This window comes from Neovison vison, chromosome 7 (assembly GCF_020171115.1).
Source record: "Neovison vison isolate M4711 chromosome 7, ASM_NN_V1, whole genome shotgun sequence".
Lineage (NCBI taxonomy): Eukaryota > Metazoa > Chordata > Mammalia > Carnivora > Mustelidae > Neogale > Neogale vison.
The window spans coordinates 165877685-165990016 of NC_058097.1; the positions used below are offsets into that span (position 1 = coordinate 165877685).

Sequence of the window (112332 nt, forward strand, 5' to 3'; positions counted from 1 at the left end):
CTCTGCCACTCCCTCTGCTTCTGTGTGCGCTCCCTCTCTCTCTCAAATAAATAAGTAAAATCTTAAAAACAAACAAACCCGATGTTCGAGTAAACCGCGTGTTTAAAAGCTGAAGGGGAATCAGCTTTTTATCCCTGGGTTACATCGTGGGCCCACGACAGGAATGTGTTTGACTCTCAGCCAACCTCGGTCTTCACTGGGGGTGGGGAGTCGGGGGTTGGGGAGCTGGGGGCGGGGAGTCGGGGGTTGGGGAGCTGGGGGCGGTGTCACAGTCAGATTCCGGGATGCCCTGGCCCGGGCTCCCGGAGGGGCGGGGCCTAAGACGCCCCGCCCCCCGCCCCCCGCCCTCTCATTGGCGGTGAGCGCCTTGACGTCCGGGGGATCGCAGACAGAAATCCCAGCGCCGGGCGAGCGGGAGGTATTGTCCGTCACCCGGGGCTTTGTTACGTCTTCGCCTGCTCACCTGGCCGCGGGCGCGTCCTGGCCGCTGCAGCCCGGAGCGGAGTGTCAGCCGCTCCCGCCGCCGCTGCCGCCATGGTGTCCCCGGTCACTGTGGTGAGTGAGCGAGCGAGCGAGCCAGTGTCCGGCGCGGCCGGAGCCCACCGGCCTGGGGACTGGGCTGCGGCAGGCCAGGCCGTCGGAGGCCGAGGAAGGGCAGGGATCCCGCGGCGGTTGGCGTCCCCGGGCGGGGAGGCGGGCGCTGTCAAGGGCCCCGCACCCGGGACCCGCGGCGCCCCTCCTCCACGCAGCCCCCGCCCGCCCGCGGGAGGGAGGAAAAACAGTGGGCACGTGACTCGGAAGCGTGACTTTGTTGATGTCTGTGTGTCCGACGCGGGTCGGCGGGGTGGCCGCCAGGGAGAGAGAGGCGACAGCAGCTGGCCGCCAGGTTCTGCGTGGGCAGACCACAGGGAGGCGTGGGAGAGGGCGGGGAAGGGCAGGAGGGTGACTGGGACCTCTTGGGAATCCTGGCCAAACTTGTTTCCTCCCGCTCCTCATCCTATAAACAAGCCTGGGGCGCGAGAGGGGACGCCCCTGAGACCATGCAGCGTTGGTAATGCGCTGGAGGAAAAGGGCTCCTCCTCTCTTGACCACTCTTCCTATTAAGACTTCTCAACTCGAACCTCTTTCTCTTCCCCACCCTTCATCTTCTAGTGTTGGATTCTCTCTGTCAAAAGTCTCGCAAGCTGCTACTATTCTACGGCCTGTTTCTCCTTACAGGAAATATGGGGCTGGGGGAAGGGTATGGAGCAGACGTTGATGTTTCCAAGGGCTGGCAGGTTGTTGCTGGGGAAAACTGGGGACTACGGGGTTGTTCATCTGCTCCAGTTTCCTCCTCTACCCATGCCCTTACCCCCAATGAGCCTGGATAGGGGAGATCGCTATAGGAAGGAACTTAGTCATCTTTTCTCCCTGCTCTCATCCCTGGCAGAGCAAGGGCAGGCTTGGACCCTGGACCTACCCATCTACCTCTTCCCAACCTCCTCCGTCACAGTCTGATCAGTCCTCAGGTAACTGGCAGTCTGGGAATCAGTGTGTTCCCAGAGCCTTGTGCTGGACAGCTCACCCAGTTAGAGGCACAATCATTTTGGGCAGAGTGTATGTATATAGGGAACCTCAGGAGTTTTGAATCGCCCACAGATACCCTGTACCCGAAGCCCAAAAAAGGGGGGAGCTTCAGGGGATCACAGATTCGGAATATTTGCAGTAGCCCCTCCCTCAGGTTGGAGAGTACCTGAAGTGGCCTTGGACATACCTTTCTTTAGCTGCCCTCCCCCCTAATCTGGCTGAGGCCAAGTCAGCTGCTCCAACTTCCCCCTCTCAGTTCCACATCTCCCAGCCAGTCTGCTGGCTGCAGATCAAAAGCTGGAAAGAGAACCCCTCCCCTGCTTCCTGCCTCTCTTTTTGATGAACTCTTGAATTGCTCTTGTTTTCTTGGAAATGAGACTGACCAAGAGACACCCTGCCCCTTCCACTCCCTGATCCCTGAAATCGTCCTCTAGCAAGCATCCCTATCTCCTCTCCTCGCTCTTGATGGTACTTTGAGGCTGGTACCTTTCTGGACAGCTGGAATGAAGGCTGAGGAGCAGGCCGGCCAAGGAGAGAGACTGTGGGGGTTGAGGGCTCACCCTCACACATTCCTGGCACTCACCGGGTGTTGCCAGGGCCCTAAGCCTGTGCCCGGGCCCCACTGCGGAGGATCACGAGTTGGCTAGTTGTGGCGTCTCTGTGGTTTCCTGCTGACTCCACTCCATTCCAGACAGCCGGTGGCTGATGCTGGCAGAGACAGGTTAAAGGGGCTTTGGGGAGGACAGGGAGGAGCCAGGAAGGGAGAAGCGTTGCTTGCAGGAGGGGTCTTTATCCCCAGTTATGTTTTTTCTGCCTAGTGAGTGACCATTCTGGTCCTGCTTTGGGCCAAGAAGGTACACGGGCAGCAGAACAGTGGAGCCCTTCCCCTTCCTAATTGGTTAAGCCCCAGGGTGAGGATGGGAATGTGTGTACTTTGCTGGCTGGTTGGGACAGGCCAAACTGGGTTTTGGGGGGTCAATCCTCCCTGCTTGGGAGGCAGGTCTGGCTCTGGGGTATATGTCTGGGTTGAGGGTGCTGGCTCTGAACACCTCTGTGGACTTCTGAGTTCCAAGTGCTAAGTGCTGCCCTTGTCCTGTGTCCTCCAGGTGAAGAGTGAGGGACCCAAGCTGGTGCCCTTCTTCAAGGCCACCTGCGTGTATTTTGTGCTCTGGCTGCCCTCGTCCAGTCCATCGTGGGTCAGCGCCCTCATCAAGTGCCTGCCCATCTTCTGCCTCTGGCTCTTCCTTCTGGCCCATGGCCTAGGATTCCTGCTGACCCATCCCAGTGCCACCCGCATCTTTGCGGGACTCGTCTTCTCTGCTCTAGGTGATGCCTTCCTCATCTGGCAGGACCAGGGTTACTTTATGCACGGTCAGTTGCCCCAGTAGCTGCTTGGGAGGAATCCTGGGGCTGGGTTCTAGCGGGTCTTAGGTGGCCAAGGACTGGGGAGAGGGAGCTTTGGAATAAGAATATGGTGAATCTGAGGGGTTCTGAGGCCAAAGACTGTGGGGCCCTTGTTGGAGGATTCCCTTGCACTGATCTGGTGATCAGTTCTAGAGTTTCTCAGGGGAAGGGAGAGTGTATCTTTACCTCTGTGCATTTCCTCCCACCCCTGAGACTTTCCAAAGCAGCTGGGTTATCCCCACACACCCCTCCTAACCCCCCCACCCTGTTACTCATTACTCCCCTGAGCCCGCCCTCAGCATCCCCTCATCCCCTCTCACTCCCAGGTCTGCTGATGTTTGCTGTGACCCACGTGCTCTACGCCTCGGCCTTTGGCATGCGGCCATTGGCTCTTCGGACAGGCCTGGTGATGGCAGTGCTGTCGGGCCTGTGCTATGCTCTCCTCTACCCATGCCTCTCAGGTGCCTTCACTTATCTGGTGGGGATCTATGTGGCCCTCATCGGCTTCATGGGCTGGCGGGCTGTGGCAGGACTCCGGCTGGTCGGGGCAGCCTGGCGCTGGACCGAGCTGGCAGCAGGCAGTGGTGCGCTGCTCTTTATCATCTCAGACCTGACCATCGCCCTCAGCAAGTTCTGCTTCCCGGTGCCCTACGCACGGGCACTCATCATGTCTACCTACTATGCTGCCCAGATGTTCATCGCCCTGTCTGCCGTTGAGAGCCGGGAGCCAGTGGAAGACTACAGACAGAGCAAGGCCAACTGAGGGGCCAGGGTCTGGTTACCCCTCTCTCCTTCTGGGGCAGGGGTCCAGAACCTGCAAGAACTGGGTCAGGATGGCTGTAGGCCTAAGCTGGAGGAGCAGATACCACCTGGAAAATGTACAAGTTTGAGGGGGGTAAGCAGGAAAAGGATCTCTCTAGCAAAGCTCGTGGTCTGGAACAATTCTGAGAGCCAAAAAGAGCCAGCCTAATTCTCCTTGAGCCAGGGCCGGAATTAGACCTCTCCCCACCTCTAACCCCACCAGGACTGTCAAAGCCCCTCTGGAGGGTGATGGTGCTCCATGTCTTGACCTCCCCCCACTTCTACTAGATGGAAGAGTCTGACTTACACATTCCTGCTCTTTCTCATCTGTACAGAGTTGAGGGAAGAGAGAAGTCTGAGCTGAGATGACCCAAGCCCAGGGCTTGAAGCCCCTTTTGCAGGCCCCTAGTTGGGAAGATTGGATGAGGATGGAGTCTCCCTTTCCTTCATCTATCCTTGTTACTTGAACAGTCTCCGTTTCTAAGTGTTGGGTGGGAAGGTGTAGGGGCGTCTTGTTGAGGTAGGTGAGACTAGGGACTTCATTGGCCTGGGAGCTTGGGTGACCAAGGATTTAAGTTGGTCCCATCTCTCTCAGGGGCTAGCCCAGAGTGCAGGCCCACCACCACCACACTTAGACCCTGTCCCCAGGGCTAGAGTGAACCATGCCAAAGGAAGGGGCCAGCCTGTATGTGCGTACGTGAGTCTATGTGTATGTGGTCTGTCTCCCCAGCCTGTCTGTCTTACTGTGCCATCTGTCTCTGTCCTGCTGTCTAAGTCTTATAGGGAGAGGGCCTCAGGGAGTTGCTGAGAGGGTGCTGAGCCTGGCTTAGAGAGCTGGGACCCTACCCTGCCTCCCATCAGTGCTTTTCTGTCTGCCCCTTCTGCACTGGGAGCCAGAGGAGGGGGCTCCAATGACATTCTAGGGTCATAAGACCCAAGGCACATTCAATGCAAAAGGAGCAAGGATGGGACAACTCCATCCTTTGCTGCTCATGTGAAAAAAAATTAAATAAAAACCAAGGGCCGTTGGCTGTCCTCTTGTCCGCCTGTGTGGCATGTGCCTGTCCTGGAGGGGAGGGGTTGGGGGGCATGGTGCCAGGGGCCCCGGATGTCCTTACAGCTTGGGTCACAGTCCTGGCCAGTGCATCTTGGCGCCAGGCGGTCTCCCTGGCTCTGGTGACACGGTGCTGGTTGGAGTGGGTCTCACTTCCCCAGTCACGTGTCCTGGTGAGGATGGTGTTCAGGAGGATGGGGGATGGGTAGTATTTACTACCATCCAAGTTTCTCCTTGATACATTCCCCTGCACACCGGTGCCTGGCACCTTTGGTAAGTCTTAGTTACCCCGGTTCCTCTCCTGCTGCCCACCTCCTCCCAGACCTGCTTTGTGCCCCAGAATGATCCATATTCCCTTCAAGGGTCTCCTCTCTCCTTGGACTGTGGGCTCAGTTAAACAGCAGGGAGGAGGGAGATTAGATTGGTTGATTTGTACTTTAGATGGGGAAGCCCCAGCCAAACAATGGAGTGGAGTCACTCCACTCCAGGGGCATTTGCATCTTAATGGGCAGTGCCCTGACCCAGAAGCAGAAAGGGAAGCCTTGGGTAGTGGTGAATATGTCCTTAGTGGAGAGGTTGTGGAGTTGTGGGGCCTGGAGAGAGGAGGCTGAGTCCCATGTGGGTGGTGGGTGAATCAGTGATTTCCAAACTAGAATTTTTACAGAGACACCTGGTGGGGGACAGTGAAAGAATAAGTAGTGGAGGGAGGCTCAGAGGTCCCTCTATCCTTGTTTGAAGTCCAGTATTTATGATTTATTTCTTTTAGAGGAAGAATTCTGCTATAAAACCTAAATTTGAAACCTACTGAGCTGGATGACCAATTCCTTCTAGCTCTGAGATACACTAAGTGTCAAATAGTGGGAACCCTGGATAGTAAAGAGGCAAGGCCCTGACCCCCTCAAATCCCAGAATGATGACAGACCTACCTCTGATGACAGACCTACCTCATGAAAAAATGGGAGGGAGGGACCTGGAGCAGAATGAAGTCAATCAGGTCTTGCTTTTCCCTGCCCTGAGGGGAGGGGAGGGGAGGGGAGGGTGTAGTGTAGCTGCAGAGGAGCAGGAGGAGGGCCCAGTCAGGAAGTCCCATTGTGAGTGGGTTTGGACTAAGCTCTTGGAGCCATGTGTCCCCATCAATGCCCAAGTCCATGTCCTTGGTCCCTGCTGCACGTCACCCTCAGGAACAGGCAGGGCCGAGCTTAGTCAATTTATTGTCCCATGCCTTCGCTGACTTTTAACATCAACAAACACCAGAGAGCCAACAGGGCTGCCCTCCCTGGAGCCACACACAGGATGGGCCCGCCCCCAAATCGCACATCCCAACATCCTCCTGAAGCCTGGGCTGGACTGGAGCTCACATGAGGTACTTCGACTTCTTCTGCAGACTTTCAGTGACTGATGCTAGGATGGACTTGTCATCTTTGTCTGAAAGAGCAAAACAAGGATTTGTCAGTGTTTGTGTTGCTGGGAGGAAGGCAAACTCCAACCCACTGGCCTTGCAGTTAAGGCCCCAGTCTCCCAAGGTCAGCTGAGCGTGTGGGGCTAAGAGCTACCAGTTACTCAGCCCTTAACATTTGCCAAGCGCTGCGCCAGGCACTTCTGCGCACTATCTCACGTAAGCCTCCAAACAGCCCTGAGGAACAGATGAGAAAACAGGCTCAGTGTGGTTTGCCAAGGTCACACGGCCGGACAGCGGTGGAGCCCGGGCTCTGGGCCCACGTGCTTACAACCAGAATTAAGTTCTCAGGGATTTCTCTAGCTGTGGAATGAAAGCTGGATGTCTCCCATGGTGCCTTCCCTGGCCTAGTTCTGTCACACAGCTGAGCGACCCTCTGGAGGCCTTATCTCAGTGGCTAACCTCTAGCTGAGTCCTTGAGGGACAGAGCACCAGGGCGTGGTACTTTCCCCAAAGAAAGGCACCTACAACAGGACACCAATGGACTGTCACGGAGAGTTCAGGGAGTGGCAGAGGATGAGGCTGGAGAAGTAGAAGTGAGAGGCAGGGGACAGGGTGGAGGGCCTTGGGGTTGAGGTTTACTCAAGAGGGTTATGGAAAAGTTAGGGAGTGAAAGCAAGAAGGGAGCAGCACAGGGCAGCTTTGCTTTTGGAGAATTCCTGCTACTCGCTGTGTAGTTGTGAAGACAGTGGAGTGTGTAGGAAGAAAATAAGATAGTTCCCCGACATGTGTGCACATGAGCAGAGGTGTGGCACACCTGTGCAGAGGAAGGGTCTCCACTAGGTCCCCTTCAGTCCTTCCCCCGTTTGTACTTCCCATCTGTCCTTACCCTAGACCAGTAGTTTTTGGTCTTGGTTGTGTATATGAATGACTCGTCAAAATTTGTGAACATAATTCCTTCCAGAAACCTGTCACAGAGACTGTGACTGGTGAGTCTGGTTTAGGCCTAATCACCAGTATCTTTTTCAAAGGCAAGTCTAGGCCCACCAAGGGTGGCAAACTACAGTTTGCTGAGGGATTGCAAACTCCCAAGTCTGCAAGGGCCAGGCACATAACAAATGACATGCAGAGGATGGGAGAGAGGAACCATGTATGGCCAGTGGGTGAATGTTTACACCACCTGATGGCAGAGGAAATAAAAAACGGCACCAGGAGAGGACTATCTTGCGCCTCTGGAGCTGGTGGGCTGCAGGGACGCCTCCCTGCCCCCTGCCGGCCAGAACTGCCCGGCGCCCTCACCGTACACCGTGAGCACGCAGCTGCTGCGGTCCTTGCCCAGCTCGTTCTCCACCAGCACGCTGTACTCGCCGCTGTCCTTGAGCGTGCAGGTGGGGATGACGATCGTGCAGACCCCGCTGGTGGAGTTGTACCAGAACTTGGAGTTGGCCGTGATGTTGACATCACCCTTGTAGAGGGTCACCGTGGGGCGCGGGTTCCCAAGGAAGGCGCAGGTCATGGTGCAGTCCTGGCCACGCAGCACCATGTGCGGCTTGAGTGGGATCAGGAAGCGCGGCGCGTGTCGCCAGTCCTTCTGCTCGTATGGCTTCAGCTTGGCACTCAGGTCCTCGACTGCGCGGGCAGGACGCGGTGCACAGTCAAGCTGCTGCCTGCCCCTGAGATCTCCCAAGGCGCCCCGGAGACCCAGCTCCCCAAGGCCAGGTGGCCTGGGCTACATTCCCATGCGCTGTCAACTCTGGGGCCCCGACCTGACGCTGGTGTGCCCGAGGTTCCCCTTCCACCACCCTCCCACTCCTTGTCACTCCAGAATTCCACGATCAAAGCCAGGTGCCCGCATTTGGGTTTTTACGCCTTTCCAGACTGGGGAGTCCTAACTTCTTGCCAGCTGCCAGCTGCCAGCTGCCAGCTTCCAAACCAAGCTGCTATCCGGCTGTTAACTGCCCATCCAGGCTTTCCCCAGCGTCCTCTCAGCCTCCACGGTCTCCCCTCGCCTCCATTTAGCTCCTCATTTCAAGCTTCCCCGACCCTGTCTCCACCTTTAACCCCTTTCCTTCCTGGACATCATCCTCGGAGACCCTCCCCAGTCCTCACCCTCGTGGACCCCTCGGCTCTGAAGGTCCCTCTCAGCTCCACACCGACTGCCCTCCCCTGTCACCCCCGCCCCCAAGGGCACCTCCCCACCCTCACGGTAGTCCCATCCCTCAGAGTATCCAGGAAGTATCCTCTTCAGGCTTCAGGATGGCTACTTCCCCTCCCAGCATCCCTGACATTAGCCTTTCCACCTCAGCGGTTCTTAGATTTCACCTCAAATCTTGGGTACCCCCGGGAACGCCTATGCCATCCCTGCTATCGGGGATATAACCCAACCCCTGAGTCCCCCAACACTCACTCTTGTCCTTGTTGACGAGCCAGGTGTCCTTGGAGTCAAGCGGGTCACTGTCACCGATCTCGTTCCGGGCCAGCACTCGGAAGTAGTACTTCCTGCCGGGGAGTAACCCTGTCACCGTGTACTTGTTGCTGAAGACGTGTTCGGCTGCCGTGAACCAGGTGGCAGTACTGGCATCCCGCTTCAGGATGACATAGTGGGCCTCACTGTCCTCCTGCACGTCAGGGCTATGGTTCCAGGTCAGAGTCACTGTGTTGGGGACCTCCTCATACAGCTGTAGGTTTGTGGGTGGCCGCGGAAAATCTGGAACAGCCACAAGATCCGTCAGCCACCCTTGGGGGCCTGAAGAGTTGTGCCCCACCCCAGCCACCTGCCAAGCCCTGTGAAAGATGGAATGGGGGATGTCTCTTCTTGGAGTGTTTTGGAGTCAGAACTATTTCTGAGGTATAGCAGCCCTCATGTAGCCTCTGCCAGGTACCAGCCCTGTAAACTTTGGGACCCATTTCTTCATTTGCAAAATAGGGCTAACAGTAACTTCCCCAGAAACGTTGAGTAAAGTGCCTGGCACATAGTAACTGTTCAATAAAAGTTTATCCCTTCATCCCTTAGGGGTTTAAGGCTTGATTATAAAGCTTCTAGCCCTCACCATGAGGTCACTCCAAATTTTAACGGACTCGTCTCCATCTGTCCCTCCTGCCTCCCACCCATTTTCTGCTTTCTCTCTCTCTGCCAACCATACTCTGCATATGTCCCCAAAGCTCATCAGCTATGAGTGCAGAAACTGAAACAAGGGTTTGGTCTTGGTTCAATACCTCTAGGGCTCCAGGACATTGAGACAGGGTGGAAACTAACCTCCTCATGAAGGCAAAGGCCAGTGAGTCCTGATGTGTGGTACAAGAGAAACCTTTACTACCTTCAGCCCGACTTTATTTTGGCAGGAGCTCAGGCAGCAGTGGGGAGCTCTGTTTCGGGAGTGTGTGCAAGGGTGCCTCCCTGAGGTCGCTAACCACAGTCGCACCTGCCACACGGACGTGGACGTCATAGTACGCCTCTCCAAACTCATTCTGGAGCAAGATGCGGTACACGCCTGAGTCGGAGCGCTTGGTGCTGTTGATAAGGAACTGGGAGTGGTTTTTGCTCTTGGTGATGGTTTCCCGGCCCTTGGTGGGGATGCCATCTTTCTGCCAAATCACGCTGGGTGGTGGTGAGCCCTGCATGGTGACAGGAGATAGCACTGGGGTCACCCAGGTGATACCTGGGGGCGGGCCCTCTCCCACTCCACTGGCCAGGGGTCTCCTGCCAGGCTCTAGTGCCAGGGGTCTGGCAAGGGGCAGACACAGAGATTATGATAGCTACGGCAGCCATCTTGGCTAAGTGGTGGGTAACGGGGGGCCAGGGTCTGGAATGACTCACAGAGAAGGCAGCATGGATGCAGAGGGCTGTCCCAGCACGAACCACCATGTGACTCTTCAGCCGGGCACTGAGGTCAAACTTGGGGGCAGCTGAGTGAAATGGAGGAGACAGAGGTGGGGCCATGGACTCAGCTTTAAATCATCTCCAGAGCCTTTCCCAGCCTCTCCTCCATGCTCCCATGACAGGTCATATAGAGAGAGCCAGCAGCCCCAACACTGTGAAGCATTTAGTTGTTCCTCCTTTGTCTTCCCCCAATAGTGTGTAAGATTCTAGGGCAGGTCCTGTTACTTGTTTCTGTATTTCTAACACCTCCCTTGGCACACAGTAGATAGTACTTGGAATACAGTGAGTAGGGATTTTTTTGGGGGCGGGTGGGACAGGTCACCTCTAGCCCCGTCCAGGCACAAGTACGGATGACTTCTTAATCATAGCATCTCCCAGTTTTCCCCTGTGGACTGAAGTCCCAGAGAGGAAAGTATGGGGCTAGGATGTTGGGCCCTAAGCCCCTGCTCCCTCTGCATCCTCACCTGGGGGTGGCATGGCACGGACCCCCTCATCCAGCTCCACGGGCTCCCCAACCCCAGCCTCGTTCACAGCCCGGATTCGGAAGAAATATTTCTGCCTCTCGGTGAGGCCTCCCACTGTGTAGCAGGTGCCTGAGATGGGGATCTTTGTGCACTTGGACCACTCCTTCGTGTCCTCCGCCCGCATCTCGAGGATGTAACCAGAGGGTGGGTCTCCCTCTGCAGGCTCCTGCCAGGCCAGGGAGATGCTGGAGTTGGAGGAATCAGACACGTGCAGACCCTGCACCAGGCCTGGGGGTTCTGGAGCAGAGGGTGGGGCACAGATGTCCAGTCAGCCTTCCGACTCCTCTGCACTCAATCCCATACCCACTTCCCACACTCAGTACCCCTGAAACCTAACTTCCACCACCTCTGCCTCCAGCTCCCAGGTAACACTTTCCACACCAGCCCTGCACACTCAACAACGTCCAAGTTCAGTTCTCTCACTGGATCTACCCTTTCACCCTTGAAGTCAGTACCCTCCAAATTCAACATACCCTATACCCTCAATCATCCCCGTATGGTCTAAACTCCATTAGCCTTTAGCCCAACCATCTCCACCATATCCATTTGTGTGCAGTACCCCCATCCCACCTCCTCAACTCACCTCCCTCCCAACCATCTACCCTAGAGCCCTACTCCATCTTCAAACATGCGTCCACCACCTTACCTAACCAGAAATACTCAAGAGCTTGATAATTTTTTCCCCTCACCCTGCCTCCTCGCTGACCCTAACTCTCAATCTTAATTTGCTGGTTTTCTTTTGGTTGTGAATGCTGTCCCTCTCTTAGGCTGGAAGCTCCTGGAAAGTGGAGATTGTGCGAAGGGGTCAACCTGTTAGACTTTCCCAGAGGAGAAATCCACTGTCTACCTTGAATGGGCTAATTCTGCTATGAGATGGGGCTTCGTAGCCCCCTACTCACTGACAGGGTCCTTGGCTACCACTGAGTTGGATGCCATACTGGGCTGTCCGGGGCCTGCCTTATTCACAGCTATAACTCGGAATTCATATTCTGTGTCCTCCAGGAGACCATCCACAGTGCACTTGGTGTCTGAAATGGGAATTTGAGGGGTCATGAGGCCAGGGGTCCAGAGATGGGAGACCACAGAGTGAGAGGACATGGAAGAGGGAGTTATGGGATGCTATTAAAACTCCCAATGGAGTATGGAATGGAATATGTGCAGGGCAGGCAGGGGTACATAGGTCCACCCAGCAAAGCCTCCCTTGATCCTCCTGGGCCTCTCTCCCTAGGACCTCACCTTGGATGGGGTCCTTGTTGACTGGCACCCATAGGTTACTGCCTTTCTTCCTCCGCTCCACAATGTAGCCGAGCACTGGGGCTCCCCCATCCTGGGTAGGGGCATTCCATGTGATGGTCATGGTGTCTTTGGTCACATCAGTCACTTGAGGCTGGGAGGCAAGACCCGGGGGCTCTGGGGGGAGACAGAGGTCAGAGGTTAGGATGGGGAGCGTGTAGATGGTTGCCCACCCTATGCCGATCTCTGGCTTCTGCTTTGGAGAAAAAAAAACAAAAACAAAAAAAACCCAATGATTCTTAACTGTGCATTAAGATCAAGTGGGGAGTTAAAAAAAAAATACCATCACCAAAAAACGGTGTCTGGGTTTTACCTCCAGATAGTTTAATTTAATTGGCCTTGGGTGGAGGCCAATCATGGACATGTTTTTCAAAACCTCAGATGATTCTACTGTGTGGCCAAGACTGAGAATCACCAACTCAAATCTTCCAAACTGTGTCGTTCTCAGTGCCACAGTTCTTAATGTTCTTGACACATGGAGACGTGGAGACTTGGAGACCAATTGGGAGGAGTGTAGCAGCAGTTAATTAACATCATAATTAAAATGCTAATATTGTCAAAGGTTTTCTTTGGGAAAAAGAATAGAATCAAGGTTATCTCTAAGGTAACATCAGTTCCACTTGGATTTGGGAAGATTTCTTGAATAGAGAAACAAGTGGAGTCATTTCCCTGGAATCGAATGAAGTTCTGGATATACACATGGGAGTGTGTTTTACATGAGATCTGAGTGGGAAAAGTCGAGAATTTCTGCCCAGAATGTTCTGCTCTTACTCTGGATTCCATCTGTCTCATAGGATAGCTACAGAGGTGACCCAGAATTCTGGTGACCCAGAATTCCCCCCCAGACTAGCATTCCTCACTGTCTGAAGACCCCCATCCTGACCTCTGAGTTGCCCACTGAGCAGGGGGCTATGTCACTGACCAATGGGATTTCCTGCAAACACTTCATCTGTTTCCAGGGGGTCGCTCACTCCTTCTGAATTAACCGCCAGGATACGAAACTGGTAGGCTTTCCCCTCTTCTACTTTGTTGGTGGAGAAGTTTGTGACTTTGCTGTCCACCTCGCCTATCTTAATCCAGGACTTCTTGCCGACCATCCTCCGTTCCACTATGAACTGTGTCACAGGCCGCCCGCCGTTGTCCTTTGGGGCCTTCCACTTCATGTGCACACAGTTGCCCGAGAGTTCCAGGAACTCCACCCGGCCCTGCGGAGGCTTGGGACGGTCTGAAGACAGAAGACAGCATCAGAATGGGAGCGAAGGATCCGAAAGGCTTTATCCCACCTGCCAGAGGTCTGGCCAGACTGGGGATAGTTAGATTCGGAGCTTTCTAGATATCTTGCCCTTCTCTGTGTTTACTGCCCCTCCTTGTAACACTTGCCCAAAGAGTTGGATCCTTGGCCCCCTGAGACTCTCACTTGCCTAGCAGTGGGGAGACTGGGAACTGGAGGGGCCCCTGCCTCAGCTTTATTCCCCCCTTCTCTCCTTCCAGACAAGATCTCCCCCTCCTCTCAGCTTCCAGAACTCCAATGCTTTCTGGTATTAATAGTTTATCTTATGTTAAAATTACATGCCTGCTAGTTTTCATCCCTTTTGGGTTGAGAAACTGCTGGGACACTTCCATCACTGTGTCCTCAGCACTGAGAACACGGAAGAGCTCAGTCATGCTGTTGAATTGATTTGAATCCCAAACTTTCTCACTCCACAGCTTGATGGCATGGTGTGTGTGTGTGTGTGTGTGTGTGTGTGTGTATGTGTGTGTGTATGTTACAGGTTCACCCTGAGCTCACTAAAGCCTGCTCCTCATCTCTTTCCTTAGCTTTATGTTTAGACCCAGTCCAAATCCCTTTCATTTTTCCAACCTCATTTTATTCCCAATCCTATCTCAGCTCCCCTCACTCCATTTCACTTCTAGCCCCAGAACTTCCCCACCAACCTCACTTCTATCCCTAAATCCAACCTCTGTCTATGATGTGTCCTGCACTCTCCTATGTGCCTTAAATTCAACTGAAATAGATACAAAAAACAACCCAACTAACAAAAAACCAAGTCATCCTGTTGCAGGATAAGAAACTGAGGCTTCAGAAGGTTCTCGCTTTCTGTGACTCGCCCAAGGTCACATAATTAGGAAATCAGAACGTGCGGGCTTCTGGCTGCAAAGCTAGCACCCCAATCCCTTTCTCAACTCCCAGCTCCAGCTCTATCCACACACCCAGCGCCAAGCAGCTGGTGCCCTGAGCCCCTCCCAGTCAGGGTCTTGCCCTCACCCAGCACGCTGAGGTGCAGAGTGGCTGTGGCTGTGCCGTGGTCATTCTTGAGCTTGAGCAGAATGAGGCCACTGTCCTCACGCACGCACTTTGAAATGGTGAGCACCGCCTGGTCTTCCCCGCGCTCCATGGACACACGCTCCTCCTCCGTCACCTCCACGCCGTCCTTGTACCACGTCACTTTGGGTAGCGGCTTCGCCCGGAAGGGTACCTTGATGTTCGCCGTGTGACCCACCTTCACAGTCACGGGGTGTGCCGCTAGCGCCTCCAGCACCGAAGGGTCGATGGTAGGTGGATCTGTGGGGCGCAGCACAGGCTCGCCCAGGAGGAATGGGGGCGGGGCGGCGAGGGGTGGAGGAGGGCCCCAATGGGGTCTGGGAAGAGCTCTGAGCATGTGGGAGGGCCAGGCGTGAGCTGAGTTTTGCTTCTAAGGGGCAGCGACCTTACCTGCAATGAACACAGAGGCTTCACTCTCTGCGCCCTTGGCCCGGAATGTGTACTTGCCCTCGTGCTCCGGGCCCATGTTGGGGAAGATGAGCTTGTGCACTGCACCCTGCTTCACGATCTGCACGCCAGGCAAATCCGTGATCTGGGCAGCGGAGCGGGGCAGGGGCGAGGGACAAGTGTGAGTGCAAATGTGTGCCCTGTCGACCCCTATCCTCCTTGGTCCCCTTCTCTAGCCCTTGCCTCAGACCTCCTTGCCGTCCTTCAGCCACACGCCCTCCACCTTCTCGTCGTTTAGCACAACGCACAGCTCAGCCGGGCTCCCAGTGGCCGCGTGCACGTCGGACAGGCCGCTCTTCACCGTGGCCAGACGCTCTGGGGAGAAAGGGAGCAGGGCTGGTTTAGGGTGCTGGGGGCGGAAGAGACTCGCAGGAAAATGGCTGGTGGCCATGGCCAAAGGAAGGGGCTGGGGTGCCACCTCTATCAAAATAATTTATGATTAGCAGGAGGTTTGGAAATGGTCAATGGATGATTGGGGGAACTGGAGCAAGTAGGTGGGATGTTGGGCAAAAGTCAGTTGCATTGGGGAATGGCCAAGGAGGGCTTATGGGGGGGATGGTCAGTGGCGACTTGGGATGCTCAGCTGAAGAAGGGGACTAGATGGCGAGGCTGTGGGGGGGATGGAGCAGTGGGGACTGACAGGGTGGGTGTGTACCCTCCACGGTGACCATGGCAGTACTGTAGTATTCCGTGGGGTCTCCATCCTGCATGGCCACCACGGTGTACTCGCCACTGTCACTGAGCTGTGCATCCTCAATGACCAGCTCCGCTCGCTTGCCCTCATGGCTCATGCTGAACTTGGTGCTGCGTTCCAGCAGCTGCCCGTCCTTCTTCCAGTGCAGCGTCACATCCTTGGACGTCAGCTCACACTCGAGGCATGCTCGGCCCCTCTCTTTCACACGTACATTCTTTAGAGTTCTCACAAACTTAATGGGGATGCCTGTGGACAGATAGACCCAGATGTGCACCCAGTCTCTGACATCCCTTCTCCGTAGCTACTTGCTGCCTTGCTCCTCTTTTTGGTTCCAGAAACACAGAGACTTGTGACGTGGCATGTGTGCAGCCTGTGACCCAGAGAGGTAACTGGCAGGGAGAGTTCCAGCTCTGGCCCTTCCTTGCTTGCTGACCCTATGCAATGCATTCACTCCCTGAACCTCAGTCTCCTCGTCTGTAAAATGGGATAACAACTTTTACCTTGTCACAGCATGGCGGGCGGTATCTCTAATGCCCTTTTGGAACTCTGGCCATAATTGCTTTGTCTTTCTGGTGTCTGGGCCTTGACACATGCTCTTCTCTCTGCTGAGAATTTCCTCTCTTCCCCATTTGCTGAAAGCTGAACTCCTTTTTGTTCTTCTTGGTAAGAAGCAGCTTGGCCATCTCCTCATAACATCCTTTCTGACCTCACCTCGTGGTGCCCCTTCTTTGGGTTCCCACAACCTCTGTGCCTCCCTCCATCACAGCCATGATGATCCACATCACGCGTGTCAAGTGCCGTTCACATGTGTGGCATGCTTCTGGGTGTACCCACCACCATGTGTAACTCTCCAAACTTGCTCTCATAGAAGAATGCAAGCGGTTAAGAGAGATGTGCTAGAATATATGAGATTAGAGCCAGAAGGGCTAATCATTTCTGGACCCACGCTCTCTCAGCTGATAAAACCACAGCGTGTCTTGACTCCTTGCTTGAGAACTTATGTACTAATTCCATTTCACACCTACCTACCCACTACACTAGAAGTTAGTGAAGAGAACCCTCTGTCTTTCTAGTACCCATCACAGGGCTTTGCAAGGAGAGATGGGCGGATGGATGGATGGATGGATGGATGAATGACTGCCTGCACGGAGGTGGCTGTGGCATGAGGCCCACCCTGCAGGCTCTGGCCCAAGCACTCACGGTCAATATTGAGCTGGGCTTTCTGTACCAGGTCCCCTGCCTCCGCAGAGAACTCGCCGGCATCACAGAGTCTGGCATCCTTAATCTTAAGCGTGTGGGTCAGACCATCCTCAGACACTGTGATTTCATACTTGTCATCCCTCTTTAGCTCCTTCCCATTGAACTTCCAAACAAAGTTAGGTACTTTCTTGGAGAGGCGGATCTCAAATACAGCCGTCTGCCGCTCTGTCACCTTCATTGGCTTCATCTCTCCCAAGAACTTCAGGGGCTCATCTATGGGAGACCAAGAGGGACAGTCACTGGGCTGAAGCCCTGGTCTCTCCTGAGGGGTGGAGTGATGAAGGGGGGCATGGAGCTTCAGGGGTCACTGGCCTCCTGTAGCCCACAATGGGGGAAAACATCCTTCCCTGCATTCTGCTTGTGACTCCCTCCCATGATGTTCATCTGGTCTCCTCCCCAGTAACATTAACAGAGCAATTTTATGAAGCACGTATGTAGTTCCAATATGTGCCAGGCACTCTTCTAGCCAATTTGCACATATGAATGGATTCAATTCCCATATAGGTAGATTTTACTATTATTCCCCCACTTTATAGATAGGGAAACTGAGGCAAATAGAAGTTAAATAACTTGTCCCAAATCAGAAGGTCATAGTGACAGAAGCTGGGACTTGAACCCCACTAGTCTCCATAGGAGACTGTGCGCTTAATCACGATGCCACCCGGCCCCACGGTATTCACTACCTCATAGTCTTCTCCCATGTTTCCCTCCTCCATTAATGTCCATCCCCATGCAGTCTTCAACTACATAGCCCCACAAGCCTCTCTCCCATATCCCCATGGACCCCACCCCTGGCTATTCCTCCCTCAGCCCTGTGTCCTCTTTGTTCCCCGATGCCCAGATCCATACCCAGAACTTTGAGCTCTGCTCTCATCTGCTTGTCACCCACGGACAGGCTGTAGGTGCCTGCGTCGTTCATGTTCACGTTGGTAATAACCAGCATGTACTTGGTGCCCATCTGCTTCACATCATACTTGCCTAGGGAGTACTGGATCCTCAGTGGTTCGTTTCCCTGCCTCACGAAATGGGTAGAAAAGCTGATGAAGGATTTTGGGAGTAGACTTCCAGAGATTCAGTTCCCCAAGGCCAGCCGGAGCTGGAGGGTGCCATACCTTCCTCTCTACCATCCTCAGACACATCAGAGACCCCTGAGATCTCTTTAGCCTCATCATCTGGCTCAGTGGGATCCAGGATCCCTGCTCCCCGTGAGACCTGAACTCTTAATGTGACCTTCAGGATTACCTAACCAAGTCCTTTCAGATAGGTAGACTGAGGCATAGAGAAAGGAAGGTAACTATGTCAAATCAAAAGGCAAAGTGATGGAACAGCTAAGAATAGAGCCCAGCTCCCAGCCAGTTTCAGTCATACCAGGAGGCGTCCTCTTGCTGGGATGGAAGAGAGGACCTGGTTGATGGGTAATGAGGGAGGTCTATGAAGGGAGGAGGTGCAGAGAGGAAATGATATTGCCAGGGCAGGCCCTGCCTAGGGGCATCCATATCATCCCCACCTTCATCCATGTCATCTTGATATTGGGGTCCTTCAGCTCCATGATGCAGTCAAAGACCACAGTGGTGTCGATCTTGGTTTCTATGTCTTCCAGGGGCTTCAGAATCCGGATGGTCTGTGAGATTGTGACAATAAAATGGCAGGCGTCAGGGACATCTGGAGCCTGAGCAGCCTGTTAACCCAGTTCTGGAGGAGCCCCCTAAAGGTCTGGGGAGAAATGACTAGGCTGGTTGGATAGCTGTGCTGCCCCCACTCTGTGCCACTGAAAGCCTGCAAGACTTAGGGGGAGACAGATATGATGGACGGTGAGAAATAAACCACCATTTGTGGAACAGTCACTATGTATGGGGCCCATTAAGTCCCCTAATTCCATTGTAGATGCTTAGTAAGTGCAAGCTGGTTGAGTGAATGAATGATGACAACTCAAAAAGAAGTGAAAGAGGAAAGGAGAATTTTCACTTTGCAAATGAGAAACTGAGGTTCAGAGAGATGCCCAAGTTCACATAGTTAATAAGGCAGTAGAACTGGGATCTGAACCCAGGGGTGTCTGACTCCAAAGTCCATGGAAGCCCATTAGGGGGTAGTGGAGAGAGAAGAAGTAAAAGGAAGGCAAGTTCCTTTTCTGCTCTTTGAGCATTGTGTGCAGGGTGGAGAAGCCTTGCCACTGGGAGACACACAGGCACTAGCATTCCCAGACCCTGGCCTGCAGACCCTGGCCCCACCATGGGCACTGACCTCCACCTCCACTTTCTTCATCTCTTTGAGCTTCTTGAGCAGCCCCCGGAAGTCAGTGAAGCCATACTCCATGCAGACCTTCTCAAAGTCCTTCTTGGGCACCTTGGACAAAATCTCCAACATCTCTTTCTCACCTATTCCCTTCTTCTGCTTCTTCTTGGGAGCAGGAGGTGCCCTGCAAGGAGGTGGGTTCCAAGCTTGGACTCAGCACCTCCCTCTGAAGACAGAGGGAGCCTCTGCTAACCTTGAGATCCCCTCCCTACTTCACGGTTCTTGGAGCCTGGGCCATTAACTCAAGGCCCTACTGAGAGGCCTTCAAGAAGCTCTAGCCTTGAGGGTGGAGGGACAGCACCCCAGGTAGAGGGGCCTCCCATTCTCACCTCTTCTTCAACATCTTCTTGAAATCCATTATCTCTTGACCTGAGGACAGAGAGATGGACAGGTTCAGACAGGGGGAGTCTGGTCCCTAAGAGGAAAGGCCAGAAGGAGGGAGCTGGCTCACCTTCTGTCACCAGCAAGGACACAGTGTAGATGGCATCTGCATGGTCATTGCTTGCGATGCACTTGTAGTTGTCAGAGTCATCGGAGGTCAGTGGCTCCAGCTGTGTTAGAGTCAGGCCATTAGTGAGGGAAGGGGGTCCTCCAGGGAGTCTCTCAGGGAGAGGAGGTCCAGTAACGGGACCATAGGAGGGGAAAGAACAAAGTTCTGTCTGTGGGGGAGAAGGGAGACTCTGCCCTTCACAATGGTAAGTCCTGGCAGGACCAACTGGGACAAGTCTCTGGATGACCCATCTTTCCTTTTCCTCAATGGTTTGGAGCTAAAGGTTGCAGAAGCTAGTTAGATCTAAAGATGATCAGCCCTTAGTGGGAGCCTTCTGGAAGGCTCCCCTGAAGAGCCCAGGAACCCTGACCCTTACCCCAACGCTCTGCTCATTTCCTCCCTCTGTCCCTGTCTGCCACGATTTAACTTGGCTCCACCCACCACGGCCCCACCCCTTCTAGCCACGCCCACAGTTTTTGCCCCACTTCCCTCTAGGCTTGCTCTCCTTCTGAACAGCTGGGTCTCTTCCGGTGGGGCCTGCCCCTCCTTGGCTTTACCCCAGCCCTGCTTCACCTCGTCTGATTTTGGTTCTCTGCTCACTCTAGCAACACCCCAGCTCCTCATTTGGCTTCTCTTATCCTGCCTCTCCTCTAGGGCAATGACAGCCTCTTCTCCCATGGCCCAGTTCTCAGGTCATTGTTGTGGCTCCCTTGTTCACAAGAGGGGCTGTGGCATGACCTCGGGTCCCTGCCTCTGGCCTCATCCATAACTGGATCTCTGGCTTGGGTCCCCGAACCTTCAGCACATGCTCCTTGTTAATGCTGTCGTAGAACATCTTGGCCGACTCCTTGATGGGGATGCCGCTCTCTCTCTTCCAGGAGATGTTGGGTTTGGGGTTCCCCTGCACCTGGGCTCGGAACACGGCTTTATCCCCTGCAGTGGGCACGGGACGCAAGTTCACCTCCTAGCCTCCAGGCTGGACCTTCTGCCTGCACCCGGCCTCCCCAGGGATCACATGGCCACCCTGGCAGGGAGGGACCCTCAGCCTGTTGCGGCCGGTGTTTGCGAACTGTTGGTGGTGGTGGGGGGTCTGTGGGGTGGTGGTGCTGGTTGGGGCACAGGGAGAAGAACGGGAAGCAGGTAGGGGCATGGAGAGACACGGGGAGCTACACACCCTCAGGCGCGGTGACAGGGTGAGGTTTCTCCACGAACTCTGGGACGCTCTCCCCCGGAGGGATGTTAGAACTCCGAGTGACCAAGTTGAAGAACTCTACAGTGCTGGAGGACTTCCTTGTCACGACTTCCTCTGTAGTGGCAGGCGAGAGGTCAGAACGGGCTCCAGGCAGAGCTCAGCCCGGGATTGGAGGGCTGATCTTTTCTTGACGGGACAATGGAGCATTTTAGGCCAGTGCTGGGACTTTAGCCAGGAAAAGAGGGCTTAGAGTCCATGGGTTGTTGTGTTATGGCAAGTTTCAAACACTGGGGGGAGCCAACTCCTCTAACCTTCGTTGGACTACATTATTGGGTCCTAATTTTTCTTTCTTTTTCTCTTTCTTTCTTTCTTTTCTTTTTCTTTCTTTCTTTTTTTTTTTTTTTTTGTTAAAGGAGACTTATTTTGGGGGGGTTTCTTTTCTTTTCTTTTCTTTTTTTTTTAAAATATTTTATTTATTTATTTGACAGACAGAGATCTCTGCAGAGAGGCAGACAGAAAGAGAGAGGAGGAAGCAGGCTCCCCGTGGAGCAGAGATCCTGATGTGGGACTCAATCCCAGGACCCTGGGATCATGACCTGAGCCAAAGGCAGAGGCTTTAATCCACTGAGCCACCCAGGCGCCCCCAGGGGTTTTCTTGAACTCTTGAGCTTCTCTCCTGGAATTTCTGGTCCCCCAGCAGCCTTAAGAAGGGCCAAGGCTTTCTGCTTGGGAGGACTGGTAGCTTAGTTAAACTCTGCTGTAGGCCTTCTGCCTGCCCTTCTGTGGTTCAGCATTCATTGCTAAGGGAGTAGTAGTGACTTTTGAGTGAGGGACAGGAAACATTCCCCCTCCAGAGGGGCTATATGTGTGAATCTCCTTATCTGAGAGAGCGTATTCAATGTGGTAGAGTAATTTTATATTTGGAAAATAAAAAGTTGTATTTTCAGCCTAAACTACAGAAAATCTTGTTGGCTGGTGAGCTGACAATCAAAACGAATTGCTCGGATTCACGGAGCACTTTCCTTGGGTCAGGAACGGTGCTAAGCACATCTCAGAGATTATTTTATCTAATTCTCAAATACCCCAATGAAGAAGGTGCCTTCATTATCCCCACTAATCTGAAGGACTGAGATGTGAAAAAACATCTTAAGAAGCTCTGCTTTTAGATAGCAATCAGAGGTCTCAGACAACCGGTGTGTGGGCTGCCCCTGACCTGCAGATGTGTGTATTTGACCTTTTCCATGGTTAAACAAAAAGGTGCCCTAGATCTAAAAATTGAGAGATTTCACATAAAAATTCAGATTTCTGCATTCTCAACACTGAGCTCATACACCCATATGGCAACGGTCAGTGGGTGGTGAATAGGCCCCTTTAGGTGGGGCATGGCCTCTGTGGTCCACTTCAGTGTTTTTTCTGCATTTATATTCCCTGCCTAGACCCTACTGGTCAGTGGTTTTAAACTCAGGCTGCATGCTAGGATCTTTGAAGAGCTTGAAAAACAAACAAATAAACAAAAGCACACCTGATTTAGTGGTTGGGTCAGACTTACGTATTGCTCTTTTTTCTTTTCCCTTCCTCTCTGCCTGCTACACTAAGATAATTCTAATGGGCAACGAGGGCTTCGAGTTACTGCTAGAATGACTTAAGTTTGCAACTTCTGCTCTGGAGTCCCAGCTGTTGCACTTGCCTTACCTCACTGACCAGGAGGGGTTGCTATGGAGAGTTCATCTGGCCCTTGCCTCTGTGCACAGAGGAGTTGGAGGGCCTCTGCCCCTCCAGGACTTTGAGGGAGGGGCAGTGACTGGGAGGAGATACTGGATATCTTGGCTCCTGGCCATCTTTTAATCCCTTTCCACTAGAGACATGACTAAAACAATCTGTTCTGCTCTGAGACCATTTCTCAGCTTTCCCTTGGATCCACCCTCCCCCCAAGTCTGGTCCCCAAGGGTTGAGAGCCTGGAAGCTTAGGTCACTTGTTTATGTGTTCATCTTCTCTCTACTGGTGGCTATAAACCTCCTGGTTCTGAAGGGTCAGCAGTACTCAGATCTAGGAAGGTAGTTACTTCCCTAACTTCCTTTGTGCCTATAATTCTGCCATCGGAGACACATCTATCTGACCATGGCCCTGATCTCCTCAAGCAATTAAGTTTATCAGTCACTCATACACATTCACGTGATTGATTTTTCCTAAGCTGTTTTCCAGAAGATCTGATCTGTGGGTAACCATCACACTGGCTGAAGCTTTATCAAAGTGCAGGTTAGGAGAGGGCTGCTCTCTGTATCTCGGACTCTTGATGGCCTGGCATTCACAAAGCCTGCATCCACCCAGGGGGTGGATGTGGAGGGAGAAAGGCTGCCCTTTCCCGATCCCCCCTCCCACCCACTGTACTTGCCTCCTACGATCTTGGTTGTCTGGGAGAAGGTCTGCATGTGGGTGGTGGAGCTGGAGAACTCCATGGACACGTGCTCCTGCAGCATCTGCTGGTGGTGAATGGTCGTCATGGTGACAGCAGGCGTGGGCACTCACCTGGGAGGACCAGGGAGAGGATGAGGCCATGAAGGACAAGGAAGGGAATAGGAAAGAGATCCAAATAGGTTATTCTGCGTGTGTGTGTGTGTGTGTGTGTGTGTGTAAAGGGACAGGGTAGCTGGACAAAGGGGAGATGGCTGTGCACAGGGGAGGGTGAGGGGAAGTAGGACAGGAAGCCTCTTCTCTCTGTTCTTGCTTTTCTTGCTTTCATATCTCATCTTCCCAGGATGGTTACGAGGACCCGTGGGCCTGTCATCCCCACCAAGTAATCCCAAACCATTCCAGATCTCAGGGGGAGAGAATGTGGGGCTTAGATTTACCCAGGGAACCAAGTGAGGCCCCGGGGGGGAGCTGAGGGTACATACTGATAGCTACATGGAACTAGGGAGGTGGTACTAGATATTTCAGCAGGAGGGAATGAAGTCAGACCTAAGAAGGAACTTCCTGACTAAGCCATACTTCAGTGGGCCTTGGAAGGAAGCGGGGATTTTCCTCCTGAGCCCTGGGGCATTGGTGGAATGCTAAGACAGATGATAGCATATGTCTACAGCTCTGCTTTCATTTGTGACTGGGTAAAGACAGGTTGAGTTTTCATTTCTCACACTTCTTAAAAACAATCAGTAATTCAATCTCATAGTTAATAAAATAAGAGAAGCGTCCCTTCAAAGAGGCCCCCTCCCATTCCTGAGCCCCCAACTCCCAACCCTCCCCCAACATGTAACCCCTGTGGTCTCTCAGCTCCTGGAGTTCCTTCAGCCCCTTTTTGCACTTCAGGGAGCCCTACTATATACACTCTTCAGCCCTTCCTTTTTCGCGTACTACATCTTGGAAATCTCTCCTTGCCAGTTCATAAAGACTTTCCTCATTCTTGCTAACAGCTACACAGTATTTCAACGGATGGGTCAGCATGGCAGTTTTTCCATATGAGGAAACAGATGTCTGAGAGAAATCACCTGTTCAAGGTCATTCAGGCCAGAATCCTGGCCTCTTAACTCCCAGTCCAGTGCCCTTGCAAGGGACCCAAGAGCCTGGTTCTGAGCCAGTTGGAGGCTAAACTCCCATCTCCCCGCCATGGCAGATCTCTGCCTGGCCTACTTCCACCTCGGAGGTCTGGAACTGTCACTAGCTAGACCCCAAGAACTGACCTTTACTCTTCACCTGCTTGTGCCCACTGAAACTCTGTCCCACATTTTTCCTTAAGCTGCTTATCTCTTAACTCAAGCAAAAGACCCGAGGGGACTAACATCCTGTGAAGGAAACCGAAACCAGCCCTCAAGCAGTAACCATTGCAGAACAGCTCGTCTGGGGCAGGGGGCCCAGACCAGCGTGAGCTTAACCCCCAACTCACCCCTGCGCTGAGGGACCAGGGAGGGACTGACAGTTGCCATTTACCTTGAATACTAAAATCTCCTCAAGGAGGAGTCTCAGCCTCATTTACATGACATACAATGTATGTCTGAGCGTGTTTCCTTAAGGCGCATGCGTGATCTTATGCCACGTCTACATGTGATGACAAGACTCCCTTATTTAAATATTCATCCTAACCCTCCATAAAAGAAACCCACTTGCCCTTGGTCAGGGAGTCACGGCTTTGGAAGTCATTCCTCGTGATCTTATTTGCTGGAAATCACGTTTCCGTAGTGTGACAACTCACCTGGTGTAGTTTCTACCTGGGACTCGCGTTAGTTAGGTTACTCTGGCCGTCCTGCTCTGGGCTCCGAAGGTGGTAGGCTCTGACCCTTCTTGAGGAAAGAGGGGAGTTTTACCTTTGTGTGACCAGTTCCTCCTAACCCTTGAATGCTGTGTCCACGTCTTTGGGGGTGAAGCCGTGCCTGGGCTATTGGCGGGCTGGTCTCCTCCTCCTTTTGCCCCAACAGTGGAGCCACCGGGAGTCACGGGTTCCTTATATGTCTGGCCCCTTGGGGGCGATCCCTTACTGAGGCTCCACAGCTGTCTCAGCTCGACTGGCACGCTGCTTTGTGGGGAGGGGAGTGGAGGAAGGGAGGCTGGAGCCAAGGTGGGAGGAAATGCTGGGGTCCAGGCGTGTGGGCAGGAGTCCAAGGGTGGTGGTCCAGGTTACTTTTCCTGTTCCCTTTTGGCTGAGGTGTTGGTTCTCACCGCTGGTGAGTGGGTCCTCTCTGAGCCGAGGGACTCAGGGTAGAGTGTATATGTGTTTGTGTGTGTGTGTGTGTGTGTGCGCGCGCGCATGCGTATACACCCATGTACATGTGCCCACAGGCCAGTGGGGCTGGGGTCAAGGAAGTTGGCTATTTTGCAGAAGTCCTGGGGTGACTGTTCTCCTTGCACTCTGTGACTGGTGCCTGCACAGCTTAAGTGGCCTCCCAGGGCCACCCTGGGGGAGGAGATAACACTGTTAGCTACCCCCCCCACAACTCCTACAGCTCAATCCTCATCTGGGTGGACCGTACGAGGCTGTTCAAGTCTTTCCCTGTTGTTTCCTCATTGTCTGTAGTGGAGCTGGGTGCTTGGACCCTTGATCAACAAACACCTCCTAAAGACCCACTGGTTGGTCAGCAGCCGTGCCCTGGAGTGACACCCCCCCCCCCCGCCCCGCCACAGCAACCCCATCAGAGCTACTTTTGCTGCCTCTCTGAGGGCAGGGTTAAGAATAGAGCAGGAGTGTCCGGGATGGCTCAGGACCCAGGCCTAGGGGCAGAGTGTCTGGGCCCCTCGGGAGAGGATACTCTCAGCCCCGGCCTTACAAGGGAAATTTCCAGGATGCAGCTGCTGTTGGGACAAGTCAGGCTCACGGGATAAGTGGGTGGGCCAAAAGGGAGGGGCCTGGCTGTGACCTGAAAGTCTCCGCTCTAGCAGAAGTCTCTGCCAAACACTTTGCCTTCTCTGGAAGCCTCCCACCCCTGTCCTTGAGGCTCCCCATGGTCCAGGGCTCCCGGATGGGTTGGTGGGGGGCGGGGGGAAGGTATAGGAGAATCCTGCCAAAATCAAATGGATTTGGTCTATACTTCCAATCTTCACCAGGGGCACCAGGGAGCTTGAGAGAGAGAGAGAGAGAGAGAGAGAGAGAGAGAGAGAGTGTGTGTGTGTGTGTGTGTAGAGGGTGCACAAAGACCAGATTTCGGGGAGGCAGGGAGGGGAGAGGCAATCACACAGACCCAGGGGTCTAGTTTTGCTCAAAATGCTCCGTTTATTGCTCTATTCAATGACCACGAGCAAATTATAAAAAGACACCAAATGTCTCTGTCTGCCGTGGAATAAATATTTAAAGTCAGCAATAAAAACACGTGGCTCCAAGATAACACATGTTGCCAAGAGTCATGCACGCCCTGCTGCTGGGCTCTCAACACACGCATGGACACGGGAACACACGCAGAGCGACACGCAGCGGGACTGCTGGGAAGGCTTTCCCACATGGACACAGAGAAATGTTTCACACAGATCTGGGGCCCAAACCCCACCCCGCCCTCAGAGCTCCCCCTTCTTCCACGCCCACTGGGGCCCAGGTCCTCTGGGTTCACAGCCACCCCCCACCCCACCCCCGTTCTTCCCCCCATGCCTCACAGGCTGGTCACTGCCTCCTGAGGGCATCTGACACCAGGAGGTCACCCTTGCTGTGACATTCCTCCCTCCCCACCCCAACCCAGAGACCTTTCCCCCAGCTGAGATCTCTCAGTCAACTCCTCGGGAGCTCCCCATCCGTCCCCCGTAACTGGGGTAAAATGCAATCTGCTGCATGGGAAGCGGGGGTGGGGGCCCGAGGCAGGTGCCTCGGCCTGGGCTGCTTTGGGGCTGGAGCTCATGACCCCTTTCCCGGGCTGAAGACACAGTGGCCGGTATAGACAGCAGAGACGGGTGGACAGAAAGATACACTGCGGCAAGACACTTGGGAGTGCGGCACAGAAACGTTTTGGATCAAGTAGCAATGGAACCATAGTTAAAAACTGAGGCCCCAGGTCTGCATGGCGCGGGTCAGGCCCCAGGGCCCCAGGCCTGGCCTGGCACATCCCTCCCCCGCTCCGCCCCCCCTCCCCAGTATGTACAGTAGGAAGAGCTATATTGGGGGGGGGGCCTGGGGCCAGGCCAAGGCTGATGGAGGAGGAGGAGGAGGAGGAAGGGAGGGAGGGAGGGAGCAGATTGAAGAGAAGGAAGCAGGAGGGGCAGGGATGGGGGGGCAGGCCAGGCCCAGGGCGGGCAGGCCAGGCCCAAGGCAGGGCTCTGCACCGGCCAGGCTGGGGGCCCAGACTCAGGTTGGGTGGTGCCCAGAGGACCTCAGGGCAGGAGTGCCATCACTCTGGGGCCTGGCGGGACAGCTGCTTCTCGTAGAGGCTCATGACATGGTGCACGAACTGGTATTGCTCGCATGTCTGGATCATGCCGCCCCTGGGGGCAGAGACACATGGGGGCATGGGGTTGTGGACAGATGGGCTGTGGGAGGGCGCCCCCAAACCCGTGACTACCAATCATTCGCAAGGGGCCTTGTCTTTGTGTAGAGTGGAAAGTCTGATCCCTGCCAGCCACCCCCTCTGCTCCTTCCTGCCCCTCCCCCCACACACAGATAGGGGGACAGGGATGGCATGCCCCTCTACCTCTCGCCCCTGTCCTTCTGCTCACCAGTGGTGTTCCTATTCCTGTTCCCTCCCCATCCAGCCCCCACCCCCGCTGTCTGGATCCAGCTGTCCTCTCCGCTCCCTACCTACCAGGAGTCCATTTGCAGTGTGTCCTCTGGCCCCTGACCTCATGCGTGCATCAGTTTCCCCCTGCTGCCCCTGGTTCCCCGTGGGCCCCCACCCCTGCGCCTGGGCTGACCTGTCCTGGCGGAGCTGGCACGTGGTCTTAAGGATGTCCACCACTCCCTCATGCCTCAGCTGCTGGCAGCAGATGCTGGTGGCAATGAAGCAACCCGTTCTGCCAATCCCCGCGCTGGGAGCGGAAGGATGCCGGGTAAGGGACAGAGCATCTTCAGTAGTAGGGAGGCCACCCTGCCCAGGGGGCCAGCCGCAGAAACCCACCTGCAGTGGACGATGATGGGGGCACAGCGGGGCCCCTCCTGCTGGGCTGCCTCCTCCACCTCCCGCACCAGGTGTAGGAGTGGGGGCGCCCGGTCTGGGGTTTTCTGGTCGGGCCAGGACGTGAACCAGTAATGTTTCAGGCCTCGCTCTTCAGTCCCACTCTGTCCAGGAGACAGAGACCCACCCCAGATACACGTGAACTCTTAGACCCCACAAACCAGCCCACAGAGGGGATGGGAGGAGCAGCAAGAACACAGCGAGGAGGACTCAGGGAGTGGGACCGATGGCCTCTGCCATCTACACCGTGTACAGCTCAGTGGCATCAGAGACCTAGAGCCAGCTTGGTAGTGAAAGCTCTTCAGTGATGCTGGCACTGGTCTTCACTGGCCAGTTCTGCCCCAGCAACTCCAGGATCATCCAAGAGAGGTGAAGTCCCTCTCCACTCCACTCCTGTCCTCTGGTCCTTTATCTTGACAAACCGTCTGGTCACTCATTAGTCCCTCGACTCGGAGTGCCGGGACTCTCCCTCTCCCATCACCGCTCTGCTCCGCCTGCCCTCCCCTGGCAAGTCTTGTCAGGTTTCTCTCCTCTGCGACAGCACAACTTCTGCTTTGGCCTTTATCATCTCTGCCATCTCTCACTCTTCCCTGACTACTCCATCTCCAACATGGCCAGACGTGGTCTGTGTGCGGCACCAATCTGGACAGGCCGCTATTCTGCTCAGAACCCTCCCAGGGCTCCTGCTGGTCTCTGAATAAACACATTCTTCTCAGTCTTCAGTCTGGCAAACAGGATCCATGGTCCAGGGTCTAGACCTCCAGGCCCTTCTCCCACCCCTATATACTAGTACTCAATGCTCCTGCATTCCAGTGGTCTGTAGATAAAACTGTGCCCCCCCTCCCCCCACACTCTCAAGGCTAGTCTATCTTCCATGCCATTCTTTTTTACTTTTTTCTCTGCCTGGGACATTCTTCCCCCTTGTTTGCCCCATAGTCAATTCTTATTCATCCTGCAAAAGCCCAGTCAGTACCATCACTTTCAGGAAGCCCTCTCTGAGCACCCTGGCTAACAGAGGGTCGGTCTTCTGTTTTCTCATCCATCACTAGCTTGGTACTTACCATCTGTGGGTGCTCCTCTAGGAGAGAGTACAGGCTTTGGACAGCTCTATGTTACCGGGACACAACCCAGAATAAGGCTTAGGGTGGGCGCTTGTAAAGACTCATGGACAAAAGTAAATGTCTCCAAGCTGTCCGGTGTCACCGACACAATGAGGCAGCCCTCACCTCACTTCTGCCTCTTTCCAGGAAAGCAGAAAGCTGGTCCCTTGGGCCTTTAGATTAGCTGGCTATGGTGGCTACCCGAGCCTCAACCCCCACCTCCTGGCTCTCTCATGCCCTCTGGCAAGGACTAGATCTCAGAGTGTCTCAGGTGGTCACTGCCCTTCTGGGGCTGAGCGTCTTGACACCTCACCTTCTACCCTCTCTGGTGGGAGAGGGCCGATCAGAGGGACAAGTCTCAGGCCTTGAGTTTGACCCTGTGGCTGCCAGTGTCAGTAGACTTCAGACTGTTTCTGGATAGAGCACCAGCTTCCTGGTGCCTGGCTCACCTCTTCCAACCCGTGGGGTTATGCCATTGGGCTCTACTTTCCCCAAACATGGGTCTTATTTCTCAAAAACAGAACCCATTAATCCTGATTGCAAAGGAACAGTCTCCTCTGTTATGCCTTGCATGCAAGAAGCACAGCTTCAGGGTTGGAGGGTACCCCCACCACACACACACTCTTCTGGGCTGTTCTGTATTGTTCATATAGTATATGCCTTTTTTTTTTTTTTTTAATCTTTTTTGTGTAACCCTTACGTCCCTGTGAAACCCAAACATAGCAAGAAGCGCCTGCCCTCTGGTGTCCAGGTTGCGTACTACAGGAGCTCAATGTGACAATGGACCTTCTGTTTTAAGTAAGGACAGTGCTGGAGGCTTATGGAGATCCCTCATCCAGGCAGTCCTGGACTTGAGCGTGTCTGAAGCAGAGCTGGAAAGCATTCAGAATGACAGTGTAGACACAGAGAATCCAAGAGCTTTAAATGCAACTGAGGTTTCGTCATGCCTCTGGTCATCCACCCCTCCCCCATCCCTGTTTATGGATATACCCTGAGAATGCACAGGCCTGGATCTCAGCTACAGCAGAGTCTTGGACCCCGTTATCTGTGGTGCCCCCAGACCCCTGTCATGGCCCTGTCCCCCATCCTCCCCACCTGGCCCAGCCCAGCCCCTGGCCTCACCCTGAGGGAGATGAGTCGCAGCCGGTAATCCTCAGTGTGAATGACTTTCTGCACGATGATCTCCACACCGTCGTACACCACCTGCTCCTCCGGCCAATACTCAGTGCACTTCTGCAGGGGCCCAGACCAGCTGCTACACTCACAGTGCCCGCATCCTCCAGTCTCCCCGGTGCCCCACCAGGCCAGCAGGGCAAGATATGAAAGGGCAATGGGTTCGCAATTCGAGAGTGCAGAGTTCAAATCTCAGCTTCGTTACTTCCCCCTTCTGAGCCTCAGGTCCCTTTGGCAAATGGGAGTAATACCTACTTCAAAGGACTCCTCTGGGGATTCGAGTAAATGGGCTGACACCGGTACAGGAGTTGCCAGAGTGAGCTCTGGCTGGTGGGGAAGCAGCCAGGCAGCCTGTTTCCCATCACAGGCTGGCCCATCTACATGGCCCTGAGCAAATGACCTCACCTTGCTCGGCTTCCCATGTCCCCACTTTGGCGGCAGGCTACCAACCTCCCAAGACTGTCCTCAGGAGGAATATGGAAACAAGATGCTCTGCGAAGGGCACAAAGTGGCGGACCCCTGGCAACAGCACAGGGGAGTGGGGTCGGGGTGGGGGAGGCCTACCTCGTTCATCTCCTCGATGTTGGTGATCATGACGATGATGGGCGTGTGCTCCTGCCACACCATGCGCCAGAAGTCCCCAACCGTGCTGACGATGGGTCCCTGAGTGGCGATGTACACCTTCTCCTCCCCACCATAGCCCTGCGGCCAGCCAAGTCCAGGCTGTCAGGGCCGGATGTAGTGCTCCCTGGGCCTAGTCCCCACACTCAGGCCTTTCCCTGGGGGGTAGGGGTTGCTGGTGGGAGCCACGCTGGCTTAGGGCCAAGCCTGGAAGACAGATCTTGTGGGCTCGGGCCTCCCTTTCAGGGAGAGGTCACAGGGATGGGGCTACGTACCCGGATGTAGTTGGCATTGATGTAAGAACTCAGAGGGTCCTCAGGGTCTGGTGAGGTCAGACACACTCTGCTGTGGGGGTCTGGGGGCAGGGGGGAGACAGGTGAGGCTGGTATTTGACAGGTCCAACAACCCCTTTAGGGCAGGGCCCCATCTTATCTGGCCCACTACAGGGCACCTGCATTTCTTTTGAGACTCTTGAAGTCTCTCCTTCCCCTGCCCACTAGCCAAACACTGGCCCATCTCTGTGGCCCTGGCTCTCTACCTCTGTGGCATCAGTGCCTGCCCCTTGTCTGTGTCCCTTAAGCTGCCCTGGTCTCCCCGTGCCTCATGTTCTGGAGAGGACAGAGTTAAATCAAGTAAAGAACGACCTAGGGGACACATCCCTATCAGCAGCGACAAGCATTTGGCACACACGGTCACTAATGCGCTGGGTCTACTTGAAAAGCACACAGTCTTCCTAAGCCTCAATTTTCCTATCTGTAATAAGGGGGTAAAGCTGCCTACTTCCTACAGTTGTTGGAAAGATAAATAAGAAAACAGCTGGGAAGGTGTGATGTAAACCGTAAAGTACTTTGTAAATATAAAGGGACTGTTGAGGTTTGGGGGTAGAAAGCCAAGGGAGAGCCCAGGGATGGAAGGTGTGGAGCCTTCCAAGCCTGCCATCCAACCGCGGGATCTCAGCAGCCGACGCACGTGTGCACAAACGGCTTTTTTCTTTTTCTTTTTTCCAACCCATTCACACATCCAATCCCACAGTTACAGAGTCTTACGCCCTCCTGCCCCTCTCCCTGGAGTAGAATCTGTTCTGTTCCAGCTAGAGCCTCCCTGGATGGAGTCTTCTCTTGGCAGTGAGGAGATGGGACAGACACAGGGAGGCTGCGCGGGGTGTTTGGGGAGGTGTTGGGGGGCCCGGGGCCTGGTTTCTGCTCTGGCTCTGTCACCAGCTCCCTGTCTTGTCCCTTCTCTAGGCTTCCCTTTCTCTCCTGAATAGGGAGGGCTGAACTAAAGATGTTGCCAGCACCCATTTCTGGGGCTCTCCAAGGCAGGACAGGGGAGCTGGAGAGCTGGGTTCGAGTCCTGATGCTATGACTTGCTGGTAGTGTGAACGTCAACCACTAACTTAGCTTCCCTGTTCTCTGTCTGCAGACTGGAGACATCCCTTCCATCCTAGCCCTACTGGTCTTGTAAAGGTGAAAGGAGTGAATGGTAACTTGTCCCCAGGCCAGTAACTTAGCCCAACACCACTATGTAGCCCAGAGCTGTTACGACTGCGTTTATTACCACTTCCCTAGAAGTTAGCGGGTAGAGAGAATCCCAAACCAGGGAGGGGAAACAGGAGATACTCATAAGCCTCTGCTCTCCAGCCCTTTTATGCCCAGCCCCAAGGCCTGAGGTCCTGGCAGCTCATCTGGGGATGGGGCAGCAGAGGAGGAAGGGGAGGGGAAGGCAACCCTGGGTGGTCCAGGCAGAAGAAAGGAACAGGGAGGGAGTGCTGAGGGACGGGGTTCCTTTTTGTGGATACCTGCCCAGATTAGGGGCCAGAAGTGGGCACAGCACCCTCGGGCCAGACACCAGGGCCTTTGGTATGCACTGGGGACACGATGAGCCCACTGCCTTTGTGCCTGGCACTGTGTTGGAGGGCAGGGACTCCTCGACAAAGGAGGTGCGGTCCCTGCCCCCAAGTACTAGGCAGGCAGGCAAGCAGTGGGTGGTCTGACAGCTCCAGGCTGGGTGTGATGGCCCAGTAGGGGCACAGTAGGGGACACCATTCTGACCTATTCCAGGGCACAGGCCAGGATGGGGCATGGAGACATGAGGTGGAGAGGAACCAGCTGATCGAGGGTCTTATAAACCATGCTTCTAAGGCTAGACTGGAACACAAGGAATACAAGGGTGACCATGACAGTGTCTAAGGAGGAGAAGGACAAGACTGGATTTCTGTTTTGCACCATTTCTGTGATAATGGTAGATGACGGGCAGGAGGGGAGAGTGCAGGACTCAGGAGACCCGTCAGGAGATTACTGCCTGGCCCAAGGCCAGGGGCATTACGTCAATGCATTCTTTGCAAATGGTGCCCCTGGAACTGGGCAAGAGAGACGCCCTAACCCACAAAAGTCACATGGCAGTGAGGATAGAGAGGGAGACCTGATCCGAGAGACGTCCATTTGTTCGTTCATTCATTCATTCATTCATTCCCTCCCTCCTTCACTCAGATAGGAGCAGAAGGTCTACTATGGGCCAGGCACCATTTTGGTATTTGGGAAACACAGTGGCAAATGCACAGAAATCACTCCCTTATATCTCGTCTTCTGTCCTGCCAGCTGGGGTTACCGGTCAGTCTGTCCTATGAACTGCCCTTGGATCTGTTCCTCCCATTAGACTGGGAATTCCCTGTGTCTCATTCATGCCTCAGTTCCCAGCCCTTGGGGCGGGGGTTCAGCCAATGTGTGCCAAATGAATGAGAAAACGAGCCTCACAGCACCCCCGCACTGGCCCAGGGTCAATTCTTGCTGGCTGCGGAGGATGCTCTGTGGGGGCTCCAAGGCCTGGAGGCTCAGAGCTGAAGTGGCTCAAGAGCTTTCAGGGATCCAGTGGGGACCAGGAGGAGAGATGGCCTGGCTCCCGCCCACTGCCATGGGCCATTCTGAGTGAGCAGCAAGGCCCTGGGTTCTGGGGGACCTGAGCCCCTCCCTCCACAGGGGGCTGGTTGGTTGGAAGGTGATAAGATGAAGAAAGATGAAGAAAGAGGTGAGCAGCCCTGAATAATGCATCCTGGCCTTAAATGGTGCTTTGTTTAACCGGAACTACCTAGAGACTGTGTAACCATAGCAACCACAAGTCGATATTTTAAAAGTTAAAAATAAGTCATGACATCTTACATGTTGTTGGAGATGCTGATGGCAAAACTGCTTTTTTAAAGCCTCGTTACTCCACAAACTGAGTGGAGTAGGTTGGTGGGGATTCACTTTCAACAAGTCACCCCCTAAGCTAGCCCTGGGGCCTGGGGCCAGAACTTGGCAAGGGTGACAGGCAGATAGGGGCTTGATGAAAGTTATCTGAAAATGACACCCCAGGGCTGAAAGAGGAGTATTAGGTCACCTGGTCTAACTGCCCTCAAAAGGGGAAAATCCCTCTCAGATCTGCCAGGGGATGGATCATGCAACACCACTTGAATACCTTGAGTGGCGGGGAGCTCACGCTCTGGCAGACAGCTCATTCCCTTGTGGGGTGGCTCTTGCTGTTAGAGGACTCACAGTCAGACCCAGCTCGACTCAAGGTAGACAAAAGAGCTTGCTTGATTCCAGGGTCAAGGAGGTTCAGGCTGAAACTCAGTTCTGCACTTCCTAGCTATGTGACTGTGGGTGAGTCACTTAACATTTCTGAGCCTTATCTTCCCCTCTTTAAAATCTGCCCATTCTGAAGAGATAAAGAGGCCTTTAAATTCCTGTCTGGGAGCTGCTATTATCCTCATTCTTTCTCTCCGGGTTTCCACAGCCAGGGCAAGGGTGAAGGAATGAACTCACCTCTGCCCTCACAAGGGGGAGCCTTTCTCTTCATTGGGTACACCCAACCCTCCTCCTCTTCTCCTGGTGACTCTGGACACCTAGCTCTAGAGTTGAGGTCTTCCTCAGGGTGAGGGGCATGAGGCGAAGGTGAGCCCATCCCTACCCCCGGGGGCGCGGAGTTACTCACTTGGAAGGATGGTTTTATACCGGTTCTTCCGCACCAGCCCAGGGATGTCATACTCCTTTGGATCCACAAAGTTCATGGGGATTTCCTATGAGAGGAGGACACGGGGGTGTTACCAGCTGTGGGCTGCCTCTCACAGACGTTTGAATCCAGCACTGGTCAGCCCTTAACTTCTAGCCCAGACACTTGCTTGAATGCATACATTCATTCAGTGAACATTTACTAGTAAACGAGTCTGCACGTAAAAAGCTCTGTAAATCGTGCCTGGCACATATGGAGTGTATAATAACAGTTATTATTACAACTGTTGATCCAGAGCCAGCCTGGCATGTAGTAGATGCTCAGTAAATGGCTGATGGACAAGAACAAGAAAAAAATGTGACCCAGCCAATCCCTGCCTTCTACCACACGCCCAGAGCTGCAGTCAACCTGAGTGGCTTTGCAGATCCGAGGGCCCACCCTGGACATCCCCACCTCAGGAGCTGAGCTTGGGCAGCTTTCCTTGTGGGAACATCTACCCCATCCTCCTCTTCCTCTGTCCTGTCCACCTTAAACGACACCTCCTCCAAGAAGCCTTCCCCAGTTCTCTGGCAGGAAAGAAGCCTCCTTCTTTGATGTGTTTGAGCTTCTCAATCTTGTTTTGTGTCAAAAGCCCCAAGTCCAAAGTTCTCTGCTTGGCATGTGAGATGGCCTGGGATCTGGTCTTTGTTTCTGCCACTCCCCCAATCTCCCCACGCCGCTGGCCCCCCCCCACCGCCGACAGGGGACCTGCTCTCCAATTACATGTCTGTCTCTCTTCCCTGCTGTGAATACGCCCCTTGCCCTCCTGCCTCCAGGTCTGAGCTCCCAGCATTCCTTCTGACCTTCCTCAGGTTTGGGAGCACTGTTCTCACCTTTCTCCATCTGTCCAAACAGTTCCCAGCCTTTAAATTCCCCTCTTGCGCCCTCCCCACTATTCCTGGGGTGACTCCCCAGTGCCTCTGGCTTCTTTGCTCCCCCTTCCACCTGTCCACATGGCTCAGTGTCTGACCCCAGACAGGTTCACAGTGTCCTCAGTTTCAGGACATAGTAAGTATGGGCTTCAAGGATCACTACACTCAATTTCTAGGGTTACTATGAGAATCCACCCTCCCCCCCCCAACCAACATGTACAAAAATGCCCATGAAGTGAGGGTGGAGGCTGTGTTCCCCTGTCTCTGGGCCAGAGTAACAATGATCTACTGAACAGGAAACACCAGAGAGGATGCAAGCCCCTTCTTCAAGGGGAGGTGAGGGTGGTGGGAACTTAACAGCGAAACTGAGGGTGGGGTAGTTGGGGAAGACTTTCTGGAAGCATCCAGTGAGGGGATGATGTGAGCAGATGCCTGAGAAGAGAAAGGCCTGGGAGTGGGGGGAGGTGGTGGTCCAGTTTGAAATGGACAGTCCCCGTAGGTGTGGGAGGCTGGCCCAACTCAGCTAAGACAGGCCATGCCCAGCCCTGGAGAATGTGGAACTGTGGGTCAGAGGGCAGCAGAGGCTTTCTCGGAAGAAATAGCCATCAGGTCCAGGTAGGAGACAAGGTGGCCTGTGCAAGGGAAACTGAGGGAGGCACAGGACTGTCCCATCCCCCTGGCTTCTCCCAGGAGGGGCTCTCCCCAAATACTCAGGGCCCCTTGCCCTTTTCTGCCCACACTGGTGGGTGAGTTCCTGGATGGGTGAGTTCGAGTGAGGAATGCGCTTTTGGGCCCAAGCCCCTTCCTTCCTCCTCCTTGGGGACCCTCCTTCAGAGAAGGAAATGTAGGGGTACACCACCTGGGGTGGGTACACCACCTGGGGTGGGTAGAAAACTTGTTAATTCCTAGGATTAGGAAGCTCGCTATTGCTCTGCACCTAAGCCTCATTCCAAGCTGAGTTTCATCAACAAAAATGAAGGTGATATTGTCATCTCCCACGTCTCAGCTAACGGCCGGCTGAGCGCTCAGGCAGGCAAACCAGAGACGTCATTTTCTGGGCCCCTCTAAGTCCATCAGGAGGCAGCTGGAGGCCCTTGTAGGGGTCTCGGGGGCTGGAGGTGACCAAAGAGTTGTCAGAGGATGAACAGTGCTTGGAGATGTGGGGCAGCAGGAGGGAAAACAGCCAAGTCAGAAGGAAGGCTTTCTATCACTTTCAAAGCACAGTGCTGGGCAGTTAGGACTTGGGGACGCCACTGGACATGAGTCACTGGGCTGAGGGCTCTGCACACGTTAGCCATCTCTTTAACCCTTGCAACATTCGGTGATTTTTATCCCCATTTTCCAGACAAGGAAACTGAGGCTCAGAGGGAAGCAGCTTGCCCAAGACGGCAGGAGAGCTGATGGACACCCTGCTCCACTGCCTGGCTAGACGCGTGACTGATGTAAGAGGCAAGGTCTGCCCGCTGTGGGTGGCTGGCCTGGGGGGACTCACAAAGAACTCTGCCTGCAGCAGGAAGGGGTCCAGGGCCTTCTCGTGAAGCTCCTCGGCCTGCAGGACCCGGGAGGCGCTGAGCAGGTACTCCCGGGCTGACTCCTCTCGTGGGGACATGAGGTAGCCAAAGCCCTCCTCATTGCAGCCCGGTGTGCACATGTCCAGGGTCAGGGAGACGTTGGAGCCCCTCCTGGAAGGACCGGGAAAGGGGAGCACGTCTCAGAGGTGGGGAGGCGGGAGAGATCCAGAGTGGGAGCAGGGGGGCACCCGGGAGAGGAGTGGGAGGGGGTCAGCACTCCTCTGCGAGGAGTATGAGTCTCAGCCCTGAGGCTGAGGCCTGACTCCCCATCTCCTGCCTCCTGCAGCGGAGTCGCTAACCAAGGGAGGCTGGAGCCCCCAGTTCCAGAGGTTCCATCCAAGGCAATCTCAGCAAAGCCCTCCCTGGGCTCTCTTCTGTCACTGCTGTCCCAGCCCTGTGGCCCCAGGCAGTCGTGAGAGTGGGCACCTGCCTAGACCAGAGAAGCAGGGCTCTACTCTCTGTGTCATGGCCTTAGACCCACCAGTCCTGGGTAAGGCTGCCAAGGAGTCATGGACATCTCCTCCAGGAGAGGTCAGGCCCCTTGGTTGTCAGGGGAGGAGGGAGTCCCGGCACGGAACACAGCAACACAGATGTCTGCACTAGACCAGCTCTACTATCATGTTCAGGGTCTACGGCCCAGGGCAGCTGAAAAGCCCTCATTATATAGGAAGGGAAACTGAGTCCCAGAGAGAAAACAAGAATTGCCCAAGCTCACACAGTAAGGAGATGGCAGAGCTGAAACCAAGAGAGAGGTTTTCTGACTCCTCATCCAGGGCTTCTTCCATGATGTCGTATGGGTTACGCAAACCTGGTGTGATCTGGCTTACCCAGCAGGGTTCTGAAAAGAAGGTGGTGACACCTCCCAAATTATGCTCTAGGGAACACCACTATGGGACACTCTATGGAAGTATAGATGTAGGGTTCACTCTATAGAAGTTGAGGAATGCCACATGCTACCCCCTTGACGATTTACAATGAACACAAGTGTTAAAGGTCCTGACAAGTCCTGTAATAAACAAACCTACCCAAACTTGCTCGAGTATGGGAGTTTACCTGTGACTGTACACATGTGTACCTGTGTGTGCCTATGTGCTCATGTGCAGTAACAGCATTTACCTTGGGTCATTCTGATCTATGTAATCAGACCTGAGGAGCATGTGTCTACACACTGGTTAAACCATGAGACTGGCTCTGACCTGGCCACTGGGAGTCAGAGTCAGGCACCTGCCCTTCTGATGCACTGCTGAGACCCATAGAGCCCACCCCTCCTCTGCCCTTCCCACCTTTCCTGTAGACCCATGGACTTGACAGTCAGTGAGGCAGGGTCGGCCTCAGGCTTGATGTCCATCACACAGTCAAACACAGGGGTCTCAGGGACGGGGTCCAAGTCCAGGAAGTCATCCTCGGCCTTCTCTTCCATCCACTCTGAGTAAGTGAAGGAGGGCTGGCGGCTCACTGACTGGCGCCTGTCCTCAGGGGGCGGTGCGCTGGGTGGCTCTGGGGGGGCCCTCAGGAGGTGCCATGCCTAGTTGGGAAGATAAAGCATCATGGACCTGGGGCCATGCTGGCTAGCCCTGGAGTGATGGGGTAGCCATGAGACTGAGCACCCTGCCCTCAGTGAGACTAGAACAGCCCTGCTTTCCTGGGAGCGGTGTGCATGGCACTGTCACCTAGATGGGAGCTTCTAGCCCCCACCTTACCCCCTGCCCCCTCCCCTGCCTGCCTTCAGTTTCCTGGGGATTGAGATCTTCTTGGAGGGGTGTGGGGCTCCTACACTAGTCTTCTCTGGCCTTGGTCCTTCCCTCAGCCTAGAACACCGCAAACCCATTTTCAAGAAGAAGGTGCCCTTCATCCCAGGTTGGGCACACTGGTGGAAGGAGACAGATGCCCTGACCTAAAACATCTAGCTTGGAGATTAGATGGGAGCTGATTGGGGCTGGGCCTCTGGGTCTGAGGAGGGGAGCACTGAGGTCAGGTTAGGAGGCGCCTTACCAGGGTCGTAATGAGGATCACACACAGAGTAACCAGCAGCAGACTGGGGACTTCCCAGGTCCCAACACCCAGCCAGGCCTGGGGAATGCGAAACAAATAGGTCAGGGGGTCGTGGGGACACAGTTCTCATCCATTGTGACAGTGACAAAACCGAGGCTCTGAAAGCTGCCGACCAGGGCTGGGTGGGGAGCAGGGAGAAGGATTTAGGGGTGTGGAAGTATCTTCTGAGCTCAAAGAAGCCCCATCCAGGGCTTGGTGACACTGGAGGTCCCCGGTCGCTCCCTCCTACCTGGGAGCTCCCTGGAGCTTACTCACCATGGGTCCCAGCTGTTCCGGGAGTGTGAACAAGGAGGAGAGGAGGTCTGTGGCATTCTGTGACCAGATGGGGCCATAGCCGCTGAGCCAGATCACCCCGCAGGCAAGCTGGGGGAATGAACTGAGTTTGGAGCCTGGGCTTCTCGCCCCCGTATTCCCCCTGCAGAGCTCGCCTGCAGCCTCACCTAGCCCCCCAAAGTCCAGACTATATGGCTGAGGGAAGAGGTCAGGGGCTGCGCGCATGGAGAAAGCCTCAGGACGCTCCCTGCAGAAAAGCTGACTGGAGGGAGCCAAGATAAAGCCCCTCCCAGAGGGGATCTCCCCTCCCCAACCAGGTACATACATAAAAGGAAAAGTTTCCAGAGCTCTCTCCCTAGACAGGAAGTCCTCAGAGAGATCCCTGCAGGCCTGGCTGCTGGGGAAGCCCTAAGTTCCTGCTTCTCAGCTTAGGGAAGGCAGACTGTGAGGGTCTTAGCTAGCGAGGCTGTAGCTGAGAACCCCAGTCTCCTCCACACACCGGCCAGAGAGCTTCGAGTCACCGAGGGGCACCAAGAAGGCCCCTCGTCCCCCACGAGCCCCAGGCAGCCATCTTGGCGAGGACATGGTGGGCTGTCCCTCCACCTGCCCTCTCTCCAGACCCTCGTGAGGTCTGAGGTATCCTTACCAGGAACTGCGAGGCAGCCAACAGGCACAGGCTGCTTCTGACATGGAGGGAGTGGCTCCCGGTGCCTTGAAGTGGCGGCTTCTGAGCGGGCTCCGAGGGCAGTGAAGGCGGCAGGGGCGGAGGCATCTCTCTGGGCGAGTCCATGAGCCCTTCCGCCTGGTCCAGCGCCTCCATCACTACCGGCTGGGGGAGACCTGTGGAAGGTGGACAGGCGCCTGGTGACTCGGGCCCCGGCAACCCACGGCGGGCCGCTCCTTCTGGGGTGGCTGTGGCTTCCTCTCAATCCGGGATCAGTCAGCGTGGCTCCACTTCCAGCCGTCACCCTCGATTAGCAAAGCAATATTCACCTACCTTCGTCAGAAAGAGCTAAGTGTGGGTGGACAAATTATTTCTCTTTTATTTCTCCAGTAACAGAGTTAAAATGGCAGGAGGTTTTTCAGGGAGTTAACATCGCTGTGTTTACGCAGTTTCATTCTTTTCCATTTCTCAAGGAAACAAAAAACAACCACCTCAAACTCAATTAAAAGGGAGAGAGAGAGAGAGAGGAAAAAAAAGACACGGCATAACCAGGCTGTGACCCCGAACAGCCCTCCCACGCCTGCCTTCCAGATTTTTGTCTCTTGTGGTCTGTGGCCTGACTAGGGCTGGAGGCCGGACCCTGGACAAGATCCCGGCTGTGCACCCCTTCCCACCTCAAGGCCCCACACTGTGGGGGCGGTTGGGGGTGTGTGGAGGAAAATCTTGGGGTATAAAATCAATGTCTAATGTCTTGATCTAGTTCTGGGTCTGTCCCTAGTTGTGTGACCCTGGGAGAGTCACCCCTTCTCTGGGCTTCGGTTTCCATACTTGGGGGGGAAACAGAGGTTCAGCTCAACCCTTGGGTTCTGTACTGCTTTATGAAGCCCTGGTGCTTTCTCAGAAGCAACGGGTATTATCAAGAGCTCTGAGTCCTTGGTATGGGAGCTCTGCTTGTCCCCATTCCATACCCTGCGTTCCTTCTCAGATTATTTCAACACAGGGTTCCATGAGTAAAAACATGTGAACACCACTGGCTTCGATCTGAGGAACTGGCCGTAGGGAGTCTCTTGGCATCCACTCTGGTTGAGTCCCCGGTGTTGGATGTCTCCACTGGAAGACACAAGGTTTATCCTACTGCCGAGAAGAGAGGGGTTAGCCAAATGGGTGTTTAACAGCTTGACAGTGGGATGGGGCTGTCCACACAGCACTGTGTAAATGGGACAATGGACTCCTTTCCTAGCTGGGTGACAACAGAACAGCCCTACCCAAGACCGCGTGAGGCTAACAGTTTTCTGTCCATGTGCTTGCTTGCTCACTGGACAAACATTTACTGAGCTTCTTCCATGGCCTGGATCGCCAGTGTGGTGCAATGGGCCCAGGTCCTGGGGACAGCTCTATCTGGGTCCTCCCAGGTTCCTCCTTCTAGATGCTGACCTGGTGCGGCTCCCCACGTAATGCGATCCAGCCACACTCCTCGCAGTTCCTCAGGTGAGCTCACCTACTTGCTCTGCGCACCCCCGCCCCCATGTTTTGTACCTACTAGTCCCTCTGCTCGGAACATCCCTCCAACCTCCTGCTCCCCTTCCCTGCCCACCCCCCCCCGCACTCTGCCAAGTTAACTCCTCTTCACCTTATAGAACTCACATCACATGTCACCCCTGAAGCTGGTCCTCCCCTGCCACATTTTTCCTAGCATGCCCTGCCTCTCAGTACCACCAGCAGCAACAATACATCTGGAATGTGGGAGACTCTGCTCTCAGTGCTTTATGTATGTGTGACGGTCTTCCCTCTTCACAGTACTCCTATGAAGTCAGTACGTCAATGACTGTCATTTTATAGAGGAAGATGAGGTACAGGGAGGGTATAAGACTCTGCCCCGGTCATTTAGCTAAGAAGTCATTGAGGCGTGTTCAAACCAAGGCAGATAAATGGGCTCTGGCTGGGGTTTGTAAAATTATTCACTGAATATCATCTCTCCAACTTGTCTGTAATTTCCACGAGGGCAGGAGTGGAGTCCGTCTTGTTTACCACAACTGTCCACAGCATCTAGCAAAGTCCTGACAGATAAGTCGACAATAAATATTTCTACCAAAATACTTGTGTGCAGGATGGTAGGCCAGTGTTAGCCACTCAGTTTTCTTACCAGATAACTAACCTTCCTCAAAAAGCAATGATGAAGACTGTAAATACTATAAATGAAACACTCAGCATGGCACCTGGCGTCTAGTAGGTGCTCAATAAATATCAGATTATAATAACAACGTTAGCTCCTAATTCCTGCCTTCATGAGGCTCGCAGTCTCATGGGGGAAGACAGACCAGTGCATACACGCCCATAATCCACTACAGTCATTGGAAAATCCAAGTGCTGGGGGAGTCACTGAGCACACAGCTCAGATCCTGGCCAGTACCGTGAAAAGGAAAAACTGCTGCTAAGAATGGGTCCTGTAGGAAGCCAGAACTTTCCACCGTTGAGAGGCAGAGTCTTGACTGCTCAAGAGGCGAGGTCAGAAAAAGCAGTCAAAGGGTAATGACAAATTCAGAAGGGTGGGAGGGGTCCAGGGCCCAGAGGTCACCTGGCTTGGCTCTACAATGCATAACCTGCAGACTGTGGGCTAGTCCTCCTCCTTGGAATTCAGTTTCCTCCTCTAAAAAAGAGAGGGGTTTGGCTCTACAATGCATAACCTGCAGACTGTGGGCTAGTCCTCCTTCTCCTTGGGATTCAGTTTCCTCCTCTGAAAAAGAGGGGCTTGAACTTGAACCTGGTGCCTCTCAGATGTTTCTGCCCCCCTCAGAGGAGAGGGGACATAGGTCTTCAGGAGAATAAAGGCAAGCTCTCACGGTTTGGGACCCTGCTGCTTTGTTTTAAAATTCATGGGTGCTCTGGGTTCTTTGCTATGGCATATCTGTACTTGTTTTGATATTAAAATAATGGGCTTTTCCCCCCTCCCAAAGCTTTGAGTCAAATTTCTCCTTCAGGAAAATGCTCTACAATTTATCCCATGGCTTTGCCCTCAGGGGTACACGCACCCCAGTCTGAGAAGCATGGAACCTGCCGGCAGTAAGACATCATGCCGCGGTTATAAAAGATTCTGTAAATGAATATTTAGTATCACGGAAGGAAATTTCGATGGTATGGTGAAAGGCAAGGTGACAAAACAGTATTATCTCCTCGGCCTTAAAAATTAAGAAAGTACAAATGTGCGAATAAGAAGGTGGTAAATGCCCACCATAAGATGAGAAGTTAATGTGAGATGCTGCTTGGGAAGCATACTGCATGGCAAACTTCTGGCATATAGTAAATGCTCAATAAATGCTGGACATGGTAAATGGAAAGAAGAGAAGCCAGGTGTTCACAGTGGTTCTTTGGAGGAGGGGGAGAGGAGAAGAGGGCTTTCTGTCATTGTTTATTGTCAGTTTCCTCCAATACATATACACACACGTGTGCCCAGACGCATACACACATATACACATACACATGTATTTATATATAGTGGAAGAAATATTTAGAAGAGGGATCACTGTTCTGAGTTTGGACACCATGAGGTCTTGTTAATACTCCTGGGTTCTGGGTCCTGTCATACCTGTCCCACCTAAAATGCACGAGGTGGGACAGGAGAGCACGAGAGTGTACGCAGCTCTGTGACCCACCCAGAAGCCTAACAGCCACTCCCAAGACAGGCCCTCTGATGATGCGGGGTCACCACTTTTCTGTATAAAAGACGGCAGGTCGATTGCCTGGCACCTTGCGGGGGCTGAAGGGGAACGGCAGGCTGGTAGGACCCTATACGCCCATCTCAAAGAGAAAAAGTGAAGGCTGCTCTTCTGTTTTGTTTTGTTTTGAAATCCAGAGGGCACCTGGCAGTGAATCCAACTGATGGGTATTCACTGAGCACCTGGGAGACGTTGTTACCCTTCAGAGCAGGCTTTACTGAAAAACTTCTGGGCAGAACGCGGAGGCTTGATTCAGGAAGGTACGTTTTCAAAAACACCGTATATTGTGCATGTCGTTTTGGAGGGGGTCCACAGACTCTGAGTTAAGCACCTGTGATCTCGGGTGTGGGGAGCAGAGGTCTGTGAGAGAAAGCAATGGAAGCAGGGGAGGTGGAGAACAGGCTCAGGAACTGTCTCTCTTTTAGTCTCTGTTCATTCAGGCATGAGCCCAACACACACAGACTGGGCACCAACTGTATACTTCTCCGAGCCCTGGTCCAGGGTCCCAAGACACAACAGTGAACAAAACAGTCTCTACCTGCAGGCACCACCGTGGTCCTGGCCACGTTTGTCCTTTGGGCTTCCGGTCCCGCTCCTAGAGATTATGATGTCAGCTCTCGCCCTTGCCCTGCCCACCCTGCCACTCGCTATCCTGTAGGGGGAGCGGTACCCCTCCCCAGGCAGGCTCCGCACGGTTCACAAAGTGCTGCTGCACACGCAGTTGCGTTGGCTTCCCTCGGCAGCCCCGTGAGGCAGACATTAACATCATCAGCCCCGTTTTGTCGGTGAGAGGCGGCTGCTTGTGTCAAAGGCTGGCTTTTCAATAGTTCACAGCAAGGTAGCTGCCTTGCCACGCGTGAAGCCCTGACTCAGAGGCAGCTCGCTGACGACGCTGTTAGGCAGGGCTCCTCCTGGACTTGCCTCCTGCGCAGGGTGGAGGGGATTTTCCAGGCTGGCAAACGGAGGCTGAGAGAGGTCAGATGGCTTGCCCAAGGAAGCCAAGACCTGGGATTCAAACCCAAGGCTTCTGGACACAGAGTGATCTTTCCAGGCTTGCCCATTTGCCATACTGCTTATCTGGAGGGGTCACTGCAGCGAAGGAGGGAGGCTGTGAGAGTCTGGGAGGGAGGGAGGAAGTCCCCGCGTCTGGGGGAATCCTGAACCCTCATCGGCTGCAGGGGGTGGGGGTGGTAGTGCGGCATTTGTGCCTGACCACCCCCTCCTCCGGGGCTGATGGCTCCTCAAAGGCTACAGAGTTGTGGAAGGAAGAAGCCCGGAAGGTAGGTGTTTGGGATCCCGGCCAAAGCTCTAGGGACTCTGGGGAAGGCCTGCAAGCAAATAGCCTTCAGATTTTACCTGGGGCATGTGGAAGCACTGTGATCCCCCTCCTGTCACCTAGCACCTGAATCCCACCATTAAACTCTGCAGCTACCGTGTGCCCTGGGGCTGGCGCTGCCTGAGCTCCGGAACCGCGGCTGCTCCTGTCAGTGACTCATCCTTGGAGCTCATGGGCTGCCAGCCCACCGGAACTGGAGCAGAAGGCTGGCTCAGCCTGTTCCTGTTTACATGACAAAGGAGGTTCTGTCCCATTCAGCTTTTCTTCCTTTCACAAACACAGCCAGGAGTGACCTCCCAGCCATGCCCACAGACTCTCGGGGGGCCCTGACCAACAGAGCAGCCCACTCAGTCCCAGCCTGGCCTCTGGAATCCGTGACAGTCAGAGTCCGACAGGCCCCGACGGGCATCTAGTCTAGTCTGCTAATTTCAGGGGGAGGAACTCAGGACCAGAGAGGGGAAGGGGCTTACTCAGGTCACAGAGCTGGGAAGCAGTAGAACCGGGATCTGAACCCAGGTCTGTGGGCTTCTACTATCGAGGATCTTTCTGTTATTCCACAGAAGGATCTGGAAGCCCTACAGAGGATAAGCCAGGGCAGGCCAAGCAAGCCTATCCTGAGGTTTTGCTTGGGTAAGCCCTGACTCTAGAACCAAGGGAAGTAGGGGCCCCCAGGGGATTTGCGAAGGGATATTAGAGTCTAGAAGGAAGAGGCCCAGTCAGCCATTTATGCCACCACAGTGATCACACTCCTCAGCCATTCCCCGGGGAAAGGGACAACCTGGCCTCGATGGGCCAGAATTCTGTCCTCCCTGGAAGGCTAGAGGGTGGCCTCCATTTTCTGCTACCTTTTGGGAAACTAGTGAAGAGACCCCTCTTCCCTTCCCCCTACTTGGACAATCCTCCCTTATCTCAGCACAGCCCTGGAGCTAGGAGGGGCAACGGCATGTTGCGGGGGAGATAGGTACGCTTGCCGCGCGCGGCTTGTAACGCGCAGATAGTCACGTGGGCAAGGGGGGGGTCGCCTAGGTATGTGGGCAAGGGGGGGTCGCCTAAGTATGTGGACCTAGTCACGTAGGCAGGATGTTTCTCTGCTGAGTAATAAGGTCCACTCCCCCTCCTCACTCCCCCTCCCCACCTTTCTCTTTGCGCGCCGGGGTCCTTCAAAGCCAATCTACAAACACCGAGTATGCCTTACATTCAAACCAGCCAATAAGAACCTTGTAACTATGTTTCTGCTTCTGTACGTATGCTTTCGCTTCCCCAAACCCCATAAAAAGGCCCTGAACAAAGGGCTGGCGCGCGAGTCTTCCTAAGACTTGATCGCCCGCAGGTACCTGTGTCAACTCAATAAACCTCGTGCTGTTTGCATCTGATCAGTGGACTCGGCTTGGTTTTTGGGTCCGGGGGTCTCCTCCTGAGAAGGGGTCCATTCCGGGGTGCTTGGAGCCCCGGGGGGATCTTTCACTAGGAGTCAGAAGGGATGTGTTGGAGGGTAAGGAGATTCCCCAAAATAATGTTTTTATTTTCCACAAACATTCACCAAGCAGCTGTTCCACGCTCTTGGGGTGTTTTGTATCTTGATCCTAATGGTGACCAGCAGGACTCCTAGGTGGGAGAATAGCCCTGACATGTGCACACGCGGTCACACACACCCCCCACACACATGTGCACACACAAATCTAGCCCCACCGGGCAAAGATAAACTGATGGTGGGTGTGGGGTTCTGGAAGTGGGCACTGGCTCCCTACAAGCCCTCTGCCTCCGCCGTCCTGCTGATCAGGAAGCGAGCAGGCTGCCACACTCACAGAAAGAGGCAGAGAGATGGCAAGAACCGGGCTGGCCTCGAATACCTGCTCTCGCATGGTAAGCTGGCTGAGGGTAAGGCCCGAGTCTTCCAAGCCGCTGCACTCCCCTGGCAGGATGGCTTGCGAACAGGAGACTGACTCTGGCAGACGAAAATTCTGGACTAGGACCTGGGCACCCACCATTTATCACCGTTTATCAGCTACCTGACTTAGGTGGGCGGCTTACTCTCTATATAACGGGATTCTATGGTGGTTTTCAAATGTGTCTGTGAATTCCTCCACAATCTCCTGTTGCTGGGTAGTAGACCGAATGTCCCCTTCCCCTGCCCACTATCCCCAGATTGGATGATTGCCCTGAAGATGGGAATGTGGGAGATGATGATCTCTGACCCTTGAGACTGGGTTAGAAAAGTCCATTTAGCTTCTGTGGCTTCTCTCTGGATGCCTGCTCTGGAGACCGTCAGCAGTCACAGGAAAACATCTAGCTGCCCTGAGGCTGACTTGTGGAGCGAGCAACAGAGCACGCGACTGAGAGAGAGTGAACACATCAGACCTAGTTGGTGCTCAGGAAAACTGCAGACCGAAAAGCAGCCCTCAACTCAGCACACAGGCCAATGCAGTAGGAGGGGACCTGTGCCGGAGGCCCCACGGGATAAATGAACTATCACATGTAAGGTACTTTTGTGTTTCAAGCTGATGTTCTGTGAGTGCCCCTCAAGCAAGGTGAGAAATCTGTACTAAAAAAGAGGTGGGGGGCAGCTCTATTATGCTCCTTTCTGTCTGATGCAGAATTCTCCAGAACTTTCCTCAGTGACTTGCTTCAAGCTAGGGATCCTGGTTCTCAGACTGCCACAGAGTGCAAGCTCGTGGGTGTGAGGTTTGGGTCACACAAGCTCTGCTTCCTCCAAGCCAATTCTCTTAACCAGCCTACAAGACACGGCGCCAGGCACCCCCACGACTGCTTTACCGACACCAACTCATTCAGGCCTTATAACCATCACAGGAGGTAGGTAAGGGGACAGTCCTCTTTCACAGACAGGAAAACAGGAGTTTAGGAGGTTAAGTGACTTGCCCAAGGCCATCATGGCTCGTGGAAGGCCCAGCCAGGCCTCAGACCCAGGCAGCTGGGCTCCTAACCAGACCTGTGTGGCCCATCCCTGGCTGGATCTCCAGTACTTCCTCCTCCTGCCTATCAGGGGAAGTCAGTTTGGGAAAGAGGTGCGGCCCATTCTAGAACACAGGGGACGCGGGTGACCCCGGAATGGAGGGGACAGGCCTTCTCCCATCAGCACCATCGCACCCCAGCATTGTGGCAGGGTGGGGGGAGGCTCTTCTAAGGGCAGGGTAGGCAGAGAAAAGTAGGCTTGGGATGAGGATGAGAAGTCTGGGAACTCAGGTGTCCCACACTCAGTCTGGAGAGGACGTGGTGGGCGCAGGGTGGGCAGGGGGTGCTGGAGGCTGTGTACAGACCGCTGAGAGGCTGTGCTGGGGAAGGGGGCATGGCAAGGGGCAAGAACGGAACCCATGTGTGAATGCTCTCAGTAGGCCGACTTAAGTAATAAGAAATCTCTCTAGAACCTGACTCCTGGGTGCTATCTTCCCATCTCCCAAAGTGGCTCTGTTTCCAAGGAGGTAGTTTTTTGTAGTGGGCTCTTGGCAAAAGTTTAAGAGTCACACAAACTTCAGTTTGAGGCCAGACTCTGCTGTTCACTACTTCTGTGACATTGGATAAGTGACTTATTCTCTTCTCTGGATGACAGATATGGTAAGACTTGTTTGTTGGATATTGAGGATACCATAAAGTAAGACATGCAAGGCGCTCGGTCTGGTGCCTGACACATGGTGAATGCTCCATAAACAGTAGCACAATTTAGAGAGGAGGAGGAAGAGGGGAAGGGAGGGGAGAGTGAGGGAGAAGCAGCAGGCAGGACTTCCCTTTCATCTGCCAGGTGAGTCCCCCAGGAGAACAATGGATGCCCTGACCCCTTGTGGGCAGAGGCTGTGAGCTGTAGGTTGGCAGCTGGGGTTGGAGGATGGAGTGGGCATGGGCTGAGGGTGGCAGGAAGGGGGAGAGGAGTAGTGTTGTCTCTGCCAGTTAATTAAATCCAGAATGCTAACAAGCATTCAAAACAAAACACAACTCAAGTAATCTTTGGATGGGATATAATAAAATGGTTCTATCTGAAATTGCAAACAGCTTTGTGGCTGCAAACAATGGCTTAGTTTTTCATGCCTCTCCAAAGCAGACGTCCAGAAGTACGAGGGTGAAAAGGGTCAGTGAAACTCTGAAGGTACATCTCCCCCACCCACCCACCCCGGCTTCCCATGCTCAGAATTAAAAGAACAGACAGAGAGGCCTTAGAGTGAGGGGGTATGAGAAGTCTAAGTGCCTTATTAGACTTCAGCGCAAATGCATGGGGAGGAAAGGTCAGACTTGAGAGAGCATTTGGTCTACTGCCCATTTTACAGATGAGGAAACAGAGGTTCAAAGGGTGAAAGGCAGAACCAGGACTGGCACACATGTTTTTAACCCTCTCATTCAGTTCTTTCTCATTACGCCAGCATGGGAAGCTTCCCAGGGGCTGCCAGTGGGCATCTGAAGGGCTGAAGCCATAGGCCTGAGTCCTGGCTTGGGGTTCTTTCGTGGGCCCTGGTCAGTGCCCCCAGAAGTATAGGCAAGTCCAGTGGTAGGAAGGGAGCGGGAGCAACCCGAGACTCCCCAGGACAGCAGCGCCCTCACATCTCACACCTCCAGAGGCCGCCATCCCGGGTAGGCCTTCTGCAACCTGGGAGGATCATGATGTTGGTAAAGTGTCAGGAGACAGCAATCATAGTCCTAGGTCTGCCTCTCCCGAGCTGTGGGGCCCTGGGCCTCCTGTAAATTCAGACTGTGACCAGGGGTCTCTAAGTGCCCTTCTGGTGCTAAAGACACACCTATTTAAAAAAAAAAAAAATTAAAAAAATTTAATTCAATGGTCTCCCCTTGTTCTTAGGATAAAAACCACACTCTTTGTCATGATCAGCAGTGAAGACCCAGCACACGTTGGCCCCTGCTTATCTCCGTAGCCTCTGCGCACACCACCTTACTCCTATTTCTCTCTGTTCCAGCTTCTTCTTCCAGATCCTCTGCGGGAACTGGCCTGGGAAGCAGAAATCTGGAAACCAGTGGTTCTGTACCAAGAAATTCTCACATAGTCCCTAAGGGGGTAAGGAAGTCTATGCTGTCTGTGGTGGGGGTGGGAGAAGTGGGGGGATCAAAAGTACAAATTAAAATACATGCACACAAAATCTCACCACCCCTTCTGCAAGAGCTCACGAAGACGAACAAAAACCATACACTAAATACCTTAGAATACATTAACTATGGGGAGGAGCAGTATGGCAGTGGCAGAGAAAAGAAAATGAATAAGCGAACAAACCCAGAGAGGGGCCTCTTGTAGACCAATGGGGATAATGGGACCATGCACATGAATACCTCAAAGGATCATTACCCTGCCTCCCAAGGAAACAGGAAACAAAGCCACCAAGTTGTAAGTTCTGTCAAGACCTGATGGCGAAAGACCAACAGCCAAGGGAAGGCCTATTATCTTGTCTGGTCCCAGACCTGGGAGTGCTGGAGAGAGGGACATGGCTCTTCTGACCCTAGGACAGGCTCTGGTGGCTTGGGAGTTAGCACCCCCTGTAGGGGGAAAGGCTCATTGTCTTGGCTGAAGCAGAGGGAGCCAACTGCTAAGGAGAACCCTCCACCCCCACCCGAATCTTCTCTTTTCTGAGCAACTTCACCAACATGATATCTGAGTCATTGTGTTGGCTTTCTCCAGGGAGTGAAGGGGATTCCAGAGCTTGGTAACTGTCTCCACAGGTGCCCTCCCAGGACTAACTAACCCCATTAAGATCCTGGGGGTTGGGTGACCCTGAAATTCCGGGTCTGCCAGGATGGGCCACCCAATCTGGAGGAATGCGACTGACCCCAGAAGGCCTCCGTTACCCCCAACTACCACTCTTGCCTGGCAAGGACTGATTAATATTTTAGGATGGCTAATTGTTTTTTAAATGATTTTGGAAAATATGAGGGAAAAAACCCCTCATAAAAGCATAAAGGAAACTCAAGTCATCCATAATCCTACCACACTGAGAAAGACACTGGTTTCCTTTTGACATATTTTCTGGTATTTTTTCTTCCTTTGTGGGTGGATTTTTTTCCCTCATAAATCATTCTGTGTACAGACGTATCCTTAGAATATGTCTCTCTGGATTTCAAGGGTTCAACTTTTCAGCAGCATGGCAAGCAGCCTCCAAGGTGCTCTAATGATTCCTCCTCCCCACCCCCACTCCCACCCCCTGTGGTGTTCACACTCTGCCGCCACACATGTAAGAAAAGCTTTCTTGGGCCTCCTATCCCAGCCCAGCACCAAGTGAATACAGCTAAGTGAGTGACCTCAACTGAAGCCACACGAACAGAAGAATCTCCCAGTAGAGACTTCCAGGACCCTCTGAATCATGAGCAAATAAGAGGCTGCTGTTTTCACTCCCTAAGTTTTAAGACTATTAGGTAGTGAATAGATTAACTAAAAGACGACGTTGGGACTTGAAAGGAAGAAATGAGCTCAAATGGAAAGATGAGATTTTTGTTTTAGTGGCTGAAATATTCTTTTTTAAAAACTTATTCATTTATTTATTTTGAAAGGGAGCAAGAGCAGGGGCGGGGAGGGACAGAGGCAGAGGAGAGAGAATCACAAGTAGACACCGTGTCCAGCAGCTCAATGTGGGGCTTGAGCCCATAATCCCGAGATCATGACCCCAGCAGAAAACAAGAACTGGACACTTAACTGACTGAGCCACCAAGGCACCCCAAGATGAGATTTTTTTGGAGGGTCCCTGGGCCAGGCAATGTGAAAGGGGACAGCGTCTGCCACTGCATATCTTAGGGATATGCCAGATGTCCATTTGTCTGAAAGACCTTTAGCATCAACCTGTGTCAAGGTAGACAGCCTTTCTTCCCCTTGTGAAGACTCTTTGGTCACATCACACATCCAGGTAACTCCCTAGAATATCAGAACCATTTCCATCTTGGTGAGTATCAGAACCATTTCCATCCTGGTGAATATCAGGACCATTTCCACCCTGGTGCATATCAGAACCATCTCTACCCTGGTGAAGGAAAATGAGTGACCCTCTTCCCGTTCCGCCGCCTGACTCAGCATGTAGACAACACTCTTGCCTGTGTCTGTGCTGGTTCTGTGAGGTGCCAGGTCTGTGGCAGGGCATCAAGAAACTATCTACTTCTAGATACTTCACAAAACTATCCCCTCCACCCCACTGCTGAAAGACTGGGCTGTGACTTGATGCCTGGGCCCTTGGGAATATTTGAAGGCCTTTCTGTAGCAATCCTCACCATCACTGCTAGCTAGCATGTATGGAGCATTGTGGAAGAAGCACTTAGCTTACATCAACTCATTTAATCTTCACAAAATCTCTGTAAAGATCTTATCATGGTACCACCTCATTTTAGAGTGAAGAAGGTGGAACTCAGAGTGCTCAGATAAGTTACCCGAGGTCATGCTGCTGATCTGTGGCAGAGATGGGATTTGAACCCAGATCGGTCTGCCTCCTCACAGCATCCCAAGACTCAGCTAAATGGGTTCATCCCTCCATATCTACCCTAGTATCTGGGAAGAGTTAACCTCTACCATCACTGATCGGTGGGTACCTGGGGTTGGTACTTCTCAATACAAAGGTATCATTACAGAATGCTCTCCAATTAGGGTTCTTAGCACATCCAAATGGTGTTTCATTTTTCTTTAATTTACACTCTGAAGACTCAAGACAAAGACACTTCACTACACCGCTAGCTGCAATAAACTTTCCTAAATGCACTGGAAGTTTTGAATGAAAACAGAACTCCAATGATACAAAGAAAGAGAAGTCAACAGAACCTAAGCTGCTCAGTGTCAACAGGGACAAGGGACCCCTCAACAATACAACTATATCCAGGCCATGTCTATCCTGGCTCCTCCACTTTCTCCGAGACCAGTCTGAACCAGAACTAGGTACCAGACCCAGACCAGAGTCTTTGTGAGAATGAGGGTTAGTAGATGGGGGTCAAAGTCCATTAGGAGGTTAACCTATTCCTTAAAATGCTTTGGTAGCTGGTTCCTAAAGATGAACCAGAGCCCAGCTCATCCTTCAGGTCACAGGTGAAAGGCCATTTCTTCCAGGAAGTCTTCCCTGACTGCCCCCAAGATAAGGCTGATTAGGGGTGCACCCTTCGCTGGTGCTCTGGCCTCCCTGAGAGCAGGCTCCAGGGTCTGTCCTGCTCTTCCCTGTGTCACCATAGCCTGGCCCAGCTGTGGGCACAGAGTGGATGCTCAATAAAAGTTTGTCAAATTGATAAAAGCACTTTTCAATTGGCCCTTGCTGGCTTCTGGCCCAAGATCTTGTCTGTGTCATGAAGGGACAGCTAGGGAAGCTGTGATGTGACCCTCTGTCATGGTCAGGGTTAGTCCCTGTGGGATTAGGGTAACAAAGACTTCCTCAGTAATGCATCCCCTTGGGACACCTGGGCAGCTCAGTCGGTTAAGAATCTGCTTTGGCTCAGGTCATGATCTCAGGATCCTGGGATCGAGTCCCACGTCAGGCTTCCTGCTCAATGGGGAGCCTGCCTCTCCCTCTGTCTGCTGCTTCCTCTGCCTGCACTCCTCCTGCTTGTGCACACGCTCTCTCTCTTTCTGACAAATAAATGAATAAAATCTTTAAAAAATGGCATCCCCTGGGGCGCCTGGGTGGCTCAGTGGGTTAAGCTGCTGCCTTCGGCTCAGGTCACGATCTCACGGTCCTGGGATCGAGTCCCGCATCGGGCTCTCTGCTCAGCAGGGAGCCTGCTTCCCTCTCTCTCTCTGCCTGCCTCTCCATCTACTTGTGATTTCTCTCTGTCAAATAAATAAATAAAATCTTAAAAAAAAATTGGCATCCCCTTTACTTCATAAAAGGCCACCCAGGATGGTCAATGGTGTCTTGCTGAGACCTAGACCTTGCCCCCTCAAAAGAGGGTCAGCTTGATAACCATGATGATTTAGAACCTAGGGCTGGGCAGAGGGTATCTTTGAAGGTGCTGGGACTTAGGTGGGAGTGAGTAGGGGAGTCACCAGGAGGCCAATTGCTCCTACCAAATGGGCAATGGCCTCCTCAGGCCTTCAGTAGCTGCTTACAACCTTGCACAGAACTGGCTAATCATGACGCTTTTACATCTCAGGGTGGCCGTGACCCTCGCGGCTCCAGGCAGCTGTTGGCTGTAGGATGCTGCAGGAGCACCTGTTCCTAAGACTCGAGTTGTCCTTACCCCAGCACCAAGCTCCTTCTCCTCTGGCCACGCCACTCCCTCCGGGGCAAGGAGTCCACAGGACCAGGAGTTATGGCCCTGCTCTACTTTTCAGGACACGCTCTGATGACTGGGATTCTAGAGCTCCCTTCCCAAATGTCCCAGAGCCTGCATGGGTACAGGTACACCCTTCTGAGGGTGGGTGCGGCCTTCTGCTGGGGTACCTTTAGATTTGAGGGGTGGCTAAGGGGCAGAAACTGGGGTGGGATGAGGAGCACATGTGGACCCACAGACCGACGTGCCCGCATGCATGCACACAAGGGCCCTCGAAGTGCAGGACTCAGCAGAGGGTGGCACGTCACCAGGGCCATGACAACGCGATGATGACGACTCATCAACATCGTTCGCAGCCTGGCCTTGGTCCCTGCCCATGTTAGGAGCGGGCCAGCCTGTGAGGCTGCCCACTGGAGACCGTGGGAGTGACACTGATGACGTCATGCCATCCATTCCCAGCACCTCCCGGGGCCTTATCTACCTCCTTCCTCTGACCCGTACCCCAAAGAAAGCTGCTGCTTCCAGGCTGGGCCTGCAGTGGTGCTGGCTGGGGAGGGAGCGGAGGCCACAGCATCAGCAGCTGATTTCTTGCAAATATGAACACCTACACACAGAGGCGGGGGGGAGTGTGAGTTTGAATGTATAAATGTGTTTGGGTGACTGCGAGCAAGGAAATGAGCAAGCACTGGGGAGTGAAAGAGAAGAAAAGGAGAGTGACCCCGTGCACGAGGGTGAGTGCACGAGGAAGAAGGAAAATGTATGTGTGTGTGTGCACAGAGTGGGGTGCATGGAGACTGCGCGCTTCTGATGGCCTGGGGAAAGGAGAGAGAATGGGAGGGAAGGAGTGTGCTCGTTGGTGTGTATGTGTACGTGAGAAGGGGCCTGGCCGTGGAAGAGAAAGAGACCTAAAGCCCGAATGATGGAGAAGGCGGATGGGCCTGGAAGATGGCACCATAAAGCAAAGAGATGCAGAGCACGCAAGCGGAAGGAGGCTCACGGGTGCATGGGCTTCAAGTGGGTGTGCACCCGTGGGGCTGCATGAGGCAGAGAGAGACAGGGCGTGTGCCTGGGTAGCTGGGTGTGTGGGTCTGTGCATGTGCGTATGTGCGCACGGGGCTGGGACAAGTGAGAATGGAGATGAGCCTGTGAGCACAGGCGGGCGGCGCCCTGGGATACGAGTCAGCGCACCTGTCCCCCGGAGCTGGAGGCCTCCCGGGGCTGTTGGCTGCTGAAGGCACTTGTCACCCAGATATCTCAAGCTGGGAGGTCTACACAACTAGACGTGCTGGTTCAGGCCCAGGTGACCGTGGCCGGGTGTGTTGGCCACACCGCCCCTGCCTGGCAGGGCGTGTGGGAATGCGTGAGTCACTCAGGCAAGGCTAGCCCTCACTCCACCTCGTCTCGCCTGGCGGGAAGACAGCTGGGAGGGAAGACATGACTTGATGGTTGTATTTTTACACTATCCTTACGCAATTGCTTGCAGTGCCCTTGGGCTCATTCTAAAGGTCCTGCTCCCCAATTCTCTCGGCCTTTATACCCCCTTTTATGTCTAAGTTGCTGCTCAGATCGGTGGTTCTGGCTGATGAGAATTTATGGAAGTGTCCTTACCAGCTTCTAGAACAACCCTATTTACAATACAAAACACCCCCCACCCCGTCCTTTCTCACCCCTCCTTCTCGGCTTTAATTTCCTCCACAGCACGTACCCCATCTACCATCCTAAACATTTTACTTATTTATTTATTCATTATCTAGCTTTCTCTACAAAGCAAATGAGTACGGATCAAACTCCAGGGACCGTTCTGAGCTTCCCATCCATCCGTGTGCTCCTCCAACAACTCTACGTGGTTGTAAATAGTATTCATGCTTGTCTCTTGTAACTGGGAGGCACAGAAAGGTTAAGTCGCTTGCCCATGATCACTCCCAGGGGTAAATGGTGGAACCCAGCCCAGGTCCAGAGTCCCTGTTCTTTATCAGTGCACCACACTGCCCTGGGAAGGTGGACATTTTCTCAGTTCAGTCACGGCTGAATCTTCAGTGCTTGCACGCGCGTCCTGCGTGGGGATTCCCTCCATGAACAGTCACCCAGGGAATAAAGAAATGAGTGAAAGACTCCCCTGGACATGCAGGACAAAATAGGCACTCGCCTTCAAAGAACGCGTGGTCCCGTGGACAAAACAGACAAAACGTGATTATGAGATCACACTACGATGGCATCATGCGTGGGAGTCCAGTGGGGCGTCTAATTTGCCTAACCTCTGGCAGGCAGGGCTTTCCGGAGGAAGGACACAGACGGAGACAGGCAGGGTGACATTGCCCATCTCCTCCAGACTCCTCCCTGGAGCAGACACACCTTAGCGCTTCTTGCCTCTGTTCACACAGTGCCAGAAACTGATAGTGGCTCCTCGGCGACAATGGTGGCAGAATGGGGACCAGGACCATGGGCTCTGGAAAGAGACGGCACGAACAGAGTCCTCACTCTACCAAACACCAGTGAAGTGACCTTGGACAGACTCCCTCACTTCCCTGGGCCTCAGTCCTCTCATTTAGAAGATGGGGACTGGAAATGATCTCAACAGGAGTCTGTGAGAGGTACATGTGAGTATTTGGAACAGTGCCAAGCACAACGAAGGCAACGTGTCCGCGCCCCACTGGAGATAACCAATATTCCTCTTCCATTCTAAGCTGGCTGCTGGTTTTCAGGGAGGGTTGAAATTTCATATATTATTACTGTAGTCTCTCTCCTTGTGGTTCCATGCCATTTTTTCAGAAGCAGCTCAAAGCAGGGCAGGGAGGACATCTGTTTTATTTACCACTAGATTCCTAGCACCTAGTATAATACCGAACACGTAGTGGGGACTCAAAAAGTGTTTGTGGAATGAATGTCTGTGTAATTACATCCAATCCTTGTAAGGATAATTACTGATATTGCTGTTGTTTCCATTTACAGATAAGGATTAGAGGCCCAGCAGGGGTAAGCGACCTGTCCATAAACACAGAGCCTCTAAGCCAGACTCCGATGCCAAAGCCAGTGCTTTTTCCTTCACACTGTGCTACTCCCTGCACTCCTATACATCATGTCCTATTTCCCGTGGTTTTTTCTAGCCACTGGGCCATCCCCGGTCATAGAATCATCTCTGAATTCTATGACTCATATCTGAATCACGGAACGTTTAATAGTTGAAAGGGACTTTTGATGTCATTTCGACCTCCCACCCATTGTGGAAATTTCCTCTCTACTGTCTACCCAGATAATATTTGAATGCCTCCAGTGATGGAACACTCATTTTTTTTCCTTTTGAATTATCCAGTTCCATGACTGGACCACTTTCAGATTCAGAAAGAAGATTTCGGGGGCTCCTGGGTGGCTCAGTCAGTTAAGCATCTGCCTTTGGCTCAGGGCATGATCCCAGGGTCCTGGGGTGGAGCCCCTGCATTTGTCGGGCTCCCTGCTAAGTGGGAGTCTGCTCCCCGCACCCCGTTCATGCTCCCTTTCTCTATGTCAAAATAAGTGGTTGCGTCCAAGCCAACCAAAGGGGAAAAATAAATAAATAAATAAACAAATAAAATCTTAAAAAAAGAAAGAAAGAAAGTTCTGGATCCCTCGCGCCAACAGTCCTCTTTTTAATTTCTATGTATCAGGTTTATGCCAGACTCTTAAGAGACACAGAACAAATCTGCTGCCTTCTCCACAGGACAGCCTTTCATGTATTCACAGACAGCTCTCACATCCCTTTGGAGAATTCTGTTCTTGAAGCTAGCTGTTTCCCGTCCCCACCAGGCACCTAAAAGATGACACCCATCCTAGACCAGCTAGACAGGCCTTCCAAAGCGTTTTTGAGCAATGGTACCCCCTACTGGATACAGCGTGAACTGCACTGAAGGGCTCCATCCCTACGTGGAGGCGGGAGGAAGCTTCATCAGCAGCTGGAGCACTGGCTCATGGTGCGAGCCACATAACCATTTATTTTAAAGAGTCATCGCTTTAGAGTCATACCTACTTGTTTTCAATGTCTGTCTTAAAGAGTGTCACTGAAAACATCACTCGAAGCTTCCTTGCCATCATGAGGTTTCTGACAAGCTAACCTTGGGACTTTAAAGTCCGCATTCACAAGGCTGTTTCTGAACCAAAAGGATTGGAAGGAAAGAGGGAAAGGAATATTGTGTCACGGGATCACGGCAATTTCTTTCATTTGTTTTGTATCTATCGTTCTGCAGGTTTATTCCTCCATGAGCAGGGTACCTGGTCTACAGCTGGGACACACTGCCACCCCAGGGGCCGGGGCAGAGCGGCAACATCTCTGTGGTGACTGACAGCCAGCCAGGCTCCCTATGAGCACAACCAATCAGCCTCACGCAGTCCCATCAGACCCTCACAGCCCAGGTTCTCAACAGGCCAGGCGCTTTCTCCTCATCGCCCACCCACCCTTGGTTCCTGCCACATTTGGGTTGTCCATGTCCCCTTGCCTTACTTCCTTTTTGTTTTTATTCCCCTGCCTTACCTCTTGAAGTCTGCCCAACACACTGCTGGTCGCGGCCAGGGCCCCAGCATCGCCGGACTCCCCAGCTCCTCAACCCTCTCTCTATCCTCCCAGCACGCCCCCAGCTGCCCGCTCTTCCCTCCGTGGGAGCCCAGAGCAGCGTCAAATGACAACAGGTCATGAAAGATGACGAAAGACACCACGGATTAGAAAAACAAATCCTCATTTAAATGGAGACCTTGTGAGCAGCCAAGTCACCCCTCCGGAGCAAGTTCACAGCTAAGCGGGCTTGACTTCGGCTGGCGGCATCTGGGGCTCTCTCTGTGCACGGGGAACTCTGGGGACCCTGGGTGCCTGGCAGACTCACCCGGCAGCGTCTCGCTGCAGCACATGTCCAGGGCCCCTCCCTCGGAGTCATCGGCTGGGGGCTTCTCTCTCTCGCTCCTGTAGATGAAAAATGCCAGATGACCCTGGGCAGCAGGGATCAAGGAAGAACGCTGAAGAAGGATAAAAAGTCTTCTTGTTCACACTGTGTCCCTTGGAATAACCCTACCCCATGGTGCGGGGAGGGGGCGAGGAGAAGGACCAACCTACAGGAAGGTCAAGTTGCAGAGGCAGGAGCAGGATCCTGCAAGGGTTTTCCCCATGCAATAACCACCCTGTCATCACCATCATCTCCTCTGCCAGGAAGGAGGGCTTACTATGTGCAAAGCACTTACACACTTTATCACTTTAAGACTTCACGGTGACCCAACGGATCAGGGATCAATCAACAGGCTCAGAGGAGTTAAGTAACTTGCCTAAAATCACACAGCTCATTAGGGCAGAGTTGGGTATGAAATTACAGTCTAGGACTCCAGAAGTATGCGCTCACTGTTGTGTTATTCTGCCTCCTACTACAGGAGGGTTTGAATCATAGGTGAGCAAGAAGAGAGGTCTGGGTCACACACAGTCTGTGCCCAGCTCCTTGAGGCCTGCAAGTACCTTGTGCTTCGGGTAATAGAAAGTGGCTTGCAAAACTCTTTTACCGAAATAGTTAGAAAATGTGTGTGTGTGTATATATATATGTGTGTGTGTGTGTGTGTGTGTGTGTGTGTGTGTGTGTGTATATTCTAAATGTTCTATTTCTTTCTGACATCAGAAAACCCCCTTTCTAGCCAATCAGGGCACCTTCCAGGACTGGAACAGGGTCTAGCTTTTCTCCTTTACCCCGAAGCTGGAAAAAGGTTGCTGGAGATCAGCCAGACCCCAGAAAGTGTCAGCAGAATAGACACACCCTGGGAGAAACTGGGTAGCTCACAGGGGTTCCCCTACTTTGGAAATGGCCTGATTTGCAAATGTGGGTTCCAGTGGCCCTGCCTGCCCTTCACGTTCTCACTCCTGGCACAAGCTGACCGATCAAGGGCTAGACACACCAACCAGGCCACGGCAAGCAGATCCTCTCCCCTGTACTTTTCAAATGCATTCTGGAGGGCCTGCAGTCTGTGGTTGCTGGCTGTAAATCATGGTAGCCACAGTGTCCTGGAAAGAAGGTCCAAAAATATCTGCTGCTATGGGCCCTGGGGCTGCTTCATTCCTGCCCATCCTGAATCTTGAGTCTGTCTATCAAAACCACGAGATCCCCCAGGATCCTGCCAATAAATTTCAACATTTTAGCTTATGCCAGTGGGATCTGATCTCTGAAATCAGTAACCCAAAGAAACTTGAATACGGCACTGCCAGCGTAATACTTCCATGAAGTCTAAGAGGTCAACTACCTATTGGGTAGGTCAACCCACTATTTCTGCCATCCTGCCTCCCAGACTGGTCCTAAGGCCCTGTTAGACCCAGCTTCAGACCTGAAACAATTAAGGATAGACAATCAGGGTTAAGGGGGACTTTTAATATCCTGACATCTTCTGCTCTCAACTGGCATTGCATTATTTTATCTTTTCCTCACGCCAGCTGGCAGGGGCTCTGAGGATCCCAAACCCTGGAGCCCAGCTCTTGCAGAGAGAAGGCTGCTATCTTCAAGGCCCTTTAAATGTCTCCTGAATCCTTCCACTTTTCTCCCTCTCCACCACCTACATCTTGGTCCACACCAGCCTCTCCTGCCTAGATTATTCTGGCAGTCTTTTAACTGGTCTCTGGCATTCACTCAGGCTGGCCCCTAAAACATTCTCCATCTGGTTCTAACACATATGGCTTCATAGGTTGTGCAGTTTACAACTTGCACAACTGGATGGGACGGGCCTGAGCTAGAGATGATCGTTTCAAAAACTCGCCGTTTATCAAATAACTTTCTTTAAAAAAATACTTTAAGTAAAAAATACTTTAAGTGGCACCCTACTGCACTTAGAACAAAGGCAGAAATGCTTTAACATGCTTTACTAGGTCTTGCATGATTTGACCCTGGTATATCCCTCCAATCTTATTTCATACCCCCTTTCCCTCTGTGCTCAGCACCCTAGCTGCAATGGACAGGCTCTTTTCTCCACAGTGCCCCTGCACATGATTTTCTCTCTGCCTAGAGAGCCTCTCCAGCTCTACTTCCTAAGTACTTTTTACTCAGAGCACTGGACACAGTTTGAAGTTTCATTTTCATGTATGCCATTGTTTGATTAACATAAGACTACAAGCTCCATTTCAGTTTTATTCACCACTGTACCTTCAAAGCCTTACACAGTGCCTGGCTCAAAGTAGGTGTTAAATAAATGAATAAACAAATAAATACTCATTCAATCCGTTAATGTTGTCCTGACCTTCTTGAAAGAAATATCAGGAACCTCAAACATGGTCGCTCTCTGAGCTGCCCTGCGGGCAGGCTTTGTGAAGCCCCATGGAGCCCTCCTCCACAGCTGTTGTCTGGGGCAGGCACAGAATCACACATCTGGAAGGCCCCTCTTTTAGGAGAGGAGGAAAGGTGGAGAGGGACAGAATGGAGGTCTGCCCTGCTCCAGGCACTATATTGAGCTGGTGGCCACGGGGATTGGGACGCTGGGCTTTTTCTCTCTATCATACTGATTTCTCTCTATCACCCCTGAAGGCTGGCTCCTGGCTGGGTGCAGAAAGGTGACCAAGGTATCCAGGTACCTCTGGAAGGGGACCCATGTGTGACTCACAGCTGCTTTCACACCTTAAGCCTCCCAGACCCCAAGCCGTGTTCAGAATAGCTCAGCACTGCATGTGTGCGGCGGACTCTATAAATAAGCTTCCTAGAAAATGACTAATTTCATAATCAGAAAAGCAGAAAGAGTAGCACCTCTCATCTGTAGAGGAAAATGGAGCAAGAGCCCGCCGCTCGGCCTTGTAGTTGAAGGACTCCAGGCAACCCGAGTCCAAATCTGCACGGTTGGGCTGTTCGGGGAAGGTCTTTGATGAGCTCTCCAAAGAGAAGAGATGGTCCATTCAGGCTGGATGGAGAAGCCCAGTCTCTGGACACCACTCTCTCCTCCCCGCCAAGAGCAGAAATAGCTGTTTGCAGACGATTCCTGCAGGCTCCCTCCTTCTCCTCGATTTCTAGGAGCTGGGTGACGGGAGCAGAAAATGCAGCAACTTGCTGGGCTGGCCCCCCACTGCTATTCTTAGAACCAGAGAACCCCAGAGATGAGAACACTTGGAGATCACGCAGCCTGTCCCTCCCTCACTGATGGAGACTATCTGGGTGGGGACAGAACCTTCCCAAAGCCACTGCCTCATTCAACAAGCGTTTGTGAGCAAGGCACCGAAGCTGTCCTAGGAATACAGTGACGAACCAGCCAGGCCCCTCCCTGCATGGCTCCCAGTCATCTAAGGAAGGCACATGCGCACACACACATTTGCGTGTGCACACGCACACACACACACGCGTGCACACGCACAAGGCTGCTCCCACACCTGCTTTAATCGACGTCTTCATGCAATACCTTGGGGTTCTCAGCTCAGATTGTGGTGAGTGGGTAGGGTATGGGGGGGGTCTTCTGCAAGGGGAAGATAAGAGCTGGTTCTTAAAGGGTGTTTCTAGATGGATAAGGGGTCACAAGAGAAAGACTCTCCTTCACAGGGCAGACAGAGAGAGCAATGGAGAGATCTGAGATGTATGGAACATTTGGCGCCAACTGGGGGAGCAGGCTGGTCAGTCAGTGGGAAGCGACGGGGGCTAGGCCTCACTGCCAGGAATCCTGCCTTCCCCAGTGGGGTAGCTTTCTTCCACTTGTCCATGGGGCTTGCCTTGAACGGGGGTGGCACAGAGTCCTCACCCGTGGCCTGGGTGGGAGAGGTCTATTATAGGAAGGGGAGGCCAGTAGCATGTGTTTGAGGAAGGGACACTAGACCTGGCCAGTGGCATGGGATCTGGTCCCAAACTACTCCTTTTCCTAAATTGTGGTAAAATTCACCGAGAAGAAAAATCCACTATTTTAACCATCATGAGAGTGCAAAATCTTACAGTATTTAACATATTCACAACGGGGCACCGCTGCCCCCACTCTCGGGTTCCAGAGCACTTTTATCGACCCAAAAGGAAGCCTCGGACCCATGAGGGAGCCCCTGCTCACTGTCCCCTCCCCTAGCCTCCGGCAGTCATGCATCTGCTTCCTGTCCACACGGATTAGCCAGTTCTGGATATTTCATAGAAACGGAATCATATGCCACGTGGTCTTTGTGTCTGGCTTCTTTCACCTCAGCATGTTTTCGAGGTGCATCCGGGTTGGAGCACACATCAGTGCTCTGTTCCTTTTTATGGCTCGACAGCATTTGGCTGGGTGGATAGACTACGTTTTATCCATTCATCAAGCCATGGATGTCTAGGTTGCTTCCACCTTCTGGCTATTATGAACAGAGCTGCAGCCAACCAACCTCTCCTTTAAACTCTGCCCCCAGCATTTTCATGACTGGGTAATCTTTTCTCACCCCGGGCCCCTGAAGCCTCATCTATCAAATACGGTGGTCAGACCCCTCGTAGCCTGAATGGCATCTCTATCACTTGCTCACAGACATGCGTGTGTGTGTAGGTAAGGTGGACCCTGCAGCTTTTCCACCATTGCTGGTTGCTGGACACTGGGCCTGGACCAGTCTGCCTCATCTTTCCAGAACGCATGGCTAGTGTTGGGTGGGAGAGGGTGTCAGAGGACAGGTACAGGCTGCAGGCTGGGTGACTCAGCATTCTAGCAGAGCCCCATCTGGGATAGGCTGGGAGCACCTCACCTCTCCCTGGAGGGTGGGGGAGGGGGACAGGTGGGTGCTGTGAGGAGGTGATGCCAGTTTTGCCTAGGACTAGTATAGAGAATTGGTTAAAGGTTTTGGGAGGGAGGCCAAGGAGCCTGTGCCCTCTTCTTGGGCAGGTGAGGGGCTAGGAGGGGCTAGGATGCTGAAGCCTTATTTCTGGGTGTGAGCATGAGCCCCCAGCAACCTCCTGGCCCAACCCCAGGCTGACATGTCCTCTACCTTGGGCTTCACACTCCTGGGGCTCTGAGCACCTGAGACATCTCCCCACTGTCACCATGGAGCTCCTTCTGCCCTCCCAGAGCTCTGATCCTAACAAACATCACTCTTCCCTTAATCAAACACGTATGCTCCTCTATTTCTAGGTCTTTGTTCAACCTGAAATTTCCTTTCTCCCTCCTGCCAAATCTTACTCATCCAACATTTCCTCTTCCATGGAGCCCTCCGTGATCTCCTGGGGAGAACCAAGCTCTCCCATCCCCGGGCTCCCCACACTCCTGGCTCACTACTTCTCTCTGCCTCTTGCTTTGTTCTGTTGCTGTAGGTAGCTGTTTAGACAACTGCCTCCCCAATCAGGTGTCCAGTCCCTTCAGAGCATCCCTGCCCTCACAGCCACCTCGGCATCCCAACTCTTCAGGACGTAAGCCTGCTGTTGTACACAATAGAGGTCAAGTTGCAGGGTCTTAGGGGTCGTGGCTCTGGGGGGCTATGGGAGAACAGACTCTAGCTGGGGACCTCCCAGCCTGGATAAGATGGCCTGACCAGGACCAGAAAGAGGCCCATAATGTGGTCTCGATTTTCATCCGCATGTTCAGCAGGCAGGGGCCAAGGACATGCTGGTTTCATGGAAGACAAAGAATGAAGCTGACTACTTCATGCAAATGAGTCATGTGTCCCCACACATGCACAGGGAGAGGGCTTGCCCTCCTCAATGCGGTGAGTGGCAGGGACACCCACACACACCACTTACCTGGCTTCCTCATAATTCATTCCCAAGGTGTCCAGATGGGGAAAGGCGCCATCGGGGGCCAGGGCCAGAAGCTTCTCAGCAAAAAGCACACTGGAGATGTGAATGGAGAGAGGCCAACTTTAGAACACTCAGATGGGAGACTCAGGCAAGAGAGGTCAGGTGCCTTGCCTCACATCACACAGCATGGACAGCGGTTTTCAGATAGTTAACGAAAATCCAAAGTTCCTTGGGGAGTTAACTCCCTTTTTCCCGAGGTGCCCTGCTTGTCCGCTGCCACACGGAAGCCCCAAGACCAGAGGTCTATCCTGTGTTATTCCGTGTTAGACCTTTCTGCCTGAATGACTCAGTCAGTTTCTGTTGCTGGTTACCAGAGAACTCAGGCTGATGTGCGCAGCGAAGCTGGGGAACAGACAGGCTCTGAGCCCCAAGCTCCCAATGCTTAGTTCACTGCTATTTCCATCTTGCCAAGCTGCCTACCCTCCCTGCCCAGCTGTCCACTGTCCGGCCATCTGTCCTCACGTCAGAGCAGACTGCAAACTTGGAGTGTTCGGGTTCCCAAACACAGGGTCTGAGTGTTCCCTGCTTGGGATGTGCCCAGATAAATGATGACTTCTCCATCCTGCTCCGTTGGTGGGAAACCAGGGCGTGGGTGTGGCAAAAACCCAGTGGAAGAGAAGGTGGAAAGATCCTGGAGAGGCCCAGCCTGCAGAGGGGCTCATGCAACACAAAGTTTCCCATTTTCCATGTGAATCAGATCCAGGATTGGAATGTTCGTTTGCTCAACTAGTGTTTACTGAACAGCTCCTATGTGTAGGCCACCGTGTGAACTCTAGTTCACGGCCTTGTGGGGGAATGAATGCAGGACAGCAAAAGGCCAGTCTGATGGAGACGCTCAGGGTACTGTGGGGGCACCAGTGAGGTCCCTAATGAGGCAGAGAAGTCGGGAAACTTCCAGGGAAGGAATCTATGGTGTGCCGTGAAGGAGGAGCTGAGGTCAGCAGCTACCAAATGACAGGGGCAGGTGGGCCCTTCCAGGCAGAAGGAGGGCATGTGAACGGGCCTGGAGTTAAGAGAAAGCAGGGCATGTTCAAGAGATGGGAAGAAATTCAGTCTGACAAGGGGAGAGTGAAAAGGGAACACAATGCGGGACAGGGACGCTGATGGAGATGCTCATTTGTGATCCTCTTATTTCTTGTTTTCCATCTCCCTCCCCTCTCTCCCAAGGTGAAACAGACCTTCATTCTTCAAACAGCCCTAGGAGGAGCATAGTTTAATTTCCTGTGTTTTCTAGATGAAAAGATGGAGATTCAGAAACGTGCAGTGACCCGCCCCAGGTCACACAGCTAGTAATGACGGATCTGCCCCTCACTGCCCATGTTCCTAAGCTCTCTTCTCTTCTGGCTTTCCACCTTGGTTGAAAACAGTGCTCTAAAGGTAGGAAGAGGGTGAACATGAATGAATCACCAGACTACAGCAGCTGTGCTGTAATGGTTCTTTTAAAACATTCCTCACTGTAGGTCTATTAGGCAGCGTCCCATTTCACAGATGAAGAAACTAAGGCTTGGGGGTGAAGAGACTCTACCAGGCTCACGCAGTGGGCAGATGAGTGAAGGAGCCAGAGGCGGATTCTGGCATGCCTGTCTTCCTGCTCAGGACCTCAAAGGAGCTCCTTGCTGTAGGACCATTCGCTTTTTGTGCCCTCCCCAGGCCAGGAATGACTGGAAATCCTGCCATGGACGATGGTCTCAGGTTCCTCCATGTGAGTAATCAGCCCAGAGAGTCCTCCTTGGGAGACTGGCTTGGGTGGGGGTGTCTATGATGGCGGCTGCGTTCCAATCCCGGAGCAACAAACATATTCTCTGGCCAGCAGCCCAGGACTCTTGTCCAAGGCCACCTGTGACTTCGGGCCGGTCCTTTCCTCTAGTCCGAGTCTCAGGAGCACCAACTAAAATCAAGGGACTTGAACTTAATGAATTTTAAGGGACTTTCCTTAAGGTCCAGCCTCAACTTCAGGGCTGTCAATGGATTTAATGAGGCGGGGGGTGGTGGAGGGGCAGGGACCAGCAGAGGGCGCTCCCAGCAGCAGGGAGCCAAGGCTTTGGTCCATGGAGAGGATCCCACCCCAGTCAGTCACTGACAGAGGCCATGTTCACTTCTGATGATTAGTATCTGTTGTGGATAGTCCTATTTGTCTGGTGAGCCCCCAGAAAGATCAATCCAAGAGCAGGATTTCAGCGTTCATAGGTCATCTGGTTCAACCCTGTGTTCCAACACTCTGAAAACACTCATTCTGTTCCCTCTCTCAACATCTCCTGAGACCCAGGTACAGAGTCCAGTGTACAAGGAGAAAACAGACCCTCACAAACGTGAAGGCACAATCACATCTCTTGTGAGGGTCTACTGCTATCTCCATTCGGTTAATGTCCACTCCTACCCGTAACACCTTGGAATGTAATTTTCCCTTCACTGAAAAAGCCCCTTTTCGCCTTCCCAGCATGGAAAACTCTTGAAGACCCTTTAAAGCTCTTGTTCCAATGTCCCCTCTTCCTTTCTCACCTCTCTGTTCAGAAATGATCTATTGATGCCTTTATCCCCAGGTCCCACGGAGCATCTGTACACAAACCTGTGGACTGGAATTCCCACGCCCCCCCCACCCCCCACCCCCCTTCCCGATTGAGTGCTTGCTGTGTGCTGGAGACCATGCCAACTGCTGGGCACATTCTCCATCCTTCATCTCTCGCTGTAACCCCATCAACTAAACACAGTGCTCCTCCTCCTCCTACACATGCGGAGATTGGGACTTGGAGGGACTGAGTCATTGTTCAAGGTCACATAGTTGGTAAGTGGCAGAAGCAGGCTTCCAGCTCAGTTTGCCTCAACCCCAGGCCCAGGCTTTATTTAAACCAGGAAGTGTGCAGCTTCTGGCACGGACCCTCCTGTTTGCCATACCTATACTCGATCTGACACCTGGCAGATAGATTCAAGACATATTTCTTGGAAAGATCAATGAAAAGCAGGTTAGAGACTGAGTATGAATAAATGGCTCATTAAAAACCAAAAAGCACAGGCTGTGGGATTGGGCAGCCTGAGTATGAACAAAGGATTCCCCCAGTGGTTGCTCAGTCTTGCATAAGATACTTGGATTCTCTATGCCTCAGTTTCCTTATCTGTGAAATGGAGAAAATCATCTAGACATCAAAGGATTCTTAAGGATCTTAAGTGAGGGATGCCTGGGGGCTCAGTCTGTAAGCACCTGCCTTTGGCTAGGTCATGATCCCAAGACCCTAGGATCCCTGCTCTGCTGGAAGTCATCCCCCCCCCGCCCCCCCCCCGCTCATGTGCATATGCTTTCTCAAATAAAATCTTAAAAAACAACCCCCCCCCAAAACAAAAAAAACAACCCTGGAGTGCCTGGGTGGCTCAGTGGATTAAGCTTCTGCCTTTGGCTCAGGTCATGATCTCAGAGCCCAGCATCAGGCTCTCTGCTCAGTGGGAGTCTGCTTCCCCCTCTCTCTCTGCCTGTCTCTCTGCCTACTTGTGATCTCTCTCTCTCTGTCAAACAAATAAGTAAAATCTTAAAAAAAAAAAACACCTAAAAACATTAGCTGTTTGTCTTGTACACATACATTATCTTCTATGTCAGGTGTTGCCTGTTTCTTAGTGAATACAGCTCTTCTTTCCCCACACAGATGAGGCCTATGGAGACTCTAGAATGAGTCTTATGATGTGCCGGTAAATTGGTCTCAGAAATATAAATAAATAAATAAATAAATAAATAAATGGAAAAACCATGATTAATGGCACCTGCCGATTTCCATGGTGTAAATGGTCCCACCATTTACTGACTGACAAATGTGAGGGTAGGGCTGCCAGTTGTGGAGGAGATCAGGAGTGTTACTCCAACTCTCTGAGCCTGTTTCCTCATCTTTAACATGCCATTGTGGGGATGAGTAAACATCCAGCTCCTAGAGGAATGATGGAGAAGTTCAGGGCACAGAGCACACTATGGACGAGTGAGCTCGCACAATGGTGGCGGACAGTGGTAACAACACTCCATCTCAGGGCTGCTTGTCCAGCTCAGACACTGGCCTAGCCTCAGCACCTGGCCCTTCACCAAAGGCCCTGGCAGAGTCTGTCTTGGACTTCTTGGACTTCTAGGACTAAGGCCTTGTCCACTCTTGTAGCTCGCCCCAGTCCACATGCAACGAGCATTCTGACTTGGCCAATGTTGGTCACACCCACACACTGACCACAAATGGTTTCATGCGGCTGGTGTCTATGGGCCTCTGGTTTCAGCCTCAGTGTCCCTGATGCCACCTGTTGGCCTGGACTACCTGTGCCTCTGCTTTGCTCTGGATCACCCACAATGGTCCCATTTGGCCTCTGCTCTGCCCTTCACGCTTATGAAACCTCTTCTCCCAGAGCTTGTGTGTGCTTACAGAGTGGAGAGTTGGGGCTCAGAACCACGGCTGCTCCCCCTGCAGCCAGAGAAGGTTCTAGCTCCTGCCTCTCCACATCATGAAGTCTAGTCCTGGCCTGAGTCCCCACCCTCTGCCTCTGGTTTAACCCTTCGGTGCTAAGGCCTGGCCCAAGCAGTGCCAGCCCGAGCTGGGAAGACCCTGGCACTTCAGGATTTGGTGAAAAGACTCAGACAAACTGAGTCAGAGGCAGAGACTGGGAGAGGAAAGGCAGAGGCTACCTTTGAAAACCTTGGTTGGGGGGCGCCTGGGTGGCTCAGTGAATTAAAGCCTCTGCCTTCAGCTCAGGTCATGATCTCAGGGTCCTGGGATCTAGCCCCGCACCAGGCTCTCTGCTCAGCAGGAAGCCTGCTTCCCACCCCCTCTCTCTCTGCCTGCCTCTCTGCCTACTTGTGGTATCTGTTTATCAAATAAATAAATAAAATCTTAAAAAAAAAGAAAAGAAAATCTTGGTTGGGTCTGAGGAGAGACAAGAGCATCAAATAGAATGGGAAGGAAACACACACACACACACACACACACACACACACACACACACAACAGATGGGGCCAGGAATCAAAGTTCAAAAGGGTCTGACCTCCTGTATTCAGATGTACTGTCAGCTGCTTGCCTCCGATATGCCCCATGCTTTCCCATGCCTTATCTAATGAGACCCTTGCAACAACTTGTGAAAAAGACATCATAAGCTCATTTTGTCTAGGAGCTAATAGGCACTTGGAAGGGTTAGAGCTTGGCAAGAGCACAGGTTAAGTGTCACTCTAGTCCTGCTCAGGTGACCCATGGAAAACACAGGACACAACCTGGTCCTGAGCCAAGGATGGGCGGTCTTCTCCATGCCTCATGCTACTGTACAGCTGGAGACCTGGGGCCCAGAGCAGATTGTCAACAGAGGTCCTCAGTTATGGCACAATCCCTCAAAACATGACAGCTGACCATTCTGAGGTCACACACCTCAATGCAACTGTAGCACTCTGGAAACAGGATGGATTGAGAGGCAGAGAGACCTGGTTGAAACACTGTGCTTTGCCACCTTCTCCCCTTGGGATCCCTGGTTGGTGTCTGGACCTCTCTGAACCTCAGTTTCTTCCTCTGGGCTGCAGGAGCAACAGAGCTGCCTGCAACAGGGTTGTGGTATGGGCTGTGGAAGTGACCGCAGTAAAGAAGGCACCAGGCAACCTGAGGCAGACAGCTTCCTCCTGATGACAGCTGACCAGGCTCAAAGCTTCATTTCCTGGCTCCCTTGAAGTCAGCCCCGCACAGGAGGTGCTCCTGTTCTTTGGACCAGGCAGAGCCATCAGCTCCGAAGGTCTGTTTCCTTTTTCCTTGGGCTCTGTCAGGTGTTCCCGGAGCTAATGAGAACAACACTGGGCCTCCCCAGCAGATCTGGCTCTTCTCCCTTCTGGAGAGCCCTGGGCTGTTGCCAGGTTCCCCCGTCAGACCCAGAGCCCTTGGAAAGATGGGTCAAAGAACCGGAAACGGGACATCACTGGATTCCCCGAATCTTCCTGCACCATGAACACTGCCCCACCTTCTAGCCATGCTCATTTTTGATTCGCAGCCTTTGTCTCTCCTGTTCTTCCTTCCTGCAGAGGACTCTCTGCTCCTCCTCTCTGAGCTGTGGCTTTGGGCCATTCTGCCCTTGTCACCTCTGCCTTGGCACCATACGTCCTCCAGGAAGCCTTTGTGGTGAGCCCAGGGCCTGCTTACTGTCCCTCTGGCTAAATTATTCTCCCACTTTTTGACTTGTGACTTGGAATCTGGCAAAAGACTGCACCCCACCCGAGGCTGCTTCCTGGCTCTCTTGTTCATAATCTGGGCTTCTGTGAGCTGCCCAGGCCGAGAAGGGGTAAAGGACGGGCCTCCTGCTATAAGGCCCATGACGGGGAGCCCAGTGCAGAGGAATGGGGATGGATAGCCAGACAGTGTGCATCCAGCATTTTCCTGTACACTCAGATTTGAAAAGAAGACAGGAAGGAGTGACTAAGTGGGAGAAAAAGAAGGAAGAGGTGAGTGAACAGAAGTGAAGGGGAAGAACATCCGTGTGAGACTCAAGAACAGGTCACAAGAGGACAGATCCCGGCTGCTTTGGATCATGCGTTAAGGCCCTCTGTGAATTGCCCCCTGATTATGTAACTCCCTGCCTTAATAGACTCCTTTTTGAAAGCATTTGGAACTTTACCTACTCCAGGCAGCCTTCCCTGATCGACTTGGATCTCTTCCTTGGCTCCCTGAGCTGTACTACTTTGTACTCATTGATGCCATTTCCCATGATGCTAGGGCCTCTGGGGAAGGGCTGGGGGGGGGGTCTCTGCTTCACTGGGGGTGAGTCTCATTCTCCATTTATCATCTGTAGTCAGAGATATTTTACAATGTCTCTTTTATTGGCTTCAGAGGGTGGGTGAGATTTATTTTGCATGGTTGGTTTTTTTTTTTTTTTTAAGATTTTTAAATTTATTTGTGAGAGAGAGAGAGCGAGAGAGGGCACACACACCTACAAGTGGGGGAATGGCAGGCAGAAGGCAAAGCAGGCTCCTCGCTGAGTAAGGAGTCTGATGCAAGACTTGATCCCAGGACCCTGAGATCATGACCTGAGCTGAAAGCAGACGCTTAACTGACTGAGCCACCCAGGAACCCCTGCCGGGTCTCTTTAAATCCAGTTTGCCTCCAACACAATCTTGAGACAAGGCCTGTTATCTTATATTCTTATATGATTCTTTTCTGTCAGGCTCTGTTGGGCCCAAAACCCAGTGCCTGCCCTCAACCGGCATCCAGCTTAGTGCACAGTCAGAAATCGCCAAAATATGGGAAGAGCCCAGCTGTCCATTGACAGATGAGTGGATAAAGCAGACGTGGTACATATACACAATAGAATATTACGCATCTGTCAGAAAGAATGAGATCTTGCCATTTGCAACGAGGGGGATGGAAACAGAGGGTATTATGCGAAGCAAAATAAGTTAATCAGTGAAAGACAATTATCGTATGATCTCACTCATATGTGGAATTTAACACACACGCACAGGTGTGTTCCCCTGAACACGGGGGAAGGGAAGGGAAAGTAAAATAAGGTGAAAATTGAGAGGGAGGCACCTCTAGGTGCTCTAGGAAACTCTAGGAAACAAAAGAAGGTTTGCTGGAGGGGATGTTGGGGGGATGGGGTAACTGGGTGATGGGCATTAAGGAGGGCATGTGATGTAATGAACACTGGGTGTTATATGCAACGGATGAATCACTGAACTCTACCTGTGAAACTAATAAAAAAAAGAAACAAAGAATGTGTTAAATATCAACTCCCATCTTATGGGAGTGTCCAGGAGGACACGAGCAGAGGGGCTGGGAAGCCGCATGGAGCGATGACGAGCATCTCTGGGACAAGCAGGAGTCCAGCAGGCAATGGGGAGGGCGTGCCAGGTAGAGGACAGCGCTGGGGCAAAGACGTGGAGACATGCAGGAGTAGGGGAGGGGGAGAAAGACGACATGTGGGTGCAGCTGGGTACATGCCATGGAAGAGGGGACTCCCATGGCATGGAGGCCTGCTTGGCAGCCGGCTAAGGCATCCACACTTGAACTCGAGGCTGCTTTTTCTTGGCGGCATGAAGGCAGGTCTTGCCAGTCTAGCAGGATGTAGAAATCTGTGCCAGTGAGCTGGGGACACAACGGGGATGGATCCCCCAACTGCCTTGTGCCCCGAATGAACCCACGCGATGACGCCATTCCTATGAAGATCAAGAGCAGACAAGACATCCACAAAGGTAGGACCAGGAACACCAGTTACCTTGGAGGGCAGGTCCCTCATTCCTGGAGGTCACGGCTAAAGGTGCAGCTGGCAGTATTTACGGGATGGGGCCGGGAAGACTTTCAAAATGAAGAGTTCTCCCACTCAAAGGCCAGGAGGGTCCCTGGTAGGAAGCAGGGCTGCAGGCCATGGGCCTCACCCAGGCTTTAAGGAGCCGAGGAGACGGACTACATCTGGGTTTGGGGAAGATGGAGTTTTGGCCATGATGGAAGCCCACAAGGTCCGGGCATCTCAGGGCACCAAAGTGGCACCGAAGGTGTACACGGGACCTCCACGGACACTCCTGGGCTTTGGGTTTTGTCAATTCTGGCCCTCTGCCCTGAAGCTGCTCAGGCCCAGGAGGAGCCCTGGATGTCCCTCTGTGGCACCCCAGGAGGGGCTAGAAGGAGGTCAGGCAAGGAAGCCAGAGGGAAAATGAAATGGCCCCTGCAGGCCTCTCTGCTTATGATAAGCTCTGGGGGATGATGAATGAACTTCTTCCTCTGATACGAGTCTCAGTGAGGCAGGGCACCCTCGGAGGTCAGAGTCTCTGGCATCAGGTCTGGAGGCTGCTCCTGCTGCTGCTACAGAAAATCATTTTCTGAAACCATGGGCGAAAGCAGAACACAGCTGACTTACACTAAAATGCCGGCCTCACCTCCTCCTGCGGGAAGCCTTCTCAGATCTCCACACCGTGCACACGTGTCTCCTGTGTTCCTGCAGCCCTCTGCCCAGCACTAGAGGATGTTACAGCCTAGGTCTGCATTCTGGCTCTGCCACTCCCCTGTTGTGTGTTCTTGGCAAGTTCCTCAAGCTCTCTGAGCCTGTACGCTGAGGACCATAAAAGCCTTCTGTACAGAACCATCAAGAGGGTCGGGTGAGATCATGTCATAAGCACCCAAAAGAAGTTAGTGCTCGTTATTATTATCATTATTATCAGAGCACACGTCAGGATGGAGCACTGTTGCTGGGTTACTCGACTGGCACCCCCAAGAGATGTAAGCTCCTTGTGGGCAGAGGCCTTGTGGCCGCGTGGATTTCCTGGCACGGTAAATACTTGCATGCATGAATGAACTGTGTCCTCTAAGACCTCTCCGGAGAGCTTTCTTTTCCACCCACAAGGCCTCTAAATCACAATAATTCTTCACAAATGGAGGCTGGATTCACTTTTACTCTGTTCTCTCTTCTATTAGCTCCAAGGCCATGAAAAAGCCACAAACTTCTTCTTCTTCTTTATTTTTTTTTGAAGATTTTATTTATTTGAGAGAGAGAGAGAAAGCACAGGAGCTCAGGGGAAAGGGAGAGAGAATCTGAAGCAGACTCCGTGCTGAGCACAGAGCACAATGAGGGGCTCGATCTCATGACTGTGAGATCACAACCCGAGCCAAAACCAAGAGTTGACCACTTAAACAACTAAGCCATCCAAGTGCCCCGAGCATCTTCTTTTTTTTTTTTCTTTTTAAACTAATGGCTTGTTCCCAGACTCCAAACTCCCAAGACTTCCTCCAGTGGCCTTTCTCATGCTAGGCCCACAAAAATCCTCTTAAAAGAAAGCCCCAATGGTTTCTCAAAAAGTTAAACACACAGTGACCCTATGATCCAGCAGTTCCATTTCTAGGTCCAAAAAAACCGAAAGCAGGGGCTCAGATACATATATCAGTATTCACTGGAACAAAATCCACAATAGCCCGAAACCGGAAGCAAACCAAGAGCTCCTCAATGGACGAAAGGATAAACCAAGTGTGGTTGTGCAGACAACAGAATATTGCACAGCCTTAAAAAGGAAGGAAATTCTGGCCCACTCTACAACCTGGAAGCATCCTGAAGACGCTGTGCTAAGGGAAGCAAGCCAGACACAAAAAAGGCAAGAACTGTATGATTGCACTTATGCGAGGGGCCCAAGACAGGTGAATTCATAGAGAGAGAAAGTGGAATACAGGCCACCAGAAGCTGGGTGGGAATGAGGGCTTATTGTTTAACGGATACAGAATTTCAGTTTTGCATGATGAAGAGAGTTCTCTGGGTGGGGGACGGTGATGGTAGTGCAATATTAGGAAAATATTGCGAATGTACTTAAACGCCCCCAGAAATGTACACTTAGAAATGAATAACAGCAAATTTCAGGTACTTCCCAATTTTAAAAAAGCACCCTCTACAGAACAAATGAAATGCTGGAGGGACCCCATCTCGAATCAGACAGAGCTGGGTACCCCTCTGGCATACCCTCAGCGCTCTTTTGCCTCTGGCCTCCTGATCCGAGATCTCCCCGTCCATCCCCTCCTTGGCTCTCGCTCTGGGGTCCCCCATTCTCTTTCTGTGCCAGGACCCATGGCCACATCATGTACTTCCATGAAATCACCCTGCCCCTGTCCACAGTCACTCCTTTCCATCCCTTGGGCCCCTCTTTAACCCCTCCATGGCCCCGTCATACCCTCTTGAGGATGCTCAAAACGGAAGCCTCGAGAACCTGAGATAGAAAAGCGTGGTTGAGGATGTTCACTATGGGATCCACCGACAAGGAAATGGTTAACCAAAATAGAGTAAAGCCACTGAGGATAAATAAAGATCAGGATGGAACACAGAAGTCATGATAAAGTGTTAAGTGAAAAACACAAGATACTAAAGCTAGGTGTGGACTGATTTCATCCATTAAAAAATACAGACCTTTAGAGACAATCAAGAAACAGACTCTTGATACAGGGAACAAATTGATGGTTACCGGAGGGGAGGTAGGTGAGGGGAGGCAGATAGGGATTAAGGAGTCCTTAATTGTGATGAGCACCTGGTGATATAGGGAAGTGTTGCATCACTGTATGGTACACCTGAAATTAACATTACACTCTATGTTAACTAACTGAAATTTAAATAAAAAAATAAACTGCAGGAAGAAAAAAATATTTTCAGAAGAAACAGAACAGGATGTTCAAGATCATGGTTCGTCTTACATTTGCTTTACAGTGCGGTCATGTTATTTTTATAATGCAATTTATTTTTTGAGGCCAGGCAACACCCTTAGGCTGATGATGAAACACAATCTCTGCGGCTGACTCCAGACACCCACAGGCTGCCCATTGCTGAAGTCCACAAGTCCTTCTGAGCGACTTCCAGAGAGTTCTGGGGCAGGGGCAGGGGAACATCTGACTTGAAGCCTCTCTAATGACTTCAACAAAACACCTCACCAAGCAAAGGAAGGGCAATTTAGGGTCTCTCTTTGACCATCACACTGACCAGGAGATTTGGCCATGAACGGTTTAGCCTCTACATTAGCCCAAAGTTAGACATTCTCACCAAGATCCTTGCTCTCCAACAAATCTGCAAACTGTGGACTTTTCATACTTGAATGACAGCACATTCAAATCATCTGAGCTTTATCATTTTGATCCTACTACACCTTATTCTGTCGTAATATACTTAGTGGTTCATATGATTCCAAAGTATGCAGCTTCATACATAAATAGTCATTTCTAACATTCATGCATTCAACAACTATTTAGTGAGCTAGCGCTGAGTATCGGGTTTGGTTTGCTAGTCACTAAAAATACAAGGAGAATAGGACTCCGGTTCTCTTGGGACTCCTTAACACTGTGATTTCTTATTCCTCAGGCCTATAAACACCTACATGATCTGGTCTTGCCCCTCTTTTCTACCTTTTTCCTTACCACCCTTCCTCTCTGCCCATCTCTTATAGCCATACTTGTTGCTCCCTGAAAACACCAAGGTATTCTTGCCCCAGGGCCTTTGCACTGGTGGTCTCCTCTTCTTAGAATGCTCTTCTCCCTGATTTCCTCACTTCATTCAGGTCTTTGGTCAACTCTCACCTCCTCAAAGATAGTTCTGTTTAAAGGCAAATCTCTTCCTTCACTCTTCCCCCTCCCCACCCTGTTTTATTTTTCTCCAGAGCACTTCTCACCCCTTGAAATGTCATATCTCTGCTTATGTTTTATTTTCTGTCTCCCTTGGTAGAGCTTGGGCAGGAAGTTCATCTTTTTCAGCAATGTATCCCCAGAGCCCAGAACAACCTGGCACATAACAGATGTTTATATGTATCTGGAGATTGAATGAATGGATGAACGAATTGACTCTTGACAGTTCGGGGTGTTCAGTGAGCCAGCTTTGCAGGAGTCATTATGGCGTCCTATCAGACCCACAGCCCCCACTGGCGGGCCTCCCTATCCTCCCTCCTACTGGGCTCTTTCTGTGAATGGCATCCTTAGCAACTCAGGCTCAAAACCCTTGCCACCACTTCTCATTTCCCCCTCCCTCTAGCACCCACATCCAAACCCCTGTCCATTTCAGTGACACTCTGGCCTCCTGCATCAACTCCTTTCTGTCTTCATTCTTACGACCACCCCCACTCCTTATCTCTCACTTAGACACTGTCATTGTGTCTGACCTGGGCCCCCTGCCAGTGGGTCCTCCCCTCCAATCTGTTCTCCACACAGCAGCCAGGATGAGATTCCTATTGGCCAGGCTGGATCAGGTCTCTCCCCTACTCAGAAACTAAAGACCAGTCTCTTAGTTTGGCATTCAGTGCTCCCAGAAACTGCCTCCACCTTCCTACCCAGTCTTCCTTCTCGCGACTCCTCGGTTATCCTTTCTGCTCCAGTTGGAATGAAACACTTCCCAGTTTCTACACACGCCCGAGAAGGCCCCGCTGCCTGTTCTCTGTTCATGCTCCCTCTAATAACTGAAATAATGCCCTTTCTTTCTTCTAGTGTACTAATTATGTAGACCCAACTCACATGTTACACAGCTTCTCCAAGAAGTGACTCCTGGTTTTCCAGAAGAATAAAATCCATCCTTCTTCTCAACTCTTTCCCAAAGGTCATCTGTATCTCTTCTAGGGCAGGTGTTGGGAAATGACAGGTGATAGGACAGGGAAGAGTTCAGAATCTGGATTCAGATGATCTGAGCTCGAGGTACAGCTCTCTGGATGAGACTTTTAAATTATGCACCCTTAGGTAAGTTCGACTCCGAGTCTTAGCTTCCCCGTTAATAAAATGGGAATGGTAACACTGTGGCTATCATGGGTGTGTTAGAGAATGAAATGTAAGCGACAGTGTAAGAAAAGCTTTGACACTACATCAATTACTAAATTCCGTCACAATTAGCTGTGAAACAACGGATGAAGAGAAGCGTTCCTTGTCCCAGGGAGGTTTCATGGATGTCTTATGCCAGCTGAGCCCTAAGTCAGGTGGGGAAGGGAATTTTGGGGAGAGAGGGACTCTGGGGCCCTAAAATCCCATGTCTTTGGGCAATGGAAGAGGGAAGACGTGGAGGGTATACCCAAAAAGCCCGGGCTCTAACGGTATTAATAGTTACCTATTCCGGAGCTCCTTCTATGCCCCAGGCACTGTGCTAAGTACCCTACATAAATTATCTCACCTCATTGTATTCCCTCATAGAGTAATAGAAGAGGAAAAGCAGGCCCACAGTAGTTATATAAATAAGTGCTCCCCTTCCCCCCACCCTTCTCCCTGGTTCAGCCCTGAAAAGTACCCTGCAAATTTCCAATCCCAAGATCTTATCTTTCAGATGGAGAATCTCAAACCCAGAGAGGTTATGAGCATTCATTGAAGCTGTCCAGCCAGCGAGGAGGAGGCTGGGCCTGGAACCCAGATCTCTCCACTTTCAGGGTGGGAGCCACTGCTCCACAAAAAGCCAAGGGGCACCAAGCGTTAGGAAGTCTACGTAAATGGTGCTTCTGGAGAGCAATGCCATTTTTAGGGCCTATGGCCTGAGTGGTGGTCCCTGAAGTTAGGACACCTAGTCACCTTGCCAGGCTGCTCACCCCACTCAAGAAGGAAACTCTTGAGACAAGAGCCTCAGGCCCCTACAGATTGAACACTTCCCTCCTTGCCAACCATGTTGTCTACGTCTTGAGTCTCCTCAAGAGTGACTGACTTCATCCACTCACCACCCAGCTTGTACTCCTTCGATATACCTCTCGGGGCACCCTGTCTGCACCAGGCATCAGGCTCAGCTCTGGGGACACCCAGCTGCCCTTGAGGAAGCCTTGCCCTGAGCTACCACCTGAGTCTGATGAAGCTGTAACTCAAGCTTCCCCAGCAGCTTTGTCAGCAACACCAAGAGGCCATACTCAACAGACATCAAGGAGGAAGGGGCAACCGGACGTGAAGGATTTGGGGACCTCCACAAAGGGATGACGCAAGGGGCCTGGGTATAAGATGCAGGCCATTAAGAATGAGGGGAGCGTGACTGGGAAGCCGTATAGTCAGGTCAAGGTGAGGGAAGGGGTTGCCTCTTGAATGCCACAGCAACTGGTCCAACTGAGGACACAGACTCGGTGACTTCTGGGAGAGCCCAACATCCTAGAATCTGATCTCCTGCCCAGGGCTGCTGCTTCATTCTTGCCAATCAAATCCCCAAACCTGGAGTGCTTGCTTGCATAAGAGAGCTCTCTCCTTTGAGGCTGACTGAAGCAAACTAAAGGCCACCCTTTTCCCCCCACAGTAAGGATGGTAGCAAATGAATGGCACCTGCCGCTCCAAGTGGGGGCAGAGCTGGAATTACAAAGACTTTGCTGGTACACTCAGATGAATTTTGGGGTTCCAGTGGCTATAGAATTGAATCATGTAGGAGAAAAATGAATAGGAAAGCCAAAGACCCTAAATTCTAAGGCAGGCTTTGTCACCAACTGTGGTGACCTTGGTCAAGCCACCTCACTGGACCTCAGTTTCCCCATTTGCACAGTGAGAGGGTTAAGTGAGTTCCAAGGGCTCATCTGGTTCTGACCCTCTAAGCCACGTGATCCTTGGTCAGGTAAGCCCCTCAGGGCTCTGATCAGGACAGTCTCCGGATTTTGCAGGAGTCTGGGCCTCATCTAGGAAAAAAGGGCATGCTGGGGGAGGGGAACGCGCTGGGCTCTTATTTTGAGGGTGGGTGGGTAGCCGGTGATTTAAGCTACACTGTCGGTCCGGGGGAGGCGAAGCGAAGGGAAGGCTGGGAGTTCGTTTTACAGGCCAGCAGGCTAGCGGCGATCTCCTGCCTCCCTCCGGAGCTTCAGACCCCGGAGAGGCGATGCAGCCAAGAGCCGCGCACCAGCCTCGGTCGCGGAGGCTCGGACCCGGGACCACCGCCTCCATCCTTCCCCGCAACCGTGCACGAGCTTCGTGGGGAGTGGCTGCCGCTCTCTCCCCGGTACCCAGCGCCGAGCCCCCTCCCGACGCGGGTCCCCCTCCCCCAGTCCGGGGGCGCAGGGAGCCCCATGGGGGCGTGGCGGTGGCGGGCTCTGGCTTCTCGGCCCTGGGGGTTGGAGGAGGTCTCACTCGCGGGGCGGCCCCGGCAGGGACCCCGCGCCTTCCACCTCCCTGTTCCCCACACAAAGGCGCCCACAGAGGCGCCGCACTTACCGGCCAGAGCGGGCTCCGGGCGCCGGCGAGCGGGCGGGCGGGCAGGCTGGCGGGAGGATGTGCGCGCGCGAGTGTGCGTGTGTCTGCGTGTGTTCCTGTGTGTGTCTGCGCGAGTGTGTGTGTGTGACGGGGGCCGCGCCGAGCTCTGTGCGTCTGCGTGTGCGGGGGCGTCCGTCCGTCGGTCCGTCTGCCCGGCGCTCCGTCCCGCGCTCCGTGCGCGCTCCCTTGCCCGGCCGCCCCACCAAATGCGCCTGGGCTGCGGAGTCGCGGGCGCAGCGCCGGGTCTGCTCGGCACCCCCCGGCCCGGCTCCGCCCCGCCCCCGGGCGGCCTGGCGCCGCTCGCCGGGAATTGCGCAGGGCCCGCGGGTCTGGCGGGCGGGGCGTGGGAGCTCCGGCAGCGCCCAGGGGCCCGAGTGGGGCCGGATCCCCGAGCCTTAGTCCCTGACCCTGCTCTCAGGAGCCCCCTCCCCCTACTCTGCGCGGAGTCCCCGCGCGCGCCGCCCCCGCGCGGAGGTTGCCTGGACAGCGAGGGCGGGGGAGCGGGAGAACCGCATGCATTTCATTCATGATTTTCTCTTCACGGGAGCCCCGGGCCCGGGCTGCGCCGATACGGCGACCGCCAGAGGGACCCCAGCGGGGTTGTGCGCTCTGAACCCAGTGCGGGACGTACAGGCAGACATATGGGGGTAAAGGAGAGCAAGACAAAAGGGTCAGTCCTGGGGGCGTAGGGGGGGGCCGGAGGGTGCCAGGAGAGGGTGCTGTGCCGCTCCCCCATGTTGCCCGCAAGATGCCAACATCTGCACGGAGTGGTTGCATACCCGGGCGCACACAGTGCCGGGTGCCCAGGACCTGGTCCAGGGCTCGGAGGAGGCACCAGCCTTCCCATTCTTCTTTCTTCAGTTTCTGGGGAGCAAGACCTCGCTCCGCCGGGTCTCTCTGGCCTGATGATGCTCGCGGTGGGGCACGCACCTGTCTTGGCTTTCTCCTGGGCACCAGGGGCCGGGACGTGCAAGGAGCTGCCCATGGACCCACAATCTCACATATTCCCAGGCTGGCACCCCGCTAGTTAGAGGTTCCTCATATTCCTGATTGGCGGGGGGGGGTGGGTTGGGGGGAGCTTTTTGAAGTATCAGGCTGCACACAGAGCAGGGAACCTAAGCTCCATTTTTACATGGGGTAACCGAGGCGAGACACCACACAGCTATCACCCTCGTTCCAGCCACTATCCTCTTTCACCCGGAATTCTGCTATAGCCACCAGACTGGTCTTCCTGCTTCCAGCCTTGGCCCCCTGCAGTTGATTTGCCACACAGCAGTAAGAGATCCTTTTAAAACGTAAGTCTTCAATCCTACAATGGCTCTTCATTTTAGGCAAGTGAAAGCTAAAGCCCCTTAACAGGCTGCAAGGCCTCTCCTGAGCTGGCTCCCTTTGAAGTCTCTAACCTCACTTCCTAACGCTCTTTTCGCAGTGGTCTCTTTTAATGCACTGGCCACATGGCAGCTATCCTGTGGCCTTAGGACCTTTGCACCGCTCTGCTTGGGAACTGCCCCCAGAGAGTCACATGTCTTGCTCCTTTACATCTTAAATGTGTCACCTCAAAGAGGTCTTCTGTGACCATCCTATTTTAAATTGGAAGCCCACTCTCCCTATTTTCTTCGTGGTAGTGATGACCTTTTTGTGTGTCTCCTGTGGCTCATTGGCCCTTCACTGTCAGCTCTCACCTCAGTCTCTGGCTTTCCAGTTTCCCAGGCTCCCCAAAATTTTGTTCTCTAAACAAACTATATTTTTCTGGTTTCTATCCTTCGTTCATCCAGTGCTTTCAGCCTGGAAAGCCATGCCCCTCTGTTTTACCTCATTTGTAAGCTCCAGTTCAAATACATCCTTCTCCATAGGGCTTTCACTCACATCCCACCCGGAAACTAAGCACTCATTCCTTTCTGTCTGCTACGATAGCAGTTAGTTTCTTTCTTTCTTTCTTCTTTTTTTCTTCTAAGTGCACTATAAACTCCTGGGCTAGGGATGGGTCTCTTATCTCTCCCCAGTTCCCAGCATGGAGGGACCATCATTGCATGTTTGTGGATTAAGGGCAGTGATATGGAAGGACAGGATCTTGATTGGTCTTTTTTCCCCCCTAGGAGAGGCACCGAGCCCAGCTAGATCTTCTCATTATCCTCAGGTAGTTGTCTGTGGATCCAGTATCAGATAATCAGGTCGTGCTGCTTGGTCTGTACGGAAACGTGGGTAGACATGTCAGTTACTGCTCAAGGACTTGTTCTCCCTCCCTGAGAGCATCATCTCTGTCCTTCAGCATAAGGTTGATTTTTGCTAATGGCATCAGTGTAACAATAGCAGCGACCATAAATGAACATTGAGTATGCTCCAGGCACCGTTTCGTGTATTTTCAGTACATCGTTCTATTCATCTTCGTGGTAACTTTGGGAGGCAGGCATTTTGATATTCTCATTTTCAGAATAGAAACCAGAAGGGAAAAGTGACTCATGTTTAAGGTCCTGCAGTTGATATGTGAGGGGTGTGTGTTTCAAATTCAGATCTAGCTAAATCCAAAGTCGGAGTTCATGGAGCAGGGGTGCCTTACTGGCAAAGGCCTTGGAGGCTGATGGAGAGGAGGGGAGGGGAGGAAGAGGGCTCAGAGAGATTCGGCAAGGTCAGCCTGGCCCAGATTCTTTTGGAAGCCAGCTCAGGGAGTTACAGAGGCTTGGCACTCCAGCAGGTCTGGGGACTTGCTGGCTTCTGTCAGGGATGCCTGTGATGTCCTATGGGGAAGGTGAGTTGTCACCCTTTGTGAAGACAATACCGGAAGGCCAGGACTGCCTCAAAGACATTCATTCCCAGCTGTGTGCTTTGGGTTCCAAACCCAGCCCTAGTTGTCAGATGTGATGTGCAATGTCCATCTCCAGGGGTTACAGTAAGGATCTGTAATGACATACACGGTAAGATACCTGCATGATACATACCTGTGTGACTGGACCTACAATGTAGTAGAGGCTCAAAAAATGATCTGTTTTCTTTGCTTCTCGTAGGGTATTGCTGTCCCATAGGGATAGAGCTAAACTAGTCTTCTTATCCCTTTTCTGCCCTGTATATCCTTTTATTAAAGAGTTTTAGATTCCCATTGTCTGGTAAGTGTTACCATGGGGTGTAGTTAAGGAAGGAAAGTCCAACTTTTATGAAGGGCTTTAAAAACAAGCTATCCATGTTGCTTCCCTCTATTCTCCCCTTTCATCTGCATGGGTACTGTTATTACCAATGAGGAAGCTGAGGCCCAGTACTGTGACCATGGTTTCCCGTTGGCCACAGTACTCTCTAATGAATGGCAGGAATGAGATTCTGACCGGTGTCTGACTCAGTGCCCTGAGCAGCACCCATCTGTTTACCTCTTCAGCATGCAGAGTGAGCCCACCAATTTCCTTTCTCTTTTCTGATGGGGAAGAAGAATTCTGTGAGTCCCATGACAATGGAGTCATCCTTTGGGGGTCGGGAGGGGTTAGGCTTACTGGGCCATTTTGTGTGACTCATGTAGCCTCTTTTGAGGAAGGGAGGAAGAGGGGTTTGGGAAAGAGGAGAGAAAGGGGGGGGGAGAGAGAAAGAGGACCTGACTAACCAGAGAGCAACTTGCTGGTGGTTTTTGATGGGCTTTTAGAGATTAGAGTTGATATTTCTTGCTTTTGGTCTCACTTGGAATTCACGCTACTGATAATGAAATGTTTTGCTTCAGTGAAAATGTTCCCCTATCCAGATTTTATTTATTGACTTACTTATTTATAACCCACCCCAATCCACAAAGGATTTGAGGTAGCTTACCGCAGGAGCAGAAACCATAAAACAATGTTAAAATATCAATAAGGATAGAGAATCAGGACCAAGGAAGATGTAAATAAACTTTGAGAGACAAGACCAAAGCTTGATAATTACAGCTGATTTTTATTGAGTTCTTCCTGAATGCAAAGGAATTTGTATACATCACTTTGTTTAATCCGTAAAAAGAGCCCTGTGAGGTAGGTGCTATTATTCTCTTCCTTTTGAGGCACAGAGAACTGAGGGCCAGAGAGATGAACCATGATGCCCAAAGTCATGTAACTGGTGAGCCATAGAACCAATATTTGGTTTGACTTTGGAACTCGTGCCCTTCACCGCTGTCCTGCCCTGCCTCCCCAGTAGAATAAAGACTACAAATATGCAGACCACAGAGGCCTCCAGGGCACTGGGCTTGAGCCTCAAATTCAGTTCTGATCATCTTGGATGGCAAAAAGAAAGGGAAATAGCACATGGAACTAATGCCCTCACACCGTACAAGTCTTTGTTCAAGGTCACTTCCTCAATGAAGCTCACCCTGACCACTCCTTTAAATAGTGGAGCTTGCCTCTGCCTCCTCCTTGCTGCTGCCCAGTCCCTCTTTACCTTTTCCTTTATGATGGCACATTTTACCTTCTAACACACTGGGTAATATACAAGCTATATTGTACATTTGTTGTAACATAAAGCACTCTTCAATATATTCTTTATTAATACATTTATTTGTAAATTTTAGATTAACTTATGTGGCTAATAGGGTCACTGTTTCAGTGTCCATCGTCTTCTGCTAGAATAGAGGTTCCACATGGGCAGACATTGTCATCTGTTTGGATCACTGATATATCCCAAGTGTCATAATGCCTGGTGTGTAGTAGGTACTCAATAAATTTTTGTTGCATGCTTGAATGATTATTTCAGCGAGGAAGAAACAGACCAATATGTCTAAAGTGGCAAAGTAGGTCACCTTTTTTTTTTTTTTTTGCTAGTTTACATTATCTTCTCCTCCTTCCTCCTTTCTTTTCTTCTTTGTTTTTCTCCTGTTCATTTCCATAAAGAATTGGAGGCAGCTCTAACACTAAGCTCTCAGAGCACAGTTTCGGGAGGATTTTTCTGATGATAGACCCTTAGGGTCCCTGTGGCCAATGACCTTAGTCTCATTGTTATAGGAAATGTATAAATGGGTTTCATGAAGCCAATTTTGGTGAGGTCTCTCAACAAAAGTTGGGCATCATCCTACACCTAAATTGGCAAAGGTAATTCATTTAGGGGTTGAGGAATAGTGTCCCAATATCTTTCCCAAGGACTTGGGATTTGGAGCAGATGCTGTGGGATGGGAGATGGGAAAATGAAAAGCAGAGAATTTATGTGAAATAATTGACTTAAAAGGAGAGGCCATCTTTGTGTTCCTAAAAGCTCACCTCCGGAGTCGTATTTCCTGGCTGCAAGCCTGAAGAGTGAAAAGCCAAGGACATTAACAAGGTTTGTCAGAGGAGACGCTGAGCTGGGGTGGATGCGGGCTGGAGGTGTGATGTGATCTTTCTGTAGGAGCTGGCCTCATATCCGGGCCAAGCCTCTGAGAGCCGCAGACACCAGCCTGTCAACTCAAGGTGAAGGCCAAGGGCACCTGGCTGCCAATCCCAGGGAGAAACATCTGAAACACCATCTCAGGAGGAGTGAGAGTTGGAACTTTGATCACTCCTCTAGGATCTTATGAAGCAGATTCGTTCAAAAAAATTTTTTTTTATAGAGGGCCTCCTCTGGGCTGGTCCCTATTCCAGAAGCTGGTTACCTATTAGAAAACAAGACGCTCCTTCCCTGCTCTCATGGAACATACATTCTAGGGGGACACACTGCCAATGAACCAGGTTAAAATAATGAATAAAAAAGATAATTTCATACAGGGATAAGTGCAGTAAAGGAAAAGAAAAGAGAACGGGGCGATGGAGCGTGAAGGTAGAGAGAGGATGTTTCTGGGTGACCAGGGAGGGCCTCTCGGAGGAGATAACATCTGAACAGAACTTTGAGTTAGAAGAAAATGGCCACGCAGAGTAGGGAAGAGCTTTGTAGGTAGAACTTTCTCTTCTAGGCCCAGCAGAAAGGCCAGGGACAGATGAGGTGGGAGAGGAGGCTGGGGAGTTTGCATTTTATTCTGGTGTGCTAGGAAGTGACAGAAAGTTCCTCTGTGGGGAGAGTGATGGGGCTTGACTCCGAATCTGGAATCGGAGAGAGTAGCAGCAGCAGAGAAGCACTGAGAATCCCAGCCCTCTGTGCCCAGAGGGCCCCGGAAGACCTCCCATCCCGTGCTTCCCAAGCTGGTTGCATCTCAGAATCACTAGGGAGAACTATTTAAAAAATATAGATTCTCAGGCTCCCCCCACCCTCTAGAAAGTCTGACTCAGTAGGATTGGGCGAGGCTCTATCTTAAGATGCTGCCACTGATCAGCTGGGAACAAGTAGCTGGCCAAGGTCCCCCCCTTTTAGGGGGACTATATGGAGGTACAAGAAGGAGAAATGCCTTGTCTTGAGGCCCCACAGGGTGTCTGCTGACCCTGGAGCACTGAGGGCCAGGGGTGTCTGGCAAAAAGCCACAGGAGTGACTATTGGCTAACATAGGCAAAGGGGAATTTATTGGAAGGCAGTGGGGGCAGCTCACGGTTGGAAGGGAAGGCTGAAGAACCATGCCTGGAAAGGTGAGAGTCAGGCTTGTAAGTTTCCAGGGTTGGGACATCTCCAGCGTCCCATCCACGTGTCCCCATAGAGATGCATGAGCACCTAACTTGGTTTTCTTCCTTCCTACCACTCAAGACTCCAACTTCTGGGAGAGCCGGAGACTGACTGGCTGGGTTCTGGCTGTGGACTCCCCGCACTGGCTAAGGGAGGGCACACCCTGATAGATAGTCCTATTCAGACTTCACTCAAAACTTCTTCCAAAAGGAAACCAGGGGTCTGTTACATAAAGAGCAGCCACAAATGTGCACTACACGCGGAACCTCACAGGGTCATAAAGATCACTAATCACTAGCATCATTCCCATCATTATAGTAACACTTACTCACTTACCACGTACTATTTGAAGCATGGTACATATATGAGCTAATTTAACTCACACTTTAAGGCTATAAGGCAGGTACTGAAGTAGGTGCTGAGCTGGGAAACTGAAGCACAGAGAAGGTAAGTAGCAACTAATGTCTAGATTCTGCTTTTAAAGGCTCCAATGGTCATTTACACCTGTTGCCTAATATGCTTCTCATTTTTAACTTGTGAGGGCAGGCATTTTTACAGTGGAGAAAGTGAGAGTGAACATGCTGTAAGATCTAGTTAGTAAGTAGGGGAGTCCTTGGATTCATAGATTCACTCACTCATTCATCCACTCACCTACCCATCGTCTGTCTGTCCATCCATCCATCCATCCATCCATTCACTCGCTTATTCATTCATCAGGCAGCAAGCAGCTGTCAGGTTCTGGGAACGCACTGGTTAATAAGCTACAGTTTCTTCTCTCCAGGAGTTTACCAACCCCTGGTGTAGTGTTTGGGGCAGTGGTGAGAGAAGAGTCTAGAATGTGAGGCTGGCCCAGGAAAAATAAAAACGAAAACAAAACCAAGGGCCTCTTGTTAAAGAGTTTGGATTTTGTCTTGAGGGCAACCGCAGAAGGATTTGAAGCTGGGAATATGTGTCTTATGCAGACAACACTGACTGCAGTATGAGGAATGGACTAGAGGGTAAGAATGAAGGTAGGGAGACAGTTGTGGGGTAAGTGGGGTGAGAAAGCATGACTGTCCGGATTAGGATGTTTGCACTGGAGGTGGAAGGACGTGAACAGAGTTGACAGATTAAAAAGTGGAATTGACAGGACTTGCTGTTTGGCTGAGGCTGGGGGGTGAGGGTGGGTTTGAGGATGAGGCCAGGGTTTCTGGCTTGGGAAGCTGGGTGAGGTGTGGTGCCTTATACTGTGTGAGGTCCCCCTGAGGAACCGTTCGGGTGTGGGAGAGGATAGCTTGGTTTTGGACATGTGGTGTTTGAAATTTCAGTATGACAGTGACAGGGAGGGATAGAGAAGTTTGTAGATCTTTTGCCTCCAGACCCTGTGATCTTCCCAGAATGCCTTGCTAATGTGAGAATCTCCATCTGTGAAGAACACTCAGAAACTGAGACTGTCAGATAAACCTTGGAGATCCCCTACTTCATTTCACATGAGAAAACAGAGGCCAGAGAAACGTGGTTCCTGAAAGATGCCATAGCAAGGGGAAAGTAGAACTAAAACCAGAAGGGCTTCCCGGAAGGCCCGTTCCCTATCCTCCCACAGGCCCCTAGTCCAGAGGGCATGTACCAGACACCTCACAGCGGAAGCCAGACTCCAGAAGGGTTCAGTTTGGCTTGCAACTAGTTCAAACTAGTTGTCACTGTTAAGAAAAGATTAGAACATTTCAGGGGCACCTGGGTGGCTCAGTCGTTTAGCGTCTGCCTTCAGCTCAGGTCACGATCCCGGGGTCCTGGGATCCAGTCCCACATCGGGCAGGCTCCCTGCTCCACAGGAAGCCTGCTTCTCCCTCTCCCACTTCCTCTGCTGTGTTCCCTCTCTCGATGTGTCTCTGTCTGTCAAATAAATAAATAAAATCTTAAAAAAAAGATTAGAACATTTCAAGTACAAATCCATATTTAAAAAAAAATAACAAGATCTGGCAACCTCAGGCTCCCATGCCTACATGACAGTGACCAATGACGCTGGGGAGCAGCGGCTCCCTTGAAGCGGGACGTGTCCAGTTTGTCACAGTCCCCACTCTTTTCCCCATCACCGAGGGCATGTGCTATTTGCCACTTGTCAACAGGCCTGCTCTGTTGTTTTTCTTAAAGAGCAAAGTCCCATATTTTTGGTATCATAACTAAAATATCTCTTATCTGTCCCCAGCTTGCTTCATTGCCCTGGCTTCTGAAAGCATTTGAGTGATGACCCTACCCCTTCCCCTCTGTGAACCACACATTCCTCTTCTGCAAAGCGAGGCATTTGAATACGCTTCCCGGCAGAGGGTGGGGGGGGCCTCCAAGGTGCACTTCAGAAAGGAGATGTGCTATTGGCAATGTGTAATTGTTCTGCAGACGGTTTTTGAGGGATTGCTCACCCTTGACTCTTTTGTTCTTGAATTATGATTTATCTAAGCCCTTGGAAGAAAAATGCCTTTTGTTTTGGGAGTTTATCCTTCATCTTTCGATTTTGAAAAAAATGAGTACTTCAAACAATGCAGCATCGCTGCAGTGACTAGGAAGAGAGCAGCGCCGGAGGCTGTCTGGAGACAAGGCAGCAGAAAACTCTTGTCTTTCTTTCTCTTCCCTTCCCACCCCTTCCCATCCTTACCCCTTCCGTCCTTTCTCTTCCCTTGCCTTCCCCTCCCCTCCCTTCCCTTCTCCCCTCTCCTTCCCTCCCTTTCTTTCTCTTCCCTTCCTTTCTTTTCCCATCCCTCCCCCCATCCTTCCCTCTCTCCTCTCTCTTTTCTCCTTTGAGCAAAGATGTCATAATCAAAATCCTTTTCTAAAAAGACCAGTCTTATGCCCAATAGAGTTTAGGTTGGGGATGCCTGGGTGGCTCAGTAGGTTAAGCCACTGCCTTCAGCTCAGGTCATGATCCCAGGGTCCTAGGACGGAGTCCAGAATCAGGCTCCTTGCTCGGCAGGGAGCCTGCTTCTCTCTCCGCCTCTGCCTGCTTGTGCGCTCAATCACTCTCTCTCTCTCTCTGACAAATAAATAAATAAATAAAATCTTAAAAAAAAAATAGCGTTTAGGTTGCCCTTGAATTCAAAGGGTTGTTTCTAAAGACCATCCCCTCCCCAGCCAAACTATCAAATACTCAATGAAATGAACTCTTGAGTTTTAATTCTGGCTCTGTTATTAGATAGGTGGTTCATCTTGGGAAAGTAATTTACTTTTCTCTGGGCTTTGGTTTTCCCATCTATAAAATGGAAGGTTGGAGGATATGCTTGGACGCTGTTGCATTTCCTTATGGCCCTAACATTTTAGGAGACTGCCGGAAATTTAGAGTTGTTTGTTTGTTTTTATTTAAATGATCTCTACACCCAACATGGGGCTCGAACTCACGACCCAAGATCAAGAGTCTCGTGCTCCTTTGACTGAGCTAGCCAGGCACCCAACCCCAGATTTAATCAGTGGCAAAGGAAGGATTTCTATCCACCCTTCTCAGTAGATATGATGTGCTCCCAGCACCTGTCTTGCTAGGTAATCTTTCTTTTAGCATCATTCCTTCGTTGTAGGACCTAAATGTCTCTAATTAATTCTCCAAGTCCGATATAGCCCTCAGACTGCAGGTCCCCAGCCATAGGGATGATAGAAACGATTTAAGCAACAAGTGCACCCCCTGGTGACCGATGTAAAAAATCGCAGAAAGGCTCCACAGTTCAACAAATCCTGAGTTTAAATCCAGCCTCTGCCTAACCCTCAAGGTAAGATTTTTAGGAAGGGCATGAAAGTCTTATAAAGTAATCTACAGCCTACAGATAGGAAAGTTACTGTTTCTGAAGGTTGTATGTCCACTCCCAGAGCCAACATTTGCCCACGTGACATGTCCACCTTCAGTGTTCCTCAGTTCTTGACTTAACAGTTGGGGTAGTGGATGTGTTGAGTCTCGCACTGCCAACCTCCAGTTACGCCTGTTTCTTGGTGCTGTGGTGGGACTGGTTATTGTGGGACAGAATCAGGTCTCAGCTGTTGGAGATGTAGAAACACAATTTACAGGAGTTCTTAGTCCTGCTAGAAAAAGGTAGGGGTAATGTTAGATTCACTTATTCAAATGATCAAATACTGAGCACCTACTATGTTCCAGAAAGTTCCCAATTAACAGGTGTACAAGTTGTGAACAAAACAAAGACCTTGTTTTATGAGTTTACATTTTATTGGTGAGGGGTTTATATTCTTTTCTAATCAGAGATGTGAAGATTCATTGATTGCAAGTCATGGTTGTCTGCTCTGGCAAAAATCTGTGACAATGATGTGGCCAGGGACTCAGCCTAAGAAGATTTAGTGTGTCAGGCTGAAAGCAACAGAGGCCTCAGGGCATAACGCTGACAGACAGAAGCCCTACCCCGGAAGCTATTCTGGGTCCTGAAAATGGAATCTGAAGGAGGCTGGTTCAAGGTCTTCATTCTCCCAGGTATGATTAGTCCGGGGTAGCCTGTAGATGAGAGGAGAAGAGAAAGAGGAAGGTATATAAACATCAGAAGTTGCATATATTCAAAATCACCAGAGCTGGAAGACCATCTTAGAGATAATCTCTTATAACAGGGTAACAGACCCAGAGAGGAGGGCCTTGCTTGAAACTGCAGAATTAATGACCATAATGTGAGATTAAAAATTGAATTTGTATAAATTGATAAGGAAAACAAACATATTACAACTAAGTTTAAACAGTATGATTCTAATTTTGATTAAAAATCATATATGGGGGTGCCTGGGTGGCTCAGAGGGTTAAAGCCTCTGCCTTTGGCTCAGGTCGTGGTCCCAGGATCCTGGGATCAAGCCCTGCATTGGGCTCTCTGCTTAGCAGGGAGCCTGCTTCCCCCTCTCTCCCTGCCTGCCTCTCTACCTACTTGTGATCTCTGTCAAATAAATAAATAAAATTTAAAAAAATCATATGTGATTATATTTTGGAGGTGGGATCATAAGGGTTTTAATTTGGGGGACACACATTGATGTACTTTCAAAATATTCCACAGTAGGGTGTATATTTATAAAACAAAATAAACATTATTCAAAAGAACTTGTATTTTCAGTGATTCAAGGGAAATAAACCAAAATCTGATAGCAGTGGTGGAATATGTGTATACATATACACATACATATATGCATATATATTTTTTCTACTTTCATGAATCTTCTGCATTTTGTTTAATAATGGTTGTAGATATTGCTACTCTTCCCAATATGCAGTTCCTCCTTTATTCTGGGCATACAGCAGGATTCCCCTTTCTTGGGGATTACTCTCCTTTGGTGTACTCATCATTCTCCCAATAGGTTGTGACCCGTGTAATCAATGGAAATGGTGAGAGGTCACCTTAGGGCTTCAGCATTCGATTTCCCGTGTGAGTCTCTGCAGCAGCAGTGAACACTAAGCCTCAGGATGAGATGGAAGTACCTTAAGCTGGAAGTTTCCTGTGCTGCTGGAGGGCGGCCTCTCTGAGGAGGTGCCCAGACAGGCTGTGGGCTTTGTACGACAAAGAGATACCCTTTTCCTCTGTGACGTCACTGACATTTGGTGGTGCATTCCCAAGTCTACAATGACCAGTACGGTGATACATGTCAGCTTATAAAGTAAAAAGAATCATTATCATTTTGTAAAATATAGTCAATGACACATACAATATTCAGGACTATCCATGTCAAATTTCACATTATTTTTGTAGTGAATAATTATCCTAACTTTGATTTAAAATCGAGATAATTTTTTTTTTCAGTTAAGGAATATTGATGTGTAATGACTAGTTTATGAATTGCCGACTTGGAGTATTAGAAGGGAGCTCAAACTGGCATCTGGCACATTCTATGGGTTCATAGAGACGTATCAAAACCATCCAGCACAAATGAATTATCCAAACGAATGGATTCCAAAACCTTAACAACCAGTAGTACCAGGAGAACTTTACAAAAAGTGGGACTTCTCAGTCTCACCTGTGGAGTCTGGTGAATGAGGCCTCATACAGGACCCAGCAAACGGCATTTTAAGAAATCTGCCATATGATTTCAATCCCCAGTCAGGGCATGGTTGAGAGGCTGACTTCAAACTGCATTTGTCAGTCAATTTAAGTTTCATTTAAATTTTGTATTCATTTTGGAAACTGAAATCACTTTTGTATTTCCATGTCCGGTTCTCTCAAATTGGAATCCAAGGCGGGCATTCCCGTGCACATGATGTGTAAGGCATGCCCTCCAGAAAAGCCTGTAAGGCAATGAGGAAAGTCTAACGGGGAAGAAGCAGCAGCTGAGCCAGAGGATGACGTCAGCAAAGCCTAGCCTCCCCATGAACTTGCAGGAGCTCTGGAGTGTAAACGGCTCCCCAGAGTTGCTCTACCTTGAGCCAAGGGAGCCGGGCTTCTGTACCCCTCCCCACCCCAATGATGGGCAATCATTCTTCACAGGCAGCCTGGACTACAGGTAATATAAGCTGTGAGGTGGATCCAATCAGCCAAGGACAACTTGCTGATAGAGTAGCAAGTGTGAGCTGTTAGCAGGAATTCAGCTGGCAGCTGGGGGATAAGCATAGCAGATTGGGAAAAGGCATCCTGGGGGCGCCAACAGCATCTGCTCTGGTCCAGCTCTAGCACCACTTAGATCCACTGGCTTCTCATGTTGAATTCTCTCCACCTTATCTCGGCTTCTCTGGGATTCTGGATGGCCACAATGTGAAGTGAAAGTTATAAGAGAGGAATATGGGATGAGTTGTAGCATCCAGTTCTGTGGCTGGCCCCAAGGCTGCAATGGATGCTTACCGTCTCCTTTCTGTAACCCCCATGACAGCTTCTCTTCAGCTCTGCTGGTCTAGGTGGCTTGATGGTGGAATGACCTAGACACTCAGGGTGTCTGACCCCTTTTCGTCATGTTCTTATGAGGCCATGGTTACTATAATTTTTCCATGTACAGATAAACTTGGCATGGGAGTAGGAAGGGATACTCCAATAGTCCAATGGTTGCTTTAGGATATCCAATGATACACATATTCCTCCCTACTCCCAATATGTGTTAGCAACCCTACGTCCTCATGATAAGGACCAATTACTCCTGGAAGTATGGCAGTGCCTTTCTTTGACTGGTGCTGTGCTGGCATGAAGAACACGGAATGTCTAGGAGGCAGCCAGAGTTGGTTTTAAGTTCAATGGGCTTCTTATTTTTTATTCCCTGGTGTAAGCATGCTCCTTCTGGGGACCAGGACCTCTAGACTGCCAGAGTCCAGGGGCATGGGCATGGGAAGCACAAATTCCCTAGAGAGTCACTGGGACTAAGCTAAGTGGGGCTGCTCTTACTTTAATCTCTTCATCCTGGACCCAAGTATTCCACTTACAGAGGACGTTTCCCCTCTAGTGGCCATTGGTTTGAGAATCCATGGCTTCTCAGCTGCGTCTTTAAGAGGGACGTTCACCACCATCAGATTGGCAGCTTTGGGATAATGTGGTAAGAGCAATGGATTCCACATGCCTATTGTTTTTGTTTCACCATTGATAAGGTTCCTTGGCCCAGAGCCATGTTTTACCTGTAGTTTCACGTTGGTAAATGAGATACTGTACAGGAAGAGGACTGGAGGGAGGTGAGTGGGGTGCCTAGGAGGCTGACTTGAAGATGACACTCACTCTTTGCTACTCCAGATGCCTCACTTGCCTCATCTTGGTCCTGGCCCTGGCTCTCTGAGCCCTTGGACTGCAGCGCTGGTAGAGCCATTCCAGGCAGGAAAGGGAAATGGAAATGCCAAGAATATGTGTCAGTGTTAGTCAGGATGAGTTGCTGCCATTTCCAGGGTGGACGCTTCCAATTATAGCCCATGTATCAATAGGTTCCTGTCGTCCTCCTTGTGGGTCTGAGTGTTGGTCTTTGTGGCTGATGCATTGGACATCGGGAGCAACTGTATCTAGATCAATCTTGGTGAGAAGAAATGGTGCTGCAGGACCCAGGCATAACCTCCATCTCTGTCACCATAGTTGTTCCACTCATGATCCCATTTCACCAACACTCAGGTGTCCAAGGACAGGGGCTGGCTGACATCTATTGGATCCTGTCCACTTGGTTGTTCTCACGCGGCTTCTGCAGAGGATGGCCCTTGGTGGCCATTAACATGTGATACACGGCATACAGTTCCGTGGTTCTGGGTACATTCACAGAGCTGGGCAAACACCACTACAATCCAATTTTAGAACATTTCATTACCTGAGAAAGAAACCCTGCACCCTTTAGCAATTATTCCCCATTCCTGCTCCTCTCGCCTTCTCCCCTGCCCCAGCCCCAGGCAACCACTCATCTACTTTCTGTCTCTATGGACTGGTCTCTCCTGGGCATTCCACCTAAATGGAGTCATATAATGTGTGTGCTCTTTTGTGTCTGGTTTCTTTCACTGAACATAATATTTTCAAGATTCATCCATGTGGTAGCATGTGTTAGTACTTCCTGATTTTTATTGCCAAATGATAGACCATTGTATGGATATACATTTTTTTAACCATTCATCAATTGATGCATGTTTAAGTTGTTTGCACTGTTTTGCTGTTATGAGTAATGCTTCTATGAATGTTTGTGCACAGCTTTTTGAGTAGACATGGATTTTCATTTTTCTTGGGTAGAAGAGTGGAATTGCTAAGTCAGATAGTAACTCTATGCTTAGCATTTGGAGGAACTGCCTAACTCTCCCATGGCCTGTTAGAAGAAACTGCCTCCCAAAATTTTAAAGGAAGAAAAAATTATATATATATATATATATATATATATATATATATATGGGTAAACACGAGGAGGAGATGGAAAATGACTGTAAAGACGAAAATTAAAAAAGATTCCAAAAAAGGAATTGATAAGATAAGCAGTTGGTTGAAGAAAGAAAAAAAAAAAAAGAGGAAAGAATGTGATCAGGCTGGAGATAGAACAAAGCCATGCACTAGATTTAGGGTATATTTTGATCTGTTAGAAGAAACTGTATCCCAAAATTTTAAAGAAAGAAAAACCTATATCTTCACAAAAAATAAGCTTAAATACAATGAAGGGAGAGAATATGACTATAACAATTAAAATTTAAAAAGATTTTTTAAAAAGGTATTGATAAGCTACAATAGTTTAAAAAGGTTAAAATAGGAAAGAGGAAAAATTTAAAGACTAGAATAAGAAAAAATAAAATTAAAAAAATTTAACTTTGAAAGACTAAAGGATCATGGGGAAAAAGCCACGAATGCCATGCATTGCTTTCCCCTAGCTCTGGATTTCCGCATTTCTCATTAATCGGTGAACGTGGTCTTGGCTGGATGTTCTTGCTGATCTTCTGGGGAAGGTTCTGTTGCAGTGATTCTCAGATGTCTTTGCCCAGGCGGAATTGCACTGCCCTTACCAGGGGTCATCCTAAGAAATCTGCCCAGTGTTCGTTCTCAGGGGCTTTTGTTCCCTGAATGCTTTCCGTAGAGCTCTGGAGGATGGGAATGAAGATGGTGGCCTCCCAATCTCCGGCCTGGAGCAGCTGAGAGTGGGGGCTCCACTCCTCAGTGCACCATCAGAGAAAAGCAGTCAATCACTCCCGCTTCCCTGGTCTCCGGCTGCATTCCATGCTCACCTGGTCTGTGTCTGAGCATTTCTGTCTCTGGTGCATGGTCCTGTTTGGAGTCTCCAAATCCAGCAGATTCCTGCCAGGCTCCCATGCCGCTTCTCTCCAGGGAGGAAGGTGAGTCTCCCCAGATCTGCCGCCTGTGGAAGAGCAGTGGCCCCATGGTGCCACAGATCACAGTTAAAGGTAACCCCCAGCTATGTCTCTGCAGCAGGCTTCCCTGCTCCAATACCCAGGAGCTCCACCACACTCAGATACCCCCGGTCTTTCTGTGACCCCGTGGGTGCAGAGACCATGCTGTCCCTGTGAGGGCTTCACCCCTGCTTAGCCTCTGGAGCGACGTCCCTCAGTGGAGCAGACTTCTAAAAGTTCCGAATTTGTTCTCCGTAGCTCTGTCACTTGCCTGGGGCTGGCCCCTCCCCCCACAGTCTATCTTCCCGTCCTTTCAGACTCACTTCTCCACATGTCCTACCTTCCGGAAAGTGGTCGCTTTTCTGTTCTTACAAGTGCTGTAGGAACAGAAGTTCCTTCTGCTGTAGTTCCTTCTCTTCAGTCTCCCCTTGAGTTTGTAGGTCTTCAGAATGGTTTGATAACTATCTAGCTGAACTCCTGGAACCCCACGATATTTAGGTCTCCTACTCCTCTGCCATCTAGCTCCTCCCCCAGCATCTAGCTCTTGATTTCGGGTCAGGTCATGATCTCAGGGTTGTGAGATGGAGCTCACACTGAGAGAAAGCTCCACACTGGGCATAAAGTCTGCTTAAAATATTCTTTCCCTCTCTGTCCCATCCCCGCTCCCTCTCTTTAAAATTAAAAAAAAAAAAAAAAAGTCTTTTTTGCATCTGGTCCAGGATCGCGTGTCATGTCTTCCTGGTCTCCTTCAATCTGCAACTTTCATGATTTGTACATGGCTTTGAAGATCACAGGCCAGTTATGTTGTAGAATGTTCTCCAGCATGGTCGTGTCGGGGATTTCCTCATGATTAGCCCTGGATTATAATTTTGGTCAGAACACCATAGATGTGATGCTGTATCCTTCTCACTGCAATCCTACATGGATTTGTCCTATGACTGGTGATATTAATTTGATCACTTGACCAAAAAGTATCTGCCGTGTTTCTCCACTATAGTTAATTTTCTCCCCCCTTGTAAAATAGTATGAATTTTGTGGGGAAATACTTTGAAGCTATATTAAGTTCCTCACCTTGGGGTGCCGGGTGGCTCAGTTGTTAGGTGTCTGTCTTCAGCTCAGGGCATAATCCTAGGGTCCTGGGATCGAGCCCCACATTGGGCTCCCTGCTCCGCGGGACGCCTGCTTCTGCCTTTCTCACTGCCTCTGCTTGGGTTCCCTCTCTCCCTCTGTCTCTTTCTGTCAAATAAATAAATAAAATATTTATATACATAAATAAATTCTTATTTTAGTCCTCTAGTTTTAGCATCCATTGATATTTCTTGCCTGAATTAATTATTGCTTGAATGGTTGCTAAATGTTGATTTCCTAATTCCATCAATCTTCATTTGGCATTCTACTATAAGGAAACACTTTCTATTCCCCATTTATTTTTCCACTTACACATTTTTGTCATTATGGACTCACTGATTTCTACAGTTTCATGAGTTATAATCTAGTACTACCAGGATTTATTTTGGTGCTCATATTATCCCAGATATTTCCAGTAAGAGTCCCTTCAAGCTGGTTTCTGTGTTTGTTTGTTTTTAAGATTTATTTATTTATTTTAGAGAGAGAGAGAGAGAATGAGCACACAAGCATGAACAGGGAGAAAGGCAGAGGGAGAAAGAGAATCTGAAGCAGACTCTTCACTGATTGTGGAGTCTAACACAGGGCTCAATATCATGACCCAGAGATCATGACCTAGGCCAAAATCAGGAGTTGGACGCTTAACTGACTGAGCCACCCAGGCACCCTTCTGTGTTTGTTTTCTACATCTCCATCATTCTTTGAGTGCTTCCTTACTTTCTCGAGTAATATAACTTTTCTAAGTCATCTTTGGTTTTTTCTTGCATCAATCCTGGGGTCAGCCATCTTTTTTTCAAGTAGACTTACTTTCTTTAAATGGAGAATGGTATCTAGAAACTAAAATCTATTGGAGTATTGCTGTTGAGAGCCCTGATCCCGCACCACCAGTTGTCAGAGCTAGAGTATATATGTGCATGTATATATGTATATGTATCTCTGTGTGTTTCCATATAGAGATTAATACAGATAATCTGTATCTACATATATATTAAAAGCCATTAACTTACACCTATACCTCCAGTTCTAATTCGACACCAATCCAATGGGGTTGGGTATAACTTTCCCTGTATTTGCTTTTTCCAACTGTGAGAAATCTGGCTCCCATTATGCGCAATATATTTATTGCTGAACCCCCCCCCCCACTAGGACAAGTAACCTGACCACACTAGGCTAGCATCCTGCTTGGATGCCCTCCTCATGCAGGCCCTGATCCTGCTCTGATGGTCTGCCTCACCCCAGCTCTGATGTCCTCCTTGTCAGCCTCCCTTTCAATTGATGGGTGTTAGGTCTGAGACCTGGCTCAGGTCTAAAAACTGGGTAATGCATCAAGACTGTCTGTTGGGGTGACTGACTTCAACCTTCAGCTCATTCATTCTTGATTTCTTTGATTATATGTATTAAGTGATATCTTTGATACCTGCAAACATTTATTGCCCCGAGGAATATCGTGCTCCACTTTCCATCACCACAGACTCCTCCAGGTCAGGCTGCCTGACTCCCATTCTGATGTCGCCACCCCCTGTGAGGATTAGGGTCATCTTGTCATTGATGATTAATGCTGCCATCTGGCCTCTACTACTCCAGAATGCTATCATCCCTTCTGAAACCAAAGAACCCAGCTATGCAACAGCATCTCCTGCTGCCAGTTTCAGCCTGCAGAGGACAGCCTCGACGGGGCTTCTCCATCGTGCTGACAGCCCCCTCATCATTCATTCCTTCTCACCTTGGTAGGGGGAGTGTCCTCTGGGCTGTTGGGGTGCAGAGCCTGAACAGGGAATTATGACACAAGTGATTAGATAATGGAGTATGAGAGAAACCCATGAGAGAAGGAGGGAAACGGAATAGGAAAGGAGCAAAGCTAAGCATGGAAATGGTTCCAGGTAAAATCAAGTGTCATCTTGACCTTGAGTAACATGGAGTCCTTCCCATCTTGAGACAAGAAGGAGGGGATTTGGAAACTTTGATCCCGCATGATTAGGCATCTCAGGGTGAGCAGGCTGCCTTTACCCAAGCACCAGTCTCTGGAGGTGGTTGTAGGTTTGAGCTATTAGCAGTGGCTCCTGCACTAGCTGGTGGATGGACAGATGGAACAAAACCAACACAGAGAGTTTCAGGGATCTGGACAGTGTCTACTCTACCTGGACAGGCCTCAACCACAGGTAACTGAATCTGCTTATCCTCCCCAGGATTGGGGACATTTCTCCAGTCCATTCATCTCTGGTTCTCCTACATGACTGTTCCATGACCACTTCTTTCCTTAAGCCTCTGACACCTTTACCATCATCCTCACTGTCAACGGATGACCTGAACAAGGACAATGAAAACAATTAGAAGAGACAGTGCTCAATTTTCCACCTCCATATCTGTCACCTACCTGCATCTTTAACTATGTACCTCCTCCTCCTTTCTTTTGTTACTGTGGGTGAACCATCCCTTCTCTGCTGTTACTGTAGGTCAACTGTCACTATTCCTACTGAGGCCGACTGTGTGTGGTAGGAGTAGGAGGTTGGAGGGTGACAATCCACCCAGATGGCAAGGCTGGCCTGCCCAGGGCCACTCTGATCCAAGTGTGAGGGCTATGGCAGGGTAAGACATATGCTAACCACTTTGATCTCCTGCTGGTGCCTCCTGTTGGCTGAACCAAGGAAGCCTAGATGTTGGAGTCAGTAGAAGGTAGCCTCCTGGGGGCACAGAGGAACGTGGAGACAGGTGGAGAATTGGTTGAGGTGGGGGGACATAGACCATAACCAGCACAAAGCGATCGATATACTGATAGATTTCTGAATTTACGTCTCCACTGGAACCTCTTAATTCCAGACTTCTATAACTAGTTTCTTGTCAAATTAGTCTACCTATTGTTGCATAGCAAATTACTACTCATTTAGAGGCTTCAAGCAGCACACATATACTGTTTCAGAGTTTATGTGGGTCAAGAGTCAGGGTGTGGCTTAGCTGGGTCCTCCGCCCTGGGGTGGGGGGGGTGGGATCTCACAAAGCTGCCACGGAGGCACATTGAATCTTTCATATGGGATCGTATTTGGCTCCTAGGGTTTCAACTGAAGACTGTGGGTCTGTGTTTATAAAATGGTAGCAGTTTGCCCTGCCAGCGATCTAAAGGATGTGTTGTTCCCCCAGGGGTGAAGCAGAGACCATGGAGAGGAGTCGTCCTGGGCGCTAGTTCCTGCTTGTTGACTGTATTTTTTAGTCTGGGATGACTCTGTGCACATCCATACTGTTCTGAGGACTGTTGTGACTGTGACTTTTGGGTAGCTTCAAGTTGTCTTCCTGTGGGGAGCATGACTAAAATAATTGATCCTATCTCCGTCAGGGTGGTTGTGTTGGTCAACATTTACAGTGAGGACCCAACACTGGGCTGTTCTGCCCTCTGCTTATGGAAGCCACCAGAGAGCAGTGAGGAGAAGGGGATACCTCCCTGGGGTGTCATGACTGCAGTCACGTGGTTGTGGGACAAGTACAGCCATTATTCGCACACTTGCTGTGAGGCCAAGCTTCAGATTTTCCAGGAAGGGGGGCTGAGAGAATAAGTCTATGGGGACACCAGAGGAGTTCAGTGGTTATGAAAATGATCCTGACTTTTAATTTTACTTGTTAGAGATCCAGAGGTCTCACACACTTGAATGGACAGGTCCCACAGTTTGGTGTCACCCAAATGAACAGGATTTTTTTTTTTTTTGGTCCCTCTGGCAACTAGAGAAAACAATGTCTAACCAACTTTCTATACTCTCTGACATTTAACATTCTAGCTTCTACTCACCCTTCTGTCCACATTTATTACTACTATCCCTCTCCTATTTTCTGGCATCATCCTTGAAAGCCTTGTCCATAAAAGGCATAATTAATGGATCCCAGAACACTGTCACACTGAGTATGGTTAGAATTGGAGAATTCCCCTGAAGACAGCACTCAATAGACTCTACCAATCAATCGACGTTAACCTGAGGAAGAAACCTGCACCTTGTTCAATGCTCCCCAATTTACTTTTGTGCTTTTCCTGAAATTACCTCATGTCTTCCGGCTTTCCCTGTCACCATCTCTTCCTATCATAAATTGTCTTAAACTTACGTACCACCCAGCATTGTGAATCAAAAGATCAAACAAATGTAGAACGATCCTTCCCTGAAGCTGCGCCATGTTTGCGACCTCCCCTCTGTGCTCAGTTAGCCTGGAGATGGTAGCTCCTGGTAGCCAACATGCCCGCCATCCTGAGAGCACAGCCTAGTGAAATAACTTGTCCATTTCTACAGCTCCCACAGGGTCAGAGCGCTTTGCCAGTGTTGATACTTGTTATTTATTTATGAATCACCTGATGACTGAACAGAAATGGCCGTCCATCGGCAGAATGTGCACCATAGCATCAGCCCAGATTCCAAGCAGGCTGTGAATACCAGAAGGCAGTGCAGCAGAGTGGGTTGGAAAAAAAGCAGGCTGTGTTGGACACTGATTTGTGTGGCTAGCTGGATCACAAATTCTTTAGTGCCCATGTTTCATTCTACAACTTTCCCCCTTTGCTAGTGACAGATCCCACTTTCCTGAAAAGGGATGGTGGATTATGAGTTAACGGGAGCCTTCACGTCTTGTCTGTAGCAGTTGGACCAGGTAGTCATGTGACCAGTTCTGGACCAGGGAATGTCATCCACTGAGGTTTTTTGTTGGTTTGTTTTTGTTGTTCTTGTTTGCTTTATTGTTGTTGTTGTTTTCTAACTGGAGGTAGTAAGGAAATTTCCTTTTTATATGGAGCCTCTAGAGAAGATCAAGGGAGGATAGTTTATCCCCAGAGACCAAGGTGATAAGAGTTATTCCCATCTGTTGCAAGAGTTTGAGAGACTTTAAAAATTGTTATGGTGAGGGGCACCTGGGTAGCTCAGGTGTTAAGTGTCTGCCTTTGGCTCAGCTTCATGATCCCAGGGTTCTGGGATCCAGCCCCGCATTGGGCTCCCTCCTTTGCTTCTCCTTCTCCCACTGCCCCTGCTCATGTTCCCTCTCTCACTGTGTCTCTCTCTGTCAAATAAATAAATAAAATATTTAAAAAATTTTTTTTAATGTTATGGTGAATGGGATTTGTGTTTCTGATAAGACTTCTGTGTTCGGGGCGCCTGGGTGGCTCAGTGGGTTAAGCCGCTGCCTTCGGCTCAGGTCATGATCTCAGGGTCCTGGGATCGAGTCCCGCATCGGGCTCTCTGCTCGGCAGGGAGCCTGCTTCCCTCTCTCTCTCTCTCTCTCTGCCTGCCTCTCCATCTACTTGTGATTTCTCTCTGTCGAATAAATAAATAAAATCTTTAAAAAAAAAAAAAAGACTTCTGTGTTCACATGGTCTGTGTGTGTGCTTAGAGGGAAAATGTGAACAGCCCCACAGTAGGATAGGAATCTTGGTCTTAATTTTAAGACTATACCTGGTTTACCTTGGACCACACCTTTGTTCTTCTGTCTTTCTGTCTCTTGTTGAACTTTTTTTCTTTATGGGGCTGGAACTCACAACCCCAAAATCAACACCTGACCTGAGATCAAGAGTTGGACACATAACCAGCAGAGCAACCCCAGTTGCCCCCTTCTTGGTGCACTTTTAATTTCTGAGTCACAGTGGATTTTTGTTCTCATTGTCACTTCTATTCCCTGAGTCCTTGATTTCTTTTTTCATGTGATTTTTCACACCAGCTCATTTGTACCAAAATTCATATACAATCTTTCTTAGTGTAATAAACTTTAATTAAGTTTTGGTGTCCATGGGAATTCATCCCATGGTTCATCAGAACCATGTAACTAGAATGTAACTAGATAATAATAATAATTACTAACACTTGTGCATCACTAGCAGTTCTAATGACCGTATATATAAATACACTTGATTCCCAAACAACCTCCTGAGCTAGTATCAACATGAGTTAAAAGTCTGTGCCATTATAATCTTTGTTATTCATAATGTTGGATGTAAAGGCCATTTTTATCCTTTGAGTTTATCCTCTCCATATTGTTCTTTTTAAAAAGATTTATTTATTTATTTGAAAGAGAGAAAGAGAGGGAAAAGGAGCAGAGGGAGAGACTCTTTTTTTTAAATTTTTAAAAAAATTTATTTATTTGACAGAGAGAGATCACAAGTAGGCAGAGAGGCAGGCAGAGAGAGAGAGAGGAGGAAGCAGGCTCCCTGCTGAGCAGAGAGCCCGACATGGGACTAGATCCCAGGACCCTGAGATCATGACCTGAGCTGAAGGCAGCAGCTTAACCCACTGAGCCACCCAGGCACCCTGGGAGAGACTCTTTAAACATCCTTCCCATTGATCACGGAGCCCGATCTCACAGCCCTGAGATCATGACCTGAGCCGAAATCTAGAGTCAGATGCTCAGTCAACTGAGCCACTCTGGTACTCCATATTTTTCTAATCAACTTTATTGATCTAAAATTTACATATCACATTTTATAACATGTGCCCATTTTGTGTGCACGATGTATAGTTAAAGTGATTTTTGACAAATACGTACGTCCTTATAACCATAACCAGCAGTCAAGATACTAAAGAGTAATTTTTCCTGATTTAGGATGGACTCGCATATTATCTCATCTTTTGTCCTGTTTCTTTCTTTTTTAAAAAAGATTTATTTATTTGAGAGAGAGAGAGGGAATAGCAGAGGGAGACAGAGAAGCAGATGCCCCACTGAGAGTGGAGCCTGACATGCGGCTCCATCTCACAACCCTGAGGCCGTGACCTGAGCCAAAAACCAGAGTCGGATGTTAACCCATTGAGACACCAGTCACCCCTGTTCTGTTTCTTTCTTGCATGGGTCCAGACTTCCTTCTTTTTATTGCTGAATGTACCCCATGGCATGAATTTGCCAAAATTCATTTATCCATTCGCTTGTAGAATATTTGGACTGTTTCAATCTTTAGATATCATGAATAAAGCTGCTATGAACATTCATGAACAAGTCTTTGTCTGTAAGTACATTTTTACATCTCTTGGATAAATACCTAGGAGTGGGATTGTAGGACCATGTGGAAAAGTATATGTTTAACTTTATAAAATCATGTCAGCCCCCTTCTCCAAAGTAGTTGTACCATGTTTCATCCCCACCAATAATACATAAGGGCTCCACTTCTTCCAAATTTTAACCCTTCATGTTTCCATTCAGTTTGGATAATTCTCTAACTTCCCTAGTTTTCTTCTTCTTCTTTTTCTTCTTCAAGTGTGGGTTATTTTTCTTAAAAGATTTTATTCATTTATTTGAGAGAGAGACAGATAGCAAGAGAAAGCATGAGCAGGGAAGAGAGGGAGAACCAGGACCCCAAGATTATGACTTGACCGAAAGCAGATGCTTAACTGACTGAGCTACCCAGACACCCTGAGCATGGGTTATTTAGAGCCACATGGCTTAATAACCAAATACTGGGTACTTCCCAAATACCTTTTAGTTATTGATATTTAATTTTTTTTTCTGATCAGAGAAAATAGACGACAAAACCAAAAGATGACTGACAGAATGAGAGAAGATATTTGCAACTGTCTTATCAGTTAAGGGACTAGTTAGTATTCAAAACCTATAAAGATCTTATCAAACTCAACACCCAAAGAACAAATAATTCAATCAAGAAATGGGCAGAAGACACAAACAAACATTTATCCAAAGAAGACATTAGAAGAAGTTAGAGGATGGACAACAGACACCCCAAAAATTGCTCAGCATTACTCGGCATCAGGGAACTACAAACCAAAATCACAATGAAATACCATTTCAAACTTGTCAGAATGGCTAAAATTAACAAGTCAGGAAAGGACAGATGTTGGTGAGGATAAATGGAGAAAGGGGAACCCTCCAATGCTGTTGGTGGGAATGCAAGCTGGTGCAGCAACCCTGGAAAACAGTGTGGAGATTCCTCAGAAAGTTGAAAATAGACCAATTCCTATGACCCAGGAATTGCACTACTAGGTATTTACCTCAAAGATACAAATGTAGTGATCTGAAGGGGCATCTGTGCCCCAATGTTTATAGCAGCAATGTCCACAATAGCCAAATTATGGAAACAGATGTCCATCAACAGATGTCCATCAACAGATGAATGGATAAAGAAGATGTGGTATATATATATATATATATATATATATACACACAGTGGAGTATTACTCAGTCATTGAAAAATATGAAATCTTGCCATTTGAATGACATGGATGGAACTAGAGGGTATTATGCTAAGAGAAGTAAGTCAATCAGAGAAAGACAATCATCATACAATCTCACTCATATGTGGAGTTTAAGAAATGAAACAGAGGATCATAGGGGGAGGGAAGGAAAAATAAAACGAGATGAAATCAGAGAAGGAGAGAAACTGTTGCGTCCATGGTCAAAGGAGTGAGACTGATACAAAGCGAAGGTCAAGCAAACCTTTATTTCATGCCAAGCATCGCAAATCAAACTGACTGGCCAGGGCTGTCTCTTGCAAAGAGGTGACCCTCCCAGCCTCACTGACTAACTTTAATAGAGTAAAGGCCATGTGGTTGTGGTTGAGCCTGGCCACACACAGGTGGCCAATTGAATTATAATTCACCCTATAGTAGTTATTTGAACTAGCCTATCACTCTGGTCAGAATTGGAGCCCAAAAGGCAGGGCCCACATTCTTGGGTGGTTAGGAAGGTGCTTTCCTGATCGGATGTCTCCACCTGGCTTGGCTCATCCTTGTATTTTGGGCTCTGTTACCTCCCCCTGACCTGACATGTCCTGGTATATGGGCTCTGTTATTAGGGGCTGGTCAGTCATATTTTTCTTGTTTCCCAGAATTGTTTCTAAGTAAGTTCCTCTAGGGGGGCAAGGTCAATCTAAGTTTACTGCATAAACTTAGCTCTGGCTAAGCGGGCCCTTACAAAACCATAAGAGACTCTTAATCATAGGAAACAAACTGAGGGTTGCTGGAGGGGATGGGGGTGGGGGGATGGGGTAACAGGGTACTGGACATTAAATGGGGCATGTGATGTAGTGAGCACTTTGTATTATACAAGACTGATGAATCACTAAACTCGACCTCTGAAACTAGCAGTACACTATATGTTAATTAATTAAATTTAAATTAAAAATTTACCTTGGAATGTTTGTATACTTGATTGATGGGTACATATTTTATGTAATCTTGAGGAATTTTAGACTGAAACTAATTTATGTTTTTAGCAACCTCATATGTGGTTTTCCAAACGTGTTGTTGTACAATATGTGCTTATGCTAAATAAATTTAAACATTGCAAAAGTTACCAAAAATTTAAAAAATAAAGATAAAAATAGAAATTCAGCTATAAAAATTTTTTAAAAATAAATTGATTGGGACTCTAAGTATCATGATCCTGGATAGGGTCTAGCTTGTCGAACTTGAATGAAATTTTCTTGAACTTTGATATATTTAATTGTTAAGTCATTTTTTAAAAAGATGACAAGTAGCTCGACTTGGCTGCAACAGGAACCTCTTAAAAGGAAGACCCGGGACATAAAACTGAAAATGTTTCCTGGCGCTTGACAAACTGAAAATGTATTGCTGACAAGAATCATGAGTTGGAAGAAGTATGTGCTAAATCCCTTCTCTTTCATAAAGAAGTCAGTAGACTGTGCCTGATGTAGAGAGTGTGATCTCACCCTGTAAATTTATAATTTATAATCTTAACCTATAAATTTGTAATTTAAAATTATAAAGATAGGGGTGCCTGGGTGGCTCAGTGGGTTAATCCTCTGCCTTCGGCTCAGGTCATGTTCTCAGGGTCCTGGGATCGAGCCCCAGATCGGGCTCTCTGCTCGGCAAGGGACCTGCTTCCTCCTCTCTGCCTGTGTCTCTGCCTACTTGTGATCCCTGTCTGTCAAATAAATAAATAAAATCTTAAAAAAAATTATAAAGATAAATTTATAAAATTATAAAGATAAAAAGATAAACTTCTAAAGATACAATTAGGAATAGAAGCTCTAAACGGTGATCTGCCCCCCCACCCCCGCCCAGGTAATGGAATGGGAGGGCTTTTATCTTTTATTTTATGCAGTCCGGTCTCATTTGAAGAAAATACTTAAAATCCGTGTGTATGTTACTCCTATGATTAAAAAGGTTTAACAAAAGAAAACAAAGGATAGGGTGGACCAGGCCATGGAGGCATTGAATGCTGAACAAAGGTCAGTGCACTTTATTCTTTAATTATAAAGCCTCCTAGTGTGGGCTCATGCTGCTTGGCAGTGGTGTCCAGACTTGCTACCCTTGACTGTGAAGGTTCTGGAACAGTGATTTTCTGCAGGAAGAATGCTGGATGGGTGGGGATGGGCAGAGGCTGAGGTTGGTTAACATCTTGTGAGGTTTTGTGTATCCGAGGAATCTGGGACACCAGCGGCCAGCAGGCCCCTGGAAAGGAAGTCACAGGAGCTGTCTGGCATCTTGATAAGACCTCCTTGGGCACCAGTTTCCACTGGAGCTCCTGCAGTCACCCTCTGACAAGGCAAAGCGCGAACAGAAAAACTCTTCCCTTCTGCATGGTCCACCCACCCTCTCTGGTGAAAAGAATGGAGGAAAGGTAAGGATTTGCTTAAGGATTGATCTTACTTTCAAAGCCCGTGATAGTTTTTCCCACTAGCTCACATCTCTGACTCCACCTTGGGGTGGGTATGTGTGGGGCTCCCCATGAAGAGGCAGGAGGTAGGAAACGTCCACCTGACAGCTTTGGGTGCTGGCAAAGTCAGCTGTGGGAGATCTGACTATGGTATTTGGGAGTTTCCTCCTCTGGTCCACCTTTCCCTATTGGTTTGTTCCCTCTGAAAGTTCAAATCTGTGAAATGGGGGCAATAAATGGACAATATTTCATCCAGCAGATGGCCAACTGTCATTCATGCTCACAGGGACCTCAGAATGCTTCTGAGCATGTGTACGACACTCTCAAACTGGGTGACTAACTTCACACTCTGAAATGGAAGTGAGCAGGTCAGTCCTCCAAGGAACGACCCTGCCTCACCGAGAGATCTCATCGCGTTCCCTTCGGTGTTTCTGCCAACTTTTGCCTCTCAGACTCTGTTCTTTCTACCCCAGTCCTCCTTCCTATGACAGTCCCTTGCTGATTGCCTCGGGGGCTGCTTTTCTGGGGGAGAAAAAGAGTCCAGGCCACTTTTCCTTTCAGCAATGGCTTTCACCCACCTGTTTCTAGTTCAAGATTTTATTGACCATTCTCTTGTGGTGTTTCTGAGATTTGCCTCCTGGTAGGCTCGACATCCTCTCTCCCCTATGTGGTCACCTACCCTCACACATAGACACTCACATAAATATCCACTCACATGAGAACACATACTCATATGGCTTCAGGTTGTCTATTTTGTTTTATTGTGGATTAGAAATAATAACTTTTTTTCTTTACATGTCGCCCAGTGGAAACTCAGCTGGGGAAGTGGGAGAGCATAGCGCCTACAGTTGGAAATTCTGTAGATAGGTTGTCTGGGAATAAATCTGAGCTCAGAACCTAACGCTTAGTGACCTCATACCTCCTCGAATGGTTTGTGCCTCCATTCCTTGTCTGAGAAGAGGTGATCATGTTAGTACTCACCTCTTAAGATTATTTTGAACATCGAATGAGAAAAATGTACCCAGTGCCTGGCATCTATTGGGTTCTCCATCATATTAGCTGATACTCTTGGTCCGATACTCTTGCCAGCTGTGTCCTTGCCCTTGGGCTCCTGGATCTACCTGCACTCATGTCTGTCACTCATACCAACCTGGTAATAGCGCTCAATGCCTTTTCTCCCTCTGGTCTCACATTTCTCAGAGTGCTTGTGAGGGTTCAGTGAGGCAATGCATCTCATGCTTCATCTGAGTAAGTGGCAACTCTTAGTATTATCTCCCTCTAAACAAATGTATATTCCATGCTCCTCCCAGGACCTACTTCCTCTGAGAAGTGTTCTGCCCCAGGGGCCAAATTCGGCCTACAAGCATATTTGTAAATAAAGTCTTGTGGGAACCCAGGCACAGCCTTTTGTTTGCTATGTCTATGGCTGCTTTCACACTATAATGGCAGAGTTGAGTCATTTCTGTAGAGACCTATGGTCTACAAAGCCTAAAATATTTTTTATCTGGCTGTCTGCAAAAAATGTTTCTTGGCTCCTGTAGTAAAATAAAAGATGAAGGCAGATTAAATTTCATTTGAGGTAGAGATGAGAGAAGGGAATTAGATATTTCAGGTCATGGCTGAGTGGGCTGAGGTATGGATACGGGACTGGAAGCTGGGGAGACCCAACTATGGAGCCTTCCAATGGCATTCTGAGAATGATACCTAATGGCAACCCAGCTTGACTTTGTGGGTTAAAATCTAGAACCAGGAGAATCCACCCAGAAAGAAAATTACTCTCAGTAACCAGAAGAATGAGTGTATGTAGAAGGAGGGCACTGCCTAGAATTGAGTGGGAAGCAAGTGAGAGGAAATCTGATTCTTGGGGAGCAGGGAAAGGGACAGAAGGTCTAAGCTACCCACGTATTCTAAGATCCTGCTGTCTGCCAGTCTTGAGAGTAAAGAACCATCAAATCCCTGAGTGGAAGGTGTGTGGAAGCCATGTCATCTGAACCCCTCCTTCTATGGTTGGGGATGCTGAGGCCAGAGAGGGGAAGGGTGAGCCCAAGTTTACACAAGAAATTGATGGATGAGGAGACCATACTTGATCTTAGTGCGCTTTGCACTGAGCTAACTTTAAATCCTGTTCCTGCTTCTTTTTTAGGTTGCTGTCCTGGGGCTGGGAAAAGATCCCTCCCCAGAATTTTGAGAGAATTTATCATTCCACCATAAACAGCAGCTACAGTTCTCAGTTAAGAGCTGAGCAAGGAGCCTGAAGTGGGACTTGATCCCAGGAACCTGAGATCGTGACCTGAGCTGAAACAAGTGCTCAACCAACTGAGCCACTCAGGTGTCCCCCATGCTACCATTTCTAGTTTGAGGGCTTCTAACAACCAGTGAGAGGCTGTGTAATAAAGAATTTGGCTGCTCTTTGTCCCTGGTTCTTGGGAGGTAGGATCTAAACTCTTGGAATCTCCTGAATGACAGGAGAGTATTTGTTATTCATGGTGGGTCTTCTAGACCACACCTGATAGTTTATGGTAATGGCGTGACTCATGGTAGGCTCTTAACAACTGATACAGACTAGATGACTGAGAATGGGGGCTATCAATGTTAGAAGGACCAATCATGTGGAGAGAGCATTGGGGCTTTGAGTCCTGGGGAGGGTTGGGTCCACCAAGACCACATGGCCAGTGAGTCAATAAATCATGCCTGCATAATAGAACTTCAATATAAACTCTGGATCCTGAAGCTCAAAGTAAGCTTCCCTAGTTGGCAGTCTTCTGCGTATTGCCATATACCGCTGTGCCAGGGGAATGACACATTCCTGAGGATAATGGAAACTTCATGTCCCAGACCTTGCCCTATATTCCTCTTTTTTTTGCCTGATTCTGATTTGTATTCTTTTGCTACAATAAAACTGTAATCATAAGTGCATTGCTTTTCTGAGTTTTGTGAGTCATTCTGAGAATTATGGAACCTGAGGGGATAGTGCAAACCACTGAATTAATAGCCGGCTGCTTAGAAGTGATGTTGACCAGAGGTTCAGTTGGTGGTGTCTGAGGTGAAGGCCGTCTCTTGAGGACTGTGCCCTTCACCTGGGATGTTTGGCCCCACTCCAGAGAGTCGGTGTCTGAAGTCACTGCAGAGGCTCACGTTTGTGTCTTCTGTCAGGGTGGACTTGAGAATGTTGAGTTATGAGAGAGTCCTGGGGGCAGAGTCCATTCTGATCTTGAGACAAACCACAATAGTGGTTCTCCTGGGCTATTGGCCTATTTATATATATCATCAATGTAGAACTGACAAGGCTGTTGGAGAATGCAGGGACCTAAGGGATTTGCTTGCTGGGCACTTCAATCTCATTCCTGACATCATTTTGTCCCCAAGCC

At 50.7% G+C, this 112332-nt stretch overlaps 3 protein-coding genes across 7 annotated transcripts; 1 reads left to right on the forward strand and 2 right to left on the reverse strand.

Moving 5' to 3' along the window:
• The first annotated feature begins 441 nt into the window (after nt 1–441).
• Nucleotides 442–4814, forward strand: TMEM86A (transmembrane protein 86A). 2 transcript variants are annotated; one of them, XM_044258936.1, is made up of 3 exons: nt 442–555; nt 2673–2937; nt 3297–4814. In XM_044258936.1, exons 1-3 carry the CDS (start codon nt 535–537, stop codon nt 3731–3733), a joined length of 723 nt encoding a protein of 240 aa, XP_044114871.1. In that variant the 5' UTR covers nt 442–534; the 3' UTR covers nt 3734–4814. The 2 variants fall into 2 exon arrangements, with proteins under 2 accessions (XP_044114871.1, XP_044114872.1); XM_044258937.1 differs by having other exon boundaries at nt 2673–2892.
• Nucleotides 4815–6179: 1365 nt separating this feature from the next.
• IGSF22 (immunoglobulin superfamily member 22) lies at nt 6180–24818 on the reverse strand. Its single transcript, XM_044260924.1, has 23 exons — nt 24801–24818; nt 23010–23143; nt 20599–20730; nt 20221–20357; nt 19386–19485; nt 19264–19303; nt 18884–19058; nt 18150–18263; nt 17492–17654; nt 16583–16855; nt 15344–15628; nt 14879–15003; nt 14632–14773; nt 14185–14481; nt 12841–13143; nt 11862–12035; nt 11525–11653; nt 10566–10862; nt 10039–10127; nt 9644–9836; nt 8629–8928; nt 7521–7850; nt 6180–6250 (listed from the first exon to the last, which is right to left on the reverse strand). The coding sequence occupies exons 2-23, from the start codon at nt 23116–23118 to the stop codon at nt 6180–6182; spliced, it is 3978 nt and encodes a 1325-aa protein (XP_044116859.1). The 5' UTR covers nt 23119–23143; nt 24801–24818.
• Nucleotides 24819–26287: 1469 nt separating this feature from the next.
• On the reverse strand, nt 26288–81060 carry PTPN5 (protein tyrosine phosphatase non-receptor type 5). Of its 4 annotated transcripts, XM_044258940.1 has the most exons (15): nt 81028–81060; nt 65401–65490; nt 59617–59693; nt 40526–40719; nt 39862–39969; nt 39547–39624; nt 38838–39079; nt 37476–37665; nt 35055–35139; nt 31361–31440; nt 31029–31166; nt 30414–30524; nt 28135–28295; nt 27932–28045; nt 26288–27505 (listed from the first exon to the last, which is right to left on the reverse strand). In XM_044258940.1, the coding sequence occupies exons 2-15, from the start codon at nt 65418–65420 to the stop codon at nt 27412–27414; spliced, it is 1692 nt and encodes a 563-aa protein (XP_044114875.1). In that variant the 5' UTR covers nt 65421–65490; nt 81028–81060; the 3' UTR covers nt 26288–27411. The 4 variants fall into 4 exon arrangements, with proteins under 4 accessions (XP_044114875.1, XP_044114873.1, XP_044114874.1 ...); XM_044258938.1 differs by lacking the exons at nt 65401–65490; nt 81028–81060 and adding an exon at nt 62491–62744; XM_044258939.1 differs by lacking the exons at nt 39547–39624; nt 65401–65490; nt 81028–81060 and adding an exon at nt 62491–62744.
• Nucleotides 81061–112332: the final 31272 nt, after the last annotated feature.

What these genes read in the sequence shown, in the direction of transcription:
- IGSF22 (XM_044260924.1), bottom strand. Translation starts at nt 23,118, where the DNA reads ATGACGACCATTCACCACCAGCAGATGCTGCAGGAGCACGTGTCCATG. An exon ending in ACAAGGAGCATGTGCTGAAG is followed by an intron (nt 19,486 to 20,220) that starts GTTCGGGGACCC and finishes ACTCTAACACAG; the next exon opens with CTGGAGCCACTGACCTCCGA. An exon ending in CTGCGTGCTCACGGTGTACG is followed by an intron (nt 6,251 to 7,520) that starts GTGAGGGCGCCG and finishes TTGCTCTTTCAG; the next exon opens with ACAAAGATGACAAGTCCATC.
- PTPN5 (XM_044258938.1), bottom strand. Translation starts at nt 62,636, where the DNA reads ATGGACCATCTCTTCTCTTTGGAGAGCTCATCAAAGACCTTCCCCGAA. An exon ending in CTGCAGCGAGACGCTGCCGG is followed by an intron (nt 40,720 to 59,616) that starts GTGAGTCTGCCA and finishes CACCTTCCACAG; the next exon opens with GTCTCCCCCAGCCGGTAGTG. An exon ending in TCAATGCCAACTACATCCGG is followed by an intron (nt 31,167 to 31,360) that starts GTACGTAGCCCC and finishes GGCTGGCCGCAG; the next exon opens with GGCTATGGTGGGGAGGAGAA.
- TMEM86A (XM_044258936.1), top strand. Translation starts at nt 535, where the DNA reads ATGGTGTCCCCGGTCACTGTG. An exon ending in TGGTGTCCCCGGTCACTGTG is followed by an intron (nt 556 to 2,672) that starts GTGAGTGAGCGA and finishes TGTGTCCTCCAG; the next exon opens with GTGAAGAGTGAGGGACCCAA. An exon ending in CCAGGGTTACTTTATGCACG is followed by an intron (nt 2,938 to 3,296) that starts GTCAGTTGCCCC and finishes TCTCACTCCCAG; the next exon opens with GTCTGCTGATGTTTGCTGTG.